At 32.7% G+C, this 105122-nt stretch overlaps 1 protein-coding gene and 1 non-coding gene across 2 annotated transcripts; one reads left to right on the forward strand and one right to left on the reverse strand.

The window, feature by feature from the left end:
* Positions 1–5729: 5729 nt before the first annotated feature.
* Positions 5730–5922, forward strand: LOC148272076 (U2 spliceosomal RNA). Its single transcript, XR_015824937.1, has one exon. It is a non-coding gene; the product is annotated as a U2 spliceosomal RNA (small nuclear RNA).
* A 3448-nt stretch (positions 5923–9370) lies between these two features.
* On the reverse strand, positions 9371–88568 carry LOC148272077 (hexokinase-1-like). The gene is made up of 13 exons (XM_088240557.1): positions 88218–88568; positions 42109–42201; positions 27781–27934; positions 27106–27217; positions 24528–24634; positions 23116–23250; positions 21963–22048; positions 19298–19518; positions 18127–18282; positions 17073–17212; positions 16314–16447; positions 14464–14546; positions 9371–11557 (listed from the first exon to the last, which is right to left on the reverse strand). The coding sequence occupies exons 2-13, from the start codon at positions 42190–42192 to the stop codon at positions 11542–11544; spliced, it is 1428 nt and encodes a 475-aa protein (XP_088096683.1). The 5' UTR covers positions 42193–42201; positions 88218–88568; the 3' UTR covers positions 9371–11541.
* Between the last annotated feature and the right edge of the window lie 16554 nt (positions 88569–105122).

Raw genomic sequence — 105122 nt, forward strand, 5'->3', positions numbered from 1 at the left:
TCGATATCCTAATCAATATTTTAAACTCATCCTGTAGTCATGCCCCATCCCCCTTTCTATGAAGACCGAATGGAGCTTCTCGCTACTATCCGTGGCCCTGTTATAGGTCCTGTCGTATATTCTGATCTGGCGGCTTTTAAAAATTATTTCAAGGCTATCAAAAAGTTTTGTAGTTATTTCAGCGCATCGATCATGTCCAATTGATTCAATCCCAATCAGTAAAGAATTGACTCAACTCTGTCCCTTAATCCAATGAAGACACGTTTATGTACTTATGGATGGATTACCTTTTGTCGGCACAAAGATGCAAAGGCTAAAAGCTCCTTGGGGCAGCTTTTCTAGTGTCCTGAAGAAGAGACAGGTGCGTCTCGAAACCGATAGACATAGAAAAGTCAGTATGTGGTTATATACCAATGATCATCATCATTCCTTTTCCGTGGCGAATGGTGCATAGAGCACTGCATTGGCACACCAATCGCAGCGTATCTTGATCATTTTTGTTACATGAAGGTAAGATGATTAGTCTTACGCTTCAGATACCAGTCCAGGGACGATGAAATATTTTTGGTGTAAAATCACCCTTTTTAAATAAATATTTCATATAAAAAATGTCGGGAATCGAACCCGAGACCTCTTGAATGGTAGGCAAACGCGCTGACCATTACACCACGAGGCTGTCAATGATAACTAACATTGATTGAAATCGACAATTTTTTGAGTTTTCCAAATTTTTGCAGACAAGGACTGGAATTAACTCCCTGAGGAGCTGTTAATATTAACATATTACAACAGATATGAAAAACATTTTAGAGAAGGTAATACATAAGTCTAGGAATCTACAGGGCTTTTGACCTGTCATTGACTGATTTAAGTGGCCACTTACACACTGTGTAACATTCACCATTCTGCCCATATTTAAACATCTATATTCCTTCAATTCTTTCTTCTGTTGATGTTTGTGAAGTTAAAGAGCTGAAACCTTCATTTATGCGCGGAAGATTCATCTAATTGAATTATTTCACCTACATACTAGGCAACGCCTGAAAATGATATTTTTTAAATTTCTATACTTCTTCATGGACCAGGTGGATTTATCAACAACATTTTGAGTTTGTTCAATTGAAGGAATATAAATGTTCAAAAATGGGCAGAACGGTGAATGTTACACAGTGTGTAAAGTGGCCACTATTTATATTTTTTAAAAACGTATAATCTTTTACAGAATATTTTATTTTCTCTTTCTTATGTTACAAAAAAATATTATAACTGTCTATTTATTATAGGAGCAAAAATTAATTAACATTTTCTTGTATACCCACGAACAGGCCATGCCTTTGTGGGATTTTTTGTTTACTATTTTTACTATTAATGTGTGTTCCTTTCCTATGTAATTATCCTTGTTTTTTTAATACTCTGTTTTACCTATTATGTATATTGTAAAAATAAATAAAAAACCAGCCAACGACCGGTCATAAGCCATGTAGAAGCATAGACTTCATCTCTATTGTAATATGTTAATTTATTGAAATGCTTGACAACGAAGTGAATGCTTTAAATATTGATAAAAAAAAACTTAATTTTTATCTGAACGGTCTTGAAAATCAATCAAAAGGAGGTTCAGTGGTATTATAATATTCATAGACTATTTTTATTTGTTAATAGACTAATAAACTAAACCAAAAATATCTTAAATTATAAATATGTGGTTTGAAAATATGTCACAGCGTAAATAAATTCCTATACCTGTGTCCTTTTCTCTCGCCAACTTCAATCATGTCCCTTTCGCACCTGTATGAAGTTCCAAAAACTATTTAATTTATTATTTTGTCACCTGGGGTCAGTGTCCGCTTGAAACTCGACTGACATACACGTAAATCGCCAAATCGATTTCGGTATAATCGCATCGCGTAAAAATAAAATATAATTAATGATAAACTTAAATTAAATTTATGTGATAACGAAGTGATCCGTGTGGAGTTTTGCCGCTGTTTTCCATAGGAACGAAAATCTACAAAAGGTCAGACCATCTCAATTCCTTTCCTAAATAGGACTAAATAGTCCAATTTGCGTTTGACAAAACAAAATTTATAAACCTACTGTCAAGAACCAGCTTACGCATCGCCACTATGATTTTATTTCATTAAAAGACGCAAAAAACAATATTAGAACTGTGATATTCAGTATAAAAACTCTCTTGAAAGATTGTTGGTTGGACATTTGCGGTTTTTAAAAAAAGGTCTATAATTGTTATTAGCGTAGGTAGGACAAAATTTGTTTATTAATTTGTTTGGGAATGACTGTTTTTGTGATCAAGGTACCAACACTTAAAAATAATAGTAAGCTCCTTGATTGTAATGTATTTATTAATAATATTTATTTAAGTAGGAAAAAATATATAAATTTGTCACAGAAATCTTATTTTTAATAGCAATTAATACTGAATTTGAAAATTAAAAAATATCTTGATTTGTTGACCTGTTATTTATTTATTTATTGACATTTTATATACATATACAATAAATATACATATAAGGGCGGGCATATTGCCTTAAGGCAATTTCTTCCTACCTACCCAAACCGTTCAGTTTGAGAAAATTATAAATACATGGACATATTGAATCTTACAATTTTATACAAAAATTAAAAGCAAAGATTAACAAAAATAAATATATGTATAAAAAAAAAATAACACTATACTATGAAGAGAGGAGAGGGGATGGGAAGGAAAGAAGAAGGATATAGGAACAATTTAAATATTTAGATAGTGACATTTCAATCTTGACTTAAATGTAAATAAAGAAGGGGCGTCTCTAACATTAGTGGGTAGATTATTCCACAATCGAGCGGTTACTACTGTGCAAAAAAATTAGAGCGACGACAGGGTATTAAAAGGGTTCTCTCGTTACTAGAACGAAGAGATAGTCCGTGTTGTGAAAGAGGTTGGATGAGCTCTCTCAGATAAACAGGCGAAGTGGGATTATTTAAAATATTGTGAAGAAGTGATAGAATGTGAATGTTATTGCCTGGTTTAATTGGCCACTTTCCACATTGTATAACATTAACAATTCTGCCCGTGTTTACTCATCCACATTTCCTAAACTCTTCCATCTGTTGACTTTAGTGAAGTAAAAGAGCTGAAACCTCTGTTATGTGAGTGAGATTCATCCGACTGAACCAGTTTACCTACTAGGCAACGCCTGAAAACAATTTTCCAATTTTTATGCGTCTTCTTATACCATTTAGTTTAAGCAACAATGTTTTGGGTATGTCCAAATGTTTGCAGACAGGCTGGAATTATTAAAGAGGGAGTTATTTAGATCTAAATGTGTTGCAACAGTGACAGCAGCGTAACATTTACCATTCTGCCTTTGTTGAAACTCTTACGTCTTTTAATTTTTTCATTAACACTAACAGGTCACAAGCTCTGTATATGCCTAGACTACCACATTTCCTTCGCCAAAATGTTTTCCCTCTCGTTTGCAATAAATTTAGATGTAAAATTAGTTGAAAATGGTTTACTTGGCAAAAAAATGTGATTATTTCAAAATGGTTTTGATTTTTCGATTTATGAGTGTAAAGTGATTAATAATAAATTAAAATTGTGACAAATATGAATTTCATGGTTTCATTAAGCGTTTAACAGACAGAAATTATAAAAGTAAAGGACTGTCGTCTTTTTTTCATCATCAGACGCCCCCAGGGTACCATATCGGTAGCCAACATTTGCATCCCTTAGTTCTGTCAAATTATGCTGAAACATCGTCACAGAAAGCCTTCCAGGAGTCTGCAGGTGTGAAAAAAAGGCAAATTGGGTATGAGCTTTCCTGTTGCAAGGGCCATAAGATATAATATGAATTGGGTGTGTGGTGGATATTAACTGGGTATAAAATAAGGTAATTAATTAGTATTGAAATATTATTGTTTAATTTATATATATTTTCTATTTAAAAACAATATATAAACAAAACATTTAAGTTTGTAAGTGAAAATTCTTGATGGAAGTTCATTGTAATTTATTATATAAATAAAACACGAGTGATACTTTAATCCACAAATTTGGAATATCCAGTGACCGGTTTCATCGCTTTCGCGACATCTTCGAGACTGGTTAACCCAGTTAACCCAAAGAAAATTTGTTGATAATGATCCTTAAGATAAAAATAACTTTATTTAATTTACTTACATATCACTCCACTACTTCGGGAATTGCACTGGCTACGTTTTCCATTGAGGGTGGAATACAAACTCTGTTGGCTTATGTATAAGTCACTGCACAACTCGGCTCCGGAATATCTAAGGGAACTATGCATTCCAGATGAACTAGCTGACAGACGTCTTACGCTTAGATCGGCTACATCTACGTCGAAAGGAAAAGTTATTATACCTCTACGCAAACAGCGCACTAAATTCGGCGAACGTGCATTTGCGGTCGCAGGCCCTACGGCATGAAATGCTCTCCCAGCAGAAGTCCGAAACTGTGAGAGTGAAGTGATATTTCGGAAGAAACTTAAAACCCACTTGTTCTCTAAATCATTTGAATAAATTCTTAGCATGTGGTGAAAAAGTACATGATTTTTCTTAAATTAAAAAGTTAAAATTAAATTTATATCTTTATATAATCACTTTGTAAAGCGCCCTTGAGGTATTATATTACGAAAATGGCGCTATATAAGATATCCATAATTATTATTATTAATATATTGCATTTGCAAAATAGTAAGGAGTATCTAATACAAAAAAGTGAAAATTAAATAACAATTACCATGGCGACTGCTTTTCTTGACATTTGGCTTGCCAACCGCCGCGCTGGCTAAATGTAATAAATAGCATGATAAATAATATATAAATAAATAAAAATAGCAGTTTTGGAATATTTTCTATATTTACACCGGTGAAATTCAAATATGTGATTGCGCAGCAGGATTATACGTCGCGAAACGTAAATATTTTGACGTTTAATATTAGGTGTTCACGTGATTACGAATATGATAAACAACTATGGTGAAAATTTTTTATCACGTCGCTTATTAGCACGTCGATAGTTATTTGTGATTGAGTTACAGAAGGCAGGTAGAACCAAGTTTGCATACATCGTACTGTATCCAAAAGTCTGCCAAGAGCAAGTTTTATAACAAAACTAAAAAGTAAGGGTGGTTAGGTAACAGAAAATATTGAAAAATTAAATAGATAATAATATAATCCAGAAAGACGAAAAGTTGCCGGCAAGGTTCATTCGTTCCGACAAATAAAACTCTTCTGAGTAAAAATCAACACATGCACATATTTATATGAAACACTGAATTATATTATAATGAACGAAAATATAAATATAATATTACGCTGGAATATTTTATTAAATAAAATTGAAGTTATTTTTGATTGGGTAGATGTTATTATCAAAAAAGGTTTATAAACTACAAAGAAGGAAAACTTCTATGAACGGTATTTTCATATTAGCGGTTTTAATATTGTTATTTTTTGCGGATTTTACTGATTTTGGATCATAACACAAATTACAATGGTTACTGCAGTAGTTTACAAAGAAAAAAAAACCAAAAGAGGTAATTAAAAGCTCCATAATAATGAAAAACAATAACTTATTTTTGTCGAAAATATTTTTGGCAGCTTTAGTTTGAAAGCGCAAACAGAGATGACGCTAACATCGTTCGCAGCGCGCTAGGGAAACGCGTCACACATTTCATAAATGCTTTCGAGAACGCTTTTCGGGTATCGCTTCTCGGCCTGTTGGCTAAGATCAAAGTGTAGTATCTGTTCTTATCAGCTTAATATCTGATAGTTCCCGCAATGCGGGACCAGTATATTAAACTGATTTTTGGAATGTGACGTGATGTTCGGGGCTTGCTCCACTCCTGTCGCGGGTTGGCCCGGCATTGCAGTGCCGCCGGGATCGGCCCATCTTAAAACCTATTATTGGCCCAAGGGTCACCCTGTACTCCTGCTTCATCAGGGGACGATGTACGCTGGGCACGGAGTCTGGTAGGGCCAGTAACGGCAAATCGGACCATGAGTCGAAAGCTGGGTCCGATTACAATGGGAACATCGTCCCATTGACTCCTTTTAAGGTCAAACCTACGATGTGTATTATCCATACCTATAGTCCTTAAAATATAGCTTGATTGAATTGACGGCTGTCAAACTAATGTCACTAGTGGTGGAAATATTGATCACTGATCATGTACCGATCAAATCGATTTTATCAGTTTTTTCATTCAATCATGAAATTCTGTTTCCGAAAATTGATAAAATAAACTAGCCTATTATAGTGTGTTTAAGACTTACTAAAAAAAGATTTACTAAAAAATAAGACATAAGATACTTTTTTTCACGAATAACAACAAATGAATTGTTTTTTATTCCAGCGATTTACGTTAGTCAATTTGTCTCATCTCGAAACTTTTTGCAAAATGACTTAACCTTCTAAGAACGTCGTTAATAATTAGGTTTATTTTTCTTTTTTTTTTAAAGTTTTAAAGCTGATTTTATATTGATTTATTTGTCAAGCATTGTATTATGATTTTGTGAGTTTTGCTGACAATTATCATTCTAATCAAGCTATATTTTAAGGACTATAACTCCTAACACATGCTGTGCTGTCTTTATACAGAGAAGCAATAGCCCGTGTCAGGTTTCCGCTCACTCCATACCCCGATAACACCTTCCATATTTTTTCTCTGTCTCTATCAAACCCTTTTTGCAGATCGACAAAGGCGCAGAAAAGTTTATGGAAAAATCCAAGCAAGATTCTTTTCTGTCATGTTTCGTAAAGCAAATGCCTATTTGATCCATACGTCCTCTTCCATTCCGCGGATTTATGAATGAAAGAGAATGTTTGGAATTATAAATACCTTTTTTAATTTCTAAGATTTCCAAGTTATCTAATTTTAATATTTTTATTTTTTTGATAATATTTAGCAATCACCGTTAAAACTAAAATAGGATAAGATTTATTAGTTGAACCATAGAATTAAGAATAGTCCAGAAATATCCTTCGAGCGTAGAATCATATTTGAATACATCGGACTGTGTCCAATAATTCCCCCACTTAAACACACTTTCGCCGCGCGCATACTTGAAGTCACCGAGTAATATTGCCAGATCGCGAAGAATATAACCATAACACAAATGTAAGGTAAAAAAAAAAATCTTGATTTTTCTAAAATTTTATTGTGCACTCGAAAACATTGATTGATACAACAGAGTAGATAAGTAAAGGGTCATTTAATAAGAGTAATTGAATTAATAAACTTTGAACTTACAAATTTTATTTTACATAAAATGGATATTTTAATATCATGTTAAATAATATTTTATGTTTTAAAGACAATGTCGGCCATTTGGCCTTTGGGCATTTGCCCACCACGGTGTGTTGATAATCTCAGGTTAAATTTTCATTATATCTCTTATTATATGAGCAAAGTAGGGTAAACAAATTTACTACCTTGGCAACCTTTACGAAATTTCCATTTTGTTTTTTCGACAATCTGACAGATGGAATGGATTTAATCTTTAAGTAATGCATTTGTGACAAACACATTTATTTGATAATTACACACGAAATGTGATTGCATCCTGTTTCTTTAATACGAGTATCCTAGTAGTATTTCTACACTTTAAAAGGACACAACACGGCATGGTTAAATTCGAATTAGGAGTTGCGTACTGAGCGACGTCTACAAAGAAACTAATAAGTTAAAACGTAAACCTACTCATTTATGAGTAGTTGAGTCGCCTTCTGTTTGATGTTCGTATGCAGTTTCTGGACTATTCTTAATTCTATGAGTTGAACATACCTTGATAAAGAAACGCATGTAGCCTTGAAACCGGTCGGGAGAAAAAAATTAAATAAGTAGTTAAAAACAAAGCTGTTTTATATTTATTTTATTAAAATAAATACAGTTGGTACTTATTTAATTAAACACAATTAAACTGTACAATAGAATATTTTTATTGAATAATTTCAATGCATTATGTATAATATCATATTAAAATTATCACAAAATCAACAAATTGTTTTTAAATATTTCCTACGAGTACAAAAATAGCGAAATTATTCTTTGAATATAATTGTCTATTTCCAGAATAGACTTTTAAAATATTAATACCAGGTAATCCGTAAAATAACTTAAATATTTATATTTGGTTATTTGATCAGTAACATTTTATCAAAATAAAAACAGGATACTAAAAAAAACTTTGCGACTTTTTTCAAATAAAATATTATAGATCATATAACCATAAATATAAAGAAGAGAATCCTAGGATAAAAATATAAATAAGTTGATCAAAAAATAATCATGAATAATTAAAACCATTAAAAATATATCGGATAAACTCTTCAGAAAGTAAAATTAATATTTTGTGAGAATAACTAAAAATAATTTTACTAATTATAAGAATAAAAATCTAAGCAATTTTAACGATTTATTAATGTATTAAGTTAATATTTATGCTTATTAACTTATGTAATATAAAATTATTATTTTATGTTTAAACTATTAATATTATAGAGGCACATTTGAGCGGTTATACTCCAAAACATACTATTTCCAAGGAATTTTCCATTGGTCTACCACAACAGGCCAAGAAGTCCAATTTTAGTGGTGCTGTTACTTTTTGGAATAATTCTTTCAGAATATAACCTCACATTTATTTACTTATCATTCAAATTGTGAAGATATTCCTATAAGGCACCTTAAAAGATTTCACATTATATACAAACATATTTCTATTCGAATTTTTTATTAGTTGCCGGGCTAAAATATCACTATACAATAAAAAAATAAAAAACAGGTGATCCATCGTGTACTTATCTACCGAAAATGTAATTAAAAAATCACTTTAAGAGAATCTACCGATTTTTCTACCAATCTGAAGAATTGGTCAAATTCTGGGTAGTAACGATCTTTCTCATAGTAAAAAAGACTAACATGAAAACTAGAATGAGGAATTCCATTGTGTTCTAATTTTTTTTTTCTATTAGCGTACTATTTAACTAAGCAAAAATATTTTTTTTTTTTTGTGCGTTATTTATAAAGATATGATTTTTTAAAGTTACATTTATCAAATACCGCGCCAAATGACTGTAATCAGTGTGTCACTTTTCAGTAGTGACGTCATGAAACGGTTGGCGTTCTTACTTTCACTGACCTGACAAGAATCTATGGAATATTGCTTTGATTACTTCATTTAGTTGATCGTAATTTGCTCATTTCTATGTTATGGAAAAACCTAGAAAGTTGACAAAATCTCTGGTTAAAATGTCAAATTATACAAATTATACTCTTTTTTTTCTATGGTCAAAACGTTGCGGGGGTTTTGAACGGAATCCGGAAATACTACACGTAGATACAAGGAGTGACGTCATTATTTACGATTTTAAAATGAATACTATTTTTAACATTTTTTATTTATTTTTGCGTGCGTTTTTGAGATATTTCATCCTACTCCAAAATTTTTTAATATTCACGTGTACTCGAAAACATTTGAAAAATTTAATTCCGGGTTGGGCTGGGATTCCTCATTCTCCATTCCAAATGAATGAATATATTAATTATTCATTAAATACATGTGACATGTCACTGATTTCATTCACTGCCATGTCATAGCCACATGTCACTGCCTAAATTTAATTGAAATATTCAAAACTTTACAAAAAGATAATTCAAGTTTACCGTAAAAATATCTGGATCTTAAGAATACTTTTTAAGACAAACGTTCCACGATGAACATTTTGTGACCAAATATTTCAATTTCGGAGCTAATTTATTTTATGTAGGGATTGACCTATTTTTTAAACACACGAGTGGGCCAATGATATTAGAAGTCTTTTATTTTTTTATACATCATAGTGAAAGTAGTCTAAAAAGTTGCATTTTCGATCACATTGAATGTAATAATTATTTAAAAAAATATTCCATAGTACTTTTGGCCTTCAACCGAGGTTTGAAGTTTATAACTGTCTGAACATTTTGTTAATTATCTATATTGATGACCCATTACAAATTCGAACACGTTTTAAAACTACCGAAATGGAAAAAGTTTACACTCTGCGGAACTGATTCCGTTGAGCGCCTGGCTAATATTGACGAAAACAATGGCTCATTAAAACAATGCTTCCCACTTATTACAAAACAAAGTGCAACTCACGCCCTTAGATGCTTATTTAATGAGGTTTAATGCACATTACAAAATTTTATTTGACTGATTTTCTTCCTTAAATACGAAATGACAGCCGGTTTAGCGCAAAACATTGACTTTTTCGAAAACTTCAAGCTTCGGTTGAGGGTCAAAAGTAGTATCAAATATTTAAAAAATAAATCGCATTCCGAGTAATCCAAAAGGCAACTTTTTGGACCCCTTTTATTAAAAAAAATGGAAAAAAATACACATAGACTCGCCTTGAGTCCTCAAAAATGATGACACTTATGGTCCTTAAAATATAGCTAGATTAGAATGACAGCTGTCAAACTAATTTCATTAGTGATGGGAAATTACTGATCGCTGATCAAATCGATTTTATCAGTTATTTCATGCAATCACGAAACTCTGTATTCGTAAATTTATATAAAAAACGCAAAAACAAGTCTATTATAGTGTGTTTAACATAATTATTCACGAAAAAATGAGACATTTTTACTTTTTTCATGAATAAAATCAAATGAATTATTTTTTTATTCTATCAATTTACATAGATCAATTTGTCCCATCTCTAACGTTTTTGCAAAATGATGTAACCTTGTAAGAACGTCGTTTATAATTAGGTTTATTTTAGTTTTAGAGCTGATTTTATGTATTAATATTGATTTATGTTTTAAGCATTGCATTAAAAAATAAATTGACACGCCAGATACAAATGACTTTTTGTGTGTCAATATAAATAACTCCCTTGACTACAAAGTTATGTCGTCACTTTTTCTGACAACTGTCATTCCAATCATGTTACATTTTAAGGACTATAAGTGTGATGCCCTAGGCGTATTTTGCGTTCTATTGGAGGGAATATTTGAATGAAAATGTTTGGAAAAAACTAGGACCTGAACATTTCAGTTCAGAGTTTCGGGGGTTTTCCTGAATGTATACATTTAACTTAAAATTGTGGCAGAGTGGGGTTCGAACCTCGGACCTCCTGATCCAGAGTCCGCTACACTAGTCACGGGACGACAACCCGATTTTATTTATAAAATAGTTTTGAGGTGTAATATTTAAGTAATTAAAACATGATTTATATTAATGACTTAAACGTAGTTAAAATAGACATATTACGAAATTGAGACAATATTAATATAATATTGCTCATTTCGATGTATTGACATTTGAATTATTTGATAATGTTAGCTTTTGAAGCCCATTTTGTTATATTTATTTTATGGCACATGGAAATAAATGTAACTTAAGGTTAAACTATTCAAAAGTATTTAAAATAAAAATATTAGCCTATTAGGGAGTTTCGCGAGCACCGTTCTACAAAATTTCTTGTGAAGTCTTCAGTCGAATATTATGTGCCATTCTTCAAGGCGGGTTTTACTTCAGTGACATTCTGAAAGAAAGAAAAAATAATGATTTATACACGCTCTATGAAATCATGATATACATAAATAAAATATCCTAGATATGTACGTGCGTATACGCTAATGTCCATGTTACACCGAAGCATGCTCGAGATATCTCACTTATGGCATCTAAAGATAATTATAATTCGTATATCTAGTCTGACTAGTTAGAAACTAGCATTGCTTTTTCAAATTTTAAAGATTACTTGCTATACTTGTTATTCCTTCTTTATTTTTTCTTTTTTCTCTGCTGCCATTGGCATGTTTTTATACTTTTAAACTACTTTTAATTACTTATATTATATATGTTAATAAAATCAATATATTGCTGCTCTTACTATAATGTGTCATTAATTTTGAAGATGTTTTTTAAATTGACCTAAATTTAAATTTACTGTCTTATATTTCACTTAAAGATTCTTCTCATCGTTTCTTTGAATCCCTTAAAATAAATATGTGTTTATGTTTTTCCTTTTTTAAAAAAAATGTTATTACTATTTTATTTTATTTTTACATCTGAGCATGTTTTTCATTCTTTATTTCCATTCTTAATTTTTAATTACTCTTACAAATTTTCTTCATTTTTAATATTATTTCCATTTGTAAATACTCACTACAAACCTTAAAATATATTTTTTTCACTTAAATTTTAATTTTAAACAACTTTCATTTATTTTTTATTTTTTTCCTTCTCTTTTTTATACTTTCATAATTAACCTTACATATAATTGCTTTTTAATATGGAAACTTCACTGGTCCATTAGAATTAAGTCTAATTGTGTAAAATATTAAACTTTGTAACTGTACCGTATGTTTCCTGAATAAAAGAAAAAAAAAATATATATATTATCCATTGTGATCGTAGAACAACGATAGATATGCAAAAAAATAACTATCTTTTGTAATTGATTATGAAAAAATAAAATACTTAAACGAACCCAAGTTTCAAAGAACATAATTTTGTACTTTAAACCGCTTTCATGTAAAGTTGAACAAAATCATATGCGCTGTTCTACGATCATGAAGATATATTATCTAGTCTGACTAGTGTGAATGTTGTATTATTTCTAGTCTGACTAGTTTTAAAGTTGTATATATCTAGTTTAACTAGTTGGAAAGTTGTATATTTTTAGTGTCTGAGTTTAGAAAGCTGTATACATGATAATAACTTTTAATAATAATAATTTCTTACTAAAAGTTAGAAAGTTGTATACATCTAGTCTTATTAGTTAAAAAGTTGTATATATCTAGATTAACCAGTTAGAAAGTGGTATATATCTAGATTAACTAGTTAGAAAGTTATGTATAGCTAGTCTGATTTGTAAGAAAAGCGTATTTATATTATTAATATATTGTCTGACTTGTTGAAAGTTGTATGTATCTAGAGACTGACTAGAAGAAACTTATATATAATAATGTCTAGTCTGACTAGTTAGAAAGCTGTGTATATCTAGTCTGATTAGTTTGAAAGTTGTATATATCTAGATTAACTAGTTAATAAGTTGTGTATATCTAGTGTGACTAATTAGAAAGGTGTGTATAGCTAGTCTGATTACTAAGTGTATATATTATAATATTTAGTCTGACATCTTAAAAAGTTGTATGTATCTAGGCTGACTAGAAGAAAGTTTTATATAATAATGTCTAGACCGATTAGTTAGAAAGCTGCGTATATCTAGTCTGACTAGTTAGAAAGCTGCGTATATCTAGCAGGGGCGAACCGTGTATAGAAGCGATTATGCGCAGCTTACCATTATATTTGACTAACCATAATAATGTTTTATTGTAACTTTATTTACAGAAAAACAAATAAATAATTAACATTTATTTTAAATCATTTCCACCGTTTGTATTTTTATCCTAATATAAATATAAATTTTAATAAAGCGCACCCAGCGCCTGCGGTGAGCCAAGAAACTAGCCGATTATTGCAGCTTATTTTTTCATACAAATAAGTATACTATTATTTTGAATGTATTAACCCCAGTGCGGGTTTTTTCTCCAAGATTAAACTTGCAGATTACACAAATTATTATAGCGATTCTTGATTTGGAAAACAGTATTTCAAACATTGTTTCTTAAGGACCATTTTAATTTGGGATGGTACTTATGACATAAGACCATAGGCGGCCTCCGTGGTGTAGTGGTCAAGACGCTTGACTCACACACGGAAAGTTCCGGGTTCGATTCCCGGTGAGAACACAAAAATTAAAATGTGATTTTTCTCAAGCCTGGGTGCTCTGTGATGTAATTCACCTCTGTAATTAGGCCTCCTGGCCTGTTGTGGTGCAAAAAAAAAAATGTAAATGTAAATGTAAAAAATAACTTTCATGCGTCATAGTGCAGGACATATAGCACTCCACGCGGCCGTTTTAAGAACTAGCAATTACTCCAACAATGCGGCCAGTTGACATTTTAATTGAATACCTAATATCGACTGAATTCATAGTGGTATTTTTTATTTATTTTATAATGAATTATATATTAAAGTAATGGATAATATATCTATATAATATAATATATAACAAAGTTACATAGTTTGAGTTGATTTCATGGATGAGAGTTGTAGTATCACACAGAATCACAGAAAAATATCAATTTATAGCAAATATTACTTACGTTATATTATGTACCTCTTATGTAGGTACAAATATATTATATTTTTTTATAGTTTACCCATAAATAAAATCACCATTCGCCACTGATATCTAGTCTGACTAGTGACAAAGTTGTATCTAATTGACTTCTACTTCTATTTTTAACTAAAAACTATTGCAAAATTGACGGACCACTGATAATATCAAAATATCCACTTCCATGTCACGCCCTGTTGTAAAAAATATTGAATCAAGTTATATGGGACTTTATCTGTAAATAATTAAAATTTAAATACCTCCGTGAAGCGAGTCTCGTGGCTACAGCAGCTGTGAGACCGGCTCCTTTTCCGCTGCCATCTTCAGCCAACAACAAACTGAACTGAAAACAAACAGAAAAAAAACAGTTAGTCATAAAAACAATGATATTGGGTTAATTTTTCTAGAAAGCGCGTATTACTATCATTTCCCTATCCGCGTCACACTTGGCACAGGTCACTGATTGGCTAATCTATTTGCAGCGTAATTAGATCATTTTTGTTACATGGAAGGTCAGGTGATCAGTCTTACGCTTCAGGTGCCAGTCCAGATACATTAAAATAGAAGAGAGAACCACCCTTAAAACCAACATTTTAAGACAATATTTTGAGTTTGTTCAAATTTTTCTGGATTCGACTCCCTTGGAATCGGTTAATATTTCAACAGAGATGAAGAATATTTTAGAGAAGGTCTAGGCAACTACAGGGCTTCTCCTAAAGAGTTTTGAGTGGTTTCCTCTCCACATGAGCAAATGCTAAGAAGTTCCTGATTGGCCCACATTAGTATATCCCTCCTGAGCCCAACAGTTTAGATAAATTTAAAGAAATTTAATTGCAGAAAAATACACTTTTAAAATATAAACCTTGTATATTATAAACCAAGGTAAATAATAAAGCAACTCCTTTATAAAAAAAAATTAAAAATCTATAGGGCTTATGCTCTGTCATTGGCTGGTTTAAGTGGCCACTTTACACACTGTATAACATTCACCATTCTGCCCATATTTGAACATCCATATCCCTTCAATTCTTTCTTCTGTTGATGTTTGTGAAGTGGCCACTTAAACCAGCCAATGACAGGACATAAGCTCTGTAGATGCCTAGACTTATATATTACCTTCTCTAAAATGTTCTTCATCTCTGTTGTAATATGTCAATATTTAACGTCCACGAAACCTAACCAATTTTGAATTTTCGTGTGACACACTCTGAAAATGGTTTTTTTAAGAAACAGTTTCATTGACTTCAAGATTAGGTTGTTGGGTGTTGGTTGGAGTTCCTTCCCCAGTTAGAGATGACGCGAGGTTGCTGTTTAACGCGTATTTATTACATGGCGAACAAGATACAGCACTTGGTTGTGTAGCACGAGCGTAGCGGCGATGATGGGTTGAAGAGACTGCACTTGAACTACATACTGAAACTGTGGGACTTCGTCGAGCTGGACTGAAGTGAACTGAACTTGTTGGGCTGACTGACTGGCGTTGCGTCCTGTGGTCTTTTTATGACCACCTTCCTATGTAGTTCAATTCTTCATGGTAGGGACGATGTTAATGTACTGCAGAACAATGCCCCCGATTTCATGTCCAATACTGATAGAGTTGCATTAAATGTGATATTGGATTTAACAGAAAATGATGACATTGCTTTCTTCGGTTATGGACTATGAACCCCACAGACTTATTTTTTAAAACATTAACAGTTCAATTTTCTTATGAGGCTGTTACAGATGTTTCCGAAAAATAACTGCTAAACTTTTTTGACGAAGTAACAGTTTATTTTTTTTGTAAATCTGTTTCAGCTGTTTTGGAATAATAACTGGTTTAAGAGTTTTTTTACCACCTCAGACTACTGTATACAGTTTGGCAATAAGCATTCTGGCAGCCTGACCACGCCACTGTCAACCTCGACATGAATAATTTATTTAAAAAATGATATAACACAGCAATATTTCACTCTCCCTCGAGTGGCACCTTCATCAATATCAAGATTTGCTTTAAGTATCAATTCAGAATATTAATATACAGGAACATAAGGTTGTTGCATCACGATGTTGACTTCTGATTCATTTGAAATGCAAATGATTTAGCACAATAATACATGTAAATTAGTACCTGGTGGTCTGGAGCAAGAAGGGATGTGAACTTGGAAAACAGGTGACGTAGTCTCGGGTGATGTTTATAAAGTGAACCGTCTACTGCTACGGTCACATGCTCCCAGCACATGCGCTCCAGAAGGGCAGCCATGCCTGTAAAAAAACATTAATTAGAAAAATATTTGAAGTACTATGAAGGCATTTTGTGGCGCTGTGAACGCTAGGATCACGTGGTACTAGTTATCGTGCCTGCAGCGCCCTCAAGTGGCGACGAAGGGAAGTCACGAAGAAGGTTACGTGGTAGATGCACTTACCGGTAGCAATGTGAGTATATGATGGTGCAACACATAGTAATACTATCGAAATACTTTATATTATGGAAGATTTCTATTATAATCAAATACTCAATTATACCTCTAACAGTACCTATGGCCGTATCTTCAAGAAAAATATAGGATAGTAATATTAAACCTCAATGAATTTTATCAAGATCTATCTTGTTAGATAACTCACAGAAATGACAGTTTTTTACTAGAGTGGTTTTGATATTCGTAATCCTATTGACGCTCAAAGAGAATACATAACTAGATTTGATTGAGATCTACCTCTGTTATCTACGATAACGTTTTATCTTGGATATTCACAATTCTATTAGATGACGCTCAAAGAGATACCTCAATGGGTTTTATCAAGATCTATGTTCTTATCCCATGATAGAGTAATTTTATTACCATCATTTGTATTTTGTTTTGTTTAGGAGTATTGAAATAATGCTTACATGCAGACAAGAGTTGGGCAGCTCTATGAGAGACAAGAGTGCAGACATGCTGGACTATAAGAACTTCTTCTCCTGCGAGGGAGGCCCCCAAACGTGCCATTAGCTGTTCTGTGCGCCACGTCTCTCCTTCAAGACTGTCACTGGAAAATTAAAATCAATAATGAGCATAAATAGAAACATTTGAAGGAATATTTGAAAATTTTACTGAACATTGGCTCTAAAACTGATAATAAATGTGTTAGTCAACCGGAAACCACAAGGAAAGAAAAAATATTTGGTTAAAATGAAAATACTTTTTCTGCAGAGCAATAATTTAAATCTACTTGAATATAACTAACTAACTAACTAACCATCACGCCATTTCCCCAGAGGGGTAGGCAGAGAGGATAGAACGCCACACCACTCTGTCCTGGCACACTTCCTTTGCTTCCTTCACATTCATACATCTTCTCATGCGCGCACGTCGATTATTCCGACTTTTCACATGACCACTTTCAAGAATTTGTTGTACTTGATCATGCCATGTCTTTCTCGGCCTTCCTCGACTTCTACAACCAGACACATTCGCATCATACATCTTTTTAGCCGTTCTTTCATCATTCATTCGCTCCACATGACCGAACCATCGCAAAAGACCTTTCTTAATTTTGTTGATAATGCTTAACTCAGCCTTGCATTCTGCTCTAATTTCGACATTAGGGCACCTATCATACATTGTTTTTCCGCACATTCGCCTGAGGGATCGCATTTCAACAGCATTCAGTCTACTTTCGTCCCTTTTTTTCCAACTCCATGCTTCGCTTCCATACATTAGGGTTGGTACCAGAACTCCATTATGAACTGCTAATTTAGCCTCTTGCGATAGACACTTATTTGCTACGACAGACTTTAAGGCACCATTAACTCTGTTACCGGCACTAACCCTCCTTTCAATATCCTTGTCCATATTTCCATCTCTAGTAAACATACTACCCAGATATACAAATTCTTCGACCTGTTTCAAACTATCTCCATTTACTACAATCTACTTGAATATAATAAATTTAATACTCACAGCTCTACTTCCGAAACGCTGGCCGTCGAGAACGAGGCTGGATTGAGCAAGGCTCCTGCTCTTCCTCCACTCAGCAGAAGACCAGCCCTGATAAGACCTTCGAGAACGCACCGAGCGACTTCTCCAAGATATTTTCCGCTGATGTACTTCTCGAACCTGTGGATAAGAAAAAACGTTAGAAAAGAACCCTTTTAATATGCATGACATATCATCTAATTATTGTAGGCAGCTTGCCCACCACATACCGCACACCGCATGTAAGGACTTAAGTCTTTACGTACTTGATTGGATCGGGGAAAAGAGGGAAATGAATTCCTCATTGACTAGGAACAAAATTGACTGGACATTATAAATTCTCAGAAATGATAACAAAATCTTGAAGTTATTTTTGGAAACAGATCTGTTTATCCGACAGGAACTTATAAAAGGGCCAGGATAGTAATAATAGTAATATTTGGCTGATTTACTTTGTGAAAAATCACCTCTATACTCAATCTAACATTCTAACTTAGCTAAACCTAATATTATACTTTCTGATTTTAAAATTGACGGTATGATGAACGAAAGAAGCCAGATTTTAGTTCACATCTGAACTGCCTAAGACCGTCGATGATTTGTAAGTGTGATGGTAATTGGTTCCAGGCAGAGGGGCTGATCTCCGAATCTAGTGTTTAGGCAGCGTCTGGCAAGTTTTCCTCTGACTGAATCAAATGCTGACCTGCCATTTCGTGAAGGGATTTGAATACTGCCTAGTAAAGCTTATATTTGTATTATCTCTTGGCTTTATTACCAGTACAAATCTCGAAGATATTGTGAGTTCTCAGAATATTTTGTTTATTCTCAAAATAACCCTTTGAAGTTTGTCATTTTGATATTTTGGGAGATTCGCGTACATTCCAATAGAATAATCTAAACGCGAAACGATATTCATAAGTTTTAGCAAGAAACTCCATTTGGTAATAAAAACTAATTTCTAAAATGTCTATCATATAGGAAATCGAATGAAGATATGTAGTCTAGATGTTCAGTGGTTGGCGTGTCCGATAGCCATTCTTGAGGTTCCAGTTCAGTTACTGGCAGAGGTGATGTGAAATAGATTTTTTTGTCGTTATTTGAGATGTTTTGAATAATCTGGACGATCTGCATGTGTGTTTCATTTCTTTCTACTCACATAAAACTGTTGCTGAGAAGAGACAGACTGTCCACCTGTCGGTCAAAAGGTGTTCTGATAAAGTCGATGACTCCGTTGTCGCCAAATGCTCCCCACTCGATGTCGATGACGACCTGTTGGGCGGCAAGGCTGGCCGCGGATTGCCCCCCTTCCCAGTGAGATACCCTGTCAGCCCGCTCCACAAAACAAGCGTTGCTTCCAGTGCCCAGAATCATGGCAATCTAAGGAAATTATAATCTTTTTAATTAGGATTAGATAGATTCGCCACTCCACATATATCGCTTATTTTCACGGATGCATGCAATTATAGGGAACTTATAAGGCTAATTATTTACCCAAGCGTCAACCACAACCATAATACAAGATACTCTAATAGGGATCTGATACTAAGTGAAGGGGTCAACACTGTTCTGGCATCGAGACAACACTATAACGTAGGCAAAAAGGTCCATAACCTTTTGCCAGAATCGTGGAAAGACGGGAGTGTTGTCAAGTTACGGAAGGTGTTGACCTCGCTCTTTCATGACATTGGTCGTAGGGAGTCAGAAAAGTTGATGCATGCCACGGATTGGAGAACCTTACTGGATGTCAAAAATAAAATATAAAAAATAAGGAATAATTTAAAAAATATATATTTATAGATGACAACCATGAAGTTTCGCATAAATAAATTGTCTATGTTTTTATGAATGTATGTATTGTGTATGCGCATGGGTGTATGTACGTGTGTGTGTATGTACATGTGTATATATGTGTATATTTATATATACATGTGTGTATATATGTGTATGTCTGTATGTATATGAATCAAAATGTGTATCCGAATAAGTTTATATTTTGTTTGTCTGTGCTCTATATTAATTTGTTAAGTATTATAATATATTAAAATGTAATTGCCTAGCTTGGAACGGGGTATGTACCCTTGTTAGCTGGGCAAAGTGAATATGGAATTGTATTTTGATAAAGAGTGTGAATAAATAAATAAATAAATAATAAGCAGTAATTTACAGGGCTAATGGGTTGTCATTTACTTAGTTTATATGCTGTCATTAACAGGTCTTATGAGCTGTCATTTACAATACTAAAAATGTTCTGTCACTTACAGGACTAATGAGTTGTTATTTATTTGGCTGATAAGCTGTCATTTACAGGTCTTATGAGCCGTCATTTACAATACTAATAATCTGCTGTCACCTTCAGGGCTAACAAGCTGTCATTTATTTGAGGGAACATTATTATTCTGTATAAAAAGAAAGAATACAAACAATGTAAAAGCATATATAAATAAATAAATACATAAGGGTTTATGAGCAGTCATTTACGTGGCATAAGTTATCATTATAGGTCTGATGATCTGTCGTTTACAAATAAAATAATGTGCTGTAATCTAGACATGCCCTGAGCCCTCAAAAATGATGACACTTAACTCTTGCCCAAACACTTAGTCATGCCCACGGCGTATTAAGTTATTTTACGATCGCCCGCTAGTCGGGACGTTTAGAATCGAAACAAAAATGCCTACTTGTGTCATGAAAACGTGTAAAAACCTTTCAGATAAACATTGTAAAAAGAAATTGTGTATCTTTTCATTAGTAAATATTTGTTTATGAGTAACAAAGCTTAAAATATTACAATATAATTTTTTGCAAACGCAATACTTTTTTTTCTTTTATTTTTAAATATTTGTTTCCTTTATTTTTAAACTGCAAAGATCTTCTTAGATACAGGGGTGCACTAAAAGATATTTGTTTTAAAAATATAATAAAAAAATTGCATTCCCTAAAATCAAGTGATAATAAATAAATGGGTCGAAATCATAAGGAATTTACAAAAAAAACCTTATTGGGATCCGTCAAAAACGACTGTTGATTTTTAACGTTAATATACCAACTTTCTTATGTACGAAAAATGAGTATCCTTCAATTTTCGGTAGCATATGCATGCTCGTTGAATGCAGCCTGATATAAATAAACAGTACTTAGTAACTATTTGTACGTTTTTGTGTCACTAATGTTTAAAATATTTTACACTATAGGGTATGTCCATGCATTATATGTCAATGAACTAGCCAGAATTTCAAAATTTTATTCGTTTTCATTGAACGCTTTTGTTTTGAATAATTATTTAATTCACTATGGTCTGGGAAAACGAATTCCTCCGCGGATGTGGGGCTCGAAATAGCGGGGGCGAAGCGCTAGGGCGATATTATTGAACGGAGTAGACTGTAATGAAATTTAATGAAAAATAAGTCAATTTCATCGATATCCGGTATGCAGTGTCAATCGGTCACAACCCCAAAAAATGAGATGGATTAGGAAGGGATGCCACTAACCGTATCTTCGTTCTTGATGGACTTATCGAATCTGACTTAACACTTGTGAGCCCCACTAACACGAGGGCAGGCCCTGATCTTGAGCTCAACACTGGTGGTTGGTGGAAATAAAGTTTTATAATGCGGCACACACGTTCAACGAAATAAACGTGCGATGTATGACACGAGGTGTTAAGGTGGCTGATGATCAAAGGATACTGAGGTGGGAAGTGAACAGTGGTTGTGGGCAAAAGGGTATAGAAGTTGTGACAATACTTGACCCATGCATACCCACATAATTCGCAACCACATTCAATAAAAGGAACTTATCAATAGTATAAAATGTATTCTTACGCCAGTGCGGTGATCCATCCTCGCTCCTGCTACCAAAGTTCCTGTTGTATCATTCAGCAATGCCACCACGTTAACATTGTAGGTTCCTGTAAAAGAAACACTTACATTCAGAATTATATTAACATCATCCTATCCACATCCAGTGATGCATAGGGCACTGCATCGGAACACCAACGGCAGTATCAAATCAGTAGGATAATCCTACATTGCATTATGGGCAAGTAGCCTTAAATTTTGGAAAAAATGACATGTCAAAAACGCCAAATGTTCATTTTTCGTTCAAAACGTGTGGAAACTTTAAACAGTTTGAAAGTATCTTAGTACATCATTTTAGTTGCTCGATGAAAAAAAAGATTTATTTTAAAGACGCCCTGAGTTACACGCAAAAAGCCATTAAAAAAATAGTGAAAAATGGGAGCTTTCATCGGTTATATTCTGCAGTTCTTCACCCAATGTTAATTTTCTTTAAATAAAATGACCAACAACTCGTAATGAAGAGGTTGCTGCAATTAAATTCCACCCACTCCCTATTCGTCTTACCAACCAATTGGGGTGAATAAGGTATGTTTTAAAATACTGTTTAGGTAAGAAAATCGTCATTTAAAAAAAAAAAGGAATAACCCGATAAGCCTCTATTTAGAGGCTTCTCAGCAGGTGGAAAAGGGGGGATATGGAAGGAGGCAATGAAAAATACACTACAACACCCAGACCAATTGAGAAAAAATCTTTCTTGGGTTATTTTTTCTTGCGGGTATCGAACCCGCAACGTCAGTTGGCCGTCTAACCAACTGCGCCACGGTGCCTGTATATCAGATTTATATAGGTATCGAATTTTGGCATCATTGATTTCAATAAATACCTAAGAGTTGCTTTCATTTTTTTTTTAAGACTTACAAATTATTGCAAACTCTGTGACGAGTTTGACGAATCTTTCGATAGCTTGAGTGTGGCACGGAAAATTAAAAACTGATGAAATAGTCTGTGTTAGCAATCTTCTGTCCAATTGGAGGGGACGACAGCTTACTCGAACATTTTGTCCGATCTATCAGTTCACTGTAGTCTGAGGGGTCAAAAATTATTGCGGAAGTCCTCAGATGCAGAGTGCGGTATGTGGTGGACAAGCTGTATGGATGTACAAAGTAAATTAACTCACCACACTTGTCTAATGATTCCCGGAGCATCTGAACCATGTCACGCTCCATGCCACTGCACTTGAAGGACTTGGTCCAAGTCAGGAGAGATCCGGAGTTCAGGGAATGTTGTACCATAGGAAAGGAGAATGTGAAACCTTTGATAAAAATAACATTTATTTTAGAGAATTCATCAATAAATTGTGTTCTTGATGTGCCTAAAACCTTGCAAAGGAATAATGAGACCCAGTTCCTCGGTCGTCTCAGGACCAATGAGGAAGTTCAGTGGGTTTTTACATCTTTCTTATTTATCTTATTTTATTTTTATTTTTTTTGGTCACATTTAATGTTTATATCTTTTGCATAATTTATAAAAACATAATTGGTCTTTTTCTGTTAAAATCTTTTGTTTTTAATACTTATTATGTATGACTGTATGTTTTCTGAATAAAAAAAATCTTTAAAAATTAATTAATTTGTGAATCTGAAATTACTCCGCGTGCGTAGTCTCAAGTTCTCTTCCGCTCCTTCTCGGCCAGTTCTGCCGACTGGCCCGTTAACGGTAAGTAAACCGGAGATTTTTCATCATCATTCCCTTTCCGTACCTAATCGTGCATAGGGCACTGCATTGGTACACCAATCGCAGTGCATCTTGATATTTTTTGTTACATGAAAGTAAGATGATTAGTCTTAGGCTTCAGGTTCCAGTCCAGGGACTATGAAATATTCTGGTGTAAAAACACCTTTTAAAATCAATATTTCATGTCAGCCATGTTGAGAATCGAACCCGAGACCTCTTGCACGGTAGGCAAACGCACTGACCACTACATCACAAGGGCAACATGGAAATCTTCCACGACTCTCTTATCATTGGTTGATTCATATGAACTAGTGACGTCGTTCAAAGTAGTTCGCCTTTATTAAGATGTTTTTTTTCATGCATTTTCAAGATCAATTTCCCGTAGGGCTGAAGTTCTTTACTATCGTATGTTTAGTAAAAAAACAGCATTTATCGATGTTTTTTTTAATAATTGTCGATTCCTGGAAGATAACCTTTGTTTCCCATCCTTCCCTTAACCTATCTTTATGGTGTCAACCTCACATCAAGATTGAAGATTAAAACATTTGAATTTGGAGAATTATAAACAAAATTTTGACATTGCCCAAGAATTCTTGAAATCTTCACGCGTCGTTATGAACAATATTATAATAAATCATTAAAAATCACAATTCATAGCGAACTTTCATCATCCAGTGCCAAAAATAGAAAAACACCCTCATAGCATCAAAGGTAGGTCCATTTCCGTGCTCCTTTCCATTCTTTAAATATTTCCGATACAGTCCGCTTTTCGATAACAGCGTATTTTTTAGGATGGATTGCCAATAAACAAAATAAAATACAAAGAAATTACACCAAAAGAATAATGACATTTACCCAGTGGTAGTTGTGTCTCCTGAAGGGATTGAGATTTGATGAAGTCTCCGACGCATTCTGCCAAGTAGTCAAACAGCTTGATTCCACAACCAATTCTCTGTTCATCACTAAAAAAAACAAACAATATTTCATTATATAATGAGAACAAAGGAGTACTTAATTAATGTTTTCAGCATTGAGTACGAATTCTGGTTTTTCAAAAGAGGTAGTCGCACAAACGTAGTTTTTCGTAGGTAGATGTACAAACAGTACCTCAAGCGACGTGACGCGATGTCTGTCCGGCTCTAATGTTTACCTCAGACTAAATTTCAAAAGCCTAATTTTTGTTAGACAGAAAATATTGATTCACTCAGTTCACTTCATACACATTTAAATGAAAATCGCGCATAGCGTGGTTGAATTAAATGGCAGGTTTTCTCTGTGCTCAGGCAGACAAAGAACACAGTTCTGTGGGTGAAATGGAACCTGGACGAGTGTTTTCGACTCGATGGCTGCTCACAGTCAAAAATCACGCTAAATAAAAAACCACTCTTGCCTATTTACAAGGCACCATATTCCAGATGTTCTTGAGATCTCTTGCTGTCAGTTCATCAGCATTTCAAATGCGGACCTGGCTTGGAAAGACACAGACGAGTTAACAGCCAACAGAAATTTGGAGGCTGTTTGTACTCCAACAGCTGAAGAGCGGACAAGAATAATGATAGGAATATGTTGTAACCTTAACAAATCCATATTACAAACATTTTGACTAACCCAAACTATTGTTATTCAAAAATATTTGATAACACAAACTAACATTGAATTTTTGAGTTTAAACAATTATTAATATCTAAATACGCGCGTTCTGTTAACTCTAGTGTTTAGCTGGTGACAACATACGGTCTTGAAACCATGTCACTCACTGCCAGAAGTATCCAAAAAGTTGTGTGCACTCAGCGGTTCATGGAAAGACAAATGTTGGGCGTCCCATTAAGAGATCGAATAAGAAAATAAGATATCGTACACAGGTGACTGATATTGCAGAAAGAATGGAAAAACAAAAATGGCAGCGGGCAGGTCATTTAGCGAGACAAGGCTTTGGTAGGTGGACCCACAGAATACTACTGAATTCGAAGCCCTACAAAAATATAAGGAAACTGGGAAGACCACAGGAGAAATGGGCTGACGACATCGTTGAACTCGCGGGACATGGTTGGAAACAGAGCGCCCGGGACAGGAAAACATGGAAAAATTTGTAAGACGCCTATATCCAACAGTGGAGAGATACGAACTGATAAGATGATGAGAGATTTTCACGATCGCTGCTATGCATCTTTTTAGGCGACCCTGCATAATAGTTTACCCCAAAGATGGCTCCTCCACCTTACGCGAAATCACTCAAAAAAAATACACATTTATAATATTATCAAGTTCGAATTTTATCAGTTCAAAGTCATATTGTGAAACTAGGCTTTTTTACATATTTCATTAATAAATAATGAAGAAATATTGATTGAAAACAAGTCCAAAGTTCATGAAGAGTCGGTAGACTGGATACAAGGGACAACCTTCTGACCTGAACCCAATTACTTTATTTTTATAGGCAGGCCCATAATGCAATAAATGCTCTTATCAGTAATAGTTGGTACAAGGTGCAAGATCAACCTTCATGTAAAAAATCAGTTTGTTGTAAACACAATAAAATTAATTATTTATTTCGGGAAATCACATTTTTTTTAACAGCCGCAAACTCTGTAGCTATACATTTTGACCAGCACTACGTACATGCGTGTACATATGAGTATTGAAGGAGAGGCTTAATCACAAAGTAAGATGTTGCCAAATTTGTAAAAAAAATTGAATATTGCGACTCATTGTGTGATTCTATAAAATGCTGCGAACGCCCAGTTGTATTCCACCGCCACACTACTGACTAGTCACTAGATCCCTGGGCAATGGGATCACACTCATAATGGTGTGATCACAGCAGATAACGAGATCACCGCGGATGAAAGGCGAGTTTCTGGCGCCTCCAAACCGAGAAGAACAGAAACATACAGAAAAATCCACCAGAGAAGGCAGCGGGAAACCACTCTGGTCATCTTTTCTCAGGAATCACTATGGCGAGTACATCCAATAAGCAGCTGACCTGGCTGCAGAATACAAGAGTAGCGCAGGACCGAGGTGCTTTCGCTGTAGTGATCGCCAACGTCAGGGGGACCTGACAAGGCACCTCGAGAAGAAGATACATAAATGTTTTTTTCTTAAAATGTCTAGAAAATATTATTTTTCTTATTATTATGTAGTTATTTGCATGCATCAAAGTTCAAATTGGATCAGTCTAGAAATTGCAAAGCGCCAGATACAATAATAACAGATATAGCTGGGAGCAAGGTGGCGAGAGAGGTCAGAGATAGAGAAAAGATTTTACAAAGAAAACATGCATAAATCACAGCGGGTCATAACCCGCGATATTCTGAAAACTGTGAACAAATACTTAGCAGTTTGAAATATAATATAATAATTGCAGAGTATGAGGGTCAGATTGGGAAACGTCAGAAGGGTATTTCTCAAGATTGATAACCTACAAAAATCTTACCTAATGTGGTAATGTTTGACAGCTTCTCTGACGACGTTTCCTTGACTTAATTCCAAGAGCAGTACTCTGAAGTTTGTTCCTCCGAGGTCAAGAGCGAGGAATCTACCCGCCTCTGCAATAAACAAAACAATGTTTTTAAAAGCTTAATTTTTGACGCTGGATTTTGTGATTCAAAGGTAACAAAAATGGCATGTGATGCAACCGGCGGCGGCGTTGTGAATTGCATTTAATTGATTAAAATTCGGCAACTGCTATGAATATTATCACAATTTTTTATGTAATCTTCAAGTAAACCTTATACGATAATTTTAAATGAAATATTTTGTCAATTAGGATCTCAGAAAATGTCAAAATATCTAGTACATTCATGTTCTTCTTTTGCTTTATGCATAGAGCATATGAGCGTCACTATTATGTGGTGTGTTACTAATCTGAGGTTAGTTCCACATTAGGATTGCGGCCATACTTCATACTTCCCAGATCCCGTTTCGAAAGGAAGAGGAACGTAGTTATACAAACGAAATAAACATTGACACACCATATGATATAAACATTGCAATTACATTATGCAAGGCAATCTTATTTATTGTGCATCAGCAATCTCCAAAGACACAGATGTGACTACATTTGCGGACAGATAGTTTTCATAGATTCGACCGCCGCCTATTGGCTTACCTGAGCCATCTGGAAGTTCTGGGAGATATGTGTTTTCCATTTGCAGTGATGAAGGTTTCTGCAAAAGGCCCCTTTGCATTTCATCTGTAAAGATCTTCTGTACCCTTCTCAGAGCTGCTCCAGTGACGCGGAGACCTCGAGTTACTTCCTCTACCTGCGAATTTTATAATTCATTAGTTATCACTTATAACGTATCGGTAATATCGTACCACAGTCTCCATTTTTGAAACAGTAAGAAATTGGATTGTCACATTGAACGAAATGTTTAGGACACAAGATTTTCTTAAACGTTTGAACCAAATGAGGTAATTTTAATCTATAAAGAACTTGAAGATGAGGAAACACCTTTACCTATTATATGTGAATGTGATGCTTTACATCACAAAAGGAGCCTTATCTTCGGAGGACCACGGGTAAAACCCGAGGATGTTAAAGAGCTCGCCCCCTACCTAATAGCCCGGTACTTTACGGATCTGGGCTTGGAGGGGGAGATTTAGCAAAATGTAAACTTTCGCCTTCTACACAGTAGCCAGGTTCTTTATAGACCTGGGTTTGGAGGGCAAGAACTATTCCCGAGGACCCTTCACAGGTCGCAGTGAACACAAAACTAAGAATTAGAATAAAGTGTGCTACTCTTTCGTATCTTAATAATTTAAATGGTTTTCCCTAGTAAAAATAAAATTTAATATTGTTATATAAAACAAAACACCGTATACAACACAGTCTTAATCATATTCTCCTATCTTACTTATTATTTTGTTGCTGGGAGGTGTTTGAGTATGGGTGTGTCTGATTTGGTCTTTGAACCCTCAATTGACAGTCCACACATGTATGTATGTGTGCACCTTATTATCTAACACAGGGTTTCCCAAACTACGTTCAGCGGAACACCAGTGTTCCACGGAGCCTGAATAGGGTGTTGCGCAAAAAATGGAGTGATTCGGCATGAAAACAACTCTTTCGCAATATTTTCTCAAAACCATTAAGGACTATTCCGGGGTTCGGAATCCGTTTTCCAAGACAGACAAAGTGCGCTTTTGCGCAAGGGATTACGAAAACCTAATTGATTTTATCAGAGACACTAATTTTAAACGAAAATCAAAAGAAAGAAGTGATGGGGAGGAATGGAGACGTTTGGAAGAGGCCGCCATCCAGCAGTGGATAGATCAAGGCTGAAGAAGAAAGGATTTTGTAATTATGCTGCAGTACAGTCAAAATGCAGAAACAGGCTCTTTGTCACAACAGATAGAACAGGTATGCAAGAATTTAACTCACTAGTGCCTGATTAAAAAAACATTTGCGATTCAAGAACTCAAAATCATCCCAGTCATCGAGAGTTTTATTCACTCATATTTATGTGAATTGTTATAATTACTACAACAACAACAAACCATCACGCCTTTTCCCCGTAAGGGTAGGCAGAGAGGATGGAACGCCACATTACTCTATATTTTGTATTTATTATTTTTTTTATTTAAAAATAATACGTTGAATTACATTCCCAGGAGTTACAACAACTCAATTCGGGACATAAATAATATTAACATTTAGAAAATAACACATATTGAGAACAACAAAGAAACAAAGCAAGTTTAGCACCTTTATAACTAAATATACAACAACAATATATACGCCTAAAACCTTTTCTTACACAAGCAGAATAAACATATATAAAAAACGATTTTAAGAATAAAAAAAGTAATGAATCCACTAAGGGAGATAAGGTCATTAACATCACATGCCATGCAGATGATGCAGCCATAGTGATGATGAGAACATATCCATCTCAGTTAGTAAACATCTGGATGCCTAAGAAATGTCGTATAGTACAATGAACACATGATTATTGGAAACATAATTCGGATATACAAAACGTGTGTCAGACCAAATCATGGTGTATACAACAGAAGCGACGATAGATAGAAAAAAAAAATAAAAGAAAAACTTAGTAGAAAAACTAAATAGAAAAACTAAATAGAAAAACCAAATAACTGCTCAGAACGTCAGAGATGATATTTTCATACAGATCTTGCTTTCTCTATATTCACACATATTCTCATGCACGCGCCCCGATTATTCCGACTTATGACATGTCCATCTTCAAGTATTTGTTGGATTTGGTCATCCCATATATTTCTCGGTCTTCCTTTATTTCTGCATCCATCAACATTCGCATTTGAAATTTTTTTGCCGTTCTTTCGCTGTCCATTCGCTCTAAATGTCCAAACCAGCGCAGAGCTCCTTTCTTGCTTTTGTCGATAATGCCTTTCTCAGCCTTACATACTATACGGCTCTCGACATTTGTGCATCTATCGTACATAGTTTTACCACACATTCGCCTTCTTAGGCGAATCTCTTGATCGCATTTAGACAGCATTCAGCTAACTTTTATCCCTGTTTTTCTAAGTTCATACTCCCATACATCAGATTCGGGACCAGGACTCCATTGCCAAGGTTGATTTCAGTGCACCGTTCACTCTATTCCCGGCACTCACCCTCCTTTCAATATCTTTCTCAGTCATTTATTTACATACATACAATTATTGTACATTATTTGAGACAATAAGTCTCAACTCCATGGGACTTAAAGTCCTGTGTTGAGATGGGACGAGCAATTATATGACACCGACACTTGAGTATATCACCACAAATATAGGATTAGAAACATAAAAAATAATTATAAAAAATGTTTTTAAAAAAATATACGAGTATATGGCTCATCAATATGGTAAACAGTAAACTCAAGCATTCGGAAAATCATCAAGGAGTTTGAGTAGTCAAATCCCTCCCACTAAGGAAAATCCAGTCCTTAACTACTTTTATGAAAATATTTTTTGTCCTTGAGAGCTTAATACGTTCTTACAAAATATTGAATACTCTCGGTGCGATAAATGAGAGATGTCTTTGAGCAAAAGTCGTACGGGTTTTGGGGATGACATAATTCATGCTCTGGGAAAACCTCGTAAGTACATTTTGCTAAGACCTCTCCTTATTGTTTGACCATTCCATTCCTAGTTTTTTTTTTTTTTTTTTAATATATTTGGACCCCTGTATTTATTTTTTTTATATTTTTTTATTTATTAATAAAACATATAAGACATGAATATCATGATATTATATTCCCAGGAGTTGTACGAAAAAACTCATTTGGGACGGTACATAAAAAAAATAGTACATTTTTGTAACAATACATAGTATACATTTAAACAATAAAAATTTTAACAAATTTTAACAATCTATGAACTTAATATTAAAAAAGGAAAGAAAACATTTAAACAATCTGTGAACTTAATATTAAAGAAGAAAATAAAAACATTCAAACAATCTGTGAACTTAATATTAAAAAAGAAAAGAAAAACATTTAAACATTCTGTGAAATTAATATTAAAAAAGAAAATAAAAACATTTAAACATTCTGTGAACTTAATATTAAAAAAAGAAAAGAAAAACATTTAAACCTAAAACACAATATATAGACTATTCACAGAAACTGAGCTAAAAACTATCACTTTCAAAAAGATTCAAGAAATAGGTCTTCATTTCTGGTCTTTGAGATTTACCACTCGACATTTCATTTTTAAGGTCATCAGGCAGTTTATTAAATTGTATACGACCAATGTATTCCAGAGACCTTTTGCCGAACTTCGTGGAACAAAATTTAGAAATGTGAAGATTTTTTGCATGTCGTGTATTATAGTTGTGAATTTCATGATTAAATGTAAGTTTTAAATTTGTGTGAGCAGAAAAGTTTATGATGTTTGAAATAGTGTTAGTGATGTCATACAGTGCCATTACCTTGAAAGGAAGTATTTTTGTGTTACGATAAATATCCTTGACATGGGAATCCCATTTCAAACCAAGAATGCTTCTCAGAGCTCGGTTTTGAAGAACTTGAATCTCAGAAATCTGGTTTTTGTTAGCGAAACCCCAAATACAGCATAAATAGGATAGGTGAGAATGTATCATAGCGTAATAGACGGCAAACAAAACAGAGTGAGGAAGCAGACCACGAAGTCTATGCAAAACGCCAGTTACGGGTACTATTTTTGATTTAACATGTTCATATTGGTATTTCCATGAAAGTTGAGAGTCAATATATAGTCCTAAGTATTTAGTAACATTGGTCTTTTCAATATAGCCAGTTCCTAGAGAAATATTAATTTTCAAATCCTGTTTGTTCCCAAAAATCATATATGATGTTTTTTTCATATTCAAACTTAATTTGTTTAATCGCATTCAGTCGGCAAGACTATCGAAATCTGTCTTCATTATTTTTTCTAGTTCTTTTAGGTTACTATTATGATAAAAAATGACAGTATCATCGGCATACAATTGAAGAGTCCCCTTTAACCCCCACTTAGTGATATCATTAATATAAATAAGGAACAAGAGTGGACCAAGGATTGACCCCTGCGGAACTCCACAAGTTATCCTACCTAGATCACTAGATTCTTTTCCGATTTGAACCGCACAGTATCTGTCAGTGAGATAGCTTCGAAATATTTTCAAAGGTATGCCAACTATGCCTAAGTGTTTCAACTTATCCAATAGAATCTCATGGTAGCCTTACGTGTCATGTACAAGGCTAAGGTACTCGGAAAATAAAAAAGTTTTTGTTTGTCTTGGAAATGGGATGTTCGATCACTGATTTTGGTTTATTACCTTTATGAGTCCAATCACCATTGTTAAAAAGTTCAAGAACAATGGCGCGTGATAACTACTTTTTACTACAGTGTGGATATCTGTTAAGGATATTCCATCTTTCCTGCATTCTGCTTCAAGATTATGGCGTTGCAAACTGAAAAATGGGCACTGAAATAACAAATGTTCTATACTCTGTGAAGAAATATCATCGCATGGACAATAGTCATAATTCCTTAATTTAAACCTATATAGATAACTTCTCATAGCTCCGTGTCCGGTAAAAATTTGGGTCGTTTCGAAAGTACTTTGGTGATGATGACGGAAGTTTGCTGCATCAGCCAGCGTTGGGAAAAACATTTTAGTGATTTTACCTGCAGAAGAAGCGCGGTAATGATCCTCCCAACGCTGCTGCGTATTTTGTTTTATCCATTTGTTTATTCCATTCCTAGTAAACATACTTCCCAGATACACAAATACTCGAAAAAAAAAAACTAAGTGTTCCGTTAAAATTTTCGGATCCGCGAAGCGTTCCGCGTCTGAAAAACTTTGGAACCTGTTTAACAATTTATTCTCATAGTCACACGTATTGGTGTTTGGCAAATTGCTTAAATCTGCAATAATTGATTTCAATTTAAAAGAATTCTGGTTTGATGACTTACTTTTTGGCGAGGAATTGAGTAAGAAAAAGATAAACGTACATACTGTAATCTATTTTTACTTATTTGTTTTAATTTTTTAGATGTAAATTCATGGATTAACAGAGATATACATCCATCAATTGCCTATCATTATGACACTCAGAGTTCTAGTAACGATCTGATTTCCTGACAGATGGTTGGAACTTCTTTAGCACAGAGAAAATACTCCTACATAGGACAAAAGCTGTGATAATGCCAGAACCATCGAAATGTTGCAAGAGTGACAAGAGGCTGCAGAATACTTTCCTTTAATAAATTGGTCGCAGAGAGTCCGAGGGGATGATGGTGGCTGTTAGATGGCCAACACATATTTTAATTCAAATTATTATTTTGAGTTTGTCCAAATTTTTGTGGCCAAGGACGCCATTTAACTCCCAGGGGAGCTGTGAATATTCGCATATTACAGCAGAGATAAAGATGTTTATAAATCCACCTGGTCCATGAAAAAGTATAGAAATTGAAAAAATAAAATTTTCAGGCGTTGCCTATTATGTAGGTAAAATAATACGATGAGATGAATCTCACCCGAATAAATAAAGGTTTCAGCTCCTTAACTTTATAAACATCAACAGATGAAAGAATTGAAGGAATATAGTTGTTCGAATATGGGCAGAATGGTGAATGTCACACAGTATGTAAAGTCGCCACTTAAATCAGCCAATGACAGGTCTTAAGCCCTGTAGATGCCTAGACTACTATATTACTTTCTCTTAAATGTTCTTCATCTCTGTTGTAATATGTTAATATTTATTTTTTATTGATTGAAGTTTTTAAAGATCCTCGTGAGTTTTTAATCTGTTTTTACTATGTTTTGAAAAAAAATATTTTGTGAACTAGTACATTTTTTTAAATACATCTTTTTCTTGGTTTAAAAAAAAAAAAAAAGCTATTCAAATATTTGTATTTTTTACTTTAACTTTAAATATGTGTCTTACTATGTACTCTGTTTTTAATACTCGTTTTACTGGGTTTTTATATATTTTTTAAAATTACGTTTTTTACTATGTTTCACTACATTTTCTCTATGTTTCTGCTACATTTATTACTACGTTTTTATTACTTTTTACTATGTTTTTTCGACATTTTTTACTATGTTTTTACTACATTTTGTACTATGTTTTTACTTCATTTTGTACTATGTTTTTTATTTGTCCACTAACTTTATAATTATTTCTATAGATTGATTACTGATTTTTATATTTTTTTTACTGTCTTATAACGGGGTAAATAACCCTAGTTAGATAGTCAAAGCAACTTTGTATAAATTATAATTTTGTGTGTGTAATATAATTTAATAATAATAAAAAAAATGTTAACATGTTCAATTACAGGTTACCGGTAAAGATACTTGATTTTTTTTTACAAATATACACACTTTCGTACATAAATATCGATTTTACTTTATAGCGTCTGTTAACGAAAAGCGGACTGTAGCGAAAAAACGAATTTCATTCAAATTTTGATAATGGTTGGAAGTATTTGAAGAAAGGAAAGGAACAACGACATGGACCTACCATTGATACTATGAGGATGTTCTTCATTTTTGGCCACTGGATGACGAAATTTACTATGAATTATGTAACGATGTTTTCAACGACGAGCGACGAATCCAAGAATTTTTATGCAATCTAATGTAATGTAACAATGTTGTTTTTTTTGTTCCAAATCTTCTAATTTTTTATATCTTCTATCTGGATAGGTCAAAGGAAGGAAGGAATGTTGTTTTTTTTGTTCCAAATCTTCTAATTTTTTATATCTTCTATCTGGATAGGTCAAAGGAAGGAAGGGAAAGGAAGGTAATCGGCCAAGAGTAATATCGATAAATGCTGTTATTTACTAAACAGCGTATCGATATGTACCGATGAAGATCGCGTTTGTAATCGTGGCCCAGCTTGTTTTCAATTGTCCACTATTTTCGTTATTTACAAAAAAATGTTGGGCCGTGTATTTTATTTTTATCGATATGACGTCGATCTCTACTATGAAATTGGCAAATCATCAACTTTGATGATATGTTATCCAAAGAACAAAATAAACCCGTAGACATGTAAAGATCGAAATAATTCAATCCTTGTATGACGAAATATTATAACTGTATTTCGTAATAGTTGTTGTTCATTAGGTAATTCATTGATATGAAAAAGTATAAAAAATTATTCTAATGAAGAAGTTTAGAGTGAAAAACCCATTCAAGATTACGCTGATTTAAGCTGTGAGCAACTCGATAAACTTGAACGACTTCAGAATACATGCATAAGGTACATTTTTGGTCTTAGGAAATATGACCACATTTCTGATTATCGTAGGCAACTGAAATGACTCAAAATTAGACAGCGGAGAGACTATCACTCCCTCTCACTTATGTTCAATGTACTTCATAGTCCTAACGGTCCTATATATCTTCGTGAAAAATTTCAACGCTTATCAGTTCATGGTTTACCTCTTCGTTCTAATTCTCAAGGCACTCTCTTAATACCCACCCACAATTCCTCTTTCTTCTCTAACTCATATAGTGTCCATGCGGCTCGACTGTGGAATCATCTCCCATCCACCATCAAAGATGTTACTACATTATCTCTGTTTAAATCACGTCTGAAGAAACATCTCCTTTCTCTACCTTAATCTCTCCTCCTTTCCTTTTTCCTCTTTCCTCTTTTTTCCTTTTTCCCATTGAGTAATAGTTTTGATATAAGGTAATTTATAAACAAATACGTTTGTTTCTATTTTTATATATTTTTAGCATTTTATTTATTTTTTCTATAGAATATGTTCTGTAACTTGAATTATAAAAATAAAACTTTTATTTTATTGGTTGGTTGGAAGAAATTGCCAATTGGCAATAAGCCCGCCAATGTACAAATAACATTATGAAAAAGTTTTTTATATTGAACAAATAAAATAACATACGTAATTTAATTTTTGTTACTGCAAAGCCGAGGCTTGTCTGCAGGTTAAATTATATATATATTTTTAAAATTTATAAATGGTAGTATATATTTATTTATAAGATTAAGGAACATACTAAGTAAAGACAAAATAAATCAAAAGTTTGCTATTCTTCTATTCACTCATTACTCTTGTATGAGATTATTGAGTGTGGAGGAGCGTAAATTGAACTGCTTAAAAGCAGTCAAGAGAACTAGACCCGGTTTTGAATAGTGTAAAGGCCAGTTTTTTTACTCCGCCACTCTTATTTAAAATAGTTTTGACAATTTACTGGGTTAATGATGTTCGTATAAAATTTGATAATGTTTCCAAGGCACACTTTGGTGTCAAGACCTTTGGCTTAACTTAGTTGGAGATATTTTTATCAGCAGGTGGTTATGGACTCAAATGCAACAAAATATTAATTTTATTCAATATGTAATTAAAATCACAGTAATTAAACAGCGTTATCAACTTATGATTACACTTTAATTGAGAAATATTCCAAACACATCAAAAACAAATCTGTACCTCAGAGGCAGACGGATACAAATCCAAATGTCAAATGTTTGACACAAGCCTAAAGAATCTACTTTCTCTAGGTGATTTTTAATAATTCATAACATTAATTTGTATGTTAAGCATCTCAACACATTGGTTCATTCATTATAAAACTTAAATTTCTTCAAAATCAATGGACACGATCATAAACTGGATAAGAAAATCGAAATGTCATTTCATCAAATTCTGGATTTGCATTCGTCTGCCTCGGAGGTACAGAAATTAATGTATAAAATCCGTAACATTCAAGTTAGTGAGAAATTTTTGGGATTTAAAAAACTTATTTCTTTTTAAAGTGGTGTTTTTCATTAGGGTCTTAATATAAATACCAAAAAAAAAAAACAGATTATGTGCAACAAATCCTGTCATGACCCTGATCAGCCTCTCTATAATAATGGACAGAGGATTGAGAAAGTTGACAGCTTTAAATACTTGGGAGTTCACATAACTGAGGATAGAAGCATGCACAAAGAGCTCGCAGCCCGACTAGGAATTGCTGGAGCAACTTTTAACATGATGCGTGATGTCTGGAACTTTAGTCTATACTCGGTCAGAACGAAACTCCGATTGTTCAACTCTTGTATAATGCCAGTACTCCTATATGGGTGCGAATCTTGGCATCTTAAGAAAGCCCAGAACACCAAACTTCTGAGTTTTGAAAGTAAGTGCTTGAGGAGAATATTATGCATAAGGTGGCTCGATTTTATAACTAACATTGAAGTCCGAGAATGGACGCAGCAGCTTGCTATAACGAGCGTCTTGAGGATGCGGCGGTGGACTTGGCTTAGGCACGTGCTACGCAAGCCTCAGGAGAACCTAAACCCAAGTTGCGTGTTCTTTAAACTTGCGGGCTGACGCCGTCCAGGGCCTTGATTATGATGGGAAGATAAAGACGTCATGCATTGCATTCCAGATGAACTAGCTGACAGGCGTCTTACGCTTAGATCAGCTACGTCTACAGCGAGAGGAAAAGTTATTATACCTCTACGCAAACAGCGCACTAAATTTGGTGAACGCGCATTTGCGGTCGCGGGCCCTATGGCATGGAATGCTCTCCCAGCAGAGGCGCAAGGCTGTGAAAGTGAAGTGATGTTTCGGAAAAGACTTAAAACCCACTTGTTCTCTAAATCATTTGAATAAATCCGTAGCACGTGACAACAAAATAAATTGTTTTAATTAAATTACAAATTTAAATGCTTCAATTGGATTAACTTAACAATAGAATCACCATGTAAAGCGCCCTTGAGGTATTTTATTACGAAAATGGCGCTGTATAAGTTATCCATAATTAATGTCATACTTTCACTTTGATGGTATAGTTGAAGATAAATTCTCTCTAGAGATTACTAAGATTCACTACCGACCGTGAATTTAAAATATAAATAAGAACTTTTAAAATGGTTATGAAGTAAGGAACGCGGACTAATTTTTGCGGTCATTCATTGGTTCGTTTCGATAATATGATGTCGATATGGCAAGTAGGTAGAACATACCGAGGAAGATACAGATAGAACAGAAGTTAAGTATACCGTCTCGATATATAGAGATAAAAATATCGTTCATAGTTGAGGACCTGGAAGGCAGTCGATGAGGATCTTTCGACTATACTCGGCGCAACTAAGGGGCGCTGGATTGACATGAGAGGAGGTGAGAGTGCTGGCTGGTGATAGTCTCTTGGAGTCAGCTGGTGATGTCCACATGCTCCACTTAGCAGCGGATGTGAGAAAGAAGAAGATGTTTTTCATTAACAATATTTTGGGTGTTTCCAAATCTTTGTGGATGAATTCTGGATTTTCCTCCTTCTGTTCGCGCTCAACCGATGGAGTAAAGGAGAAACCAAATGAGGAAAATACATTATAGACTAATTTGTTCTAAAACTATGAAGATAATTATCGGGGTCGGTTTTAAATAAGAAGGCCTTTCTCGAAAACCGCCACAAAAATTATAAAACTTTTTAAGTATGGGTGTTAACATAATCGGCCTCGTGGTGTTATAGTCAGCGCGTTTGCCTACCATGCAAGAGGTCTCGTGTTCGATTCCCGACATGTTTGAAAAAGGGTGTTTTTCCAACACTTCTTCTGTTTGCCCATGGACTCCATTTTATTATTATGGGCGTCCACCTGCCATCATTTTACCTTGCTCGAGTGTCCTGCCTTCTGCCATTTTAATTTTTCTGCATGTTCCATGATATCCACGACTCTCTGTTTCCTATTTATTATTCTGTCTCTTAGACATACACCGAGCATCTTCTTTCCATGGACCGTTGCGTGCATTTTAGTTTCTGGCCACGTTTCTGTGTTACAGACATGGTGTCTAGTCCGTATGTCGTCACCGGCAATATACGCGATTTAAAGACTTGTCTCTTTAAACATACGGGGACTTATTTTTTATTTAAAAAAAAATAAAAATATTATTAAATTTCATAAAAAGTACATGTTTTTGTAAAATTCTAAACATATCTACACGACTTACACTGTTTTAGTTGTTTATTTATTGAAGTGTATATAATTTTAAATACGAGTACATGCATGAGAAAGAAAAATAAAAACATAGGATATATAAAGCAAAAACATAAAACAATAATACATTCATACTAATTAAAATTTAATGTGGTTTTTACACGTGTTCAACAAATTTCTATAGATAAACTTTAAATTTACGTATTGATATATTATTTTTAATAGTTTTTAGTTAATTGGAAAGATCATTATAATTTTTTATACCCTTGAAGACAAAGCTATTTTGACCATGACTTATATGGTATTTAGAAATTTTAATATTATGTTGGTATCTGAGTGACTTATTCATCTCAATTTCTTTTATTTTTTCTTCTTTATAAATTTATTTATTAATTTATTTCTTAAAAAATATATTTTAGTTTGTCGAAAGCAGCCCATCTTAGCCCTATTTTTCTTGGCAACTCAACTGTCTGGTTATATTTACCAAGTTTGTCATCAACCACTTCGATTTTATTTTTTTAATAAAAACTTAACTCCGAATATACAAAATTCGTTTTAAATTTTATTAGACCGTTTTTATTTTGGTGAATAAAAAAAGATTTATAAAAGAGGATTAATAATTATAACTCGTTATAATCAGGTGTGCGTTTTTCTTTATTTTTATAGTACTTAGCTGATAATTACGATTAAAATATTATTTTATTAATGCTGATATTTGCTTTAGATTACAATTGGATTAATTTAAAAATAACAGTGCTTATTAAATGAGTTTTATCATAAAATAACAATGACATAAACCTTTCTTCTGCAAATAACTGATTGATTGATAAAATATTTTAAAAGCCATACCCTCTTACATTATTAAAATTCTCGTGAATTACGATAATCAAAATATTTTCTACTAATATAATACAACTTTGTTTTTAATCACTTATTTACTACCAATATTTTGAGTTTGTCCAATTTTTCGTAGACAAGGACTGGATTCAACTCCCTGGGGAGCTGTTTATATTTTATTTAAATCTTAAAGTAGGGCACACATATCATACATATTGTTATGTGTGTTCTAATAATAACATTGCAAATATATTTAATTTATAAGTTGTTTATCACATATGTCTTGACCATTATTTTAAATTTTGATATGTTTTTTTCTTCATAAATATTTTTTTAAAGGCTTTATTTTGTAATACAGTTAGTTTATCTATGTTTTCTTTGTTTGATAACAAAAAAAATGCTACTACAATAGTTAACGTGTGGTTCAATAATTGCTTTGTAAATAGTTTTGCAAGAGTCCTTATCAATAAATCTTCTGATCCTTCCCAAAATTGATATTTTTTACCATCTTAGCGTTTTGGTGAAATGTAAGTTTTGAATCCAACATTACACCTAAATATTTAATTTCAGTGACTTCATTAAGTTTTTCTATTACAATTGATGGTGTAATTTCTATTCTTTTGTTTCCTATATTCATATATTTAGTTTTGTTAACATTTAATTTTAATTTATTAATTTTTAGCCACAGTGATACATTATTAAAATCATGATTTAGTCTGTCCATAATTGTTTTATAATTTTCTCCCGATATATATATTAAGGCATCGTCTGCAAAGAGTCTTATTTTTGAATATTTTAATGTTTCGACAATATCATTAATGTATATAATAAACAAAACCGGTCCGAGAACCGATCCTTGTGGTACTCCGAATGAAATTTTGAGGGGCTCGGAAATTTCATCATTTACCTTCGTTATTTACATATTACAACAGAGATGAAGAACATTAAAGATAATATAGAAGTCTAAGCATCTACAGGGCTTATGACCTGTCAATGGTTGGTTTAAGTGGTCACTTTACACGTTGTGTAACATTCACCATTCTGTCCATATTTGAACATCTATATTCCTTCAATTCATTCATCTGTTGAAGTTTGTGAAGTTAAAGAGCTGAAACCTTTATTTATGCGAGTGAGATTCAACTAATCGAATTATTTCACCTACATGCTAGGCAACGCCTGAAAATGTTATTTTCTGAATTTCTATACTTCTTCATGGACCAGGTGGATTTATCAACAATATTTTGAGTGAAACATAATTCGGATATACAAAACGTGTGTCAGACCGATCATGGTGTATACAACAGAGGCGAGGATAGATAGAGAGAAAATAAAAAATAACTATCGACGTGCTAATAAGCGACGTGATAGCAATTTATCACCATGGTTGTTTATCGTATTCACGATCACAATGGAACATCCGTAAACACCTAATATTAAATGTCAAAATATCTTTGTTTCGCGACGTATAATCCTGCTGCGCAATCACATATTTGAATTTTACCGGTGTAAATATGGAAAATATTCCAAAACTGCTATTTTTATTTATTTATGTATTATTTATCATGCTACTAATTGCATTTAGCCGGCGGCGGCGGTTGGCAAGCCAAATGTCAAGAAACGCAGTCGCCATAGTAATTGTAATTTAATTTTCACCTTTTTGTATTAGATACTCCTTACTACACAACATTATTTTTGGTACGTGTACTTGTACACACACAAATCTGGATTTTCTCCCAAGCGGAATGGGGAATGTTGTAGTACTTAAAGTGGCCACTTAACCCAGCCAATGACAGGTCATAAGCCCTGTAAACGCTCGAATATCCATAATCCTGAATTTGAAAAAATTCTACCTCATCTCTGTAGGGATATAAATAAACTATACTCCTTACTATTTTGCAAATGCAATATATTGTTTTATTTTTTATAGTAAACGCCGATTTTTCGCCAATGAACGGTATTTATTTTCGAGGAAAACAAAAAACAAACCGACACGAGCGTTGACTTAGAGATTACACACGCGTTAGCTTATGATTGCGATAACTTAAGCATGTTCATTATTAGACATTGTGATCGCTTAAATGCTTAGCATGTTTTAAAGCACGTCGATAGTTATTTGTGATTGAGCTACTGGCTTAGAAAGGGGTGTGGGCTGGGTAATGTTTCGAATAAAATAATAAAAAATAAAAATAAGGATAAATATATACCTGAATGGCTCTTTCTTTGTCTTGCAGAATGAGGGGGGGTGCCAGAAACTGTGCCTCGAATATCTGTTCGTGGCAGTCAGACATTTTTGATTACTGAAACAAAATAAAATACAATGATGTTAAAAAAATAATTTTATGTTCGCCTTGTGGTCCAGTGGTCGGCGCGTTTGTTCACCATTTAAGAGGTCTCGGCCCCAATTTCCGACGAGGAAAACACGAAGATCACTTTTTTCATAATTTTTTCACCTGTTTAAGATCTTTCTTTATCGTTTCAATCAATTCTGCCCATACTACTTGCGGTAAACAGTTAACGAATCATCAAAGTTTGTTTAAATTCGATTAAATACTTATTTATTTATTTGGTTTACAAACAATGAAAAATATTTAAAACACAGAAATATTAAAGTAAAAAAGGCACCACTTATTTTTTTATCAATTACATGTAAATACTAATAAAATAATACTAAAATAAAAAAAAAATATATATTTTAAAATATTTGCAAAAATTGATTCATTAATTAAAACACATCTTGTAAAATAAACATTCTAAGGCTAATAAAATTAACAATACAAATAATTAATATGCAATTATATCAATTAATAAATAAATAAAGACAACTCAAACAAATACAAACTAATACCACTTTCGGACTATAACCTACTTCCACTATCTATAAAAACAATTAGTAACGAGAAAATGTTCAAAAAAGCTTTAAAAAAATGGATAGTGGAGCTAGGTAGAAGTAAAATGGATCGTCCATTCGCCCAAACCAATATTGAATCAACTGCTCCACAAATATAAAGCTTATGTTAGGTTTTTGTTCTTTGATGGCGCGTTTTGTAATATAAATAATATAGATGTACATAAATATATACCTTGTTTTTAAAACTGTGAATATTTTGTTAATTATCTCTGTTTATTAAATAAATCTTCTTTGTTTATTCTCAAATGTAAAAATTAAAAAAAAAAAAGTATATAAATCTTCTTTGTTTATTCTCAAATGTAAAAATTTAAAAAAAAAAAGTATATTTTCATGTGTCTTCGGCTCGGGTTACCCCAGTGAGGTCACATTATTTTTATTATTCATTATAGTTTGTAAGACAAAAACTATGAATAAATAAATAAATAAGCCTTGTAAATACAGAGACATCCATATTTCACTCGCAAAGACGTTTTCCCTCTCTGCTGCAACAAATTTATATCTATTTTAGTCATTGTTTAAATCTCAAAAGACTTGCACCAAAAGGTCCTGATCCTGTTTCGCGCTTACGACTCGCTACAATCTGAACATTGGTGCATGCAAGTCATAGATTGAAGAACTGCATATCATTATTGCAACTGGCGGATCGCAACATTGAATGCCACTGGGCCCAGTAACGATGGCGCATTAATCATGCATATCTGTCATATCCGTATGGTTGATCCAGTGATGCAGAAGTTGCTGGATGTGACAATAGGAAAAAATTACATATTACGAATGCCGATTGAACACGCGAAACCGGTTTTAAAAAAAATATTTTATTTTTAAAATCAATCAATGTTTGCGAACACTCCAGGAAGCAATGTTATCATTTTCTATAGAATACAATATATCATATAATGCAACTCTACAGTATTGCACATACAGACGAGATCGACGTCCTGCAGTACACTCACACCGTCCCTACCACGGAGAAATTAACTAAAAAGGAACGTGGCCGATAAAGAGACCACAGGGTGTGGCAACGCCAGTCAGTCAGTTCAGTTCAGTCGACCAGTCAACGTCAGTCAGTCCAGCCAGCCCGAAGACTCCGCGCAGTAACACTCGGACAACACAATTCACTATTTATTCGCCATGTAATAAAAAAACATCAAACGGCAACCTCGTGTCTTCTCTGTCAAAATTGAACTGCGGTAGGAGCTCCGACCCTCAACAACCTCCTACATTTTAATTTAAATAATTTTTTAACTATTTTAAATCAAATTGTTTGGAAAATATGTCTTTACAAGCACGTGATATATTTGACCTTGACAATCATGACCTCAAGATTCGAGACGATGTTGTATTTAAATTTAAACGGTCACAAACAAAGTTCAAATTTAACCAAATCGTGACGTATTAGGGGCGTGCCCAATGTAATGAACGGTTTTCGCGGGGCTTAAAAAATAAATTATACCAGTAATAAGTACAAGTGTCGGCTTCGTGGTGTTGTGTTCGGGTCGCTTGCCTACCATTCAAGAGATCTCGGGTTCGATTCCCGACATGATTGACATGAAATATTTATTTTTAATGGTGTTTCCAACTAAAGTCTTTTCAAGAACTTCCAAATAAACAAACCAGCAGCGTGATATCCGACGAAGAGCCCATTTCACACATATCATCTCAATTTAAACGGCACGTAAAATTATGGTGGATTGACATTTATTAGATTAGTCTGTACCTATTGAAATTTGATAATATTTGTGTTTTTCGTTTTTTTTTTATAAACAAAACCCCATAGTTAATGATTGTAATAAAAATATCAATAAAAACGCCTTGGTATATTATTTAAAATTATTTACAAAATAATAAATATTAACGTTTTTATAATTTGCCCAAATATATCAATTTTGGTGACCATTTTCAACGAGTAGTTGCTGTTGTTGTTGAGGTTTTAACCAAGGGGATGTTTACATATTCTGGTGTATAAGTTGGTATTTAAAACACCCTGCGTGAGGTTGTCCTTAGCTACCAAATTCTGACCACCAATTTGAGAAGTGGTACTGAAAGTTGATATGAAACGGTTCATTAGGGATGCCGATGACGTCAGTAGATTTGGTAAGGGTGTGAATAGGAGGGGGGCTGTGAAAACAGAGGGGATGAAGTGTGAATGATTACATCAGATATAGAAAAAATTCGTTAGGTGTAGCAGGGATTGGAAACCTCCGGCAAAAATAAAATAAAAGAGAATAAAAAAATTCTTAAACGTACTAATTCAAACATTTTTTTATTCAATTATTCATACATACAAAGATAAATACTACGAAAAAATAATGGCGTATCCTTAACTTTAGACATAATTATACATTAGATTCAAATGAATGTCCTTCAAGTCGATAAATAGGGAGATATATATTTTTTAAACATTTTAAAAGTAATACGGGTTTATGAAATACTGTTCAGTCAAAAAAAATATTTTTTTACTTAATTAAAAAATTAACTTATTAGTAGCAAAAAAAGTATTTTTAAATTTGTAATTTTGAATTCCCACAAAAACGGCCCCCAATACGTCACGATTAATGTTTATTCTAAACTCTGTTCCTAACCAATCAAACTTGTATGGAACATTGTCACGAATCTTGACGTCACAACTGTCAATGCCAAACATGTTGCATTCTTCTAGTGACATATTTTTTTACAAATTCTTTTTTAAAGGTACATATTTTTAAATTTAATTTTTATACATAAAACGCCCATAGGGCTTTATAATACAAATTTCCTTATATAATATATAATTAAGTTTAGGTAGCATTATACACAGGTTTTAAAAGGAAGATAATAAAAAATGTTTAAAAAGATACAATAGAAGCACGCGCATGTGTAGTATATATACAAATATAAAAAGGTTATTTATTTAAAAGGTTTTTATGTTTTTTTATGTTTTTTATGTTTTTTTATGTTTTTTTATTTTTTATGTTTTTTATGTTTAAAAAAAAAAAATGTTTTTCATGTTTCTGATACTTTATTTGTGGTGATATACTCATGTGTCTGTGTCAACTAATTGCTCGTCCCATCTCAACACAGGACTTTTAGTCCCACGGAGTTGGGACTTATGTCTCAAATAATGCACAATAAACTTATGTATGTAAATAAATAAATAAATTTCATCAATGTAACAATTAAGCAGCAAAAGAGTGACTTATTTGAACATGGTTTTAATTACTTGTTGTATTGTACTTGACATTATTTCTGATTTGATTAACGCAAGCGAAGTATTAAATATATAAAAAAGATTACTAAATCTATTGGCATTTAGATGAAATCGAACTAACAGGACGCACTAATATATAAAAACATTTCTCTATATAAATTTTTGGAAAACAATAATTTAATGGCATGGCACGATCAAGTCCATCAAATACTTGAAGATGGACATGTCAAAAGTAGGAATAATCGGCGTGCGTGCATGAGAAGATGTGTGAATGTAAAGGAAGCGAGGTCTGTTTGCCAAGATAGAGTGTTATGGCGTTCTATCCTCTCTGCCTACCCCTACACGGAAACGGCGTGATGGTTTGTTGTTGTTGTTGTTGTTGTTGTTATAATTTATTCTAAATCCATTACATATTCAACAATGTTTGAGTATGTCCAAATGCTTGCAGACTGGCTGGATTTCCTCCTAGGGAGTTATTCATATTTTTATAATAGATTATAATTTATTTCAACAGAGGGAAGAAGTATAAAAATTGTAAAATTGTTTTCAGGCGTTGCCTAGTAGGTGATTTGGTTCAGCCGGATGAATCTCACTTACATAATAAAGGTTTCAGCTCCTTTACTTCACAAAAGTCAACAGATGGAAGAGTTGAGGAAATGTGGATGTTTAAACATGGGCAGAATGGTGAATGTTACACAGTGTTTTAAGTGGCCAGTTAAACCAGCCAATGACAGGTCATAAGCCCTGTAAATGCCTAGACATCTATATTCCCTTCTCAATAATGTTTTTCCTCTGTTGAAATAAATCCATTATATATATTTTTATCGTTATTCGAACTATGTGATATTTAACAAATTACAACAGGGATGAAGAATACCCTTAATAAGGGAATATGGAAGTCAAGGCATTTACAGGGCTTATGACCTGTCATTGGCTGTTTTAAGTGGCCATTTCACACAATGTGTAACATTCACCATTTTGCCAATGTTTGAACATCGATATTTCTTCAATTTTTCAATTTTTTTACATAAGTGAAATTAAAGAGCTGAAACCTTTATTGTTGCGAAGAGATTCATCTGACTGAATTATTTCACATACTAGGCAACGCCTGAAAACGATTTTTCAATTTTTAAACTTCTTCTTGGACCAGTTGGTTTCATTACAATATTTGAGTTTGTCCAAATATTCGTGGACAAAATACTGGATTTCGCTCCCTCGTGTGTGAAGTGGCCACTTAAACCAGCCAATGACAGGTCATAAGCCCTATAAATGCCTTGACTTCCATATTCCCTTATTTAAGGTATTCTCCGTCCCTGTTGTAATTTGTTAACCTTAATGACTCCCGAGAGGGTGAAATTCAGTCTTTTGTCTTCGAACATTTGGACAAACTCAAATATTGTATGTGATATTTACCTATTACATACAGGTCATAAGCCTTCCAAATGCTTACACCTACATATTCACTTCTCAAAAACGTTCTCTATCTCTGTTGTAATGTGTGCTATTATATAATTTGTGCAATTACAAATCTTATATGGCTTCAATTTCGTCCAATCACAATCCCATGGCTTCGTCTCGGCACTATGGGAGTTTATTCCTCCCCATAGAAGCGAAAAGAGGATAGAACGTCAATCGAGTCTTAGTTAATCAAATTATTTATTTTTAATCCTTGGTGTTGAAATGGTCAAACGTAGTACCTACCTAATAACAATCTTTTCACTATGAGTTGATCAAATTGATGTAGTTAATAACTTTTAAATAAGCGGTCACTGGATTTAAATTTTTGAGACTTATATGAAGTATTGGTACACCAATCGCGGCGTATTTTGATCATTTTGTTACTTGAAGGTAAGATTATCAGTCTTACGCTTCAGGTACAAGTCTAGGGACTTGTACTTGAAGCGTAAAAATTCAAGTTTGTGGGTGTATGTTTATGTGTATGTATGAACATGTGTGTGCATGTATTTATTTATTTATTTGACAATTTATATACATATACAATATATATATGTACATATAAGGGCGGGCATATTGCCTTAAGGCAATTTCTTCCTACCTACCCAAACCGTTCAGTTTGAGAAAATTATAAATATATGGACATATTGAATTTCAAAATTTTATACAAAAATTCAACGTAAAGATTAACAAAAAAAATACATACATAAAAAAAATAAATTAACACTATACTATGAAGAGAGGAGAGGGGATGGTAAGGAAAGAAGAAGGATAAAGGAACAGTTTAAATATTTAGATAGTGATATTTCAATCTTGACTTAAATGTAAATAAATAATGAATGTACATGTGTGTGTATGTATGAATGTATATAGGTGTGTATATGTATATGTGTATATATATATATATATATGTATATGTGTAAGTGTATGTGTGTAAGTGTATGTGTGTATGTATATGTATCAACATGTGCATACGAGTTAGTTTATATTTTATTAGTCTGTGCTGTGCTGTGTTGTAAACTATTATCATGTGTTAACATGTAATTGCCTCGCTTGGAACGGGGTTTGTACCCTTGTTAGCTGGACAAAGTGCACATAAAATTGTATTTATGATAAAATGTATAAATAAATAAATAAAATAAATAAATGTGTATGCGAAAACATGAATAAATTATTGCAGTCATAAACAAAAATAAAAAAATGTTTTATATTAACCATGTCGGGAATCAAACCCGACACCCCTTGCATGGTAGGCAAACGCACTAACCATTACACCACGAGGCCGACTCAATTATAACCTCAATATATGAATTTGTAAATAGTGTATTTGTTGCACAAATTATATCCATAATTAAAATAATACTAAAGTCCCGATACAGACATCTATTGAAGAAATATTCCATAAATCACAATTTATGACACCAAAGCAATTATACCTCAAATGAAAGACATAACCCCTACAATACATCACATACAAATTATAATAATCACTAGATCTTCAACACAAAGACAACTTAAACAAATACAAACTAATACCACTTTCGGACAAAGGGATTTTGAGTATTATTCAATTAAAATCTATAACCTACTTCCACTATCTATTAAAACAATTAGTAAAGAGAAAATGTTCAAAAAGGCTATAATAAAATGGATAGTGGAGCTAGGTAGAAGTGAAATGGATTGTCTCATTCGCCCAAACCAATATTGAATAAACTGCTTCACAAGTGTATAGCTTATTTTATTTTATTTTATTTTTATGTTATTCAGAAAACATACAGTCATACATAATAAGTATTAAAAACAACAATTTTTAACATAAAAAAACCAATTAAGTTTTTATAAATTATGCAAAAGATATAAACATTAAGTGTGACAAAAAAAAAAATTCAAGTGAGAAAATAATAATTGTTGACATTCGCGTTTTCCATGGAGGTAGGTAATAAATTAAAATAAATAAAAATACCGAACGCACACTCCGAGCCATCTACGCACACACATGAACGCACATATAAAACATACACAAACATATACATTATATGCGGCACATATACATAGCATAAACCACTCAAGATGCACATTCAGCGACTATCCCAAATAATCGACCCCATGAAGAAATTTTCTGTACAAATGCAACGTGCAGTTAAAAATGTCTACATCAATACTGAGTCCACTATAATTTCTACAGGTACGTCTAATGAATGAATTCGAGGTATAATTGTTTTTACAAGTTGGTACATAAAAAAGGGGAATTTAATCTAGTATAGTAAATATTAATATTTTGTAAAAGATACGGCGAATCAACTATTTTATTGCGAATTTTGAAAAGAAAAATTTAATCACATGTAAGGCGCCTTTTTTGTAGTGATTCTATATTAAAATTGATCAAAGATGCGCCGTAATCATTTTCAATGTTGCCAAAACGATATGTTATGTTTTTGTTCTTTCATTGTGCGTTTTGAAATATAAATAAAATACATAAATTAATTATAAACATAAATACGTAGTGTTTAAAACTGACTGAACATTTTGTTAATTATCTCTGTTTATTAAGTCTTCTTTGTTTATTCTCAAATGTAAAAATATTTATAAAATGTATATATTGTTAAGTGTCTTTGGCACGGGTAACCCCAATGAGGTCATATTATTTTTATTATTAATCATAGTTTATAATAGAAAAAAAAAATATGTATAAAGTGTAAAACTAAATAGATTTTATCACATTTTATATATATTGGTTAGTAAATATTTTTTATGATCCCTATGTTTTAAGGTTTGGCGATGATGCAGTTAGTACCTACCGGGCGGAAAAGAAAATTAAGGTGACGAATGATAAACGATCTAAGCCAAGAAAGATTTACATGGCTACGTAGGAACGAATAAACGACTTTGATTGGTCGGCGAAAATAATCAAACGCGCGTGACTTCGATGTTCTGTTTTTAAACTCCCGATTAAAGTTGGCGCCGCTGTACAGCGCCGCGTCCGCCGCTAGCGAATGTCACGTGAACTACAATAATATATAGATTTATTGCAACAGAGAGGGATAACATTTTTTAGAAGGGAATATGGAAGTCTAGGTATTTACAGGGCTTATGACCTGTCATCGGCTGACCTGGCATCGAAATCCACATTTCCTCACTTTTCCGTTTGCTGACTTTTGTAAAGAAAAAGATCTGACATTTTTATAGATGTGGGTGGTATTTATTCATCTGGCTGAATTATTTCGCCCACTAGGCAACGCCTGAAAATACTTATTTATTCAAATAATGAAGTTGTATTTTTTGTCGTTTTCAAATGGACATTTTCACACCGGATTTGGAAAGTAAAATTTATATAAATATGCTGGATTAAAAAAAAAAATATATCCTAGCAAAGAACGGTTATATGAATGAAAGTGATGTCAATACCACAATATTGACTGTTGACAATCTGTTTTTCTGTATAAAAAAGAGCACAAAAATAGACATTGTAATACGGAAGACAGAGACGCTGTTCTGTGGCCGGTATTTGTGTGAAACAGACATAAAAAAGAAGAAATTAATTCAATCTGTTGGTTGTTAGCAAAAATCGCCGATGTTTTCATGATTTTTAATTGGTTTTGCCGTAACAGGTCTAAATTATATAATATTTTTTATGTATTATGGAAAATGAATTATTTGATAGTGTACCTTTTAATGTTTGAATTTCAAAATATTTTGCGAGTGAGAGTTGATGTTTTTTTTGCGTTTTAAGCAATTAGATTTAAAATATTATTACTTTTGCCTTTAACCATATATAATTTAAGCAATTGCCTATGAATAATAATTTTTTTCGATTTCAAATCTCTCATTTTTTGCATGAGCAATGACTACGCAGCACGGATGTTTTAGCACAGTAATATAAATTATAAAAATATTAAATAATAATGGAGCAAGGCGAGTTCCTTGAGGTACCCCAGAAGTAACAATGACTGGAGAAGAAAATAAATTATTAATTTAAATATTTTTATCATCCTCATCCTTATCACCATCATTCCCTTTCCTCACCTAATGATGCATAGGGCACTGCATTGGTACACAAATAAATATGTACATGTTCTTATTCGTTTAACTAATGTATAAATTTCGTTGTACATTGTCATTCCATTTAAAGTCGTAGGTATTACGCCTCAAAAACATCCAATATAATCTTTCGATACATAGAATACCCTGTTATTGGAGGTCGAATTATAAATACTTTCGTAGATTACCAATGCATATATAAAAATGCAATATATAAATAACGTGATGTTTATTATTTTTATTGGCACTACTCGAGTTCACGGATAAGGGGTTGGCACCTTTTTGGTAATAAAATTCGCACGATTTTAGCTTTTAATGACGCTATGCATGACTTGTAGTGGTTTAATGTTTTTTTAATTTGCCAACTGTTATTTTGCTATTTTGAATCATTATAGTTTTCCTTTATATTTTATTTTCAACCAATCGACGTGTAGATGAGATTTTCGTTCGTCTTATTCCTCTTTGCTTAGATCTGTTGTGGCAGAACGCTGCTACCCTTGGGACGTCGAGATCAAAATCTTTCTACATCTTTTAGATAGTCTACCAGGAAGACGATGACAAGGTGGAATTTCATTAGATGTATTGTAAGAGATTCTGGAGTTGTCCATTTTGATAACATGGTCTCTCCAAAATCTTCTTCTAGTTTTGCTCCATCGCACATCTTCGGTGTCACAGGTGCGTCTTATTTTCTTTTTGCAGATTTGGTCTTTTTTCTGATGTTCTAAGCAGATTCCTTGTCCTGAGGTGCAATTATGAATCTTCTCTATCCACTAGATAGTGATTAATAAATTTGGGGATATTTATTATTTCCTCGAGGCCAATTTTTGCTTCACATATGGCTACACCGATGATTAAACGTTAATTAGGTTGAATTGACCAAACCGTATTAGTTTTATTTCCGTTTTTGAAGCAGTTTTACACACGATTCATCAGTGTGCCCATTTATATGAAGCAAAGTGTCGTCACACTAAAAAGTTGCTATGATTTTTAAAAGATTTGAATTTTGAAAATTACTTTGCGTATGACGTCTCAAATTCTCTCGAGTTCTGCTGATTCGACAGGTGACTTACCGTAAACCGGAAACCTATCACAACTCTCTTATCATTGGTTGATTTGGAAGAACTTGTGACCTCATTCAAAGTAGTTCGGTTTAATTAAAATCATTTTTATATATTTTTTTGTACGTTTTTAAGAAACCACGCCGTACAATTTGATGCTCTAATTTTTATCGCGCGTAAGAATATATTTTTTACTGTAGGGCGGAACTTTATTTAACATGTCATTTAAAAGGTATTTTCTTTATTATGTTTTACAGCTTCTTCAATTTTATATAACTTTAAATAAAGTAAAGATAAATATCTTTCTTATTTTTAAATAATATTTTTTTTTTTTTTTGTCATTTACATATTTTATTTTATAATATTATTTACTTCATTATACATTATATATGTATTATATACACGCTGTTGGCTGTTTCTGAATTACTAACATTTCTTTATTTTTTAATTTATTTTATTTTATTACTAGGTTATTTAAATGTAGTGAATTAACTTACATAACTGTGGAAAATGAATATTTACAGTTTTTACAATTTATGTTTCAATGTGCTGTTATATTCATATCTAAAATTGTATGTAAAAACGGTCGTTTTTCACGAATAAAAAAATAATTAATAAGTAAAATAATGTTTTTGGGAGTGTCAAAGACGCCGTGTGACGTCAGCAGCCCTCTGTAGCGGGTGTAGGTACCTTGTGACGTAATCACAACGCGTGGGTATGTTCCCACGGAGCGCTCTGATTGGCCGGTCTAATCTGGGATCGACCGAACCACGTGATGCGCCGAGACATTCAAAAACGTTTTTAAACCTATTTTTGTCAAACATACATTAGGGTTAACATTAGTTGTGTCTGTTTTTTTTTTCAAATTTAAAAATGAGCAGCAAAAACGAAATACAATGTTAAAGGTAAGCTATTAATCAAGTGTACACATTAAAATAACTAAGTAATAGAATAAAATTAATTTTAATGTTAAGAAATGTTAGTAATTCAACTTTAAAAATATGTTAATATAATATGGATGAAAAACTCTTATTTGATTCCCATATTCAGGCGTCGATAAATAAGGCTTACAGAAATCTGGGCTTTATTATACGTACCACTCAACCATTTAAAACAACCGCATCCCTCAAAATCTTATATCATGCATACGTTCGCAGCCATCTTGAGTTTGCATCTGTTGTTTGGAATCCTCGATATACAATTTATATATCACAACTAGATAAAATACAGAATAGATTCCTTAAACTTCTGGATCGTAAATCTCTTACATATTTTGACTCGTACGAAGACTCTTCTTCCTTTCATAGTTTAACTTCCCTTACTAAACGTAGAAGCATTTCTGATCTGTCTTTCCTCTTCAAAATTTTAAACAATTGTATCGATAGTCCATATCTCTTGGGGCGTATTTCAATCAATTGTCCCGTAAAGTCAACACGACAAGTTCATTTTTTTATAATTCATTGCCTAAAAAAAATTATGTTCTAAACTCGTTTATTTATCGTAGCTGCTCCAAATTTAATTTACTTTGTCCCCATTTAGATATTTTTAATACAAAATTTTGAGACTTCAAAAAAAACTTTTTGAAACACTAAAATGAAACATTTGTCAGTGTGTAATAAGTTTATGTTCCTTTAATTATGTTTATTTTATTATAATACCAAAATTTTGAATTGGTCAACTATATTATGAAAATCCCTCTCCTCCACCCCTTCACTCTATTTCCTCATCCCTTAACCTTCTTACGAGCTGTTTCTCATGTCTTATATAATATATTATTTTTCTCTTTACTGTGTAACATGTTCTCTAATTATATTTGTGAAAAACTTTAACCGGATGTATGTACTATTTTTTATATTTTGTATTATTATATAACAACTATTGTTTTTCCTTAATAAATAAAAAATAAAAATAAAAATAAAATAAAATAAAATAAAATAATAATAAAAAAGTAAAAACAAAAAAAAAAATATGCATAATAAATAAAAAAATATATGTATACATGATAAATAAGTACTTACTTTTATTTATTTTTTTTAAAATAAAAAAATAAAAAAAATAAAACACTTACGTAATAATAATATTGAAGAAGGTACAAAACATAAACAATGACATACTCATATAATTGTACAGGCGTATTATCAACGCCTATAAGTAATCTTTTATATTTAGTATAGCAAAGATGAAAAATTTCTGAGTGACCGGAGAGATCGGAAAGTATGGGGCAATCTATATATATATATATGTGGATTTGGATAATTTATATAGCGCCATTTTTGTGAAAATCTCCTCAAGGGCGCTGTGACATTGTTCTATGACATTGTTCACGAGTTATGAATTTATTTACGTTACATATATTATTTTATTTGATTTCAAGCCTTCAAAATGGAATGTCGATCCGACGAAAGTAAGCATTTTCGTCGTCTCCGTCTGTTCGCGTTCAATCAAGGGAAAAAAGGTGAAAACAAATAAATATAATATATATTATTATTGACTAACTTGTGGTAAAATAATGAAGGATAATTATCGGGGTCGGTATTCAATAAAAACGCCTTTCAACTCTAATTTTTCTTGGAAAGTTAAGTGGTTTTTTAAAATTATTTTTATTTGTTAACATACTGTTAAACTGAGCCAATTTTTTTCAATTTTTATGTATCGTATTATCAGCGCTATGATTTTTTAAAGTTTTGTATTTCTAAAATAAATCCGCGTGTGACGTCAGAGGTTCTCTTCCGCTTATTCTCGATCAGTTCTGTCCATTGGTCCATTGACGGCTAGCAAAAAAGAAATCTTCCATAACTCTCTTATCATTGATTAATTCATATGAATTAGTGACGAAGTTCAAAGAAGTTAGTTTTTATCAAAATATTTTTTTTATTTTCAGGAAACTTTGCCGTGCAATTCAATGCAGCAATTTTTACCGCGCGCAAGAAAACATTTATTGTATCCAATTTCCCGCTGGGCTGAAGTTCCTCATTGCGACGATATATGTAAAATGGGCCAATGAATACTTTGGTCATCGCATTTTATGAAATGGGCCATGAGCGACGCATAAAAACATTGTGAATTTTTGTGCTTTTTCTTAGACTAGATGTTATCAACAATAATTTGAGCAAGTCCCACAAGATCTGGTATTACTTATGCTCATATTACAAGATCTTCCCTCTAATGGGTAAAGATCACACGTAAACCGGATTTTTCCAGTCACAATATTTACCTTAAAACCAGTTGAAAAAGTTGTCGAGACTATTTTTTATTTGCTTGTCAAACATCACAGATATATTAAAATAGCAATCATTTCTTATGACGAGGAAGAACATAATTCTACACGATTATAATGATAGATATTACGTTTAAAATATATGATCGATGAAATAGTTATGAGGAATTCCACTGTTTTCTATTTTTTTTTCTATTAGCTTACTATTTAACTAAGCAAAACTATATATATATATTTTTTTTGTGTGTTATTTACAAATATATGATTTTTAAAGTTACGTTTATTAAATACCGCGCCAAATGACTGTAATCACTTGTGTCACTTTTCAGTAGTGACGTCATGAAACGGTTGGCGTTCTTACTTTCACTAACCGCGGTAAGTTGTATTTCTCCAGCCAATAACAAAACTGGCAAGAATCTATAGAGTATTGCTTTGACTTCATTAAGTTGATCGTAATTTGCTCATTTCTATGTTATGGTTGATTTTACGAACGGTAGATCTGGCAACGCTGTTGAAATGTTAAAACTTTTCAACCACAAATTATACTCTTTTTTTCTATGGTCAAAACGTTCCTTACAAGGTGCGGGGGCTTTAAAGCGGAAACCGGAAATACTACACGTAGATATAAGGAGTGACGTCATTATTTACGATTTTAAAATAAATACTATTTTTAACATTTTTCGTTTATTTTTGCGTGCGTTTTTGAGATATTTCATCCTACTCCAAAATTTTTAAATATTCACATGTATACGAAAACCTTTTTAAAATTCTATTCCGGATTGGGCTGGAATTCCTTATTGCAAATAAAAATATTGTAAATGTTTAGTATTGAAATCATGAACTACTGTGTGAAAGATATATAATTATTATTTATTGCTAAAAGGCAACCGTCCGCTATGTGCTGGAGAATTCGGCCTCATAAAATCGGCCGTCTAGGCCTCGTTTTATCTGTCCTACGGGCCCCGGATTTTGGCTCGTAAGTTTGCTCCTCGGTTGGTTAGGATCTCGGTCATCTAGAAGTATCGTCCATTTGGGCTTAAATTAAATGCAATAAATAATATTATATTTCTCTCAAAATATTATTACTATTTGGCCCTTTGGGCCTTATTTAGTCGACCTTAATGAATTTGTCCTCTTGACCTTATTTAATCGGCCTAAGAGTTTCAGTTATATAAAAACGAATATATATTAAATATCTATACCAAAAAGTTGAATAATTAAGCGATTATTATTTTTATTTTAAATAAAAATAAATACTAGCGTTCTACTGTATATTCATTTTTAACAAGTTGTAAATAACTCACTGTTAGAAAATAGAAATCAAATTGGGGTAAAATGGGGTTCGAGCCTCGGACCTCTGATCCGTGAGTCCGCAACACTAGCCACGGGACCACAACCCGATACAAAATGATGAAATAATGTTTTCTCCTTCATTATTTCATGAAAAAAATTAGTCAATGATTCAAAGCATCATCACCGTACACTGCGCAAATATCGCGAGCCGCTTTGGCAACTTTATTTCCTCGATTGACCGCGCACAGAAAGGGGTTTTATTTATATTACAAAACGCACAATGAAAGAACAAAAACATAACATAAGCTATACACTTGTGGAGCAGTTGATGATTCAATATTGGTTTGGGCGAATGAGACAATCCATTTTACTTCTACCTAACACACAATACATTATTAGTGATTCGTTCAGAAATGAGCATTTACACAGTGCCCTATGCACCAAAAGGCGCGGATAATTTAATTACTATTATGTTATCAAAGGAATGCCACCTGGCGGGCCCCTGACACGCGAAATCAAACAAATACTATCTTATTATGCAAATGTGTTGGTTAATATTGGTTTTTCATATACACACGTGATCACACTCACACGCAGACAATCGCATCTGTGGTGACAGCCTTTTCTTCACTGAGCCCCAGAATAGCATTTACATTAATTCATGTTTGTTAGAAATCGTTTTTGACTAGGAAAACAGATTGAATAACATTTTTTTGTTTAATTTTCTGATAGGAAAGGTTAACGCCTGCTCTCAATTCATCTCCTACAAGGCAATTCTTATGATAATGTTATCTTTCTAAGAACGGAGTATTAATATTAATGTATTTTAACAGACAACGATTATTTTGATAAGTGAATCTATCGGGCTTATGAACTGTCGTCAGCACCTATTTTTACTTTTTAAAATTGAAATTTTCCAATGAGGAATGGGGGAAATAGCACTTTTTTTACAATTTTATAATAATAGTAATGACGGACGTCGCCTCGCTTGAGATTTACAGGATACATCTACCTACGAAAAACATATATTTTGTTAATTTTAAAAACGTTGTCATTCTTGTAATTTTTTAACATTTGCACTTTCGTACTCGTTCAGCTTGTATGTAAAATATGTACATTAGGGTGGGCCGATATTTTTTTTTCCGAATTTTGAAATGAAAGGGGTCTAAATAGTTGCCTTTTGGATTACTTGTAATGCCAAAAATATTAAAAAAAATATTTGATACTACTTTTGGCCCGCAACCAGAGCTTTTAGTTTTTGAAAAAGTCGATTTTTGCACTAAGCCGGCTGTCGTTTTGTATTTAAGTAAGAAAAGCAGTTCAATTAAATTTTATAATGTGCAATTAACCTTATTAAATAAGCATCGAAGGGCGTGAGTTGCACTTTGTTGTGTGATAAATGGGAAGCATTGTTTTAATGAGCCATTGTTTTCGTCAATATTCGCCGGGCGCTCGACGGAATCAGTTGCGCGGAGTGTAAACTTTTTGCGTTTTGGTAGTTTTAAAACGTGTTCGAATTTGTATTGTGGTTAAGTTATATCTTTACTAACAAAATAATAATTTTATCAATATAGATAATTAACAAAATGTTCAGACAGTGATAAACTTGAAACCTCGGTTGAGGGCCAAAAGTAGTATGGAATATTTTTTTAAATAATTTTCACGTTCAATGTGATCCAAAATGCAACTTTTTAGACCCCTTTCACTTTCATGTATAATAAAATAAAATAAAAACTTCATACATCATCGGCCCACTATAATATACATGCATGTAATTTTTAAACTTTTCATATTTTTTAATTTTTCTTTTACAGATTGAATTATGCATATATCATTTTGAATTGATTTCCATACCTTGTATTATATTTATTTTGTAGTTTCAAAAAATAATTCACACCCTTTTAATTTGTAGTGTATCATAATTTTTATTCTGCTTTTGTAAATAATGTTAAAGTTTAAAATATAAAAACGTCTGTAAATAAATATTGTTATCTGCATGTCCCTAAATGGATTTTTTACAAAAACACATTGGAAATATTATATGAAATTATGCATACTATGTTTTCAATTGAAATAACAAAAAAAATGTTTTTATGCATCGTATAAAATACTTAACTAACACGTGGTCGCAAGCCAAATTTAAGATGGACTAATCAAATTGATCATATTAAAAATAAATTGAAAAAGCAAATTTGCTTATGTAAAACTATAAGAAATATAATTAGCCTAAAAGAACTTGTAAAAATATATAACGCAATAACTCAATCAGTTTTGGAATACGGGATAATTGGATGGGGATGTGCAAATGACACACTGATCAAGCAAATAATAATTGCACAAAAAGCTTTAATAAAAATTATCTCAAGAGTTCCAATCAGAACTAGCTCCCTCGGTATATTTGAAAATCTTAATGTCAAATCTATAAAACAACTTTATGTAAAAACTATGTTACTATACGCACGTAAACATTATTCTCTACCTTCCGTTACAAATACAAGAGTTACTAGATACTCCACCCTGATGCAGCAAAAAAATAAAAAAATAAATACAACCTTCGGTCAAAGAGGATTGGCCGACTACTCGGTTAAAGTGTACAATCTACTTCAATTATCCGTAAGGACAATTAGTAAGTTCTCACAAAATAAAATTGCTATTAAGAAATGGATAGTGGAGGTGGGTTGCGCACGGATCGATGAGTGGATCAAGCCAAATACGTAAAATGTATGCACTGTTTATGCCAATTTTTTAATTGGTCTGTATAAATTGTTTATGTTTTTTATGAATATTTTTATTTTTTATTGTTTATTATGTTAATTTTAATTAGGTTATTTGGATAACTTACGTTTTTTTATTGTTATTATTATGTTAACTTTGTTAAATAGCTAATCTTAGGCATGTTTCATTTTTTGTAAAATGTTTCCCCCGGCACGGGACACCCCAGTGAAGGAACATTATTCTGTATAAAAAAAGAATACAAACAATGTAAAAGTATAAATAAATAAAATAAAATAAAAAACTCTCTCTCTTAAATGCATATTTAAATTTCTTTGGCTGCAAATTAATTCGCGTTCAAGTGGACGAAGAATACAGTTCTGCGGTTTATTTTTACGCACATAACTGTATTCTTCATGTGTCCAGACACGGGTAACACGTAGCCAATGAAATTTAAATGTTTATTAATGTAAAAGTTTTTTGTCAATTTTCTATGACGCACATCAGTTAAAATTCCATTACATTAATGCTCCCGACCGTCGACGTCGACTCGGGATAATGTGTTCGCTGCCAAACAAGACACTAGGATCCAATTAGATTGGGTTCGCAAAACAAACTCAGTTAAAACACGTATTATAAAACGTGGTTGTTTATCGTATTTGCGATCATAATAGAACATCCGTGAACACCTAATATTAAATGTAAAAATATTTACGTTTCGCGACGTATAATCCTGCTGTGCAATCACATATTTTAATTTCCCCAGTGTAAATATGGAAAATATTCCAAAACTGCAATATTCATTTATTTATATATTATTTATTGTGCTATTTATTGCATTTAGCCGGCGTCGGCAATCCAAATTTCAAGAAAAGTCTAATTGTGTAAAATATTAAACTTTGTAACTGTCAGTATGTTTCCTAAATAAAAGAAAATAAATAAAAATAAATAAATAAATTGAATCGGTGCAACGTAAATCTTTTTAATCGTTTATTTAGAATCGGATCTAATATTTTCATAATCAATTATTATGATCGTCTAGAGTACTTTCACATCTTTAACTTAGCATTCAGAAGGATTTTGGCTGGTTTGATATTCTTGCACAAATTAATATCCAACTATATATTTCAATTATTATTTTTTTTTCAATACCAATTTATTTATTTTATAAACATACATTACACAATATTTCAATGCATACATAAAACGAAAAAATTAATACTAAAATTTAAATATACAAAAAATGGTAAAATAAAAATACCCAGCAATTATAGAGAAAGAATGCTATCCTCTCTGAACTTTTTTTTACTAATATGAAAGATGTCAATATCCGAAGAGATACGGTTGAGTAAAGACATTGCTCTTCCTACTGGCATTACCATCGGCAGGTTGGTTCTGCAAGCAGGAAGATAAAACAGCTTAAGCTGCCTATGTCTAAGGTAGTCATTAGGAACATAAAGAAAATACTTTCAGTTACACCTATGTTGATCGTAATACCGCGGATATAGATGCCCATGATATCCTTGTTCAGATAAACATTAATGAACCTCGCCGTATCCTGCCTTTGCTGTGGGAAATTATAAAACTAACATCGGATTCTTTTCCCCTCCTCCTTTTCCCTTCCCCTCCGATTTCCGATCCTCAGAACAGTGAACGAAATCTCACTAAACGGAACTGTCGATGTGTTCCTACAGCAAGGGCAGGTATTTAAGAAGCAAGCGGTGTTGTCTCTCCTGACTCGCGATGTCACACTTGTCATTTCCGCCTCGATTATGCTATATTCATACATTTAGTTAATTATACACTTTGTTAATTTAAGTAGATTTTAAGAATTTTTAGATTTAATTATTATTCATTAATGCTAATCTATTAGGGCTTACTTAAGCCTGTTGATTGGCTTAAAAAAATAAATAATTATGAGTCTATCGTACGTCAGTGAGACTATCACTTATCCTCATTGAGGTATATAACTAGAGTAAACAAGAGCGTTCAAAATATGGTCCCTCAACCTGCGGCCAATTAGCATATGTTTGATAAAACGGACTTTAGTCTGTTGCGAGCATTCCTCGGCTTCTTTTCAACTTTCATCTCCTCGCAATTACTAAAATGTCTATATGTACGCTAAGATTCTACACAAATCGATCTGAAAAAGTGATGGTATAACCTTTTATCTACAAGTAACGTTTTTATCTTAATCAATACTTTTATAAAATAGCTATTTTAATGTTCAAAAACGTTTTATTAATATGTTACAACTACTTATTAGTCGTGAGCAATCACCTGTCTCTGTCCTGCTCAGTTAGCCGGGCGTAGGGTGAAACGATAAACAAAGGTGACGTGTATGCGGAAGGGAGCGACAAACTTAATAGAACTTGCAGTAGACCGATGTAAACAGTCCGTACTTTTTACTGTACTACGTGTTTTGCTTGACGACACTTGCTCCCTCCGCCGGTCATTCCGTTTGCTTTGGGTAAGACTTTTAGCTCGGATTTAAACCTCAATGATTATACTATAATGAATCAAGTTGCAGTCAAAATACTGGTGAATTATTAAAAGAGCTATCATAAGTGTTTAGACTTATCGCTACCCAAATAGTCTGGCATAGGTAATCAATTTCTGAGTCCAAGCGAATCTACGCACTTGGCAGAGGACAGAATTTTTTCTTTGTGGATTTGCAAATAAAGATTTTTTTACGCCTGTTTTTGCGTCACCCGGACGCAATTTGTAAGAATAATTATTATATATTCGGTATTTTTAAAAACGGGTTTTCAGTGTCTGACGCAAGTATTTCAGTAAAATATTTGGTAATATCTGTAACAGTTATAAAGGTATGCGGTGGCAATTTCTATGAAAACTCTGATGGTACAGTATAGATATATTTTGTTAAAAAAAATTTTGACTAAGTACGCCTGCCGTCTTTTCACAAGTTGCATGTTGCACAGAGGAGTATGGAACGGATTATGCATGGTCTGTTTTCTCATTCAAACGTATTCGCGGATCCCCTCCCTGGATTATGGCACTAAGCAATGATTTTTTTACGCACTATAGATATCTACGATTGACGTGTCTCTACAGTTTATTTTCATTTTTATCTGTTGTCTTTTATAGGAGCCAGGACTATCCAAAAACCCATAAAAATGACAAATTTATTTGCCATCTTCAGACCTACGGTTTACAAAAATGGTAATTATTTTGGAAAAAGAAAAAAGTCTTGACACACAGAAAATTTCTTTCTGATAGGTGGGTGGTATAGTTATTGGATATTCTAAATCTAATTATCTAAAAAAAAAAAAAAAAGCATTAAGATATACACGGTTTTTCAGGGCAAGACCGTGAAATTTTAGAAAAACATTCTTCATGGTAAGCTTTATAAAAAATCCTAATAATTTTTTTTATGCTCTCAAAATGGAGTAAATTTTTCATTTTTTTGAACAAGCATTACTTCCGCAAACTCCCACCCCTCCCCGACATAAAAACATTGTGAAAAAACGTATTTGACCAACGAAGCGATACGCACCAGACGCGGACAAGGGAAGCGGCTGGGTAGGAGAGAGGTAGGGGTTTGTGAAGGGACTGCTTGTCTGAGAAATTCTGGATTACTTATTGAAATAACATTTTTTTTTTTAATGACTTTTTGGAAATATTTTATTGGAACTTTTTTTAAAGCTTGCCATGAGGAATGTTCATTTGAAGTTTCACGGTCTGGCCCTGAAAAACCGCGTATGGAGAAAACACTCGATACAAATCCGAGCTAAATAGTCGTCCCGGAGAGCGGAGATAGCAAATATCGTCACGTCGATTTTGACAAGCAAAACAAGTAGTACAGTAAAAAGCACGGACTGTTTACGTCGGCCTACTGTAAGTTCTATTTAGTATGTCGCTCCCTTCCGCATACGCGTCACCTTTGTTTGTCGTCTCGCTTTACGCCCGACCAACTGAGCAGGACAGAGACAGGAGATAATTTGGGAATCGTAACATATTAATAAGATCTTTTTTGACTTGATACTGATTGATTTAGTATTTATTTTGTAGAACCCCATATTTAAACTTTAATATAAGAAATTAAACACTGATTTGAGTCTACTGAACACATTATTTTATTTTTATTGACGGTCGAAATATAAGCTATAGAACGTAGATTCGTATTATTAAATCTTCCCTTTTCAATATTTATTCTGGTGAGTTGTTATCAGGGTTGTCAGTTTGTGGGGAATTTCCAAAACTGCGGGGAATCTCAACTCGATTTTGCGGGGTTTGGTATTATGCGTGAAAAATGCTGGGATTTGAACATTTTACCATTTATTAATTTATCTTTAGCTAATATGTACATCGGTAGTTTGATGGTAAGTGATTAAAACATGGTAAAATAAGGTATGAAATTTTTATTTTTAATAGCAACACAAAATTAACTTCAAATGGTAATACGGGGATCCCCTTTTTAACGGAAAATGAAAACAATGACAGTCGAATGAGCACATTAAGCTAGGGTTTCCTAGGACAGCGGTGCCCGTATCTTAACAGCCGTAGTGAACAGTGATGCGGTGGACAGCCGTCGTAACGGTGACTAGACAGTGGTTTCCGAGGAAAACGGTGTTGATAACATTTAACAACACCGTTTTCCTAAGAAACCACTCTCTAGTCACCGTAACGACGGCTGTCCACCGCATCACCGTTCACTACGGCCGTAAAGATACGGTCACCGCTGTCCTAGGAAACCCTAGCTTTATAGTCCTTAAAAAACCGCTTGATTAGAATGACAGCTGTCAAACTAATTTCATTAGTGATGGTAAATTACTGATCACTGATCAAATCAATTTTATCACAATATTTGAGTTTGTCCAAATTTTCGTAGACAAAAGACTGGATTTCACCCCCTCGGGGGTCATTAAGATTAACAAATTACAACAGGGATGGAGAATACCTTAAATAAGGGAATATGGAAGTCAAGGCATTTACAGGGCTTATGACCTGTCATTGGCTGGTTTAAGTGGCCACTTTACACACTGTGTAACATTCACCATTTTGCTTATGTTTGAACATCTGAAATCCAGTCTTTAGTCTACGAAAATTTGGACAAACTCAAATATTGTAATGAAACCAACTGGTCCAAGAAGAAGTTTATAAAAAAAAAAAGAAAAATTGTTTTCAGGCGTTGCCTAGTTTGTGAAATTATTCAGTCAGATGAATCTCTTCACAACAATAAAGGTTTCAGCTCTTTAACTTCACTTAAATCAACAAATGGAAGAATCGAAGAAATATGGATGTTACACTCACGATTCTAGCCAGTTTTTATTTTATGTTATTATATCCATATTTTATCAAAACTGTTTTTCTTTTTTTGAGATAATTATGTGGGGAATTTGTGGGGAATCGGGATTTTGTTTTCTCCCTATTTGGGTAATTTGATCTAGATTTTCGGGGAATACGGAAAATTAGCTTTGGCAACGCTGGTTTTTATAATCCCCATTTCCTTGGATAGTTTGAAACATTTCGACGGATTCATCTTGAATCTTGACCAAGTTCAGGCGGCGCAATACTCTTTTTATTGCTGTTTGAAATACGAGCCTTGGTACGTAGATCCTCGTACTATTAAGCCTCCTCTTTTCAAAATCTTTTCCCTGTGACTTTAGGAAGCTGAGTATCTCTGATCCCGGTTATTAGGTGGCGCTGTTTTGACCGACTCATCTTGAGCAAGTGTAGGCGGCGCATAATTAGTACTCGCTGGAGGCGCGGCCCATTAGCAAACAGGTCTGTTGACATTTTAATGACGCTGTGCAGCTTACACGCGTTTACCGCGGAGACATTTTCTATACCTGTTTTAATTAAATTTGTTAAAGAAAAATCACCCACAGTACACCTACTGTATATTTCAACACTTAGAACCGCTTTATGTTTATTTTTCGAAATCTTGGACTAATTAAGCAACCGATTAAAACGCCCACAAGGCAAAGGAATTGTTTACGTATATTTAAAAACGGAAAACAGATTTGAACCTCTTGGAACCTACAAATTTTCGGCGTCTCGTATAGCATTACTAAGTCCATTTTATCACCCCCAACGATTATACAATAACCCAGAACAACTCAATTATTTATTTATTTTATTTTATTTTATTTAGTATTGTTACAGCTATTACATACAAAATAAGTAGAAATATATTAACAATACTAGAGCCAATTAAAAAAATCCACAGTTAATCTTAATACATAACTTTTAAACTACTTTAAATTACTTTTATTATATATGTAAATAAAATCAATATATTGCTGCTCTTACTATAATGTGTCATTAATTTTGAAGATGTTTTTTAAATTGACTTAAATTTACTGTCTTATATTTCACTTAAAGATTCTTCTCATCGTTTCTTTAAATCCCTTAAAATAAATATGTGTTTATGTTTTTCCTTTTTTAAAAAAAATGTTATTACTATTTTATTTTATTTTTACATCTGAGCATGTTTTTCATTCTTTATTTCCATTCTTAATTTTTAATTACTCTTACAAATTTTCTTCATTTTTAATATTATTTCCAATTGTAAATACTCACTACAAACTACAAACTTTAAAATATCTTTTTTTCACTTAAATTTTAATTTTTAAATAACTTTCATTTATGTTTTTCTTTTTCCTTCTCTTTTTTATACTTTCATAATTAACCTTGCATATAATTGCTTTATAATATTGCTTTATATTTATATAAACTCCACTGGTCCGTTAGAATTAAGTCTAATTGTGTAAAATATTAAACTTTGTAACTGTATTGTATGTTTCCTGAATAAAAGAAAACAAAAAATAAAAAAAAATATATATATAATAAAAGAATTTACGTAATTGTATTATTGTATGTGTGTGACGTTTGTATTCATGTGTGTGTATGTGAATGTGTGTATGTGTGAATAAACGAGGGTGAGTGTGAATGTGCGTGTGTAAATAAATGAGAGGGTGGGTGCGTAAGTATAAAAAATAATAATTTTAAACCTGTAATTAGATTGAAAAGAGTATAGGTAAGAGCTTGGTAAGAAATTTGAATATTTCAAAAAAATATATAATTTATACCTACTTTCGAAACCTTTTTGTAAATATTTAAGTCAAGAAATGTTATAAATAGTATTTTTTAAAAGTATGGTAAATTTCAAAACCTTATTCTTTAAAACAAAGCATTTTATTTTTTAATTTAATTTTTACGCACTGATCCATTATTGGTAGGTTAATGGTGAATTTTACAGAGTGTATAAAGTGGCCACTTAAACCAGCCAATGACAGTTCACAAGCCCTGTAGATGTCTAGACTTCTATATTACCTTCTCGCAGATCTTCGTCTCTGTTGTAATATGTTAATATAAACAGCTCCCTAGGGAGTTGAATCCAGTACTTACTACTCAAAAACAAGTTTTTTTTTTAAATATTTTTTTTTTCCACTTAAGTTCCTTTTGAAATTGGTAACTTGTATGCCTGTTTTTCTGATCATGCAGGATTAAAAAATATTTTTTCTAATCGTCTACCGCGTGTAAGAAATAATTTTTATATCCAATTTCCCGTGCCACTGAATATCCTTATTGAATTGCTAATGCATTGCCCTATGCACCACTGAGTGCGAAAAGGGTAGTGATAATATTAAAGGCGATTTCCATCAGTGCGATTACAAATTTGTATTTGTATAAAAATTAATTAATTTAATTGAAATATTTTTGCAGAGTGCCTCTCATTGCAATACCCGTGTAGGCGAACGGATGCAGTCTGTTTTTCTAATTATTGCGCCAGCGGTAGAACAGCAAGTCAACAATGTTCGGCGGGAGGAATGGAGAGGAGAGGGAGGGAAAAGGAGAGGAAGAGAGGCCACGTGATCGCCGCGCCCCCACACGCCTCTCCCGTTCAATGAAGGCAATCCGAAAATAACTTTTGTTAGGTATTACAGTACTGAAAACACTAATTGAGCGGGGTAAATCGGCCTTGTAGTGTAATGGTAGGCGTATTCGTCTACCATGCTTGAGGTCCCGGGTTCGATTCCTGGCAGGGTCAACGTGAAATATTTGTTCTAAAGGTGGTTTAACGCCGATTTTTTACTGTCCCTGTCGTTCAATCTCAAATGACTATAGACGAGCTAATAAGCAACGTGATAACAATTTCTCACTACGGTTGTTTATCGTATTCGCGATCACAATGGAACATCCGCGAACATCTAATATTAAATGTCAAAATATTTACGTTTCGCGACGTATAATCCTGCTGCGCAATCACATATTTGAATTTCACCGATGTAAATATGGGAAATATTCCAAACGTGATATTTTTATTTACTTATTTATTATTTATCATGCTATTTATTGCATTTAGACGGTGCGGCGGTTGGCAAGCCAAATGTCAAAAAACGCAGTCGCCATAGTAATTGTAATTTAATTTTCACCTTTTTGTATCAGATACTCCTTACTATTTTGCAAATGCAATATAGTGTATTATTTTTTAAAATCATCGCCGATTTTTGAGCAACGCACTGTATTTATTTACGAGGAAAACAAAAAACAAACCGACACGAGCGTTGACTTAGAGATTACACAAGCTTTGATATTTTAATTTGTTGGTAAGGGACAGGATAGAACCCTGGACTTAAGTTTTTCAAATTCTTTTCATTAAAAAAATGGATTCACGTTAGAGATAGAAAATATAGAAGCATAATTTTCTTAGTGGACACAAATAGCAGCTTACCATTTAATGATTTATAGGTTAATAAACTACCCACTAGATATAGAGTCATTCAATCAAGAATTAAATATAATGAAAACTATAGCACAAACTAATGACTTTAAACGTAAAATTACAGACAATTTATTTTTTAAAAGTACACGTACATATAAAAATTTTACCCCAAAGATTCTAATAATTTAGATTAGAAATATAGCTGCATTGAATATTTAGGAAATATGAAAAAAAAAAATTTAGAAAAATCTTCAGAAATATAATATAATATAATACTTAATATTACCATCGGGATAAAACTGAAAGATTCTTAACAAGATATTAATATTTTGGATAAAAGTGGTCGTTAAGTACTGATTTTACATTTTCCATACTGGCAACTCATATAAGACTGAAATTATCCCGTTCTATCTCAAATCCTTCCTATTTCAAATTATTGTTCTTCTAATTCCTGTGAGCAAGACACATGTGTCTCTCTGATAAATCTTTATCATATCCTACGTCAGCATATTTCGTACAAAGTGAAGTCAGTGCGTTATAAACAGCCTAAATTATACAGCTCATCATCATCTACACGATACCGGTATCCGGGCTATAGCAAAAGTGCTCCATATAAGAAACAATCGGAAGAACTTTAAAGTGAGTAACAATTTCCATACAGTCCACAAAATTCTAATTCCCTCCGTTATCAGTGTATAATGCCAGAAAGGCATTCAGCTGACCAAACAGTGGTATTTACTAATTAACATGTGATGATCTTTCAATATTAGATTAAAAAACGTACAATTGTGTTAATTAAACAAAAGCCAGAAAAATCACAATTTGCAAAACACCTCATTAATAATAAATCTAATTTGACAAACAACAAACAACCCGAACCATTAGAAAACCACATAGAAAATAAAGGCCAAAGACTCAATTTGTTAGAACAACTATAAATAGTAAACAAATCTCATAAATGAATAGTTAAACTTAGTTGATTCAACTTTTTACGTTTTTTTTTTAACGTTTTGAGAATGAATTTTAAAATATTATTTTCTGAGTATGCTCTGAGATATTGTATTTTTTTAATGGAATTCATGGACGATGCTTTAAAAACATATCATTTGTTGTTTATTAAATATCATCATCATCAGTGGCGCTACAGCTCCTCCAGAATTTGTCTCCATTCGTCCCTGCACCCCGCGGCTCTTCTCCAGTTCGTCAGGCCAATCGCTCTTATGCCACTTTCCACATTATCCAGCCATCTTGATTTTAGTCTGCCTCTGCTTCGTCTGCCTTCCGGAGTGGTATAAAGAATATTTTTGGGGTGCGGTTATCATTCATTCTGTGCCCATGGCCCGACCATTGTAATCTTCTTATTTTGATGAATTGTGCTTTGTTGGGTTCGCCATACAGTGCCTCTAATTCTTGATTAAACCGTCTCCTCCACACTCCGTTTTGGTTGACAGCACCAAATATCTTCCTAAGGTTGGTGAATGTTGGTAATAAATACATAAAAACCAATATTGTATCCTTGGAGTATTTTTTTCTCCAAATATTTATATATTTTAATTCATATATTATGTCTATTGTATCTGTGTTATTATTGCAGTTGATTCCGATGACGACCGTGCATTAATCTCCATTTGATATGACCTCTTGAATGCCTTTAGTCGAACAAAACATCATCTATGTAACTTGTAACACGTAACCTATTATATATATGTGGGTACTCTCTAATAATATTATTGTTATTGATCGCCAATACCAGTCGATCGATTCAGAATATATATAACGCCCCCTCGATAAGATCTAAGTATTTTCTTAGCCACTCTGTAGATAACTTGGGACCTTGTGCTGGACTCATGCGACTTTTGTAAATTGACAAGTAACAGTGTTCTTGAACCTTAGAGTATATACAAATACTATACTCTAAGTCTTGAACCACCGATCAAAAACTAGTCGAATTTATGTCGAGTGGCCTAAAGCACTCGACATTGACAATCGAAGGCGATATTGTGCTTTGTGATGCCATGAAGTGGGAGTGTAAGAATCCTAGATAAGTCAGTCCATGAGGGATTTTGAATGTTATTCAATTAAAACCTATATTCTATGGCAATCGCATAAATCACATTGAATCAGTCCAACATCGCTTGCTTCGAAAAGTAGCGTGGATGCTTGGACTAGAGAGAGGTAATTATTCTTATGCTGATATAGAGTCAATGTTCAATATTTCTAGTCTACAAAAACGTAGAACTAATATTGATTCCGTATATATGCTCGGCATACTAAATGGTATAATCGATGTTTTATCATTACTGGGACAAGAAAAATTCAATATTCCGACTCGTTGGTTGGGAAACAATGAAGTACTGTTCATCGATCAGCATAGAACAAACTATGGCCTTAATTCTCCAGTGACCCGTCTTTGTCGTACTGTTAGCTCAAGACAAGATCTGGACTTTTTTGGTTTGAGTTTACAATGATTTAAACGAGCACTAAATAAATAGTCCAGATCATGTCTTGTTTATTAAGTTGGTCTTTTTTTTAATTCTCAAATGTAAAAATATTTCTAAAAAAAAGTATATTGTTAAGTGTACTCGGCACGGGTCATCCCAGTGTTGTCACATAATTTTTATTATTTATCATAGTTTACAATGAAAAAACTATGAATTAATTAAATGAAACGAATGCTCCGATTCGAGTTAATTTAAAAAATCAAAATTGACTTTTTTTTCTCCCATTAAATACATTTTTGTTATTTTCTTAGGTAAACCGTTTCTTTTATTTCTTTAAATTTTTTAGATCTCAATTTTAATAGGTACTTTAAATTTTCTTATTATTTTTTTTTCTGTAGATATGAATTGAAATTTTCGATTTACTTTGTTTTGTTTTGTTTTGATTACATTTATGAGCACACACTATTTGTATATGTGTTTAATCTTTTTCTTATATTAAAAATATTTTCCAGAAAATTGCTATACTTTAATTTTAATTGTATTATTTTGCTCTATTTTCTTACTTTAAAAAAAATTAAAAAAATGTTTCCTTAAACAATTTTTTATGTTTATGATTCTATACGTATACAGTATTATGTCTGTGCTATTTTTATTTGATTATTAATTCAAACTAATGTCTGAGCACCCGATGACATTAGTTTATCGGGACAAAACATATTTCAATACTTGTTTTCTTTATAATGTATTAATATTGTAATAATGTGTATATTTTATTGAATAAAGACTCTAAGATTGATTGTAAGATTTATAATTAACAGCTTTTAAAATTCATAAGACGAATAGGTATCCTATATTTTGTATAGCATGCCAATGTGTGTTATTTTTCATTTAAATTTTTTTATTGCACCACAACAGGCCAGGATGCCCAATTACAGTGGTGAATTACATTACAGAACAACCAGGCTTGAGAAAAATAACATTTTTAATTTTTGTGTTCTCACCGGGAATCGAACCCGGAACCTTCCGTGCGTGAGTCAAGCGTCTTGACCACTACACCACGGAGGCCGCCGGAGGTCATATCGAGCCAACAATAATTTTTAATTATCTGTGCCTTAAGTAAAGCATTTTCTTTTGTCATAAACGCACAGCACAAAATACGCAAAGAAGCAAGTTTGACTAGAAACAAATTGAAGCTTAAAATTGACTCGAAAGCCGCACATAAATTATAACCTTTTGTGTTTTTTTTATATTTTTTTTTATTTAAAAAAAAGAAATATTTGCGTTCTTATGATTTACCCAAATATTTAATTTTGAGGGCCATTTTCAACGAGTTGTAAATAACTCACTATTAGAAAATGGAATCGAGTTGGGATAGAGTGGGATTCGAACCACAGACCTTTGTGGTCCGTGAGTCCGAGACACTAGCCACAGGACTACAACCCGATTATTAAGTACTTTTTAAATATTAAACTAAACAGCAAAGTTTAATTATTTGTCGTATTTTTTAAAAATGTGTCTCATGTTATTCATCAATTATCTCAGTTTGAGGTTGATGTGGTTTGAGTCGAGTGTCTAAAGTCGATTATTGTAATAGTATCTACGCAGGTCTACCAATGCATAAAATGACTCGCCTACAGTCTGTATTGAATGCCGCAGCGAGACTTATTTTCGAAATATCTAAGTTTAGTCATATCACTCCACTACTTTGGGAATTATACTGGCTACGTTTTCCACATACGGTGGAATATAAACTCTGTTGGCTAATGTATAAGTCACTGCACAACTCTGCTCCGGAATATCTAAGGAACTCTGCATTGCGGATGAACTAGCTGAAGACGTCTTACGCTTAGATCAGCTACATCTACGTCGAAAGGAAAAATTATTATACCTCTACGCAAACAGCGCACTAAATTTGGCGAACGCGCATTTGCGGTCGCAGGCCCTACGGCGTGGAATGCTCTCCCAGCAGAGGTGCGAAATTGTGAGAGTGAAATAATGTTTCGGAAAAAACTTAAAACCCACTTGTTCTCTAAATCATTTGAATAAATCCTTAGCATGTGATGACAAAGTTCATTGATTTCCTTAAATTACAAATCAAAATGCTAAAATAAAATAAATTTATTTATATAATCACTTGATAAAGCGCCCTTGAGGTATTATATTATGAAAATGGCGCTATATAAGTTATCCATAATAATAATAACCCATTCAATTATTATGTCTTTTCAAAATATGTTGGCTTTGTTGATGCTACGTATAAAACTTTCATCTTGTATAGCTAGGTTCGAGTTATCGATTTAAATTGGAGTTATCGCGCTGGGATATAAATTCCGTATCGCGCTCCTAGAAGAAATTAAATACTGCGCACTCGAGTAATGGAATTCTGCGCACATTGCACTAACGTGTATATTATGTTATGACGACAGAAGCGGAATAGACAATTAAACATGTTTTGATTCATAACGACTGATATGTTATGAACATAACGCTTTTATAATACTCGGTACAGGTCAATCAAGGGTCGAATTAATTCACATTTCGTTAAGAGGAAAAAGTGTATCCTACAATGAACGTCGAACCAAACTGTTTGATTCAGAAATAGCGCACACGGCAGCAAAAAAACGTATTTTCAGCACTAAGGTATAATTTAATAGAGATGATGCTTTATATTACGATACTAAAATCATACGTCACAACTTGTAAATGAAAAAAAAGTAGAATACAAACAGTAAATTTTGGAGTACCACAAGGATCTATTTTGGGCCCACTATTATATATTTTGTAAATAAATGACTAACAAATTATAACAGGGATGGAAAATACCGTAAAGAAGGAAATATGAAAGTCTAGGTATTTACAGGGCTTATGAGCTGTCAATGGCTGGTTTAAGTGACCACTTTACACACTGTGTAACATTCACCATTTTGACTATGTTCGACCATCCATATTTCTTCAATTCTTCCATTTGTTGATTTTAGTGAAGTTAAAGAGCAGAAACCTTTATCGTTGTGAAAAGATTCATCTGACTGAATTATTTCACATACTAGGCAACGCCTGAAAACAATTTTCCAATTTTTAAACTTCTTCTTGGACCAGTTGGTTTCGTTACAGTATTTGAGTTTGTCCAAATGTTCGTAGACAAAAGACTGGATTTCACCCCCTCGGGAGTCATTAAGATTAACAAATTACAACAGGGATGGAGGATACCTTAAATAAAGGAATATGAAAGTCTAGGTATTTACAGGGCTTATAACCTGTCAATGGCTGGTTTAAGTGACCACTTTACACACTGTGTAAAATTCACCATTTTGACTATGTTCGACCATCCATATTTCTTCAATTCTTCCATTTGTTGATTTTAGTGAAGTTATAGAGCAGAAACCTTTATCGTTGTGAAAAGATTCATCTGACTGAATTATTTCACAGACTAGGCAACGCCTGAAAACAATTTTCCCATTTTTAAACTTCTTCTTGGACCAGTTGGTTTTGTTACAGTATTAGAGTTTGTCCAAATGTTTGTAGACAAAAGACTGGATTTCATTAATATTAACAAATAGGAATAAATGACATAAATAACAATAAAAATAAACAAATAATATGATAAAATACACTACAACAATAACGGATTTAGTTAGACGTGTTTTGACAGCTCCTGTTAAAATCCCTAATTACACAGTATTAAGTCTTTATTTGCAATTTAAAACCTCGTAAACAATAATACAAAGTGATCTTTTACAAAGACATAACCTAGTTTTGTTAGTCTCAGAGAAAGATTTTTATATTTAAAATATCTGTGCAACTACCTACAGTCCCCAGCAGTCTAGGTGACAATATTTATTTCACCTGCTAATTGACTGTGAGTACATATACTGCGCAATATAGGGGAACCCAGCCAGTAAGTGACAATCTCCTATTATTTATATAAAACTAAAGTTTCAAAAAATATAAAATATGGAAGCAAACAATTGAATAAATAACGCTCATTAATGCAATCACTAAAATTCTCACGGACCCGGCAAACAAATTTACAAAGGACTAGATTGCGAAAATTGATCCTAAAACTAATGAAATATTGGGTGCTATAGGCATAATGTCTTTAGAGATGGCAGCTAAGAATGCTTGCCTTGAAGGTGAACTTGGTGCATATAAAGCAATGGCATCTGCCACTCCTAAATCTGATAGCACGAGCATCTGCGAGGCGATTGCTGAAGTGACAGAGAGGAACGTGAGAATAAGTAATTTAATTATCCGTAACTTACCAGAAAGTACTGCACCAACTCAAATTATACGACTTACAGAAGATGAGAGTGCCATTAAATCAATTCTCCAGGATTTGGATGCTTCGGTAACAAATAATATTAATAGAATATATCGGCTTGGAAAACCCAGGGATGGAATACCCAGACCAATTAAAATAGAACCATCAAATCCCTCACTATCCAAGAGCATATTAAGCAAGCGCAGACTTTTAAAAAATAACACAAGAATCTACTCAGATTTCATCCCTGTTGTAATTTGTTAATCTTAATGACTCCCGAGGGGGTCAAATCCAGTCTTTTGTCTACAAACATTTGGACAAACTCAAATATTGTAAAAAATAACCTTTTAAAATAATACCAGTACGGTTACGCGTTTATTTAATAAAGTTTTTTTTTATATATAAAAAAATCAATCAGATGAGAAGGGGTTGGTTAAGGCCTGAAGCGCTATCGCCGACTGTTACATGCCAGTTTATGTAATTTACATATTAAATAAACATACTTATGTTTTCCAGAAATATTAATTAATAATTTGTTTTCCGCATTCAATCTTGTTTAAAGCTATGATATAGATCAGTGGTTCTTAACCGGTGCTCCGCGAACCACCGGTGCTCCGCGAGCTTGTTGCAAGTGCTCCGCGAAATTATGAAAACCAAAATTTAATATTGACTCATTTACTGTGCGATTTTAGTTGCAAACATAATCGCTAGATGGCGGCGCCCTTGCAAAGTGAAGTTGTGTGCGCTCACCTCACAACCGCTGTCAAGCCCTCTATCGAAAATCGTTGCTCGGTTACTAGCACTTTCACGCAGGGGATTCCCTTACGTTATTGCGTTTATATAGCTAATAGACAGACCCTGTGATTAAATCATATTTTGTGTGTTTATTTTGATAATGTTGTGTGTATGCTGTTTATAACATAAGTGGATCTTAAATTTTAAAAAATAAAAAATATTACAGTTTTCAACCTCATATTTGTGTAAACTAGGTTTCTCGACATTAACGATATTAAAACGAAGAAACGCGAAAAACTTAGCAATTTGGATGAAGAAATGAGAGTAGCTGTATCAACATTTAGACCTGATATAGACCCCTAGACAGGTGCCACCGTTTTGTAGCAACAATTCACGGACAGTGTATACTTGTGATGCCGTATTAAATAGACTTCATGAACTCGGCAATAGTTATTCCCACGTATCTGATATATTTAGTGTAGGGTATTGTTCCTACAGAACAAACCTTTTGAACTTTTTCAAAGATGGTGAATGTTAATTATATTGCTTTATTCATGCATTTCATAATATTCACAGTTTTTTGTTCACTTTGCCCAGCTGTATGAAACAGTACTTATGATTTTCTTGTTGTTTTACTGTAGAATGTTTTATTATTTAAACTTTCTACTGAATGTGTTGTATAATTTTTAGGTTAATTTTTTAAATATAAATCTTGTATAATTTTTTTATTATATAAATCTTGGGTATAAGGAAAATCATGTTTAAAAAAAAAAAAAATTAGGCCAAATATGTTAATATTACCTATAAATGTTTGTAAAAGGCAGATTTGTCGATTATGTTAATAAAATAAAATAATATCATTGAAATTTGTAAAAGCCGACAAGCTTAGGTGTGACATTAAATCATTTTCGCCACGTAAAGTTTCATTGGATTATTTATGTATTTTTTCAATTAATGTAATGTTTTACTTGTCTAGTAAAATAATCAGTTTTATTTTTGATGAAAGTTATCTTTGTATGTTTTTTAATCTTTCCTTATGATCAAAAGTGCTCCCTGACTTCAATAAGGTTCAGAACAACTGATATAAATAAGATAAAATATATATATTCGAATTATCCTTTCATTTTTAATTCAGGAAGTGCTTCTAATTGAAATGTGTTTTTATAACCTGTTAGCAAGGTTATTGTCGTCCTTTTTATTTCCGATTCAGAGAACTAGATATATCAATTGATTATTTATCAGTTATTCATTTAGACCAGTCGTTTCCAAAGCGGACTATATCGACTCCCAAGGGTTGATTTCAAACTGCAACGGGTCGTCTGAGGAAAAAAAAATAGGGGAGCAAGAGATGTTAATGGGGGGGTTCAAAGGAGGGAATCTCATTTAAGAACTTGAGAGAGAAAGCAGTCTAACTTTTCTTTTATAAAAAAATCGGATAGTTGGATTTTTTTCCAAAAAAGGGTCCATTTAAATTCATTGCTGCAGACGAGTATACTCGTATGTTGACAATAGGAGAAAAAACAATTTTAAAGAAAAGAGCTTTGAATTAATTAAATGATAAGGCAATACTTTTACATGTTAAGCTTAGTTACAAGTGCTGTACATTATAGTCCTTAAAATTTAGCTTGATTAAAATAACAGCTGCCAAACTAATGTCAATAGTGATGGGAAATAACTAATCACTGATCATGTAGCGGTCAAAGCGATTTTATCAGTTTTTTCAGGCAAACATGAAACTCTCTTTCCGAAAATTGATATAAAAACGCAAAAAACTTTAATTTAGCAATAGACCACTCAAATCTCTCTTATTTTTAAAAGAATTAAGTTATATTTTGTTATAACAGGTCTAAGTAATAACAAAAACAATAACAAAGATGATAGAACACCATATCACTCTTTATTTTTATTTTATTTACTTATTTATTCATACTCTTTATCAAAATACAATTCCATGTTCACTTTGCCCAGCTAACAAGGGTACATACCCCGTTCCAAGCTAGGCAATTACATTTTAATATATTATAATAGTTAACAAATTAATATAGAGCACAGACAAACAAAATATAAACTTATTCGGATACACATTTTGATTCATATACATACAGACATACACATATATACACACATATATATAAATATACACATATATACACATGTACATACACACACATGTACATACACCCATGCGCATACACATACATACATTCATAAAAACATAGACAATTTTATTTACAATTACAATATTTGCAAATATACCTCGCTTTCTCTACATTCATAAATCTTTTTTATGCACGCACGTCGATTATTCCAATTCTTGACATCTGCATCTCCATGTCTAAATTATATGATTGTATTTATAAACTAAAAAAAATAGTTAATCAAACAGTTTGGTTGAAGTTTTGTTTTTAATATCCGTATTTTAAAATATCTCGTCTTTAGTATAACACGACATTTAAGCACCGCCGACAAAGGGATTTTAGCACGGTCTTTTCCGATAAAAAAAAGCGTTAGCAACCCACAAATACAAAGTTTAAAAAAACAAACAGACATCCATATAGGTAGCCAGAGGTCATTAAAGAGAGCAATAACAATATTTTTTAAAAATTATTTATACTTTTTTCATGAACAACATCAAATTGATTATTTTTTAATTCGATCAATTTACATTGATCAATTTGTCCCATATCTAACGTTTTTGCAAAATGTTTTAACCTTGTAAGAACGTCGTTAATAATTAGGTGGATTTAGGTTTTTTTTTTGTTTTAAAGCTGATGATAAAAAAATAAATTTTCAGTCGTTGTCTAGTATTTTTTTTATATTTTATTTTATTTTATTTAGAAAACATACAGTCATACAAAATCAGTATTAAAAACAACAATTTTTTAACATAAAAAGACCAATTAAGTTTTCATAAATTAAAAAGATATAAACATTAAATGTGACAAAAAATAAAAAAAAAATAAGAATTTTAAGTGAAAAAAAGATAATTGTTGACATTTGCGTTTTCCATGGAGGTAATAAATTAAAATAAATAAAAATACCGAATGTACACTCCGAGCCATCCACGCACACACATGAACGCACATATAGTATGTAGGTGAAATAATTCAATTGGATGAATCCCACGCGCATAAATAAAGATTTCAGCTCTTTAACTTCACATACATTTACATACGTTAAAAATGCTTTTTTTCATATGACTTTTTCAATGTACAATACAAAATTTAAAAATATAGATTATACAAACATCACTCCGTCAGATTTAAAATTTACACTAAAAATGTATTATATAACTTAGTAGACATTATAATAATAAATATGTACATCTCCCCCCCCCCTCCTTATCCTCTCTTCAAGCATTTTTGTCCTTATCCCGCCCAATTTACAGTAACTTAATGTTCTTAAAATTAATATTTAAAAAATCTTTGATTATTGAGTACATGAAAATAACATTTTTATATGTATAAATTGTATGTATTTATTTGATATGTAATATAAATTTTCTTTACTAACTTTGTATACTATGTGGAAATCTGTTATTAGTTCTGAGTTTATACACTATATCTGTTTGTTTACTAAAAATATGTATGTAGAACTGTTGATTTCCCTAATAAAATAAAATAAAATAAAATATGAAAGAATTTAGATGTTCAAATATGGGCAGAATGGTGAATGTTACACATTGTGTAAAGTGGCCACATAAACCAGCCACTGACAGGTCATAAGCCATGTAGATGCCTAGACTTCTATATCACCTTCTCTAAAATGTTCTTCATCTCTGTTGTTATATGTTAACGTTTTATCGTTGTTAAACGGACAGAATATGTCGGCAAATAAATAATCTATTGATTACCAACTTTATTTTAAAATTACATAATTCGATCAATTAATCATGAAGTCCGTGAATAAATTCGCCAGACTGATTTACGAAGATTAGATTGAAAAAACTTGAATATTTTGATTAAAATAAATAGAGTTTGATTATTTAATTAAGTTAGGTGGTGACCTAGAAAATATTATTTCGATAATAGAACATAAAAATCTAGGGAGAATGACGTGTCAATGACTAATTTGAGCGTTTTAATATATTTATTTATTATTATTATTTATAAATTTATTGCAAAAATATAATATACATACTTAATAACAGGGAATCTATATAACTAACTAACTAACCATCACGCCATTTCCCCAGAGGGGTAGGCAGAGAGGATAGAACGCCACACCACTCTGTCCTGGCACCCTTCCTTTGCTTCCTTCACATTCATACATCTTCTCATGCACGCACGTCGATTATTCCGACTTTTCACATGACCACTTTCAAGAATTTGTTGTACTTGATCGTGCCATGTCTTTCTCGGTCTTATTCGACTTCTACAACCAGACACATTCGCATCACAAATCTTTTTAGCCGTTCTTTCATCATTCATTCGCTCCACATGACCGAACCATCGCAAAAGACCTTTCTTAATTTTGTCGATAATGCTTAACTCAGCCTTGCGTTCTGCTCTAATTTCGACATTAGGGCACCTATCATACATTGTTTTTCTGCACATTCGCCTGAGGGATCGCATTTCAACAGCATTCAGTCTACTTTCGTCCCTTTTTTTCCAACTCCATGCTTCGCTTCCATACATTAGGGTTGGTACCAGAACTCCATTATGAACTGCTAATTTAGCCTCTTGCGATATACACTTATTTGCTACGACAGACTTAAGGGAACATCTATATAAAACCAATTAATGTAAAATGAAAACGGAGAGTTCTCTGTTTATGATAGTCTCCATCTAACATGGCACAGCCTGTTCTAAGATGGAGATTTTTGATCTTTAGAGCGTAAATAGTCCCATACTAATAAAACAATAACATAAAAAAGAAAAACTAAAACTACTTAATTATAAATGCCTAGTAAATCAAACGTAAGAAATTAAAAATCATTATTATATAAATATAAAGTATATATATGTATTACAACAGAGATGAAGAACATTTAAGAGAAGGTAATATAGAAGTCTTAAACCAGCCATTGACAGGTCATAAGCCCTGTAGATGCCTAGACTTCTATATTACCTTCTCTTAAATGTTCTTCATCTCTGTTGTAATATGTTTATATGAACAGCTCCCCAGCGAGTTGAATCCAGTCCTTGTCTACAAAAATTTGGACAAACTCAAAATATTGTTGATAAATTACCTGGTCCATGAAGAAGTATAGAAATTGAAAAAAATATATTTTCAGGTTCATTTCCTAGTATGGAGGTGAAATAATTCAATTAGATGAATCTCACCCGCATAAATAAAGGTTTCAGCTCTTCAACTTCACAAACATCAACAGATGAAAGAATTGAAGGAATATAGATGTTTAAATATAGGCAGAATGGTGAATGTTACACAGTGTGTAAAGTGGCCACTTAAACCAGCCATTGACAGGTCATAAGCCCTGTAAATACCTAGACTTTCATATTCCCTTCTTTACGGTATTCTCCATCCCTGTTGTAAATTGTTCCTTTATCCTTCTTCTTTCCTCCCCATCCCCTCTCCTCTCTTCATAGTAAAGTGTTTTTTTTTTTTTATACATATATTTATTTTTGTTAATCTTTGCTTTTAATTTTTGTATAAATTTGTAAGATTCAATATGTCAATGTATTCATAATTTTCTCAAACTGAACGTTTTGGGTAGGTAGGAAGAAATTGCCTTAAGGCAATATGCCCGCCCTTATATGTATATAAAGTGTCAATAAATAAATAAATAGATGCCTAGACTTCCATATTACCTTCTCTTAAATGTTCTTCATCTCAGTTGTAATATGTTAATATGAACAGCTCCCCAGGGAGTTGAATCCAGTCCTTGTCTACAAAAATTTGGACAAACTCAAAATATTGTATATATATGTGCCAAGAATACATGTTACTTAAACATAAATAATATAGTATAATATATAATAAAACAAATATAAAGCAATGAAATACATAAAAATATAAATAATATGTGTACCAATTATATGAAGTACTACGTTTATTAATTTACATATATATTTTTTTTTTAATCTCTCGCTGCACTATTTAAATGTGCAGTTATTTTTATTTTGAGTCTTTTTGCCGGTACAATTCGAATAACAATCAAGCTAGGACAAAAAAAACAATTGCTACATCAAGACAAGCTTTGGTCTAGTGATTGTTTAAATCTAGAAAGACTTTTACTAAAGAATCCGGATTTAAATAGGTTAGCTGGTAAATCACAGTAAATGTTGACGATTTTGTTTGGAGAAAAACTCTATACTTAAAAAAAATTGTTTACAAAACTATAACATGGTAATTTAATGATCGTTTATTAATCCATACTAATATGAAAGTGTGTTTGTTTGTTTGTTGGTGTTTTCTTCACGTCTCAACGGAGCGACCGATTGACCGATTCAAATGAAGTGTGACAGTTTTTAATTAAACAAACAAACCATCACGCCGTTTCCCCGTAGGGGTAGGCAGAAAGGATAGAACGCCATATCACTATCTATGCATACAGACCTCGCTTCTTCTACATTCATACATCTTCTCATGCACGCACGCCAATTATTCCTACTTTTAACATGTCCATCTTCGAATATTTGATGGACTTGAGCGTGCCACGTCTTTCTCGGTCTTACTCGTTTTCTGCATCCATCAACATTTGCATCGTAGATCCTTTTAGCCTCTCTTTCGCTGTCCATTCGCTCTACCTGTCCGAACCAACGCAGCACCCCTTTTTGATTCTGTCAATAATGCGTGTCTCAGCCTTACACACTTCACGGATCTCGACATTTGTGCACCTATCATACATCGTTTTACCACACATTCGCCTGAGGAATCGCATTTTGACAGCATTCAACCTACTTTCATCATTATTTTTCCAATTCCATACTTCGCTCCCATACATTAGAGTTGGCACTAGAACTCCGTTGTGAACTACTAATTTAGCCTACTGCGATAAACATTTGTTTGCCAAAGTAGATTTCAGTGCACCGTTCACCCTGTTCCCGGCATTCACCCTCCTTTCAATATCTTTCTCGGTCTTTCCATCCCTAGTAAACATACTTCTAAGATACACAAATTCTTACAATTTAATTACAGAAAAACGTAATTTAAATCATTCAGTTGAAGTTCCACCCTTTTTGATTTAAACATTTAGTTAAATATCTGTTATTACAGTTTTGGCTTACGCGCCTTGTAGTTTTGATTTGTTTTTAAAGTTTTTTTTTGCGAAAATGACCCTGGTATAGCGTTCATATCACGATAATAAGGCTCAATTTTCTGTGCGCCAATATCAAGGACAGACGGAATCAATCAATTCTAGAGTATTCATATTATAGATAACGATGTAAGCGTTTTTTCTTTTAACTCTTAAAAGACTGTGCTACAAAATTCATTTACGTGCGGTGATGTATCATCGCGTTACCACAAGCAAAAGACTGAATATTCTGAAGTTCAGACATTAAAAAAAAAACATAAAGGCATACTTTTAAATAATTCTTTTTCCATAATGTCATCCTGTTATAGCAAAAAAAATAAAAATCATAAATACACCGGTCATATAACTAGCGTGCACTCTCGCCTACTGCCAATAATCGACTTATTTAACGAATTTCTTCTTTTGTCTCTTTCACACAAACACCGGTCACAGAACATCGTCCTTTTGTTACTCGTTATAAGTTGATTAATATAGAAATATCGCATACTATGAATACCAATAAAAATATATTAAATGGGTTAAGAAAAATTAATTGTATTTTCAAAATTAATATGGATATTGTGTAGAAATGTTTTCATACATAAATGTAAAAAAGAAATTCAATAAAAATACGTTCGTAGAAAAACCCGACGTGTTTGGCCTTGGTTGTTGTGACGTCAAGATTCGCGATATTGTTCTACACAAATTTCAACGGCCACGAACAAATAAACATGAATCGTGACGTATAAGGGGCGCGGCCAATGGAATCACCGTTTTTGCGGGAATTCAAAATTACAAATTTAAAAGTATTTTTACGCACTTAATAATTAGCAAAAAAAATTGTTTTACTGGACAGTATTTCGTAGACCTTTATTACTTTAAAAATGATTAAAAAATGTTATATTTCCATATTATAATTGCTCTAATTTTTTTTTTTTAAATAAATATTTGCGTTTTAATTTACCCAAATATTTAATTTTGAGAGCCATTACTATGTCTTTGACTAAAATGACAATTCGGCTGTGACCAATCGATTGACACGATTTTTTAATTGAATAAAAAAAAGTGTTTGATGAAAATGCTAATGACTGCAATTGTAAGTGTAAATATTTTTCAACCATTTGTTTAAACATTCCGATAGTATTAATTATTTATTCAGTTAAAACCAGAAGGATCTGGTTTCAGGCAAACCTATGTTAAGAAGCCGGCGCTCGATAAGAATATGAAAATAAGTTTTAATATCAAAGGCCAAATCAAACATTACATTAAACATATATTTTTATGTTATTTTATTTATTCATTAATTGTACATTTTATTACAAATTATTTGAGACATAAGTCCCAACTCCATGGGACTAAAAGTCCTGTGTTGAGTTGCGACGAGCAATAGTTGACACAGACACGTGAAATCATCACAAATATTATAAAGAAATTACAGTATTTGTATGTAAATTACGTCAAATCAATACTATTACTCAATGGGAAAAAAGAATAAAGTTGAAAAAAGAAAGGAGGAGAGATTAAGGAAGAGAAAGGAGATGTTTATTCAGACGTGATTTAAACAGAGATACTGTAGTAACATCTTTGATGGTGGATGGGAGATGATTTCACAGGCGAGCCGCATGGACACTATATGAGTTAGAGAAGAAAGAGGAATTGTGAATGGGTACTAAGAGGGTGTTTTGAGAATTAGAACAGATAGGTAAACCATGAACTGATTAGGGTTGACGGAGGTATAAAGAAGCGTTAGGACTATAAAGTGAGAGGGAATGATAGTCTTTCCGCTGTCTAATTTTGAGCCATTTCAATTGCCTACGATAACTATCTAGATAACGTCTGACACAGAGTTTTTTTTCTACGAATTCCTTCAATTCTTCCGTCAGTTGTATTTTCGTGAAGTTTTAAAGCTAAAACTTTTACTGAAGTGGGAAATATTCACCTGACAGAAGATTTCAGTGATTTAACTTCATAAAAATCGACAGATGCAAGAGTTGAAGGGATACGAATTTTCAAACATAGGTAGAATGGTGAATTTTACAGTGTGTAAAGTGGCCACTTAAACCAGACTGACAGGTCATAAGCCCTGTAAATGCGATGACTTCCATACTCCCTTCTCTAAAATGTCCTCCACCGCTGTTTTAGTATCTATATACAGGGTGTTCTTTGAACCCTGTCACATCCGAAACCACGATGATCAGTATGAGCAAGAAGACATACTGGCACATTAAAATATTTTTTTAGAACGAATAAAATTAAAAAAATAAATAAATCAAAAAAGCAAATGGTTACTTACTTCTGCAAGGGGTAAACGAGGAGGGGGAGGGGGGAGTGTGACACTGCGCCGCGCTCCCCTGCAGAAGTAAGCAACTATTTATTGTTTTAAATATTTAATTTTTTAAAGTTTTCTTTGTTCTAAATATTTTTTAAATAACGCTAATATACCTTCTTGCCCATACTGATCATCGTGGTTTCTGATGTAACAGGGTTTAAAGAACACCCTGTTTACAATTCGTTGAGGGTTGAATCCATTCTTTGTCTACGAAAATTTATGTAGATATACTACTTGATTCTCCTTTTCTGTTGTAATCAACGTCAAAACATATTTTTATGTGCCTATTATAAAAACATTGTTATTGCTTTTTTTAACACACTCATTTATAATAATTCAAAGGTCAACTACTTTCAAACAACTGCTTTTAATTAATTCGGTAACTAAATAATTAATGGAAGTCGACAGAATTTTAAGTTTGTTCAAATTTTGTATACAAGAACTGAATTTAACTCCCTTGGGAGATATCAATTTTAATACATTTCAACAGAGACGGAGAACATTTGATAGATGTCAAACTAGAGAATGGGTCATGGGGTCTACCACAAACTCTGAATTCGGGCAAAGAAATTTCAGGTTTCTGGGCCCCAAAATATTAAAAATAATACCCGATCATTGCAAAACCATGAACTGGATTCAATGAAATAAATTTGTTAATGTGGTTACTGGATTTGGGTAGAGAAAATCGGAAAACTTACTTAAAAACATTCATAAATAATAAATGAAATATAACAAATTACAACAGGGATGGAGAATACCTTAAATAAGGGAATATGGAAGTCTAGGCATTTACAGGGCTTATGACCTGTCATTGGCTGGTGTAAGTGGCCACACCAAAATTGAAAAATTGTCTTCAGGCGTTGCCTAGTATGTGAAATAATTCAGTCAGATGAATCTCTTCACAACAATAAAGGTTTCAGCTCTTTAACTTCACTTAAATCAACAAATGGAAGAATTGAAAAAATATGGATGTTCAAACATAGGCAAAATGGTGAATGTTACAGTGTGTAAAGTGGCCACTTAAACCAGCCAATGACAGGTCATAAGACCTGTAAATGCCTAGACTTCCATATTCCTTTATTTAAGGTATTTTCCATCCCTTTTGTAATTTGTTAATCTTAATGACTCCCGAGGGGGTGAAATCCAGTCTTTTGTCTACGAACATTTGGACAAAACCAAATATTGTAAATGAAATATTGTTTATCTAAAACACTCACATAATTCGCCAAGAATCAGTTCAGCATAAATTTATAAGAAAAATTGCATACAAACTAGGAATCACAAGAGATCACTATAACTATTCCGACATATAACTTTTGCTATATATATCTAGTCTCTCACAACATCGATTTAATGCAGATTTAATTTGCACGTTTAAAATACTTAATGGTTCATTTGATGTCCCGACTATTCTCCAACAAATATATCCTTATGTTCCTTTACGTAGACTTAATAATAATGAAATTATGTTCCTCGGTCATCATAAAGACCAATTATGGTTTCCATGCGCCTCTACCCAGAATGATTAGATTTGTAAATGAAAAACAAGATCTTTTTTATTTTAATTGTTACTTGAGTTTTTTCACAAACAGACTGAAAAAATATTCCCAATAAATTTACTGCATATTTGTGGAATTAACCTGGATTCCATTATGCCTGTCTAATGTATTAACCATGGAATTAAGAACAGTCCAGAAGGAGCGTAGAATCACATTTGAATACATCGGACTGTGTCTAAAAATCCCCCTACTATGCCCCACTTTCTTGTCGCCGCGTAATGTTGCACGATGGGAAAAAAAATAATCATAACACAAATGTAAGGTTAAAAAAAAGTAATCTGTTAATTTCTCTAAAATTTTATTGTGCACGCGGAAATATGTGCGAGGGTCATTTAATAGAAGTAATTAAATTAATGAAATTTGACTTACAATAATCTTAAAATATAAAACCAATTTTATTTGACATAAACGGATATTTTTACATCATGTTAAATAATATTTGATGTTTTTAAGATAATGTCGGTCAAATGTCCACCACAGAGTTGTTTAATCCGAGGTCCAATTTTCATTATTTCTATTATTAGATGAGCAAAGTAGGGTAAAAAATTACTACCCCGGCAACACTAACGAAATTTCCATTTTGTTTCTTTGACAATCTGACAGATGGAATAATAATTTAAGTTTTAAGTAATGCATTTGTGACAAACACATTCATTTGATAATTTCACGTGAAATGTGATTGCATCCTGTTCCTCTAAGATCCTAGCAGTATTTCTTAACTTTAAAAGGACACAACACGGCATAGTTGAATTCAAATCAGGAGTTGCGTACTGAGCGACGTCTACAAAGAAATTAATGGGTCAAAACGTAAACCTACTCATTTATGAGTTGTTTATTCACCTGTTTGATGTGCGTATGCGGTTTCTAGACCATTCTTAATTCTATGGTATTAACTTGTCTTTGATTTTCTCTGTTATATTGCTTCTATTATTTGTTACTGTATTATTGTTACTCTGAGGGAGTTTTTTGTTACAAGATTCTCTTACTTTTTTAACGTATTATTCTTTGGATATAATGTATACTAATGTGTTTTTTTTTATAAATCTAATTTTACCTAATTATTTCTATATGTATGAATTAAGATATTTTATTTTGTAATGTACATATATATTAAAAAATAAATAAATTGTTTTTCTGTACCGTATATGATTTGTTTAAATTGGACATAGTCCGTAAATTTGTTTAATAAATAAAAATTAATTAACAATGTAAATAAAAAATAAATTTACTCACCGAAATTCCTCCTGTTTTTGAAGAGTAAAATTAATTCACGGATTAAAGTTTTAATTGGACAGTACAAAAAATCGCGACGCGTTCCGATAACCCGATCACTTTTTTAGTAACAACAAAAATATACTTCGGCGCGTACTTGTGTATATTTTTTCTAGCTGTTTTTTCGACGTGTTATGTCTAAAATTCAAATATAACAAATGTGTTCGACGCGCTTTTTCCGGATGTTTTTCTATGGAGCGGCGTTCCAAAATTTGAATTGCCTCGAGACTCTTGCGAGAACTGTGAACGGCGCTGACCGTTGGCGGGAAATGTGGCAAGTGTCGGTATTCGGTCGCTTTGGGGGCTCGACTCGACATTACGACTGAGGTTATCCCCTCCACAAGGCGTCAGGGTCACGAGGCGATCTTTCCACGCACGCCCGACGGCACTCGTCGAAAGGGCAAAAGATACAAAAAATAATTAAAAATAAAGATACGCGCATAACGTGGACGTTCGGTAGCTCAATCACAAATAACTATCGACGTGATTAAAAACATGCGAAGCATTTGAGCGATTACAATAAACCTACTTAAGTTATCGCAGTCATAAGTCATGGAGGTTGGGCTTATCCAGAGACCAATATACGTATAATGAGTTAGAAACTAGCTTAACTATATATTCTCTTCAAGACCGTCGAAATGAATCCGGCCTTCTAGTCCTATTTAAAATTCTCAACTAACTCTTAGATGCGCCTGAACTACTGAGTTCAATAAAATTAAATATCCCAACTAGAAACCTCAGACAAAACTTACTATTTCATACCGATAACCATAGAACTAACTATGGTTTTTATTCCTTATGCCCGGAATTTTTAGGTCTGCCAACAAACATACCAGTCTTGATTTCTTTGATAACAAGTTATCTTCTTTCAAACGATCACAGAGTCAAATTCAATTATAAACACCTCTCTTCCGCTTCCATTCCCACAGAGTCTACTATATACCATTGAGTCTTTCTACTTGTTTTACAATAATTTTCCATGCATAAATATGTCATTAAAAATGCCCATTGGGCGTATATATAAATAAATAAATAAGTCAACGCGTGTGTAATCTCCAAGTCAACGCTCGTGTCGGCTTGTTTTTGTTTTCCCCTTAAATAAATACAGTTCCATAGAGAAAAACCGGCGTTTACGATAAAAAATAATACAATATATTGCATTGGCAAAATAGTAAGGAGTATCTAATACAAAAAAGTGAATATTAAATTACAATCACTCCGGTGAATGCTTTTTTTGACATTTGGCTTGCCAACCACCGGCTAAATGCAATTAATAGCGTGATAAATAATAAATAAAAAGTTACAGTTTTGGAATATTTTCCATATTTACACCGGTGAAATTCTAATATGTGATTGTGCAGCAGGATTATACGTCGCGAAACGTAAATATTTTGACATTTAATATTGGGCGTTCACGGATGTTGCATTGTGATCGCGAATACGATAAACAACCATGGTGAGAAATTTTTATCACGTCGCTTATTAGCACGTCGATAGTTATTTGTGATTGAGCTACAGAGGTATTTTATTGTATAAGGACGAAGTTGTCAATTTTTTAAAGTTCTAGATTGGCAGAAGGTGACGAATCTGCTTTCCTTCCATGCTTTTATTTGCTTTTATGTATCTTGATATTTTTATGTATTTTCAGTAAGTATTTTCGTATTATTTAATTTAGTACTTACTGTTATTTGGCATATTCAGAGGACGCCAGAGGTTCTTCTCTGTCAATTCTTCCGATTGGTTCGCTTACGGTAAGCAAACCGAGTATCCTTCACAGCTCTCATATCATGGTTGGCTCATACGAACCAGTGACATCGTTCAAAGTAGTGCGTTTTAATTATTTTTTTCGTACATTTTCTTGAAACTTTGCGGTACAATTTAATGCTCCAATTTTTACCGCCCGCAAGAAAACATTTTTGTATCCAATTTCCCGTATGCTCTAATTTTTACAGGCGTATAAAGAACACGACAGTACTGTGTGTGAAATAGAACCACAACCCTGACGCACCTTTTTTTATTTAATGTCTACTCAAGTTAAGTAGCGCAGAATAACTGGTCCAAGCAACACAAAGTTTTTTTTTTATAGTTTTAAAAAAAAAAAATTATTTGTATATAATTTGTTTTAATTTTTTAATTTGCCCTTTTTTCTCTGTGCGTTTATTTTAACCGCCACTGATGTCTCACTTTCATGTCACGGACCGCGACGGAGGCGTGTGTTTGCGTCGGTATGAATGCGGCGTCTATAAGTGTATGCGTGTATATCTGTATATATATATGCATGTACGTGTTAGTAAGGAAAATGTTTTCCCTCTGCGCGCGAAACGAGCCGAGCGCGGCAATTTCGAATTCCCACGAAAATAGAACGCTCTTCAGAACGTCGCGTCGCATTTGAACAACACGAACTGATGACGTATTTAAAAGTACTTGTGTTTAATTTTAAGCCGGGTATTTGAGAACCTTAGTATCAAAGTGGGGAAAATGCCATTTTCATAATTTTTCAGTAGAGATGATTTTCTGTTTCGAATATCTAATATCAATGTTCTGTTTTAGGTATTAAATTAGGTAACCATTTGCTGAAAGTAAGCAGATATTTAATTATTTATTTATTCATTTTTTTATATTTTTTTTATATTTGAAAATTTATTTATAAACCCTTACGGATTATTACATTCATATTACATAAAATAATATATACATTTTTCATTTATACTCTGTTGTTAAAAATAATATTTTTTACATCTTTTGAAAAGTTTGTCTGAGTCTTTTGTTTAGTTTTGTCTGGTAGTTTATTGTATAATTTCAGTCCCTGGTTCATTAGTCTTGATTGCCCTTGTCTTGTTTTAGATAGTTGCATATGGTATTTGTCTGGTATTCTCGTATTATGTCCATGTTGACTACAATTTTTTACTAGTTTAAGTTCTTCTAGTTTTACTAGTTTTATTTTTCGCTTACAAACTATCAACAGAGATAAAGAACATTTTATTTATTTATTTATTTATGCTTTATTAAGTTAGTTCATAAAATCTTAAGAACTAATATAAATTTTTAATAATATTACATTTTTTTAATCAAAATTTCTCAATTACACATTTTTTAAAATTAATTTAAAATATTTCAATATCCTTTATTTCTTCGGGTAACTTATTGTACAGCTTCAATCCCTCGTACAATGAGTTTTGAGATTCTGTTTTTTTCCTCATTGGTAATCTTATCTTATTTTTACCCCTTGTTTCATATGTATGAGATTGTTGGTTAAATTTTATTATTGTTTTTATTTTATTCATCCCCTTAATTATTTTATGTATAAAAATTGCCACATTATATTTAAGTGGTTGCTTTACTGTGAGCAAGCCAATTTCTTTGTGCATTCTTGTTTTTGCTTTTCAAAAATTTTCAGGTAAGTTTAAATATAAATAATTCATAATTTAAAAAATAAACAACACTTTTTTTTATACATGTAGAAACAAAAAAAGCGTGCTGCAATGCAAAATAAAAAGTAAAACTTTGCATACAAAAATAAATAAAAATTGGATTTAAGAAAATAAATTAAAAAGCAAATTGTAAATAAGTTGTAAAGAATTTAAACAAAAAAATGGTATTAACAAATAAATGTTAATAACAAACATTAAAAATTATTTTTATTTATATCACTACAGAGATGGGTAGAATTTTTGTTTCAAGATTATGGATATTCGAGCGTTTACAGGGCTTATGACCTGTCATAGGTTGGGGTCAAGTGGCCACTTTTATGTAGGTACTACAACATTCCCCATTCCGCTTATTAGCGAATATCCATATCGGTGACATTTTTGGTTTTTGTATATATGTCATGAAACAAGGAAAGCTTTCGCTAACGCATTTGGAGCGCCATCTATGTATTTGATATTGTGTATAAATATGTAAATATATATACACATACCAAAAATAATATTGTGCAATAAAAATTAGTTTACAGTAAGTACATGTAAGATAATAATATAAAATATATTTTTGGGATGCCGCAAACGTGACAAACGAAACATCAATTTTGTCAATTTTATTTAGGTATAATCAGTTCTAAGTGCAGTTGTCTCTTTCGCTCAATATCAGAGAGGCATATTATTATTATTTTTATTGTGTAAACAAACAGTAATTTAAAAAAAAACTTTTTTTTATCATAAAAACAAAACACGTTATGAATTTTTATACACTAGTTTCAAGTTTGCAAAAAGCACCACTTGCTTACTTTAGAAGATCGCCGTCTACTGTTGGACATGGGGGTGCTTCATGACATACTCAGTGGATGCCTTGATAGTCCGGCTCTTATGTCGGAGTTATCATTAAATGTCCCCGGCTACCGCACCCGTCACACGTCGAGCTCTCTATTTCATCTGCCAGCAGTTCGTACGAACTATGCCCAGAACTCTCCACTTATACGTTTTGCTCGTGAATATAATTTGAACTTTCCCTTTATTGATCCATTTGATTGTAAAAAAATAACATTTAAAATGCGCGTCTTAAAACATACTTTTTTGTCTTATACTTAGTTTCAATAATAAAGTCTTATTTTATCTTATTTTATTTTAAATTTATTTCAACAGAGGGGAAGGGAACGGAAGTCTATGCATTTACAGGGCTTATGACCTGTCATTGGCTGGTTTGAGTGGCCACTTTACACATTGTGTAACATTCACCATTCTGCCCTTGTTTGAACATCCACATTTCCTCAACTCTTCCATCTGTTGACTTTTGTGAAGTAAAAGAGCTGAAACCTTTATCACGTGGGTGAGATTCATCCGGCTGAACCAAATCGCCTACTAGGCAACGCCTGAAAACAATTTTCCATTTTTTATACTTCTTCTTTTACCAGGTAGTAATTCAACAATGTTTGATTATGTCCAAATGCTTGTAGACAGGCTGGATTTCCTCCCTAGGGAGTTGTTCAGATTTAAATTTATTTCAACAGAGGGGGAAAAAAAATGAGAAGGGAATATGGAAGTCTAGGCATTTAAAGGGCTTATGACCTGTCATTGGCTGGTTTGAGTGGCCACTATATATATTTATATTTTCGACACTTTACACTTGTGCAATATTTACACACATGTCCACCCTCATTCTAATATAACACCCACCCACCCACCTTCTCACTCACTTACACTCACACAAACATACTAGTATGTATTGTACGTGTATTTAATGTATTTCTGTGGATATCTGTCATTGGTTTTATTCTCTGTATATTTTATTTGTTATATTTTTGTTACATGTATTACTGTTGATATCCCCAATATTTTTATTTATTTTTTAAATATTTCGGTAGAAATATATATTTAAAATGTGTCTCAATTACATTATGAGGATAACTTTTATTATAACGTAATAATATTTGGTAGGCCGTTTGATAATGTGTCGCAGCGTAAATAAATTCCTATACCTGTCTCCTTTTCTCTCGCCTACTTTAATCCTCTCTTTCGCACCTGTATTCAGTTCCGAAAACTATTTAATTTATTATTTCGTCACCTGGGGTCAGTGTCCGCTTAAAACTCCTCTTAAATACAAGTTAATCGCCAAATCGATTTCGATATAAACGCATTGCTTAAAAATAAAATGTAATTAATAATAAATCCAAAATAAATTGTAGTGATAAGAAATATACCCTCAGTGTAGAGTTTTGCCGCTGTTTTCCAGAGGAACGAAAATCTTCAAAAGGTCAGTCCATTTAAATCCAATCCTATTCATTCCAATTTTGCTCTGTGACATTGCAAATTTTATATACCGACTATCGGGAACCAGCTTACTCATCGCCAATATTAATTGTATTTTTTATTTTTATTTATTCATATTTTATCCCTTACAAACTATAATTAATAGTAAAAATATTGACTTCACTGGGGTAACCCGTGCCGAGGACACTTGACAATATACTTTTTTAAAAATATTTTTACATTTAAGAATAAACAAAGAAGACTACTTAATAAACAGAGATAATTATCAAAATGTTCAGACAGATTTAACCCATCCTCCCCGGTGATGTGTAGCTAGTAGACATTGCGTCTAATAACTATATTATCTTTATAAATATAATCAATATTGGGTTTAGATTTTCAGTATTCCTCCATTACACATTTACGTATCCACTGAAATAATTTGTTTTTAATAATAAGTACTTATTAGGCACAAAAAAGTATTTTATCGGAAATCGGGGATAAATTGCAAATATCATCAAAAGCATACTCTCAGTCAGTCACGTATTCCAGTACTATATAGCTACTCAGTAGCTCTCGGGAATTCGGCGTGGGTGCACGTTTCGCCCGAGTCGTTAGCGATACCCAATATTTTTTTCATGTTTTCAGCAATTAGATTTGAAATATTATCATCTTTGAATAAAATTTTGGTAATTAAAGCCATTCCCTATAAATATTCCATTGTTCCCTTTTTAAATCTCTTATTTTTTTAATGTGTAGTGACTACACAGCACCGTAACGCGCGGGTGTATATAGGACAGTAAGGGGAAGGTTAAACACTAGATTTTTATGTTTATAATTCATTTATGTATATTATTTATATTACGAAACGCACAATGAAAGAACAAAAACGTAACATAAGCTATACACTTGTGGAGCTGTTGATTCAATATTGGTTTGGGCGAATGAGACAATCCATTTTACTTCTACCTAGCTCCACTGTTCATTTTTTATCGCCTTTTGTACATTTTCTCGGTACTAATTGTTTTAATAGATAGTGGAAGTAAGTTATAGATTTTAATTGAATAATACTCAAAATCCTTTTGTCCGAAAGTGGTTTTAGTTTGTATTTGTTTAAGTTGTTATCTAGTGATTATATTATTTGTATGTGATGTATTGTATGGGATACGTCTTTCATTTGAGTAAGAGTAGTTTATTTATGCTAAGTACTTGTTTTTGTGTATCAGTGTTATTATTGTACATGTGAGGGTGGGTGAGGATGTGTGTATTACCCATACGGGTGTGTGAGTATTGTATGCATGTGACAATTTGCAAAGAATATAAGTGGACTTATTGAACAATGATTATCGAAAATTATCTGATTTTAATTTTTTTTAACCCTTTATAAGGAAACCTATCAACCATCTTACCGATCGATGTAAAATTGTTAAGAACGCTCCAGCCTAAACAACTTTTAGAATATCCAATCCGCACGCATCAACCTCTCTGACTCCCTACGACCAATGGCATGAAAGAGCGAGGTCAACACCTTACTCAACTTGTCAACACTTCCGCTTTTCCACAATTCTGGCAAAAAGTTATGGAGCTTCATGGCAACATGATAGTGCCGCCTCGATGCCAGAACAGTGTTGACCCCTTCACTTAGTATCAGGTCCCAACTGGAGTATCTTGTATTGTGGTTGTGGTTAACGCTTACGTATTTGTCTCTATTTATGTGTGCATCCACTACCGTTCTCAATATATAAACTGTATGTTTGTATACACGGTTTTTTAGGGCCAGATCGCAAAACTTCAGAGGAACATTCCTCATAATAAGCTTTAAAAAAAATCCTAGTCAAATTTTTCCAAAAAGTCATTTTAATTTTATTTTTTTTTACGATCTCAAAATTGAGTAAATATTTAATTTCTCGGACTAGCACCCCCTCCGCAAACTCCTACCCTTCCTGACAAAAAATGCAATAAAAACGTATTGGACCAACGAAGCGATACGCACCAGACGCGGACAAGGGAAGCGGCTGGGTAGGAGAGAGGTAGGGGTTTGTGGAGGGACTGCTAGTCCGTGAAATTAAAGATTTTTTTCAAAGAAAAAAAAACATTTTTTGAATCTCTTCCTTCTTCAGTCTTATTCTCTCCACTGCTGGATGGCGGCCTCTTCCAAACGTCTCCATTCCTCCCTATCACCCGTTTTCATCATCCACGTTTTACCGGCAATAATGTCGTCGACCCATCTTTTCTGTGGCCTTCCAACACTTCTTTTGTTTGCCCATCCACCACCTGCCATCATGTGTCCACCTGCCATCATTTTGTCTCGCCAAGTGTCCAGCTCACTGCCATTTCAATTGCGCTGCACGATCCACGATATCCACTTTTTAAAATTACTTATTGGAAAAATTTTGTAAGATTTTTTTTGAAAGCTTACCACGAGGAACGTTTTTTTGAAGTTTTGCGGTCTGGCTCTGAAAAACCGTGTATAAAGTATTCAAATAAAAATAATAATAGAGGGTACTGCATGCTTTTGTAATTGGCGTCCTGACGAAACCGGTAGACATAAAAAAGTCAGTAAGTGGTTATATGCAATTATTTGACTAAGGTTAACGAACACAAGGTTATGCTTAGATAAATAATTCGGTTTTTCTAATAAATACTGTACTTTACGCCATTTGAAATGTCCGCTAGCGACTTGTAAACAACAACGTGTTATCTTCAGGTCACCTGCTTCTGACGTCAGCAGTGGCCGATATAATATAATACAAAATGGGTGTGTGATTCTCGGACTTGTCACGTGTAGAGATGTGTCCATTCGACAGCATAAAAGTTACTCTTAACTCTTTTTCCAAATATATTTTTAAAAATTATATAATTAAAAATGCAAGTAAACAAAATCTAGATCGCGCCAAACTTATAATAAACTAGCGGACCCGACAGGCGTTGTCCTGCTTGAAAGTTGGCTTGCCTGCTATTAGCTTGGAAAAAGGATTTTCATTGATAAGTAGGTACCTAGGTTCTTGTTTATGATTGAATTCCAAAACCTAAGATTATTAAATTATTCAAATATTGAATTCTTTTTGCGAATGGGGTTAAATATTTTGTCAAAATTGTTTTTTACTGTGTTTTCCTCCATTTTTTACTATGTTTTTACTCCATTTTTTACTATGTTTTTACTCCATTTTTTACTATGTTTTTACTCCATTTTTTACTATGTTTTTACTCCATGTTTTACTATGTTTTTTCTCCATTCTTTACTATGTTTTTACTCCATTTTTAACATGTTTTTCACTTTGTACACTACCTTTACAACTTTATTAATTTATACTTTTACATTGTTTGTATTCTTTTTTTATACATAATAATGTTCCCTCACTGGGGTGTTCCGTGTCGAGGGAAACATTTGACAAAATGTGAAACATGCCTTAAATTAGCTATGTTATAAAGTTGACATAATAATAACAACAAAAATTCATATACAGTACACACATTTTACCTATTTGGCTTGATCCACTCATCGATCCGTGCGCAACCCACCTCCACTATCCATTTCTTAATAGCATTTTTTTATTGTGAGAACTTACTAATTGTCCTTATGGATAATGGAAGTAGATTGTACACTTCAACCGAATAGTAGTACAATCCTCTTTGACCGAAGGTTGTATTTTATTTTTTTTTAATTTGCAGCATCAGTGTGGAGTATCTAGTGACTTTTGTATTTATAACGGAAGGTAGAGAAAAATGTTTACGTGCTTATAGAAACAAACTTTTTTTATTTATTGATTATAGTTTTTTATATTTTTTTTGCTGTCTTAGAACAGGGTAAAAAACCCTAGTTAGATAGTTAAAGCAACTTTGTATAAATTATAATTTGATATGGTAATAAAAATAAAAATAAAAAAAATATTGTGCTTTTTTTATCATGTTTTTGAAGATACCTAATTATATAATCTACGTACATTGTAACTATAAAATAAATAAGCCCTGAATCATGAAAACACGTGTGGTAAAGTTTATTGCACAATTTTTCACGATTAAATAAAGGAAAATGATGCATAAAGTTAAATTTTTGTATAATTGATAATTTACAATACTACTGGGTCTAATGTCTAATCGGACCCATCTCCATTAGGAATAAGTAAAAGTGAATGCGGCAACAGAGAATTTTAATAAATAGATATTTGGTAATAGTGTTTTTATCTCTCTCTCGCAGATGCCTCCACGATATTGTGCGAAAAAGACAACTGCACATCGGACTAATCAATCCAACTAAATCGCGCCTAAGTTAAGTCGACAAAATCGAGGATTCGTTGTCCCATTTTCCTCACCTTAAAACTGAACCGATTTTGTTTTTCAAAAATAGGATCAATTTTTTTCATTTTTATGTCTGTACGTTTTCCGTTTTTCAAAATAATTTATCATGTTTGTAAACCGTACTCCCGGAGATGGCAGATGAAACTGGGCGCTTTTTTGAGGTTTTGGTAGCTCCCTATATTATTACTCTAGAAATGATTGATTGCATCTGTCCCTCACGGGCTTATTTTGACCGCTGGTATTTTTTTTAAATATATGTACTTCAGAAGAAGTGAGAAGTTTCGTAAGTGAGTTGAAAATATGTGATTTTAGTAAATATTGTGATATTGGATAAAATTTTCGTTAAACGTTTCACGAATCGGCCGCTAGATGGCAGGATAGTTTCATGTTTTTATTTTGTTCATAAAATAATATATTAATCTATATATAATATATAAATAAGACAGATTAACGTGCGGTTTTTGGGAATTCCAAAATTCAAAATGTGATTTTTCTCAAGCTTGACTATTCTGTGCTACAATTATGCTTTATTTATTTTTATTAATGGTATGTTTTCAAATTAACATAAATGTTTTATTTTCTAATTAATAATGTTAGATTTTTTATTTATATTTATGATTCATTTTTTATTAATATTACCTGCATGTTTTCTAGTTTATATTTATTTTGATTTTTTTATGCTGTTATTATCATTTGAATTTATTAAGCATAATTTAATGGAATAAAAAAAAACACATGTAAAAAAGAAGGTCCTTCCTAAACATTTTAAAACTATGAAATGCATAAATAAATTTTTAAAAATCACGACGTTAGTATTTGGTCTGTGGTGAATTAAAAAATAAAAAAAAAACAGATAGGCTGAAAAAATACCTCGATCACATTTAATTTTTGTGTTCTCACCAGGAATCGAACCCGGAACCTTCCACGCGTGAGTCAAGTGTCTTAACCACTTCACCACGGAGGCCGCTGGGATATTTAATATATTATAACAGTGTGGTTTTAAAAGTGTTAAGAGGGACAGATTATTCCACTGGACCACACCTCCGGTTCACTATTATATTTAGATTGTAAATTATGGGGTTAAAAGGGTGAAATTTTAAAGTGCCAGAGATTCTAATAATTCAAATGAGGCCCGAAGGGCTGATCAACTGAGGCCCACAGGGCTGATAAAGGGCGGTCAGAAGGACTGAATTTTCTAGCATATAACTGCCTGCTAATAAGAAGCAATTTATTTATCAAAAAAGCAAAGCGATAGTCACGCCAATGGTAAATAGCTATGTGAGCAAAAAATACAACAATATTGCTCTAATGCCATGATCCAGGGAAAAAATACGGGAATACGTTTGTTATTTGTTAATTCGCATAATGTTCAAAAATACTTAAAAGTGTAATATCTCAAAATATGACTTTTGCAAATAACTGCTGTTTTGTTTACGTGGGCTTATAGTAGAATGATGTATGAAGTTTTTTATTTTTTTAGACATCAAAGTGAAAGGGGTCTAAAAAGTTGCATTTTGGATCACATTGAGGATAAAAATTATTTAAAAAAATATTCCATACTACTTTTGGCCCTCAACCGAGGTTTAAAGTTGATATTGATGAAATTATTTTTTGTTAGTAAAGATATAACTTAATTACATTTAAATTCGAACACGTTTTATAACTACCGAAATGCAAAAAGTTTATACTCCGCGGAACTGATTCCGTTGAGCGCCTGGCTAATATTGACGAAAACAATGGCTCATTAAAACAATGCTACCCATTTACTACAAAACAAAGTGCAACTCACGCCTTTGAACGCTTATTTAATAAGGTTTAATGCATAATATAAAATTTAATTGGACTGATTTTCTTACTAAAATACGAAACGACAGCCGGTTTAGCGTAAAAAATCGACTTTTTTGAAAACTTCAAGCTCTGGTTGAGTGCCAAAAGTAGTATCGAATATTTTAAATATATTTTTTGTATTCCGAGTAATCGAAAAGGCAACTTTTTAGACCCTTTTCATTTCAAAATTCGGAAAAAAAAAATTATCGCCTAGGTATAGTCAGAGACGTATCATAATATGATCAGTTCACTCCCCTCACAAAGAGAAAAACAATGGAATTCAACGTGTCAATATTTTGATTCCAATGTTTATACAATTAAATGTTTGATCAACGGACATGTGGAATGATGAAATAAATGGGAAACAAATACATGCATATGATATAATACTAGTGATAGGAAATTCGGCCCTTCGGGCTTCGGAATTTATTTTATTATAATTTAAATTATTAAAGAATAATCTCTCACTTAAAATAATGCTACCGAAACTGAACTAAATTAATAATTATATTGAATGTCTCAAAAAGTTTTGTTAGTAAGTGTAAGCGATTAAACTTGAAAGGTGAACAATCTGTAATAGGGAAATATATAACAATGTTTGATTATGTCCAAATGCTTGCAGACTGGCTGGATTTCCTCCCTAGGGAGTTGTTCATATTTAAATTTATTTCAACAGAGAGGGAAAATTTTTGAGAAGGGGATATGGAAGTCTAGGCATTTACAGGGCTTATGACCTGTCATTGGCTGGATTAAGTGGCCACATTACACACTGTGTAACATTCAACAGTGTGTAAAGTGGCCACTTAAACCAGCCAATGACAGGTCATAAGCCCTGTAAATGCCTAGACTTCCATATCCCCTTCTCAAAAATTTTCCCTCTCTGGGGAAATATATATTTACATTAAAAAAAAAAAATTAACAAAGGTTTTCCCTGCTTAATAAATTTTAAAAACAGTTTTTTTTTTCGTGTAAGCTTTAGTCTGGTAAAACGAAAGAAAAATGAGAAAATCATACGATTTTGCCATTTTAAAACGAATGTTTTTTTTCAATCGCGCAATAATAAAAAAATAAAAACCAATAAATGAAATAAAAACAATAATTTTTAAAGGTATTTTCATTGAAAAATACCCTTAGAAGTTTTATGTAACTAAAATATAATTACGTTTAAACCGGCAGATTACGCCATTTCAAATTTAGACTAAACTTAGGTATTTGGAATCTCAATAAAGACTAACTATTGAAATAAAATTTGATGAAATAATTTAAAGATAGAAAAGAATTGAACATGAAAGTGGAGCTAGCCAAATTATAATTTTTTGTTTTTGAAAAGAAATACAAGCATTTTAAATCACATACATTTTTGTGACATTTTCCTTTATTTCAACTTAAAATTATGCCTTCGGTAATACTTTTTTTTATAATTGAAATACTTTAGTTGGAACCTTTTTTTATTTTTTGATAAAAGAAGATAATTCTGATTGTAATATTCAATTTAAAACAATATCTTATTGACTTTTTTATGAACTTCAGACCAGCCCTTGCCGAAAACGATACTCAAGTTTAGTCTAAATTTGAAATAGCGTAATCTGCCGGTCGAAAAGTAATTATATTTTAGTTACATAAAACTTTTAAGTATACCTTTAAAAATATTGTTTTTATCTAATTTATATTTTTGTATTATTACACGATTAAAAAAAGCATTCGTTTTAAAATGACAAAATCGTATGATTTCCTAATTTTGCGTTCGTTTTACCACCCTTATTGCATTCAAATCATATCTACTAACAGATTTTTTTTGTGAGTTTTAAAATATAGACAACGAGGTTGCGCCGATAAACGTTCATTTATTGTTGGTTTTGCGCTTTCTAGATGTTGTTAATTTTTGTATACATTCAAATAAATAAATAAATAAAAAGATAAAAAAGTATTAACATATTACAACAGAGATGAAGAACATTTAAGAGAAGGTAATATAGAAGTCCAGGCATCTACGGGGCTTATGACCTGTCAATGGCTGGTTTAAGTGGCCACTTTACACACTGTGTAACATTCACCATTCTGCCTATATTTGAACATCTATATTCCTTCAATTCTTTCATCTGTTGATGTTTGTGAAGTTAAAGAGCTGAAACCTTTATTTACGCGGGTGAGATTCATCAAATTGAATTATTTCACCTACATACTAGGAAATGAACCTGAAAATATTATTTTTTCAATTTCTATACTTCTTCATGGACCAGGTAATTTATCAACAATATTTTGAGTTTGTCCAAATTTTGTAGACAAGGACTGGATTCAACTCCCTGGGGAGCTGTTTATATTAACATATTACAACAGAGATGAAGAACATTTAAGTGAAGGTAATATAGAAGTCCAGGCATCTACAGGGCTTATGACCTTCTCTTAAATGTTATTTATCTCTGTTGTAATATGTTGATATAAACAGCTCCCCAGGGAGTTGAATCCAGTCCTTGTCTACAAAAATTTGGACAAACTCAAAACATTGTTGATAAAAAAGTATTTTGATAAAGGTGAAAATTAATATTTGGTTCACTGCGAATTAATTACTTTGTTTACTAAGAACCGTTGACCTGTTCGATACCAACTCCTGTGGGTGTGTCTATAGTCTATGTAAGTATTTCAACTGTCGTATAGAACAGAACAGGGGACGTACTAATTCTATTAATTTACAAATAAGTTTTTTTCAATATTTTGTTTTTTTTTTAATTTTAGAATCATTAAAGTCCAGAAACCGCGTACGCGCATCAAAATAAAGTTGACTAACCTACTCAAAAATGAGTAGTTTTACGTTTTGGCCATTAGTTATTCTGTAGACGTCGCTTTACTAAGCGCCTGCCAACTGCCGATTGAAATTAAATTGTGTGTGTCGTTTTTACATATCTAAATACTGCTGGAATTAAATGGGAATAGGGTGGATTTTTAAAAATATATTTAGACCCCTGTATTTAGTAGCCTTACGTGTCATGTACAATAGAGTGAGCCGATGATGTATGAGGTTTTTTATATTTTTAGACAGTAAAGTGAAAGGGGTCTAAAAAGTTGCATTTTGGATCACATTGAACGTAAAAATTATTTAAAAAAATATTCCATACTACTTTTGGCCCTCAACCGAGGTTTGAAGTTTATCACTGTCTGAACATTTTGTTAATTATCTATATTGATAAAATTATTTTGTGTTAGTAAAGAAATAACTTAATCACATTACAAATTCGAACGCGCTTTAAAACTACCGAAATGGAAAAAGTTTACACTCCGCGGAACTAATTCCGTCGAGCGCCCGCCTAATATTGACGAAAACAATGGCTCATTAAAACAATGCTACCCATTTACTACAAAACAAAGTGCAACTCATGCCCTTAGATGCTTATTTAATAAGATTTAATGCGCATTATAACATTTAATTAGACTGATTTTCTTACTTAAATACGAAATGACAGCCGGTTTACTCCAAAAAATCTAATTTTTTTTTTAAAAATATTTTTTGCATTCTGAGTAATCCAAAAGGCAACTTTTTAAACCCCTTTCATTTCAAAATTCGGAAAAAAAATTATCGGCTCACCCTAATGTACAAGGCTAAGGTATTTGGAAAAAATCGTTTTTGTTTATCTTGAAAATGGGATGTTCGATCACTGATTTTGGTTTATTACCTCTATGAGTCCAATCACCATTGTTGCAAAGTCCAAGAACAATGGCGCGTGATAACTACTTTTAACTGCAGTGTGGATATCTGTTGAGGATATTCCATCTTTCCTGCATTCTGCTTCAAGATTTTGGCGTTGTAAACTGAAAAATGGGCACTGAAATAACAGATGTTCGACACTCTGTGAAGAAATATCATCGCATGGACAATGGTCATCATTCCTTCATTTAAACCTATATAGGTAACTTCTCATAGCTCCGCGTCCGGTAAAAATTTAGGTCGTTTCAAAAGTACTTGCTGATGACGACGGAAGTTTGCTGCATAAATAGAGTGGATCACATTTCACGTGTAGGTAGCAAATTCACAAATAATATTTATTTTTCGATTATTTTACCGTCTGTCAGGAAATGAAACAAGGTGCATTTTTTGTTAGTATTGCCAGGGTAGTCAAAAATTATATGCGGCTTTCTATTAATCAGCCTTTGTATAATATTAAACGGTATTAATTTTTAAATTTATTTCAACAGAGAGCGAAAACGTTTTTGAGAAGGGAATATGGAAGTCTAGGCATTTACAGGGCTTATGACCTGTCATTGGCCGGTTTAAGTGGCCACTTTACACATTGTGTAACATTCACCATTCTGCCCATGTTTGAACATCCACATTTACTCAACTCATCCATCTGTTGACTTTTGTGAAGTAAAAGAGCTGAAACCTTTATCACGTGGGTGAGATTCATCCGGCTGAACCAATTCACCCACTAGGCAATTTTCCAATTTTTATACTTCTTCTTTTACCAGGTAGTAATTCAACAATGTTTGAGTATGTCCATATGCTTGCAGACTGGCAGGATTTTTTCCCTAGGAAGTTGTTACACAGTGTGTAAAGTGGCCACTTAAACCAGCCAATGACAGGTCATAAGCCCTGTAAATGCCTAGACTTCCATATTCCCTTCTCAAAAACGTTTTCCCTCTCTGTTGAAATAAATTGCAACAAATTTAAATATGAACAACTCCCTAGGGAGAAAATCCAGCCAGTCTGCGAGCATTTGGACAAACTTAAACATTGTTGGTATTAAGTTCCTTAATTAATAAGTTATTATTTAATGTTTTTTTTTTACGTTTGCCTAATCACCAAAATATCTTTTGAGGTAAAACATAACATTGCATCAAACAAAATCAACTTATATTTGTACTATGATAATATATTGTTAGCGGTCTGGCAACATTGCGCGGCCACTTCAAGTATGCGCGCGCAGGCAAAGACATATTCAACGAGTTGTAAATAGCTCACGATTAAAAAAAAAGAATCCAGTTGTAATGGCGGGTTGCGAGCCTCGGATCTCTAATCCGTGAGCCCGTGACACTAGCCACAGGACCACAACCCAGCTCACAG

This window comes from Micrasema longulum, unplaced genomic scaffold, assembly GCF_059751315.1.
Source record: "Micrasema longulum isolate JH-2025_06_02 unplaced genomic scaffold, ASM5975131v1 h1tg002499l, whole genome shotgun sequence".
NCBI lineage: Eukaryota > Metazoa > Arthropoda > Insecta > Trichoptera > Brachycentridae > Micrasema > Micrasema longulum.

What these genes read in the sequence shown, in the direction of transcription:
- LOC148272077 (XM_088240557.1), bottom strand. Translation starts at nt 42,192, where the DNA reads ATGTCTGACTGCCACGAACAGATATTCGAGGCACAGTTTCTGGCACCC. An exon ending in ACAAAGAAAGAGCCATTCAG is followed by an intron (nt 27,935 to 42,108) that starts GTATATATTTAT and finishes TAAAATTCGCAG; the next exon opens with GTAGAGGAAGTAACTCGAGG. An exon ending in GTCAAACATTACCACATTAG is followed by an intron (nt 24,635 to 27,105) that starts GTAAGATTTTTG and finishes TGTTTTTTTTAG; the next exon opens with TGATGAACAGAGAATTGGTT.